The 144,179-nt window shown below is 42.7% G+C and overlaps 1 protein-coding gene and 2 pseudogenes across 1 annotated transcript; 2 read left to right on the forward strand and 1 right to left on the reverse strand.

Moving 5' to 3' along the window:
* The first annotated feature begins 8,315 nt into the window (after positions 1-8,315).
* On the forward strand, positions 8,316-74,308 carry ALKBH8 (alkB homolog 8, tRNA methyltransferase). The gene is made up of 11 exons (XM_065882843.1): positions 8,316-8,444; positions 12,544-12,781; positions 15,478-15,609; positions 16,636-16,731; positions 18,761-18,865; positions 19,980-20,050; positions 37,727-37,833; positions 58,026-58,177; positions 60,998-61,254; positions 72,599-72,748; positions 73,751-74,308. Exons 1-11 carry the CDS (start codon positions 8,316-8,318, stop codon positions 74,306-74,308), a joined length of 1,995 nt encoding a protein of 664 aa, XP_065738915.1.
* An 11,034-nt stretch (positions 74,309-85,342) lies between these two features.
* Positions 85,343-91,369, forward strand: LOC136126880 (thimet oligopeptidase-like; annotated as a pseudogene).
* Positions 91,370-140,565: 49,196 nt separating this feature from the next.
* LOC136126881 (serine/arginine-rich splicing factor 3 pseudogene) lies at positions 140,566-142,936 on the reverse strand (annotated as a pseudogene).
* Between the last annotated feature and the right edge of the window lie 1,243 nt (positions 142,937-144,179).

The raw sequence follows: 144,179 nt of genomic DNA on the forward strand, positions 1-144,179 counted from the left end.
CACAGAGCACTGAGTAGAGTTCCCTGTGCTATACAGTAAGTTCTCATTAGTTATCTATTTTATACATAGTATCAATAGTGTGTATATGTCAATCCCAGTCTCCCAATTCATCCCACCCCCTACCCTCCTTTCCCCCCTGGTATCCCTACGTTTGATTTCTACATCTGTGTCTCTTTCTGCTTTGCAAATAAGTTCATCTATACCATTTTTTCTAGATTCCACATATATGCATTAATATACGATATTTGTTTTTCTCTTTCTGACTTACTTCACTCTGTGTGACAGTCTCTAGGTCCATCCATGTCTCTACATTGTTGTCCAATTTGGTAGCCACTAGCTAAATGCAGCTATTTACATTTAAATTAATTAAAAAGTCAAAATTCAGCTCCTTAGTTGTATTAGCCACATATGAAATGCTCAAAAGCTACATGTGGCTAGTGGCTAGCATATTGGACAACTCAAAAAAAATTTCCATCATCACAGAAAGTTCTACTGGAATGTATTTTTTTAAAGCATCCAGTAGTGCAGAAGCAAGAATGCAATGGGGAGATTTAACATGTTTTCCCTTATGCCCTCTATAGTAGTTTGCAACATCTGGTTGATTTGATTTCTCTAGCTTGAGTTTGTGTCTTCACTTTTGCTATGCATTTTCAGCCTCACGCTCGTTTTACTGGACTATTGCAATGGCTGCGTATCTGCTTCCCCAACTTGTTCCTTCCTCCTTCTAATCTTTTCTCCATACAAATCATTCATCCACTCAACAACACTCTTGTCAACGCCACTTTTCCTGAGCAGCCAACCTTAACTTTTACTGATAGTCCACTGTGGTAGGGTGCAAATGGGGGCACTGTCTCAACACCATAAGTGATTTCCTTCCCACTCCCAAGTTTCCTTCCCTGCACTCACACAGCTCATAATTCAATGCAAGCAGCATGATTATAATACATTCATATCACACAAATAACGTTAGAGCAGGAACAATAGCTAATCATCACCCTCTCCTGTGTCTTTTATCTGTTACCAAATCTTTTCCCTTTTCACTTCACCACTGCAATAGCCTGTTACCTAGTCTTCTTTTAGTCTCTCTTCCTACCTTCCACCAGAAGCTCCGGTCAAATTACCCAATTTCTTTCAGGGATCCCCTCTTAGGCCTACAGAACAGAATGGCGTAAATTCTTCTAAAATGTAGCACAGCCCATCTTTCCTCTCCTACCTCCCTCAACATTCTTCCACACATCTTTCTATCACCCGGTAGTATTCACCATTCCCCTGGCACATTCACGCATATTCACCTCCCACTCTCTTGTCTATGCGGTGTCATCGTTCAGACCCCAAGCTTCTCTCCCATTCCCTTAAGACTCAGGAGGTAAGATGCACAGAGCCCAAGGCGGAGGGGATCATTACTCAGGGACCGACGGACAGAAATCTGTTTGACCGTGTCCATTTGGGGAGCTACCCCAAATAAGCTGCACTAACAACCCTTGCTATGCCCCCCGCAAAAGTCAACCTAATTTTCACTGTACCGGAGAGCAAGTCCTTCTCTAGTCAAAGACTTGGCGGAGAAACAGGAACTAAAGGCTCTGGGAGGCGAAAGGGATTGTGGGAACGCCGGTCATCTCCCCGCAGACTCATGGGAAATGTAGTGCAGTTTTCTCCAACATGGCTGCGCCCAGGAGAGTTGACGTGCTTGTACCCTCTGCGGCTTCTTGGGATAGAGTGGGAGAAGCTGCCAAAGGAGAGAGCACCCGCGTGGCGAGAACCCAGCCTGAGTCAAGGCGGAGGTTTGTGGCACTTCTTATTGGCGGACATGATGGATGCAAATCGCCGCTTTCTCTTTTTGTCCTCTTCCGGTCTCCGCTATCTGCCTCAAGAGCTTCGGACCTCACCAGGGAGAGGAGGGATGGTCCGTGGGCAGTAGGTTGTCTGTGCATGGGGTGGTCCTGTCAGAGTTTGAGGTGTACGTGCTTGTATTTGTTGCGGGTGCTCACGTTGTGTCTGTGTCAATCTTCTGTTTCTTTTGGGGTTGGAGACAGGCGGTTGCAACCTGAGGAGTGTTGGTCAGTGGTGTTAGCTTCAGGGGTTTTTTTGACCCTGCCAATGCAGTGAAGAAAGGATGTTGCTGGTGGTCTGGTAACTTACAAAGCTGAATCTTCCTATGCCCTTTTTTCAGTAAAACCGGAGACCCCTGGGCTTGTGGTACTGTGAGCCTATAGTTTTGGCTGATTTCATTTAACAGATACTTACTGAGTACTTGCTGAACTCTAGGCACTCAAGTTATGTGCCTTCAAGTAGGTCACAGCCTTCTGGGTGAGCCCAGCACACAAACAGGGAATTATAATATAATGTGAAAATTGCAGGGATAGAGATACACGTTAGATATTAATGAAAACATTGAAGAGGGCCACCAAGCTCAGAATCCTGGCAAAGAGGTTTAGGAGGTAAGATGGCAAGTTTAATAAGTTTAGGATTACTCAGTAAGCGTTTATTGAGTAACTCCTAGGTGCTAGGTCCTGTTCTACGTGCTGAGTGCTACAGGGTGAATAATACAGACCAAAAAGTCTCTACTTTCTTTTTTTCTTATTTCTTATTTCTTTATTTATTTACTTTATTATTGGCGGCTCGGGTGAGGCACGTGGGATCTTCGTTGAGGCATGCGGGATCTTTCTTCGTCGTGTGAGCTTCTCTCTAGTTGTGGCGCATCGGCTCCAGGGTGCGTGGGCTCTGTAGTTTTCCGCACGAGGGCTCTAAGTTGAAGCATGCGAGCTCAGTAGCTGTGGCGCGAGGGCTTAGTTGCCCTGCGGCATGTGGGATCTTAGTTGCCCCGCCAGGGATTGAACCCTCGTCCCCTGCATTGTAAGGTGGATTCTTTACCACTGGACCACCAGGGAAGTCCCAGAATCTCTACTTTCATAGAGCTTACTTTCTAGTAAGTTAAAGGAGGAAGACAGAATAAGACAATTACTGAGGGCATTAGAAAATATAGAGTAGGTATTCTTCAAAGAATTAAAATGAGGTGATATGACAAGTGATGGGTCAATGTTTTCTAATCATTAAAAAAAATTTTTTTTTAAATAGGTAATGCAATTTGAATAGCTGCTAAATTCAAAACTTGCAAAAGAGGAGCTTCTCATTCCTGTACCTACTCTACCTGTTTTCCCTTCCTGGTGGCAACCCATATCACTGATATCTTGTATGTTCTAGAAAGCTGTATGTATAATTTGTATGCCTGTACTGTACTTTATAACCAGGGCTCATTTGATAGGAATTGAAGTTGTTTCCAATCTTTGCTATTAATTAAATTTAATTTACATACAAGCACAGGAACATTTGTCTATACTGCTTGGTTCATTTAGGCTGTCTTATTTAAGGAGAGCATAGACACACATATTACCATTACCATTTAGGCAATATCCAATAGGATGTGTTGGGGTTAAACTTACTAACAGAGCAGATGTGATTTCTAAACCCTTGTTATCCTATGGAGAGTGTGCTTAGGCTGGACTCAGCATGGCTGGTATTCTAATAAATAGTGACCTGGCTCCTGTAACATCCCATAACAGTCCCATAACATGGCAAGGAGCACGCAAGCCTTTGTGCAATAGTGGAAGTCCCTTGACCAGGGAAGTGGCCTTGTTAGAAAGGGGCACCTCCACATCTCAGCAGCTGGTATCAGCCTATTCCTTGGTGAGGTGACTCGACTGGTCTTTCTTCACATGGAGTAATATTGCCTCACTGAGGGAAGAAGGGAAAGAGGATGACAGAAATGTGATTATGAGACTTCATCTACTGGTGCTGGACTCTAAGTGTCAGACTTGAAAAAATGTATTCAGCATCATCTTTTTTCTCATTTCTTCCACTTTGCAGTCTTTGCTCATGTAATATATTTAGAAAAAAATTCTTAGTAGATTCATCCCTGTTCTTCATTGCTAACTGCAAAAATGATGATCTTGGATTGGAGTGGCAATAAGATAATTCCTTTGAGGGTCCTCAGCTTTTCTTGGTCTTCCTAAACAAGTCTTATCTGGCTCTTCTGGAAATTAACAGTAATTTAGTAATAGACGTATTTAATACTTTTTACAAAGTTATGAGATAGTGTCAAAGAATAACACAGCCAGACATTAGTTAAAGCAGTGAAAACAGACTTTATTTAGTAATTATTGACAGTAGGAGAAAGAGCTAAACTCCATTCCAATTTGTGTGGAAGTGATTAGGGGGTGTGTGTGTGGGTGCTCAGTAGAGTCGGAGAAGTAAAAAATTATAAAGGGTGGGTCAGTGTAAATGCAGTTAGGCCAGCTGGCAGTTGTCAAAGTTAGGATTCCATCCTGTCACAGAGACAGAGGCCCTGTCCTTCCTGATGATTACATTTTAAAGGGGGAATTCCCTGGCAGTCCAGTGGTTAGGACTCCGTGCTTTCACTCAGAGGGCGCAGGTTCAATCCCTGGTGGGAGAACTAAGATTTTGCAAGCCGCATGGTGCCGCGAAAAAAACAAAACAAAATAAAAAACATTTCAAAGGAATGGTTCTTAGGTTCTTGAGAGAGACATGTCTGAGTTGCAGGAGATACATGTTCACAATTGTAAGCTGGTTTTTCTTTCTTTTGCGGTACACTGGCCTCTCACTGTTGTGGCTTCTCCCGCTGCGGAGCACAGGCTCCGGATGCGCAGGCCCAGCGGCCATGGCTCACGGGCCCAGCCGCTCCGCGGCATGTGGGATCCTCCCGGACCAGGTCATGAACCCGTGTCCCCTGCGTCGGCAGGTGGACTCTCAACCACTGCGCCACCAGGGAAGCCCTGTAAGCTGGGTTTTTTGGGCAATTTTATTTAATTAATTTATTTTTTGGCTGAATTGGGTCTTCGCTGCTGCTTGTGGGCTTTCTTTCTAGTTGCGGCGAATGGGGGCTACTCTTCGTTGTGGTGCTTGGGCTTCTCATTGTGGTGGCTTCTCTTGTTGTGGAGCACGGGCTCTAGGTGCGCAGGCTTCAGTAGTTGTGGCACGCAGGCTCTGTAGTTGTGGCTCATGGGCTGTAGAGCGCAGGCTCAGTAGTTGTGGCGCACGGACTTAGTTGCTCTGCAGCATGTGGGATCTTCCCGGACCAGGTCTCGAACCCGTGTCCCCTGCATTTGCAGGAGGATTCTTAACCACTGTGCCACCAGGGAAGTCCCGTAAGCCGTTTTTAACAAGTGCTTTAAAAAAGAAGGGAGGTCAGGGGCCTATTGTTAGGAGATGTTAGAACAAATAGTAAAATATCCAGGCAGCATTTTAAGTTTTCTCAGGCAGCCATTTTAATGGGGAGCTGGGGTCATCCTAGGGTATGGCTTTATGCAGCTATAAGCTAGAGTTTGGTGAAGTTTTTTAGTGCAGGGTTTGGATGGAGTTATGTGCCAAAAATAGGCACTATTTTTCCTGTATTATAGGTGAAGAAACCTAAGCACAGAAATAAGTAAGTAACTCACACAGGGTCATATAGCTAGTAAATTGTAAACCTGAGGTTTGAACCTAGAACCTGGACCCCTAAACACTGTGTTATACTGTCTCAAAAAACTGAAGGAGGCTCTGGGGAAACAAAAATATGATTTAATTCTTGTCATCAAAGAGCTCATAGTCCAGTGGAAGGGAACAAACATTAGAACAAATAATTAGTGCAATGTTAAAAATATATATTCAGCTGTCCCCTTCCTGTGTAACGATGACTCCTAAAGCTTTCTGTCTAACCTCATTTCTTCTCATTTTTCCACTTTATGTTTTTCATCTGCCAGCCAGACATTGCAACTGTGTATCTGAACAGTACTTCAAACATATTATATCCTAAATCTGACTTATCACCTCCCTTACTGAGCAGCTCTTCCTGACCCTCTTGTGACTTTCCAGTTTTGGAATGACATCACTAGCCTCTCAGTCACTCAGGCTCTGTCCTGCTAGTAACTGATCTCTGATTCTTCTCTCTCTCATGTCTGAGTAGTCATCAGGACTATTGATTATTCTTGAACTTTTCTTTTGCCCTCTCCCCTTCTCTCCCTATTTCCTTTCTTCCTACATACGGCCTTCACCCTAGATCAGGCCAGCATTTCTACTTGTTAAGCAGGGTTATTGCAAGTACTTTTGCCTCTCATTTCCCTATTGTGCTGTCCAGCCAGCCTGTTTTACTGGCCTTACCTCCTATCACATGTGCTCCATGTATTAGTTAAACTGGATTACTGGCCGTTGTTTCAATAGTCTCAGCATTTTTCTCTGTACATAAAGATTAATAATTAGAGTTTTGACTGTTTGAGAGCTGTTTTGGAATATGATTTATTTTTATTTTTATTTTTTTGCTATACGCTGGTCTCTCACCGTTGTGGGCTCTCCCGTTGCAAAGCACAGGCTCCGGACGTGCAGGCTCAGCGGCCATGGCTCACGGGCCCAGCCGCTCCGCGGCATGTGGGATCTTCCCGGACTGGGGCACGAACCCGTGTCCCCTGCATTGGCAGGCAGACTCTCAACCACTGCGCCACCAGGGAAGCCCTGATTTTTTAAAAAATAAATTTATTTATTTTTGGTTGTGTTGGGTCTTCATTGCTGTGCGCGGGCTTTCTCTCGTTGCGGTGAGTGGGGGCTACTCTTCGTTGAGGCATGCGGGCTTTTCATTGCGGTGGCTTGTCTTGTTGCAGAGCACGGGCTCTAGGTGCGTGGACTTCAGTAGTTGTGGCACGTAGGCTCAGTAGTTGTGGCTCGTGGGCTCTAGAGTGTAGGCTCTAGAGTTGTGGCACACGGGCTTCGTTGCTCCGCGGCGTGTGGGATCTTCCAGGACCAGGGCTCGAACCTGTGTTCCCTGCATTGGCAGGCGGATTCTTAGCCACTGCGCCACCAGAGAAGTCCCTGGAATATAATTTTATTTAACTTCTTAAACTTATTTCATTTGCTAACTTTGAAGACTTTCAAGTGGGTGAAGAGTGGAATCGGTGGATAAGCCAACATTCTCTGCTCTAAAAAATTATGTCTACTACTCACTGTCTTTGCCAGACACATCTATTTCTGTTTTTAGCTTCTGTTCTTTATTGCCTCACTGGATACCCTCCCTTCCACGTGACTCTATATTTCTTGTCCTTTGATACTCAGCTCAAGTCCCCTTTTGTTTTGAAGTTCTCCCAAACTTTTCCAGTTGACATTGATCTTATCTATTTTGTCTCTAATTTGTATCACATCTAAAGACCATTAACACTTAATTATCTAAAGACACATCATATTCTTTCATTGTTTAATGTTTGTTTTCCTCAACTAACTTATAAACTGGTTGAAAGCATAAACTATGTATTATATTTGTACGCTGTAGAGTGCTGAGACCATAAGTAGGCATGTGTATATTCACTCATTATCATTTGTTTATCCCTTCAACAAATTTTTGTTGAGCACCTACTGTGTGCTGGCATTCCTTGGAGTTTACATCCTGATGGAGGAATTAAGCCAGAAAATTAATCATCACAAATTGTGTTAAGTTCTGTGAACAAAATAAAATAGACTTCTATAATAAAGCATAATGTAGGGTGCTGATTTGGATAGTACAAAGACCTTTTTTGGAATAACACTCAGTAACTACTTGCTGATTGACATATTTCAAAAAAAATGAAAACACAATTCTATGGGGTTCTTATACCTGTTATTTTAAAAATTATAGATACAAAAATATATAACATATAGCTTAAAAATAATAAAACAAACACCTAAACCACCACCTAGCTTAAATATTTTTGATGCCTCTACGTGTCCCTTTCATATCACAGTTCTCTCCTCCCCCTATGAAATAACTTCTCTCCTGAACTTTGTGTTTATCATTTCCTTGCTTTTCTTTGCATTATGCTACATATGTATTTCTAAACAACATATGGCTTACTTTTGGATTTTGAACTTTATATAATGGAATCATACTGTATATTCTTCTGTAAATTTTGTCTGTTTGTTTCTTCTTTTTTTCCTTTCCTAATATTATGTTGTGAGATTTGTTTGTGGCACATTTTACCTTGGACTTCATAAGTAAAGGGAACGCATGTGGGAAAATAGCTCACTTAATAGCACTAAAGCATTGACATGTTTTGTAGAACCTACCAGAGATGCTATTAGATGTTCTTGCTTCTTTGTTACCTTCTTAAATATTCCTTTATTGTCCATGCATCTGTTTGTTCTCACTTCTCTTGGTTGGTGACAAGTATGGTAACCATTTAAAAATTATCACATAGAAATATTTATAAACTATAAAATACATGAATAGTATTATTTTAACTGTTTCTTGGGACTCTTTAAGGTTGACATTTTATACTTTTTTTTTTTTTTTAAGTATTGCCATGGACAGCAACCACCAAAGTAATTACAAACTCAGTAAAACTGAGAAGAAGTTCTTAAGGAAACAGATTAAAGCCAGGCATACTTTGCTGAGACATGAAGGCATTGAGACAGTATCCTGTGCTACTCAGGTGACCTAAAACTATTATTATCATTTGAATGTAAATGTATTGCCATGTTAGTGTGTTCTAAGTAATATTTCTTAATAATTGCTCAGAGAAGAAGGCTATAATTGTTCCATCATGTGTTACGATCTGTGTTAAATATACATATGATAAGACCTGCTAACTTTCTATTTGGGGACATAGCCTAGTATAGTTTGAATTTCCACTGAGGAATTTGTAATTCTGTATTAATAACAATAACACTATACAACTGTTTACAGTTTACAAAGCATACTTATATTCATTATTATATTTAATTCCCTAGAAATCCTTATGAGGTAGATGAGAAAACTAAGGTTCTGAAAGGTTGTGATATGTCCATTGATATAAGGTGCTGAATAGAAACCTAAAGCTAGATTTTTTGTACCCTAATGCAGTCTTCTTTCTTCTATTCCTAACTTCATCTCTATTATAAAGTATTTGATTATATGCTGTGAAACATTTCTTATTTATGAGACCTTATTTACAAAGCCTTTTTATTTTCTGATGGGCAATGATTAAATGATATATATGTATGTATGTATAGATACCCCCCACCCCCCTTCCACACACACACACACACACACACACACTCACACACATATACACACAAACTCTTCCTGGGCTATGAATGAGAAGAACTTATTTTAACTCTTAGCTTCTCCACGTATTTGTACATGAGCAGTACCCTTTGACCTCAGCTTTCTTCATTTGTAAGGACATAGTATTACATGCTTTTTATTCCATTGGATTGTTACATTCTAAAGAGAACACGTATATGATAGTACTTCTTAGTCATTAAAATACCACATGAATGTAAAGTATTCTTATCATATTCTTTCTGGTTCTAAAGATATAGGATAACAGTAGTAAGGCAGCTTAGCTGGCATCTAACTGAGGACCAAAGACATACAATTTAGGAGGTGAAGCTGGGATTAAGATTTAGACCTCTTGATTCTCAGACCAGTACTCTTCTCTAATGCTTTTTCTGTCTTCTGTACTGCATCATAGTTTAGGAATGAGTGCTCTATTTAGGGAGATTTAATATTAGCAGGTAAAAGGCCCAGACTTATATTTTCTTAAATATTAATAACTTCAGGCCCTCTCACCCGTGGCATCCACGCACAGCGTGCCTCACGCCCAGGTTCCTGCACTGTTCCCTTGCAGCCATGAGACGCCAGGTGCTCCTTCTGCTCCTGCCACCCGTGCTGGCCACACTGGGGGCTCGGGGGCTCCATGACCGATGAAATACACTGTAACGTGATGAGGCAAGCTGCCTGTGGTGGGAGATGCATTCCTATGGCCTGGCTGTGCAACAGAGGGCAGGAGTGCCTGGATGGGGCGGACGAGCAGTGTGCTTTGCAGGTGCGAAATCTTCATCAAGCGCTAATCACTGAAGAAACAGTTGTAAGGTATCATCCAAAAAAACCAGCATCATGGAGGATTTTTCCTTTCCTGAAGTACACCTTCAATAAAAGCACATATACATGAAAAAAAAACAAACCCAATAATTTCAGAGAATTTAAACCAAATCCCTCAAAAAAGGATGGAGTAGATAATAGATTAGAATTAATGTCTGCACGCACTTCCTGCCAAGACCCACTGAGGCTGTGAGGCATTCAGAAGATTTATGATATACCCTATTTTCATCAATTCTCAAGCATAACTGGCTTTTTTTCCCTTACAGGGGTTGTGAAGACAAGTGGTAAGAAAAGAAATGGGTTAAGTTTCTTTGCTGCCTCTGAAACTTTCTGGTTGAGGTTGACTTTTTTCTTCAGATCTCTAGAAGCTTTAATCTCACCTTCATGGCTTCCAAAGTGTCATTTTATTTGGACTTGATTACTTTTTTCTCCTCAATATTTTTAAAGGAAGAGAAAACAATTGTAGATGGACTTCCAATTATATATTATCAATCGAGGGGAGAACAAATGCTTTTTTCACTGTATAAGTACAGGTGCCTTTGTACAACTTTATAGTGATTGTTAGATTTTTTTAGAGCCATTATCCTCAGATTATCAGGACTGAAGATAATTTAAAGTCTGAATTCTCTTCTTCATATTACTGGAAAAATTGCTTGGCTGAACAACTATTTATTAAATTAAGCATTTCATTATATTCTATAACTCACATGTAATAATAAATAAGTTCCTCCCTTCCCTCTACCATTGCACTCATTTTTGTGTGGTTTGCCTTTAGCATTGCCCACAAATCACTTGGATAGCATTTTTGAGGACCTTTAGTATTCCTCAAGTCACCTCTCACTGTTTTCCCCAATTCCTAGATGGGACAGTGGACCCTTGACATTTACAAAACCTTTGCAGTTCCTTAGATTTGGGAATATTGGAAATGTTTTTGTAATTATGGCTACATATGACCAAGCTATTTCTGGTACTTTAATTTATAACTTCACTGAATGAGGTCCAGGACAAGCCATCTGAGACTAAATTTTATACCATATTTTATAGTATTGTATTAATGTGTTTATTAGTGTGTGTGTGTATATTTACATACATATAAAGTATTGGCTGCCCCATGAAAGAACAGAGCTTTACTTATTATCCAATTTTTTTTTTTTGCGGTACGCGGGCCTGTCACTGTTGCGGCCTCTCCCGTTGCGGAGCAACAGGCTCCGGAACCGCAGGCCCAGCGGCCATGGCTCACGGGCGCAGCCGCTCCGCGGCATGTGGGATCCTCTCGGACCGGGGCACGAACCCGCGTCCCCTGCATTGGCAGGCGGACTCTCAACCACTGTGCCACCAGGGAAGCCCTATTATCCAGTTTTATAATAATTGTTTTATATTCTTTTAAAACAGTGTTCTAGATATTCCCATTTTATGCATATGAAGCTAAAACATTATGTTCTACACTCATAAATCAGGTGTTGGCAGACTACTGTCTTCAGGTCAAATCTGGCTTGTGAGATAAGAATGAGTTTTCCATTTTAAAGGGTTGTTTAAGAATAAAACAAGACTATGTGGCAGAGGCTTATATGACCTGTGAAGCTTAAAATATTTACTATCTGGCCCTTTTCAGAAAAGTTTTGCCAATACCTGGTATAAATGATGAAACTGATGAGTGTAGGCCATCAGTTGTTTACTTTTGTTATGCTACAGAGTTTAAAGATCTTAATGCTGTGTAGAATGTTTTTTAAGTACAAAGACTATAATGGCACTAGGCCATAAGCATCAGAATAAAAATAGAAAACCTCCCCTACCTAATTCCTTGAGTAAAGTTGAACAGGATTGCAAATGACAGGAAGTAAGCATGATATTTACAAAGGAAAAAAATTTAATTGCAAAATGACTGAATAACCCACAAACAGAGGAAATTTTTCCTGTTTTATGTTCAATAGAACTTGTAATTGTTTTTTTCTTCCAGCCAGTACCTTTACCTTTAGTTTTTAGTAAACATTGTATAATGGTTATATCAAAAAGTATGGATTCTGGAAACTGACAGAAGTAAATTTGAAACCCAGCTCCAACTAATCACCACCTTAACCTCATTTTTCTGATTTTTAGTTTCTTTCTGTATGAAGTGGGGCTTATATTACCCACTTTGTAGGATTGTTGTGAAGATTATGTTAATGAAGATTGAGTAGGTAAAAACATATAGCACAGTGTCTAGCAAAAAAGCAAGTATTGGGCTTCCCTGGTGGCGCAGTGGTTGAGAGTCCGCCTGCCGATGCAGGGCACACGGGTTCGTGCCCCGGTCCGGGAAGCTCCAGCATGCTGCGGAGCGGCTGGGCCCGTGAGCCATGGCCGCTGAGCCTGCGCGTCCGGAGCACAGGCTCCGCAATGGGAGAGGCCACAACAGTGAGAGGCCCGCGTACCACAAAAAAAAAAAAAAAAAAAAGGCAAGTATTATGTAAATCCTTGTTTCTTCTCTCTGCCTCCTCTTTCTGTTTCATTATGTTAAATTTATGAGCAGTGAAAGTTATCTTTTAATTTGCATGTATATGGTCATTAAGAAATGAATATTTTACTGAAAAGGCTATTAAAAATCAGTATTATTTACAATATCTTATTTTTAAATTTCATTTAAAAATAACAGATTGATATCAATTGCTCATGTTACTTTCTTTTTTTAGAGCCTGATTGTTGCCAATGGTGGTTTGGGTAACCGAGTGAGTAGGAACCAACTGCTCCCGGTGTTAGAGAAGTGTGGATTGGTGGATGCTCTCTTAATGCCACCTAATAAGCCCTACTCATTTGTAAGATACAAGACTGTAGAAGAATCCAAGAAAGCCTATGATACTCTCAATGGAAAAGAAATAGTGGATGACTTAGGACAAAAGATTATTCTGTACTTGAATTTTGTGGAAAAAGGTATATCATACAGGTATCTTTTTACAAATGGTTTTTGCTTTTGTGTGTTTTCTTTTCTTACCTCAGTTGGAAGTTTCAGTTATTGTGAAACAGAATTGAATGTCAGTTAAGCAACCCCTTTTTGTTTAACAAACATTCTTTAAGTGCCTAGTTTGTACAGGCATGGGACTAGTAGTTGAAGAGAGGTGATTTAGACATAGCTTACCAATCTAACAATACATTTATTATGTATGCATGTTATTTTGGAGCCCTGCTATCTAATTGTGTCTTTCAAAATTTATTTTTGAGGATATAGATCACCAATTTATTTTACAGTGTCTACCCAGAAGCTTTCAATTAATCACTTAGGAATTAATAGTGATCCAAATGATTACGTGCCAAGGTTCATGATTATGGAGGAGCAACTTTAGCTACCAAAGATCCCCAAAGCTTTAGAGTGGCGGTGTCCAGTAGAACATTCTGTGATGATGGAAATATGTTCATATTTTATATCTGTACTGTCCAACACGATTGTTTGGTTTTTAAATTTAATTTTATTTAAATTAATTAACTAATTTAAATAAAAGCTTTGTAGACTGATTTACAGAATTGCTGCAGGGATTATTACATCTTTTCACCACTGAGCCATGGAAATGAGATACATTGAGATGAACTTAGACTTCTAATCTCCTCCTATTATATTCATTTGCCACCTATTTAAGCAATTAAAGAGTTTTGTTTAGATATGCTGAGAGTGGGTAGGAGAGTAGAATATGATCAAATTTATGTTTTATAAAATAAGGTTCAAAGGAAACTTTAACTCCTTTAAAGATATATTTTAGAAGTTATAATTCTCAGTGTCTATAGGTACTTAATTTTTAAAATTTCTTTTAAAATTTCTTTATTTTAATTTATTTATTTTTGGCTGCAATTGGGTCTTCGTTGCTGCACGCCGGCTTTCTCTCGTTGTAGTGAGTGGGAGCTACTCTTCGTTGCGGTGCACGGGCTTCTCACTGTGGTGGCTTCTCTTGTCGTGGAGCATGGGCTCTAGGCGCGCCGGCTTCAGTAGTTGTGGCACATGGGCTTAGTAGTTGTGGCTCGCGGGCTCTAGAGTGCAGGCTCAGTAGTTGTGGTGCATGGGCTTAGTTGCTCCACTGCATGTGGGATCTTCCTGGACCAGGGATTGAACCCATGGCCCCTGTATTAGCAGGCGGATTCTTAACCACTGCGCTACTGGGGAAATCCAATATGTGCTTAATTTTAAATTTGACTTAAGCTTTCAGATTTTGAAAACTAGATTATTTCGTATTTTGTGTTTGTGATCAGTTTTTGAAAATTGTATGCTTTAGGAATAAGTTTTTTTTTAATTGGGGTACAGTTGTTTTATAATGTTGTAGGAATAAGTCTTAATCAAAAAATATTGTCCTTGGGTTTTCCCCCATTCAGCATGTTGAACACTGTAAGAAATTGCATGAAATGAGTTTTGGAGTGTTTTTTATTTGAAATCCTGTATTAGGTCCAGATGTACTTTTTTAATGTATTTTTTATTGAAGTATAGTTGATTTACAAGGTTGTGTTAGTGTCTGGTGTACAGCAAAGTGATTCGGTTTTATATGTGTGTGTGTGTGTGTGTGTGTGTGTGTGTGTGTGGAAAAGAATATGAGAAAGAATATATATGTATATATATATTCTTTCTCATATTCTTTTCCATAATAGTTTACTACAGGATATTGAATATAGTTCCCTGTGCTATACAGTAGGATCTTGTTGTTTATCCATTCTATATATAATAGTTTGCATCTGCTAATCCCAAACTCCCAAAACCATCCCACTCCCACTGCCCGCCCCCCTTGGCAACCAACCACAAGTGCATTCTCTATGTCTGTGAGTCTGTTTCATTTGTGTCATATTTTGGATTCCACATATAAGTGATATCATATGGTATTTGTCTTTCTCTTTCTCACTTACTTCCCTTAGTATTATAATCTCTAGGTGCTTCCATGTTGCTGCAAATGGCATTATTTCATTCTTTTTTATGGCTGAGTAGTATTCCATTGTGTGTGTGTGTGTGTGTGTGTGTGTGTGTGTGTGTGTGTGTATGTTTGTATTTACCACATCTTCTTTATCCTTTCATCTCTCAATGGACATTTATGTTGCTTCCATGTCTTGGCTATTGTAAATAGTGCTGCTGTGAACATTGGGGTGCATGTATCTTTTTGAATTATAGTTTTGTCCTGATGTATGTACAGGAGTGAGATTGCTGAGTCATATGACAACTCTATATTTAGTTTTTTTAAGAAACCACCATACTGTTGTTTTACACTCTTCTATTACTTGACCATAGGAGCAAAAATGAGTATTTAAATTTTTGTATTCAATATTTAGAATCTGGTTTGTTTATGGAGGTGCATACTGTAGATATTATGAGAAACCTTTTTTCTTAGTGAGATTTAAAAAGTGGCTTAATTGTGTTCAAACAAAATATTTAAGTAAATACTGTTCTATTTGCTACTGGTAATTGCAGTGGATAAAATGTACCATAATTTTTATCTTGGCCTTTATTTTTTGTTTTTAATATGTTGTGTGCCTTTCAGCATTCTTATTTCTAAAAATGAGGTTTGGGGTTTTATGAACTGATAAATGGCTATTGGACAGAATTATTTGTCTATGAGAACTTTAAGTTTTGTATTTTGACTATTTTAATTTCATTTCCCCAGCACAGTGGAAAGAGTTGGGGCTTCAAGCCTTGCCTCCAGGCCTCATGGTAATAGAAGACATTATTTCTTCTGAGGATGAGAAAATGCTTTTGGAAAGTGTTAACTGGACAGAAGATACAGACAATCAAAATTGTAAGTAAAACTTTAAATCTGGTATTTAAAAGTTTCTGCAAAATGCCTTATCCTCCTTTGGTTTATTAAAACTATTTCCTCAAAATTACTGAAAGTACCCTGGATACACTGTTAGGTAAGTCATACCAACAATTCTTAAGAGCATTAATAATAAATAGCATTTATATAGGTATCAATTTAAAACTCCAAACTGATTAATATTTATTAGTCAACATTTGTGCAACTAACATTTATAAGCCGTTTTATATACAGTTGATTGTCTGTTCCGTATCCATGAATTCCGTCAACCATGGATTGAAAATATTTGGAAAAAAAAGAGAAATTCCAAATAAATAAAAAGAAAAAAGAAAAATTCCAGAAAGTTCCAAAAGCAAAACTTGAACTTGCCGCTTGTTGGCAACTATTTACATAGCATTTACATTGTTATTTACAACTATTTTACATAGCATTTACATTGTACTAGGTATTGTAAGTAATCTAGAGATTATTTAAAGCATGCTGGAGGATGTGAAAGCTGTATGAAGGTTACATGCAAATACTGCACTATTTTATGTAAGAGACTTTATTGTCCTTGGATTTTGGTATTTGAGGGAACCAATCCCCCAAGGATACCCAGGGACAACCCTATATTGTCTTATTTGGTTCTCTCCACCCTAAGACAAATTTCCTATGAGGAATCAGCAGTTCAGTAACATATCATTAGAATGTAGTAAGAACCTCCTGGAGAAATTTACAAATTAGTTACTTTGACTCTTTTCCAGATCATTAGCAATCTTATGAGTGGCAGTGGACATGTTTAGCTCTTTCAGATTGACTGGGTGAAACCCTTAAAAGTTTGTTTCAATTTTAGACTTAAAAGAATAGCAGCTATGAGGTAGAATGTTTCATTTTACTAAAGACAATAATTTAGCAGTTAACAAAAGTTACCACTACTAAATCAATCCTTATTCATAAAGTTGACTTTGAAATACATGAGGAATCAAATTCTTTTTCTCCTAAATAGTTTACTTTCTTCTCTTCATACAGTTCAAAAATCCTTAAAACACAGAAGAGTAAAGCATTTTGGCTATGAATTCCACTATGAGAACAACCATGTAGATAAAGATAAGCCATTACCTGGGGGTAAGTAATTGTTGTGTTTTTTTTATACATTAAAAAAATTTTTTTTAATTTATTTATTTAATTAATTTATTTTTGGCTGCATTGGGTCTTCATTGCTGCATGCAGGCTTTCTCTAGTTGTGGCGAGTTAGGGCTACGCTACTCTTTGTTGCAGTGCACGGGCTTCTCATTGCGGTGGCTTCTCTTGTTGCGGAGCATGGGCTGTAGGTGCATAGGCTTCACTAGTTGTGGCACGTGGGCTCAGTAGTGTGGCTTGTGGGCTGTAGAGCACAGGCTCAGTAGTTGTGGCACACAGGCTTAGTTGCTCCGTGGCATGTGGGATCTTCCTGGACCAGGGGTCGAACCCGTGTCCCCTGCATTGGCAGGCGGATTCTTAACCACTGCACCACCAGGGAAACCCAGTAACTGTTAATAAATAATAAGGGCTGGTAAAAAATTAATATATTAATAATATTAGGATATCATGGTTGAGATTATTTTTCATTTGTCATTTGTAGGTAAACTTATGAAGCAGTTGATTAAATTTAAACCATTTTAATTAACTAAATAGTGTAGTTTTGTGTTAAAAATGTTATACATATAAATAAAGCTAAACTTAATTTCTCTTGAACACTATCCATACTCCCATACTCCTCTTCAGAAGTAGTACCATTAACAGTTTAGTGTATACTGTTTCAATCCTTATAAATGAGTTTACATCCAAATAACCTGTAAACGTATATAGGTGTTAACACGTAGTATTACATTGTATGTTATAAATTGTATATTCATATATTACCACATTATCACAGTATGTCTTAGAGATCTTATATAGGTTTTCATTTTATTGAATGTTCAATAATAGCTTATTCAGTTAATTTCCTTTTGCTAGACATTTAGGTTATTTCTAGTTTTTAGCTGTTACAAGTTGTGCTGCAATGAATATCTTTGTATACACCTCTTTATGCATTAAAGCAAGAGTTGCTCAAGGGAAACTACTAAATTAGAATTGTGTCAGAGTTATGTTCGTTTAAAAATGTCAATAGACACTGACGAATTGCACCCTAAAAAAGCTATACCAACATACTCTCACGAAGTGTGTACCTCCTTCCCCTTACCCCAGCAGCATGTGATATTGTAAAACTTTTAACTTTATAATCACCTGATTACTAGTGAGGTTGGCCATTTTTATTTCCTTTTCTGTGAATTCTTTTTCATCTTCTTTACCAGTTTTTTCTAATGGGTGGTCAAATATATTAATAAGAATTTGCTACATAATCAGGATATTAATCCTTTGGTAGAATTCTTTGTTGGAGTTAAATTTATCTGTATTTTTATGACTTTAATCTTATATAAATATTTCCTTTGCCTCATGAAATAACATTTATGACTCCAATAAAAGTAAGTTAGTTCCACTTTGAAAAGCATGTTTTTTAAAGAGAAATAATTTAAAATAATTAAATTTAAAGTAAATTAATAATTTAAAATAACAAAAAAGAAAGTGGTCAGGCTAATTTCCAGTATATAATATCATAAATGTTACAATCTTATTTCTGTTTTACAAAATACCAAAATTGTTCTCTGCAAAATTGTTCTTTTGTACATTTTATTTCATAAAATCAATAAAATAACTTTAAAAGATTCTTAAAATTTTGTTTTAATTTTACTTTGCTTGTGAGTTTACTGTTATGTTTGGATCTGACCACTAAACTAAAAGATGTGTGATTTTGTTTTGTTTTGCTTTGTTTTGTCTTTGCGGTATGCGGGCCTCTCACTGTTGTGGCCTCTCCTGTTGCGGAGCACAGGCTCTGGACGCGCAGGCTCAGCAGCCATGGCTCACGGGCCTAGCCGCTCCATGGCATGTGGGATCTTCCTGGACTGGGGCACAAACCCGTGTCCCCTGCATCGGCAGGCAGACTCTCAACCACTGCGCCACCTGGGAAGCCCCAAAGCTGTGTGATTTTTATCATAGTGACTATTTTTTCATTCTTGGGTAAAACATGCAAAGTAAATATTTTAATATGTTTCACCTTTATGATTACTGGTTTCAGGTCTTCCGGACATTTGTGATAGCATTTTGGAGAAATGGTTGAAGGAAGGTTTCATTAAACATAAACATGATCAACTGACTGTTAACCAGTATGAACCTGGGCATGGTGAATATTTCTTCTTCTAAAATTCCAGTCATATATTTCATAACTAAGTGGGTTATATAACTCTCTAAGATCAAAGATAGTATTTTTTAGCTCGAACTGACTCTTAATTTGCTTATGTTTGTTACCTGTGTTGATTTCAATCCATTTGCAATTCTACACTCAGTCTCTTGAGGAATTTGCATCTCTAAGTGTAAACAGACACAGTTGCTATTTGTGATTTTCTTTGTTCTCCCTCAACATTTTCTTTTAGAGAGGGAGAAGATTGCTTTAAAAACAAAGGAGGCATGTAAAGTGGAAGAAATCAAATAATTTACAGGTACATAGAAGAAGACTAACTGGTTGGATCATCATGCTCTTCTTTCTCTTCTGTTGAGAATGTGGAAGACAGTTCTAGGATGACATTTTAGTAAAAAATCTTTAGGTTATTGATTTTTTGCACTTGTTAGCAGCATCTTCGCCTGATATTTGTACTAATCAAATGATATTGGGGGTTTTATTAATGGCAGGAGTTGTGGTGTTTTTTCCTTCTCTGCATTTATCAGGATGTTTTATGATAGCTTATTTACCTGTCAGTCTTTCCATTGGTCTATAAGCTCCTTGAGGACAGAGATTGTGTCTTACTAGGTTTAGGTACTCTCACCATGTAGCAAGGTTCCTTTCAAGTAAGAGATACTCATTTAACATAGATTGAGAGACTGGTGGAAGAAGCCATATCTTAGTTATTGATAAGATTAGTCTTCACACCTGGCTGTTTTTTCTGTTCTACAGGTACTTGGGAATCCAGTATTCAGAGGTCAAAATGACTTTGTTAGTTATCTTTCATACTTCCTCTTGGGCTGGGATTGAGTAAATGTTCTAGTTAAGGAGTGACTCTCAAATCTTGATTTTACAGTCAGGTCACAATGGTGCTTTAACATGAAGTTATATTTTTAGTTTAGACTTAGTTTAATTTTATTCACATTGACCTTAAATGTTTCCTTTTAACTAAAATTACAGTATGTTCCTGTTTATCAAATGATGTTTTCACTCTAATACTATGAGGCTATATTTAGAGTTGTCTTAAATCTACTAAAAGGAAAAATGAAGTGACCTGTTATCCTATCTTCCATCTCAGGAATTCCTGCTCATGTTGACACGCATTCTGCGTTTGAGGATGAGATCGTTTCTCTCAGTTTGGGGTCAGAGGTAAATATTCAAACATTTTTATTAGCTATCAACAAATGCCTTACCTTATACAATGCCCTTTTCATAGGATTTCTCACATTTCTTAATCCAAGTGAATTAAGATTTAAAAATGAAATGTAAAGGCACCATTAACAGTTTCATTTCTTACAGACTGTGAAATTATCACAGTCTCTTCTTTTAGGTGTCCAAAGTTTTATCTATCAGTTCATCAGATGCCAGGAAAAGTCCTGTAAGTTAATTTTTACATTTTACTTTTAGAAGTTAAATAAAATCCAGACTTCCATTTTGCAATAATTTAGTGTAGCAGCATTACCATCTAGTGGCTAAAGATAGTAGCTGCAGGCTATAGATAAAAGAAACAAAACTAAAATGTAAGTGTCTGGAATTGTGATAAACTTTTTCACATATAGTATATGATTCAGTCCCTTCAACAACTTTGAGTAGTAAAGGGTAATGTCCTTATCTTTACAAATGAATAATAAGAGGTTCATGTTTATTCATTGACTTGTTTTTAATAGTTGTACTTTTTTTTTTTTTTTTTTATAAATTTATTTATTTATTTATTTCTGGCTGTTTTGGGTCTTCGCTGCTGCGCACGGGCTTTCTCTAGCTGCAGTGGCGGGAGCTACTCTTCGTTGCAGTGCGCGGGCTTCTCATTGTGGTGGCTTCTCACTGCGGTGGCTTCTCATTGTGGAGCATGGGCTCTAGGCGCGCGGGCTTCAGTAGTTGTGGCACGCAGGCTCAGTAGTTGTGGCTTACGGGCTCTAGAGCACAGGCTCAGTAGTTGTGGCACACGGGCTTAGTTGCTCCGCGGCATGTGGGATCTTCCCCGACCAGGGCTTGAACCCGTGTCCCCTGCATTGGCAGGTGGATTCTCAACCACTGTGCCACCAGGGAAGCCCAATAGTTGTACTTTATTTGAACTGCTAAAGAAGCTATCAAAAGTCTGATTTAAAGCAGTCCTTGCAAACTGCAGATAGAATTTTAGATAGAAATCAACTTAAAAGCTTTTGTACAGCAAAGGAAACCATAAGCAAAACGAAAAGACAACCTCAGAATGGGAGGAAATATTTGCAAATGAAGCAACGGACAAAGGATTAATCTCCAAAATATACAAACAGTTCATGCAGCTCAATATAAAAAAAAAAAAACCCAATTAAAAAATGGGCAGAAGACCTAAATAGACATTTCACCAAAGAAGACATACAGATGGCCAAGAGGCACTTGAAAAGATGCTCAACATCTCTAATTATTAGAGAAATGCAAATCAAGACTACAATGAGGTATCACCTTATACTGGTTAGAATGGCCATCATCAAAAAATCTACAAGCAATAAATGCTGGAGAGGGTGTGGAGAAAAGGGAACCCTTTTGCACTGTTGGTGGGAATGTAAACTGATACAGCCACTGTGGAGAACAGTATGGAGGTTCCTTAAAAAACTAAAAATAGAACTATCATATGATGCAGCAATCCCACTACTGGGCATATACCCTGAGAAAACCGTAATTGAAATGGACACATGTACCCCATTGTTCATTGCAGCACTGTTTACAGTAGCTAGGACATGGAAACAACCAAAATGTCCAACGACATTTCGAGATGTGATACATATGTACAATGGAGTATTATTCAGCCATAAAAAGGAACGAAATTGGGTAATTTGCAGAGATGTGGATGGACCTAGAGTCTGTCATACAGAGTGAAGTAAGCCAGAAAGGGAAAAACAAATATCATATATTAACGTATATATGTAGAATCTAGGAAAACGGTACAGATGAACCTATTTGCAGGGCAGGAATAGAGATGTAGACATAGAGAACGGACATGTGTTCATGGGGGGGAGGGGAACGTGGGAAGAATTGGGAGATAAGGTTTGACATAAATACACTACCATGTGTAAAATAGATAGCTAGTGGGAACCTGCTGTATAGCTCGAGGAGCTCAGCTCGGTGTTCTGTGATGACCTAGATGGGTGGGATGGGGGTGGTGGGAGGGAGGTCCAAGAGGGAGGAGAGGACTCAGTGGTTAACAGTCTGCCTGCCAATGCAGGGGACATGAGTTCGAGCCCTGGTCTGGGAAGATCCCACATGCTGCGGAGCAGCTGGGCCCATGTGCCACAACTACTGAGGCTGTGTGCTGCAACTACTGAAACCTGTGCGCCTAGAGCCCATGCTCCGCAACAAGAGAAGCCACTGCAATGAGAAGCCCGTGTACTGCAACAAAGAATAGCCCCCGTTTGCTGCAACTAGAGAAAGCCCGCGCACAGCAACGAAGACCCAATGCAGCCAAAAATAAATAAATTTATTTTTAAAAAAGAGGCAGGAGATATAGATATACGTATGGCTGATTCACTTCATTGTACAGCAGAAACTAACACAACACTGCAAAGCAATTATACTCCAATTAAAAAAAAAAGAGAAATCAGAATTTCAGATCTATAAGAATCTTTAAAATATGAGGTTGTTTCAAAATCTGATCTTGTTCTGGATGCAAATACTGTTTACTAGTATTTTTTTGCATTTGCTTAGTTCTTATCACCAACTATAGTGCTTTGGCTTTTTAACTTTTGCTAAGCCTGTGTGATTATGTTGATAATGTGACTACAGAGCTAGTGTATTTGATAAGACAACCATCTTATCAACTACATGTGTGGATTCTTATTAAGTGCTTTCAAAAATAATGAGGACAGGAAAGGAAAAGAGCTCTTCTCTGACTGGTTTATTTTAATTTTACCTCTTATCCTGGCTTGTAGCTTTCGGGGACCAGTAAAGAACATCTTTGTTTTTTCCTTCTGTGTAACCAATTGAGAAATGAAATGAAAGATAAATGAATATCAGACTGTCAACTTAACTACTGAGAAAACATGGAAGATCATGGCTTTGGATCTGTAGCCAAGTGGACTTATTAATAATTCACCTATGAATTAGACATACTGTCCTTTACACTGGTACAACTGGAGACTTTTCCTATAGAGGCAGAGGCTGCCCCTATAACAGAGGACATGAGGAAGCATAAATTAGATTCTGCAAACCAGCGGGATTTGAGAAAGAGAGAGGAAAGGGCTCATCCAAGCAGGTTTGGCTCCAGGCTAACCAATCAGCTGAGGTGCCTTCTCTCCTGGGGAGTTGGAAGTGAAGGAATGGAGAAGAGCGAGGTTTGTTCTTATTACTTTCACTCCTATAGAGATTTTCTCCATTCCTAGGGAAATATAAAAATGGGGCCTAAGTGTTCCTCCAACACCCTAAAGGTTCATTATATAGTTGTTTTTTTCTGATGTGGACCAGTTTTAAAGTCTTTATTGAATTTGTGACAATATTGCTTTTGCTTTATGTTTTCGTTTTTTGGCCGCGAGGCATGTGAGATCTTAGCTCCCCCTGACCAGGGATCGAACCTGCACCCCCCGCACTGGAAGGTGAAGTCTTAACCACTGGACCACCAGGGAAGTCCCATTATATAGTTTTAATTTTTTTAACAGACCTTTATCGGGGTATAATTGCTTCACAGTACTGTGTTAGTTTCTGTTGTACAACAAAGTGAGTCAACCATATGCATACATATATCCCCATATCCCTTCCCTCTTGAGCCTTCCTTCCACCCTCCCTATCTCATGTCTCTGGGTCATTGCGAAGCACCTACCTGATCTCCCTGTGCTATGCTGCTGCTTCCCAGTAGCTATTTACATTTGGTAGTGTATACATGTCGACGCTACTCTCACTTCGCCCCAGCTTTCCCCTCCCCTCCCCCATGTCCTCAAGTCCATTCTCTATGTCTACGTATTTATTCCTGCCTTGCCACTAGGTTCATCAGTAACATTTTTTTTTCCTTTAGATTTCACATATATGTGTTATCATACGGTATTTGTTTTTCTGTTTCTGACTTGCTTCACCCTGTATGACAGACTCTAGGTCCATCCACCTCACTACAAATAACTCAGTTTTGTTTCTTTTTATGGCTGAGTAATATTCCATTGTATATATGTGCCACATGTTCTTTATCCATTCATCTGTCAATGGACAGTTAGGTTGGTTACATGTCTTGGCTATTGTAAATAGTGCTGCAGTGAACATTGTGGTGCATGTCTCTTTTTGCATTATGGTTTTCTCAGGGTATATGCTCAGTAGTGGGATTGCTGGGTCATATGGTAGTTCTATATTTAGTTTTTTAAGAAACTTCCATACTGTTCTCTATAGTGGCTGTATCAGTTTACATTCCCACCAACAGTGGAGGAGGCTTCACTTTTCACCACACCCTTTCCACCATTTATTGTTTCTAGATTTTTTGATAATGGCCATTGTGACTGGTGTGAGGTGATGCCTTATTGCAGTCTTGATTTGCATTTCTCTAATAATTAGTGATGTTGAGCATCTTTTCATGTGCCTCTTGGCCATCTGTATGTCTTCTTTGGTGAGATGTCTGTTTAGGTCTTTCACCCATTTTTTAATTGAATTGTTTGTTTTTTTGATATTGAGCTCCATGAACTGTTTGTATATTTTGGAGATTAATCCTTTGTCCATTGGTTCATTTGCAAATATTTCCTCCCATTCTGAGGGTTTTCTTTTCGTCTTGTTTATGGTTTCCTTTCCTGTGCAAAAGCTTTTAAGTTTCATTAGGTCCCATTTGTTTATTCTTGTTTTTATTTACATTTCTCTAGGAGGTGGGTCAAAAAAGATCTTGCTGTGATTTATGTCATAGAGTGTTCTACCTATATTTTCCTCTAAGAGTTTTATAGTGTCTGGTCTTATATTTAGGTCTTTAATCCATTTTGAGTTTATTTTTGTGTATGGTGTTGGGGAGTGTTCTAATTTCATTCTTTTACATGTAGCTGTCCAGTTTTCCCGGCACTTATTGAAGAGGCTATCTTTTCTGCACTGTATGTTCTTGCCTCCTTTATCATGAATTAGGTGACCATATGTGTGTGGGTTTATCTCTGGGCTGTCTATCCTTTACCATTGATCTATATTTCTGTTTTCGTGCCAGTACCATACTGTCTTGATTACTGTGGCTTTGTAGTATAGTTTGAAATCGGGAGCTTGATTCCTCCAACTCCATTTTTCTTTGTTGGGGTCTTTTGTGTCCATATGAATTGTAAAATTTTTTGTTCTAATTCTGTGAAGAATGCCCTTGGTAGTTTGATAGGGATTGCATTGAATCTGTAGACTGCTTTGGGTAGTATTGTCATTTTCACAATATTGATTCTTCCATTCCAAGAACATGGTGTATTTCTCCATCTGTTTATGTCATCTTTGATTTCTTTCATCATGTGTTATAGTTTTCTCAGTAAAAGTCTTTTGCCTCCTTAGGTAGGTTTATTCCTAGGTATTTTATTCTTTTTGTTGTGATGGTAAATGGGAGTGTTTCCTTAATTTATATTTTTGATTTTTTTGTTGTTAGTGTATAGGAATGCCAGAGATTTCTGTGCATTAATTTTGTATCCTGAAACCTTACCAATTTTGTTGATTAGTTCTAGTAGTTTTCTGGTTGCATCTTTAGGACTCTCTATGTATAGTATCATATCATCTGCAAACAGTGACAGTTTTGCTTCTTCTTTCCAATTTGTATTCCTTTTATTTCTTTTTCTTCTCTGATTGCCAGGGCTAGGACTTCCAAAACTATGTTGAATAAGAGTGGCGAGAGTGGACATCCTTGTCTTGTTGCTGATCTTAGTGGAAATACTTTCAGTTTTTCACCATTGCTTACGCTGTTTGCTGTGGATTGGTCATATATGGCCTTTATTATGTTGAGGTAGGTTCCCTCTATGCCCATTTTCTGGAGAATTTTTATCATAAATGGGTGTTGAATTTTGTCAAAAGCTTTTCTGCATCTATTGAGATGATCATACGGTTTTTATTCCTTAATTTGTTAATATGGTGTATCACATTGATTGATTTGTATATATTGAAGAATCCTTGCATCCATGGGATAAATCCTGCTTGATCATGGTGTATGATCCTTTTATTATGTTGTTGGATTCTGTTTGCTAGTATTTTGTTCAAGATTTCTGCATCTATGTTCATCAGTGATATTGATCTATAATTTTCTTTTTTTGTGATATCTTTTTCTGGTTTTGGTATCAGGGTGATGGTGGCTTCGTATAATGAATTTGGGAGTGTTCCTCTCTCTGCAATTTTTTGGAAGAGTTTGAGAAGGATGGGTGTTAGCTCTTATCTAAATGTTTGATGGAATTCGCATTTGAAGCCATCTGGTCTTGGACTTTTGTTTGTTGGAAAATTTTTAATTATGGTTTCAATATCATTACTTGTGATAGGTCTGTTTATATTTTCTAATTCTTCCTGGTTCAGTCTTGGAAAATTGTACCTTTCCAAGAATTTGTCCATTTCTTCGTGGTTGTCCATGTTATTGGCATATAGTTGTTTGTAGTAGTCTCTTATAATTCTTTGTATTTCTGTGGTGTCAAATGTGATTTCTCCTTTTTCATTTCTAATTTTATTGATTTGCGTCCTCTCCCTTTTTTTCTTGGTGAGTCTGGCTTTATCAATATTGTTTATCTTCTCAAAGAACCAGCTTTTAGTGTTATTGATCTTTGCTATTGTTTTCTTCATTTCTATTTCATTTATTTCTGCTCTGATCTTTATGATTTCTTTCCTTCTACTGCCTTTGGGTTTTCTTTGTTCTTCTTTCTCTAGTTGCTTTAGGTGTAGGGTGAGAGTGTTTATTTGAGATTTTTCTTGTTTCTTGAGGTGAGATTGAACTGCTATAAACTTCCCTCTTAGAACTGATTTTGCTGTGTCCCAAAGGTTTTGGGTTGTTGTGTTTTCATTGTCATTTGTTTCTATGTATTTTTTTATTTTTTCTTTGATTTCTTCAGTGATCTCTTGGTTATTTAGTAGTGCACTGTTTAGCCTCCATGTATTTATGTTTTTTACAGTTTTTTTCCTGTAATCGATTTCCAATCTCATAACGTTGTGGTCAGAAAAGATGCTGCATACGATTTCAATTTTCTTAAATTTTCAGAGGCTTGATTTGTGTCCCAAGATGGGATCTATCCTGGATAATGTTCCATGTGCACTTGAGAAGCAAGTGTATTCTGCCACTTTTGGGCGGAATGTTCTATAAATATCAATTAAATCTATCTGGTATATTGTGTCATTTAAAGCTTGTGTTTCCTTATTTATTTTATGTTTGGATGATCTGTCCATTGGTGTAAGTGGGGTGTTAAAGTCCCCCACTATTATTGTGTTACTGTCTATTTCCCCTTTCATGGTTGTTAGCATTTGCCTTATGTATTGAGGTGTTCCTATGTTGGGTGCATAAACAGTTACAATTGTTACATCTTCTTTTTTAGATTAATCTCTTGATCATTATGTAGTGTCCTTCCTTATCTCTTGTAACAGTCTTTATTTTATAGTCTATTTTATCTGATACGAGTATTGCTACTCCAGCTTTCTTTTGATTTCCATTTGCATGGAATATCTTTTTCCATCCCTTCACTTTCAGTCTTTATGTGTCCCTAGGTCTGAAGTGGGTCTCTTGTAGACAGCGTATATGGGTCTTGTTTTTTGTATCCATTCAGCCAGTCTGTGTCTTTTTTGGGGGGCCTTTCATCTATTTACATTCAAGGTTATTGACATGTAAGTTCCTATTACCATTTTCTTAATTGTTTTGGGCTTGTTTTTGTGGGTCCTTTTCTTCTCTTGTGTTTCCCCCCTAGAGAAGTTTCTATAGCATTTGTTGTAAAGCTGGTTTGGTGGTGCTGAATTCTCTTAGCTTTTGCTTTTCTGAAAAGCTTTTGACTTCTCCATCGAATCTGAATGAGATCCTTGCTGGGTAGAGTAATCTTGGTTGTAGGTTTTTCTCTTTCATCACTTTAAGTATATCCTGCCACTCCTTTCTGGCCTGCAGAGTTTATGCTGAAAAATCTGCTGATAACCTTATTGGGATTCCTTTGCATGTTATGTATTGTTTTTCCCTTGCTGCTTTTAATATTTTTTCTTTGAATTTAATTTTTCTTAGTTTGATTAATATGTGTCTTGGTGTGTTTCTCCTAGGGTTTATCCTGTATGGACTCTCTGTGCTTCCTGGACTTGGGTGACTATTTCCTTTCCCATGTTAGGGAAGTTTTCGACTATAATCTCTTCAAATATTTTCTCAGATCCTTTCTTTTTCTCTTCTTCTGGGAACCTGTAAGTTGAATGTTGGTGCATTTAGTGTTGTCCCAGAGGTCTCTGAGATTGTCTTCAATTCTTTTCATTCCTTTTTCTTTATTCTGCTCCTTGGCAGTTATTTCCACCATTTTGTCTTCCAGCTCACTTATTCGTTCTTCTACCTCAGTTATTCTGTTATTGATTCAGTCTAGTGTATTTTTCATTTCAGTTATTATGTTGTTCATCTCTGTTTTTTTGTCCTTTAATTCTTCTAGATCTTTGTTAAACATTCTTATATTTTCTCAATCCGTGTCTCCATTCTATTTCTGAGATTCTAGATCATGTTTACTATCATTACTCTGAATTCCTTTTCAGGTAGATTGCCTATTTCCTCTTCATTTATTTGGTCTTGTAGGTTTTTACCTTGCCCCTTCATCTGTGACATATTGTTTTGCTCTCTCATTTTTTTTTCCTTTTTTTAATGAGTGTGATTGTGTTCCTGTCTTCCCAGTTGTTTGGCCTGTGGCTTCTAACACTGCAGTTTGTAGGCTGTTGGGTAGAGCTGGGTCTTGGTGCTAAGGTGAGGACCTCCGGGAGACCTCACTCTGATGAATATTCCCTGGAGTCTGAGGTTCTCTGTTAGTCCAGTGGTTTGGACTCAGAGCTCCCACTGCAGGAGCTTTGGCCCGACCCCTGGCTCGTGAACCAAGATCCCGCAAGTTCTGTGGGATGGTAAAAAAAGGAAGAGAAAAGGTGGAAAAGGCCTTGGCTGTGGAGGGTGGGGCCGAAGCAGGGGTGATGTTTGGGCAGTGGGTGGGCCTATGTTTAGGACCAACAGGGCTGGGAAAGGCTGTGGTGGGGTGGGGGGTGGGGCTTAAGCTCAACAGAACAGAAGGGGCTCAGGAGTGCCCCTGCCCCTGGTCTCAGAGGGTGGGGGACCCCGCCCTGGGAGCCCAGCAGGCTTCCTGGGCTTGAGTGGGCGGGGCAAACGCCCTCCACTCCTCTCCTGCTCCTCCGGTCCTGGAGGTCCCTTTCCACCTGCCTCTGCTGATCTTCCTGGCCTCCCTCATATGCCGCCAGTGCCCGTGAAGCCTGGAGGGGGCTTTGGAGGGCGGGGGACTGGCCTGGGAGGTCAGCAGGCTCCCCGTGCCCAAGTGGAAGGGGCAAATGCCCTCTGCTCCTTTCCTGCTCCTCTGGTCCTGAGGGCTCCTTCTGCCTGCCTATCCTTCTCTCCCGGCTTCCCTCCTACTCCCCCAGGACAAACCCAGCCTGGAGGGGACCTCTGAGGGCGTAGGACCCGGCCTGAGAACCGGGCAGACTTCCCCAGCCAATGTGGTAGGGGAAATGCTGGGCCCACTCCCCCCTGATCCGAGCCCCTGAGGGTCCCTCCAGGCGTGGGAACCCCTCTCCCTTCTCAGCCACCCCTCAGCGGTGCCTGTCCTGTCCAAACTCCACTTCTCCCCGCCTCAGTTCCCCCACATCCTACCATCCTCCTTGGGTGTTAGGCTCCCCGAGCAGAGTCCGGCAGGCGCCCCAGTTATGGGGAGACATGAACTCTGCATCTTCCCACACCGCCATCTTGACTCTGCCCTCCTCTATAGTTTTTTTTTTTTTTTTTTTTTTTTTTTGCGGTATGCGGGCCTCCCACTGCTGTGGCCCCTCCCGCCGCGGAGCACAGGCTCCGGACGCGCAGGCCCAGCGGCCATGGCTCACGGGCCCAGCCGCTCCGCGGCACGTGGGATCCTCCCGGACCGGGGCACGAACCGGTGTCCCCTGCATCGGCAGGCGGACTCCCAACCACTGCGCCACCAGGGAAGCCCCCATCTATAGTTTTTAATTAAAACTTGTAAAGAGGGGAAAACTTAGCTCGAGTTGCACGGAAAATCTGCTGTAATTGTTATCTCCATTTGGTGTCTCTGGAAGCATATACTTTTTTTTTCCAGTTTTTTTTAAAAAATTGAAGTATAATTGACTTACAGTATTATATTAGTTTCAGGTGTACAGGATAGAAATTTGATACTTTTATACGTTGTAAGAGGATTACCACGATAAGCCTAGTTGCCATATGTTGTGATACAGAATATAGTCAATAATATTGTAATGCTGTACATTATATCCCCGTGACCAATTTATTTTGTAAGTTTGGGAGTTTGTACCTCCTAATCTCCCTAACCTATTTCACTCATCCTTCCATCGTCCTCCCCATTGGAACCACTAGTTCTCTGTATCTGAGTCTGCTTCTGTTTCGTTATTTTTTTTTAGATTCCACATATAAGTGAGATCATAACGTCTTACAGAAAAAAGCTGGTTTGGTGGAACGAACTTTTTTGGCCAACCCAAAGACAACCCAATGTTTGTCTTTCTTGTCTGACTTATTTCACTTAGCATAATACACTCTAGGTTCATCCCTGTTGTCGCAAATGGCAAAATTTCCTCCTTTTTTATAGCTGAATAATGTGTGTGTGTGTGTGTGTGTGTGTGTGTGTGTGTGTGTATCTCACATTTTCTTCATCCATTAATGGACATTTAGGTTGCTTCCATGTCTTGGCTGTTGTAAATAATGCACATGAGGGAGCACATATCTTTTCAAGTTAGTGTTTATTCCTTTGAATAAATACCCAGAAGTGGAATTGTTGGATCATATAGTAGTTCTATTTTTGATTTTTTGAGGAACTTTCATACTGTTTTCCTTAGTGACTGAACCAATTTACATTCCTACCAACAGCATGCAAGGTTGAATTTTTCCCATATCCATGCCAACACTTGTTATTTCTTTTTGATAATCGCCATTCTGACAGGTGTGAGGTGATAACCTCATTGTGTAGCAATCACCTATTCTATGCTAGGCCTGAGGTAGGTACTATAGTAAGTTTTTCCTTATGAGGAATAGCCAGGTCCTCAGGAATAGATATACATACTACTACTATTGTTCTTGTTGTGCTAGCTGTCTTATTTGGGTTATCTGTGTATATGAATCTGGTGATTTATTTTGCTTAAGGAGGAAAGCCCAGGACATAAATAAATGGAATTTAGGAAGCCTTCTCTCCAAAAATGTATGATACACCACCTATATTTTCAAATAAATTATTTATGATGAACTTATTCATTCATTTATTCACCCCAAAATATTTGTGGAATATAATCTACTAGACAGAATCTAACAAGTAAATGAGGATAAAATCCAAAAAATTTTTATTTAAGCTAAAATGTTTCATTACCTATGTAGCCTTATCATGTACAAAGGAAAACTTAATTTTACTGAGGTGGTTTGTGACTGATCTCGCTTTGAGAGTCCTTATTTGGATGGTGGTGGATTTCACTTCACAGTACCTGCAAACAAATGAAGCCACAGTGTGATAAATGAGAGCTGATAGCAAGTGGTCTCAGTGCAAACACATAAGCATGATCATATTATCTCATAGGTGTTTAAGCTATTGAATATTCAGTGATGGCTAAAGTGCCTCTAATTGGGCATCTGTTCATTTTCAAGCTTATTTTTCTGTTATGCAATGTATATTTTGCTCTCTTTTATGGCATTTGGCAATGTGCTTAGACCATTAAACTAAAAGATGCCTTTTCTTTTAATTTTACATTCCTCTTGAGCTCAGCCATATAAAACCATTGAAAAATCATCTGTATTTGGGGGTGAAGAGGAAGAGAGGGCAGAATCTATTATTCAGCTGTTGAGACCTAGTTTTGTAAGGTAGAGTTGTGTTTGAAAGGTGGAATTTGCTGACGTTGTGCTCTAGAGTAGATTTGTTTGTGGTGTTTTCTTTTAAACTTTTAATCGGATCTAATTTTCCTTGTTTCACATAGGCAATACTGTAGACAAGTTCCCAGGTATGTTCCCTAAATGTATTCATGGTATCTGATCAACTAGGAAAGTTTTCACGCTAGAAACATGAAATGATGCTCAGCTTCTTACACCCTCTCTCAGAAGCAGTGAGAAATAAGTTTCTTGGGCCCCAATGGTATTTAGCTGCTGCATCTACTACTTGCAGATCACTGTTATATGCCGTAAGGTACCATCTCAACTTCATGTATGAGATCTTTTTCCCCCTCTTGATAAGACTATTAAGGCCTGTACTTTAGGAAATTGCTTCTGACTGTAGGACAAGGGAGCAGAGCTCGTTTTCTTTTTTTAGTCATTTTTACATGGGAGGTCCTATGTCCTGTGTATTGATTCCAGAGTGTGTTGTTACTGCCATTGTCTCCTTCCTTTGAGTTTCACAAGACTTGGTAATCTTGAGATTCCAGTTTTCAAAGAATTTAGCAAATGAATTCATGGCTCCTAGTGTTGGGAAACTGGTTTGTTGTGGTCCTTGATTTTAACTTTTCTTAAAGGATGGAAACTAAGCAGACTTATGTAGTACAGGTAGGAGATTTAAAGGTCACTGACAGCAGCTGTTGGTCTCCAACATATCCTAGGCAAAATTCCTATTAATTCCTCTGCTTTGGAAAAATATGGTATACCACAGGCTTCTCTTTCAGCTACTTTTCAGCTTAGGAAAGTATACTTCTGGGAGTGTCATCTTTTGTAGAAGGACAAAAAGTTATATTTGTTTTACTAAAAATGTTCAGGGTTGCTCTTCTCCCTCACAATGGACTAATTATCTCATGATATGGTGGGATTCTGTATTTATAAATCCAGGGAACGTATGTTAACAGACATTTTTGATATTGTTGTATTTCTTCCTTTGTAAGTAGTTTGTAGCTTCAGTCTTGTATCCTTGCTGTTGTGTCTATCTCCCTTTTTCCTCTTCTCCTTTCTCACGTGTCCAAACATAGCAGACATGGCCATGATGAGGTATGTGGAATCACTTGTTTGCTGTTTAAAATAAAAAGCAAACTTACTTCATTTTGTTACTGAACCAAACTTGGGTCTGCTTGCCTGCATGCAGTAAAGCCAATCTACTGACACTGGATTGTGGTGAGGGAAAGGGCAGCATTTATTGTAAAGGTGCCAATACAAGGAGGATGGGTGGCTCATGCTCTAAAACCCTAAAGTCTCCGAAGGGTTTCAAAAAAGCTTTTTTAAAGGCAAGGTGAGGGAGGGGTGTCCCAGGATATGTGATCAGCTTTTGCACAGTTCTCTGATTGATTGATGGTGATCAATCCTTAGGTGCCAGATGGTTTGGAGGCTACGTGCTCATAATCATTAAGTAATTTCTTCCTTTGGTGGTGGTTTTAGCATGTAAAAAACTCAGGAAATATGCGTCAGATACTATTATCTTGGTACTTCAGAGAGGAGCTAAGGCAGATGATATGGGGGAGGGGTCTGTCCCAGGAAGACCCTATAGGGTCCTGCTCAGTTACAGGTGGGTCCAGTTAGGACAACTTAGATTTGGCAGGCTATGGGAAACAGGTGGACTTCTTTCTAGTCTGCTAAATTCTCAGGTATGAAATATTTTCTCCAGCTAAATATAGTCACTTCTGTCCTCTCAGCTTTCATCATTCTGTATAAATCACACATTATTCTTTACCTCTTATTGTCTCTTGTTGATATACCCTCAAGGGTTTCAAAAGGTTAAAGGTCTCAGCCTATTTTTAACCAATAAGGATCAGGATTAAGTTTGTCTTCTTTCTCAGAAGTGTTCCCAGTAGCAATATATTTTTTCATTTTCCTGTTTAGCCAACATGGAGGAGATCTGTTTCATGTACTTTCTGTTATGCATCTTATCTTTTTTTTCTTTTCTTTTTTTTTTTTTGGCTGTGCTATGCGGCATGTAGGATCTTAGTTCCCCGACCAGGGATTGAACCTGTGCCCCCTGCATTGGGAGCCCGGAGTCTTAACCACTGGACCGCCAGGGAAGTCCCTGCATCTTATCTTTATTTGAGTAAATACTTGAGTGATAGCTGTGTCTGGGTTTTTTTTTCTGTTGTATTTTGGTTGTGTTAAAGGTTTTATAAGATCAGAATGTCTAGGATTTTTTGTTTGTTTGCTTTGAACTGAACATTACCCTCAGTCATGCCCCATTGTTGCAGGAGAAGGGGGTGTGAGAGAATGGTCATGTCCCAGGTCTTGGGTGAGTTCCTGGGATGAGCTACCAAGTGAGGATTCTTGGCTTCACGTAGGAAAGAATTCTAGGGCGAGCCATAGTAAATGAAAGTTTGTTTAGAGAGAGACACATTCCATAGACAGAATGTAGTCAGTCTCAGAAGGTGAGACCGGGGTCCCAGGCTGTGGGGGTGGTTAGTTTTTAATGGGCTGGGTAATTACATATGCTAACAAGTGGGAGGAATATTCTAACTGTTTTGGAGAAGGGATGGAGATTTCCAGGAACTGGGCCACAGCCCACTTTTTGGCCTTTTGTGGTCAGCCTGGGAACCATCATTGTGCCTATGGGTGTGTCATTTAGCATGCTAATGTGTTACAATAAGCTAATGCATTATAATAAGGCTCAAGGTCTACTGGAAGTCAAATCTTCTGCCATCTTGGGCCTAATTAGGCGGATTAGTTTTTATTGTATCCTCAATGGCTGTGTCATTCTTTTAATGATTTTGCCCTGCCCCCTTCTCTCCTGTCTTACCATGAGCTTGCTGGAAACTTGATCTTTATTGACTCTGCCATCTCAGAAAATAAAGAATATAGGTAAAGCCAAAAAGAATAATTGGAAAATGCTCCTGTGGAACAAAGCTGTCACAGGGCAGAATGATTCAGCAGTTGCTGGCAAGCATTATTTATTGTGAATCCTTAGTGAATTTTTGAAAAAAAAATTTTTTTTTTTTGCCTTTAACAAGCATTACATAGTTTTAAATTTTATTTATTTATTTATTTTTGGCTGTGTTGCTGCGCATAGGCTTTCTCTAGTTGCAGTGAGTGAGGACTACTCTTCATTGCAGTGCATGGGCTTCTCATTTTGGTGGCTTCTCTTGTTGCAGAGCATGGGCTCTAGGCATGTGGGCTTCAGTAGTTGTGGCACGTGGGCTCAGTAGTTGTGGCTCACGGGCTCTAGAGCGCAGGCTCAGTAGTTGTAGTGCATAGGCTTAGCTGCTTCACGGCATGTGGGATCTTCCCGGACCGGGGATCGAACCCATGGCCCCTGCATTGGCAGGCAGATTCTTAACCATTGCACCACCAGGGAAGTCCCACAAGCATTATATTTCAGATACAGATACTGTGATGATATTGATAATACTTTATTTTTATGATGGAATATTTTAAGGAAAATTTGATTTTCATAGAAAATGTACATTTAATTTTATAAATAAGAGTCATTTCCTTAAATTCACAAAAACTCCCCAGAGAGGGGAGAGGGTCTGGAAATGGAGTTAATAATTAATCATGCCTACATGAGGAAGCCTCCATAAAAATCCCAGTGGTATAGAGAGATTCCAGGTTGATGAACACGTGGAGGTGCTGGGAGAGTGGTGTGCCCAGAGAGGGCATGGATGTTCTGTACTCCTTACCTTGTCCTATACATCTCTTGCATCTGATGTTCATCTGTATGCTTTATCATATCCTTTTATAATAAACTGATAAACAGTAAGTAAACTGTCTTCCTGAGTTCTGTGAGCTTCTCTAGTAAATCAATAATAATCATCAATTATAATAATTAATAAGTATTCTGTACATTTTCTAACATAATTCCCATAACATTTGTATTATTTGGTAGTGTATTTTTCTTCCTTGAAACTTGGCTTTTATATTTCAGCACAAATGTTTCCACATTAATTAGTGTCATGTTTGTATTTGTCTTGTCAGTTCTAATCATTTGTTTAAACTGAGATTTCCCTATTTTAAAATCATTACTCTGTTGATAGGAGCGGATGTGTTTGAATTTCACAAATATATATGTATTTTGTATTTTTAAAACGTGGAATATTAATTGGCCAGAAACTGTAATCTCTAGGTGGGCAGAGAATATGTCTCTTATTCACCATTGGAGTCTTTGATGCCTCACACAGTGATTAATAAGTATTTGTCTAATGAATGAGTTATAGTCTAGTCTCTCAGAATATTTTCCCATCAAGAGTTTTCACCCAGACAGTTTTCATTCCTTTAAGCCACAACTGATCATCTCTAATAATGTAATTAATAAATACGCTATTATTTTTTCTTACGTGTGAACCTTAGTGTCTATTCAGAAAATTGAAGCCTATATATAATGGCTTACAAATGGGCCACAGTGGGGTTTTCTCCCCTTTTCCTAACATTTTATTATGAAAATTTTCACACCGAAAAGTTAGTATTATACAGTAAATCCCTATATACTCACCACCTGATGCTACAGTTAACATTTTAATATACTTGCTTTATTAAATATCTGTTCATCTAACCACCCTCTGTCTCTGTCAGTCCATCTTCTTTTATTTATACGCTTCAGGGAAGTTTCATTTCACACCCAAAACTTCAGAATTTATCTACAGTGTTTATAAAATAGTATGCTTTTGGAGTATGACTATTTGAAATTATATGTCATCATTTGGAACAGATAATTGTTTGGAAAATTAAATTCTATCATCTTACTTTATTTTCCGTACTTAGATTGGAATGGCAGATGAGAAAGGGAAAAAACCAACTTAGATCTGTATAATTTTGTATAGTTTACAAAGAATTTTCATGTGTATTATCTAATTTGATCCAATATTATTATTAATAATAGTAGGTAACAGTTACTGAATGCTTTCTTTGGTGCCAGGTACTGTGGCAAGTTTACCTTTAATGAAGGTACTATGCTAAATTATATTATCCCACTGATATTTGGTTGTCATATTTATTTTTCAGATGGATTGATTTGTTCATTTAAATATTTTTTAGCCCTGTCACACGCCTTTTTAAAATTCACATTTGTTAGCTGCTGCTATGTTTAGACTGAAGTCATCAGTGTTTGGGTTCCTGAGCACAAAAACATTTTCTTGGCTGTTGTACCTTTATATGTTGCTATTTATAATATTTGATCGTAATTTAGGAAGAATTGCTGAAAATCTTCCTGTGTTCTTTGTTTATCTCTTGTAAATCAGTCTCTAAAATCCAAAATGTTGCATGACTTTAAAGACAAATGGATTATATGAGAATCTGCATCTAATAGCTACTTCCCCTTATATTATGAATTATTAATATTTCTATGAATAATAATAGTGTTTTTTGTATTTATGATGTGCCAGATACTGTAATTTATATCCACTTAACAATCCTGTAAGAGTTGAGGAAACTGGACACAGAAGGGTTAAATGACTTGTCCTGAATTCATATGGCCAGTAAATGAAAAATCCAGGGTATGAATGTTTCAGCTCCTAAGTCCTTGTGTTTGACCACTACCCTAGTGTTTTGCATAGTATATGTGTGTTCCTCAGACCATCCACATCATAATTTCCTTAGGTGACTGTTAGAGGTGCAGATTCCTGAGCCTCATGATACATCTACTGAGTCTCTCTGTGGATTAAATATGTTTTTTAGTCATTCAGTTGATTCTTATGTACACTAAAGTTTGAGAACCTCTGTGCTATGCCATCCTATAAGCATTACCATGTTTTAATCTCTATTAGCCTAGAAAGATAGCCAGAATCATTCTTATTCTTGGAGTACATGACATTTTGGATTGATCTTTATGCTTTTGTCTTTACTTCAAGATTGTCATGGATTTTAAGCACCCAGATGGTGTCACAGTGCCTGTTATGCTGCCTTGTAGGAGTTTGCTGGTGATGACAGGAGAATCTAGATACCTTTGGACCCATGGGTATGTACTGAAATGACCTTGATGACAGGATACCTTTTGCTTTGTGGGAGTTCTCATTCTTTTCTTCCTGAGCCACCAGAACCATGCTCCAGGCTTGCACATTGAGGCTTCTGGGTTTAAAACCCCAGGGACATCTATGGCTTTTTTTAAACTTTTTATTTTGAAAAAAATTCAAATTTAAAGAAAAGTTGTAAGCATAATATGGTTAATTCCCTTCACCTTTCACATAGATTTACAAATTGTGAATATTTTGCTATGCATTTTCTCTCTCACATGTTATCATTATTATTATTTTTGCTGAATCATTTGAGAGTAAGTTGCAGCCATCATGACTTTACCCTTACATGCTTCATTGCATATTTTTATTTTTTAATTTTTTTAATTTATAAATTTTTTTAATTTATTTTTTTTTGGAAGGTGTTGGGGGTAGGAGTTTATTAATTTTATTTATTTATTTTTGCTGTGTTGGGTCTTCGTTTCTGTGCGAGGGCTTTCTCTGGTTGTGGCAGGCAGGGGCCACTCTTCATCGTGGTGCACGGGCCTCTCACTATCATGGCCTCTCTTGTTGCGGAGCACAGGCTCAGTAGTTGTGGCTCACAGGCCTAGTTGCTCCGTGGCATGTGGGATCTTCCCAGACCAGGGCTCGAACCCGTGTCCCCTGCATTAGCAGGCAGATTCTCAACCACTGCGCCACCAGGGAAGCCCATTCATTGCATATTTTTAAAGAGCAAGGACATTGTCTGTATCAGGGGTTGGCAAACAATGGCTCGTGAGTCAAATTCAGCCCTTATTTTTACAAAGCTCTTGAACTAAAACTGGTTTTACATTTTTAAGTGGTTGTAAAGAACAAAACCAAAAAAGAATATGTGGTAGAGACTGTATGTGGCTCTCTGTGCCTGTAATATTTACTATATGGCCCTGTTATAGAAAAAGTTTGCCAGTCCCTGTTTTATGAAACTGCAGTGTAAGCCTCAAATTCAGGAAATTCAACATTGTAAAATACTCTTATCATACTCTTATACAATCCATCATGAAATTGTGCTAGTTGTACTTTATAGCATTGTCAAAGAAAAACCAGACCCTGACAGTAGTTAAAGCAGCAAATCCAGATTTTACTCAGGAACTATTGCAACAGGGGAAAAGAGACCTCAGTATAGGAGTGGGCTCAATTTCAATACAAAAAGGAGAAATGGAGTTTTATAGGCAAGGAGCCTGGGATTGGGAATGGGGCAGTGTGGGTGGATAGAAAACTACTAAGAGGAAACATCAGTGGCAAGGGGGAATTCTGGCTAAACCAACCATAAGATTCTTGCTGAAGGCAGGCCAGGACGATCAGACATCACCTGGGGGAAAGATGCGGGTAAGGAATTTGGTCAGATACCAAGGATGATCAGATATCGAGGGTGGGGGATTCGGGCTAAACTGACTTAGCAGGATTCTTGCTAAAATGGGGCTAGATCTAGAACATACCCAAGGATAGGGCCTATTTGGGCTCAGAGGAACCTGAGTAAAGTTTGGTCACGGAGAGAATCTGTCAGTACCTCTTGGTAAGTTTTCCCTCTGATCTAGGATTTGGCCTATTAACCTGCATTACACTTAGTTGTCAATTCTCTTTAGTCTTCTTTAATTTGAAACAATTCCTCAACTTTTCTTTGTCTTTCATGACATTCATGCTTTTAAGAAGGCCAGTTGTTTTACAGAATGACCCTCAATTTGAGTTTGTTCGATTGAATCTAATCTGAAGGAAATGGGTTATTCACTTTTGGCAGGAATGAATCCTTAGCCTTTTGAGGTGGAAGCATCACACTGCTAAAATTTACATATATTGTCACTTAAAATACTTCTGAGCTCTGTACTTATTAATACTGCCCTGGTTGGAGATTTTAGCTGATGCATTTTTATAAAAATTCAAGGAAGTGAACATGTAAATGAATTTGTAACCTGTCTTAAATGAACCATAAAAACAGATGGCCTGATTTTGTGCACTAAGGATTAAATTTGCCTGATTTCTTTTTCACAGCCATTTAAAATATTTTTAACTTTCAGTAATTGAAAATGGTGATGCGATCTAGTGGTGTTTAAAGTATTCCTGTAATTTTGAGAATATTCACATTTTCTTTTGTTTTAGGTTCAAGGATTTTTACTATTGGTACCATTTAAACTTAAGAATAATAGCAGTACAACAAATACAAAATAAGAAATTACTTTCTATAGGCCTATGTTATGAAAATATTTTAATTTGTTCTGGGTAATAGTATAGATTACTTCTCCTAAACATCATCTTCATCAGATTATTTTCTTGTTAAATGTTAGGAGTAGGATCTCTGGAAGATTGACTTGCAGGTTAATATTTATTTTTAAACCTTTCTCTAGAATCAAAATTTTCTATAATAATTTCAGGGGAAAAAGAACCTTCAGTATTATTTTTAAAGGCTTCCACTGATACCCGTTATCTGTAATGTGATTTGTGTGTGTGTGTGTGTGTGTGTGTGTCAAGAAAAGAGAGAGAAGGAGGGAGGGAAGGGAAGGGAAGACACACAGAAACAGGAACAGAGAGAGACTGACCAAACAAATGGTATATCAACTACTGACGGGTTCCTTGGAATCTGGATGGAAGGGAAGATAAATTGAAAAAGCACATTTAGTGCACTTAAAAATACATATAAACTATAGAAATAAACCTTGATTAAAAATATTTTGATCTCTGTGCTAAAAAAGCACTAGAAAGCACTACTGAAGAAGGTTGTTGATTAACGCGGCCAATTCCAAATACTTTTAATTTGATACATAGTTTACTATTCTAGCCAGCAGGCCCTAAATCAAATATGGCAAACTGGCAACACATGGGTCAAATATAGCAGTCAGGCTGTTTGGCTGGTGTGGTAGTGCTCAATGTTGTAGCATTTTAAAAAATTGGTTACACGTGAAAATTAGGAGCTTTTACACAAGAATCTGAATTTTCAGCTTCTTTTGAAAATTGAGAAGATCTGAAACCACAGTATCTTTTGGCAGCAGTAGCTGAGACTATCAATGGCCTTCTATAGGTGAGACCTACATTTTCAGATTCTCTAGAGTTCCTACCACTTTCTATGACTCCCTGAACTACGGCTGAGTATCAGTTGTCATTTATCACTGTGCTTGTACTGTTGTTTTTATCTTATAACAGAGTTAAGTGAAAATTAAATATTTCTTAAACTCATGTCTGTTTTAAAAGTGGGGGAAAAAGGTAGAATGAGCAGGAACATGTGTTTTAAGAAAAATGGAAGAGAACACTTTGTTTTTTTAAATGAAGACAATTCCTATGTTTTTAATGGCAAACAATATATTTCTAAACAAATCTACCTGCTTCGCTCATTTATGTTAGTTGACTAGCCTTGGGTTGCATTAGTTCACGAGTTTGTGTGAGCTCTCCTTTTAAATTATTTTTGGAGCATTTTCTTTGTGCCAGGCATTGTCTAAAAGCTTTACATATATTAACTGATTTAACTCATATTGTCACAGTGGAAAGTTTTTTTCGTGGTTTTGTCCCCATTTTTAAAGGAAATTGGAGCATAACTGGTACAAAGTTACAAAACCATTAAAGGGCAGACACAAGATCAGAAAGCCAGGGAGTCTGGCTTCAGGATCTGTGATCTTAACCATACCGTTATAGCTAAACTTGTTTGCTCCCTTTCATCTGAATTTATACAGTGCCTTGTAGCCTTCAGACTTTTGTCAACTCTTAATGCAATAAATTTCCTTTTCCCTTCCATTCACTTGTTTTTAACATGTAGCTCAACTTTTATTTCCCTTATAATGTATAAAGCTTTTTCTGACTGCAGTAGCCTGAAATAATTTCTCTCTTAACTCCTAAAGACTGTATTGTCTCCTACTGGCTTGTGATGTCTTTTCTGTTGTATTGAACTGTTATTTAAATCTATAAAAATGTTTTTATCTTTTTTTTTTTTTTTTTTTTTTTTGCCGTACACGGACCTCTCACTGTTGTGGCCTTTCCCGTTGTGCAGCACAGGCTCCAGACGCGCAGGCTCAGTGGCCATGGCTCATGGGCCTAGCCACTCCGCGGCATGTGGGATCTTCCCGGACCGGGGCATGAACCCACGTCCCTTGCATCTGCAGGCGGACTCTCAACCACTGCGCCACCAGGGAAGCCCTGTTTTTATCTTTTTATTTAATATTTTCCCAACTAGATTATAATTTAAGTACAGGGGGAAAAAAGATGTTCAGAGACATGTAAAGAATTAATTATTTTTAACATATGGATTACCTCTTCCCAGAAATCTGAGATTGGTACCCAAAGCAGTAAGTACTGCTTGACCTTTGCCTAAGATTTAACTCTAGGCAAGTGAAGTAATTGACTTCAGAGAGCCATTATAGAGAACTACTTAGTACCCAAGAGAGAATTGCTAATAAGAGTTTCAAGATATTCATTGTTCTAAAATATCTTGACTTTTGTTCAACACCATAGTTTTAATCATTTTCAGCTATGAGAGTAACAATCATATAATTTCAGGCATTTTTTGCTTGCTTTTACTTCTAAAAAATTGCTTTTAGCATGAGCTCTTTTAAAAGAGCCATTCTCCCAACTTGTTTTATGAGACTGGCATTACCCTGACACCAAAATTTGTTAAGGACATTACAATAAAATAAAATTATAGACCAGTATCTCTCAGAGAAGGTAAAAGTCCTTGACAAAATATTAGAAAATCCAATCCTGCAATATATAAAAAAGAAAACACATCAAGACTAAGTGGAGTTTATCCCAGGATTGTAAGATAGGTTTAACATTTGGAAACCGAACATTAAAAGAACAAAAGAGAAAAAGTATATAATCATGTCATCTTGATTGATGCAGAAAATGTATTTGACAGAATTCAGCATCCACTCATGATAAAAACTTGGCAAACTAGGATAAGAAGGAAACTTCTTCAGTCTGATAAAGGGCATCAATGAAAAACCCACAGGCAACATCATACTTAGTGATAAAATATTGAATGCTTTTTCCTGAAATATTGAACATGGCAGGGATTTCTGCTCTCATCACTTCTATTTAATATTGTATTGGATGTCTTAGTATAATAATCCAAGAGAAAGAAGTGAAAATCATATGTATTTGAAAGGAAGAAGTAAAACTCTTTATGATCGTAGATGTAGAAAATCCTAGGAAATCTACAAAGTACTAGAATTAATAACTAAATATAGCATACAGGTTTGTAGCATACAGGGTCAATAATCAAAAATTAATTTTGGGCTTCCCTGGTGGCGCAGTGGTTGAGAGTCCGCCTGCCGATGCAGGGGACATGGGTTCGTGCCCCGGTCCGGGAAGATCCCACATGCCGCGGAGCGGCTAGGCCCGTGAGCCATGGCCGCTGAGCCTGCACGTCCAGAGTCTGTGCTCTGCAGTGGGAGAGGCCACAACAGTGAGAGGCCTGCGTACAGCAAAAAAAAAAAAATAATAATTTTGGGGGAAAGAAATAAAATCCTTTTTAAAATAGTATCAAGACCTTGTTACCAAAACAAACTTGGGTTCACTTGCCCACACGCAGTAAAAGCCAGTCTACTGACATCAGGTTGTGGGTGAAGGAAAGTGGAGCATTTATTGTTGGGCACTGTACAACGAATCCGGACAGCTAGTGCTCAAAAAGCCCAAACTCCTCAATGGGTTTCAGCAAAGTTTTGTTTTGTTTTTTTCAGTATGCGGGCCTCTCACTGTTGTGGCCTCTCCTGTTGCGGAGCACAGGCTCCGGACGTGCAGGCTCAGAGGCCATGGCTCACGGGCCTAGCCAGTCTATGGCATGTGGGACCCTCCCAGACCGGGGCACGAACCCGTGTCCCCTGCATCAGCAGGCGGACTCTCAACCACTGCGCCACAAGGGAAGGCCCAGCAAAGTATTTTTAAAGGCAGGGTGAGTGAGGGGCATCCCAGGATATGTGATCAGCCTGTGCACAGTTCTCTGATTGGTTGATGTTGAAGTAACAGGGTGGTGTCACAGGGGTTAATATTATCAATCCTTAGGTGCCAGTAGGTCATGGGTGCTCATGGTCATCAAGTAGTTAATTTCTTTCATTTAGTAGGGGTTTTAGCATCTGTAAAACAATTCAGGAAATGTGCATCAGATACTATTATCTAGGTACTTCAGAGAGGAGCTAAAAGCAGAGGATATGGGGGAGGGATCTGTCTGGGGAAGACCACATAAGGTCCTGCTCGGTTACAACCTGTGAAATACTTCTTTTCCAATACTCTGAATTTATTAGTTTCAAAAATAAACAGTTTCGGGCTTCCCTGGTGGCGCAGTGGTTGAGAGTCCGCCTGCCGATGCAGGAGACACGGGTTTGTGCCCCGGTCCGGGAAGATCCCACATGCCACGGAGCAGCTGGGCCCGTGAGCCATGGCCGCTGAGCCTGCGCGTCCGGAGCCGCTGAGCCTGCGCATCCGGAGCCTGTGCTCCGCAACGGGAGAGACCACAACAGTGAGAGGCCCGCGTACTGAAAAAAAAAAAAAAAAAAAAAAAAAAAATAGTTTCAGAAGCTGTCAGCCTGGAAATTCTGATTTTTTAATTAAGATTTTATTTATATATAACACTGTATTAGTTCCAGATGTACAGCATACTGATTCTCTCTATGTATATATTGCAAAACGGTCAACACAATAAGTCTAGTTAACATCCATCACCACACAGTTACAAATTTGTTTTTCTTTTATTGGGAACTTTTATGATATACTCTCTTAGCAACTATCAAATATGCAATACAGTATTATTAACTATAGACACCGTTATAGCACCCGGACTTATTTACTTTATTACAGGAAGTTTATACCTTTTGACCACATTTACCATTTCACACACCTTCCCCCACCCAACTTCACCCCACCCCACCCACCTCACAAACCACCAATCTGTTTTCTGTATGTATAAGTTTGTTTTATTTTTGTTTTACATTCCACGTGTAAGTGAGATCATATGATACTTTTCTTTCTTTCTCTGACTTATTTCAGTTAGCATAATGCCCAGTTGTTTCCATGTCTTGGCTATTGTAAATAATGCTGCAATGAACATAGGGGGTACAGATATCTTTTTTCTTTTTTTTTTTTTTTTTGCGGTACGTGGGCTTCTCACTGTTGTGGCCTCTCACATTGCGGAGCACAGGCTCCGGACGCGCAGGCCCAGCGGCCACGGCCCACAGGCCCAGCCACTCCGCGGCATGTGGGATCCTCCTGGACCGGGGCATGAACCTGCGTCCCCTGCATTGGCAGGTGGACCCCCAACCACTGCGCCACCAGGGAAGCCCCCAGGTATCTTTTTAAGTTAGTCTTTTTGTTTCCTTCAGATAAATACCCAGAAGTGGAATTGCTTTGTTATATGGTAGTTATATTAAAATTTTTTGAGGAATCTCCATACTGTTCTGTAAGGGTTGCACCAATTTATATAACCACCAACAGTGTACAAGGATTGTCTTTTCTACACATCCTTGCCAACACTCCTTATTTTTGTCTTTTTGATAATAGCCATTCTTTTTTTTTCACAATTTTTTTAACATCTTTATTGGAGTATAATTGCTTTACATTGTTGTGTTAGTTGCTGCTGTATAACAAAGTGAATCATCCCCATATCCCCTCCCTCTTGTGTCTCCCTCCCACCCTCCCTATCCCACCCCTCTAGGTGGTCACAAAGCACAAGCTGATCTCCCTGTGCTATGCAGCTGCTTCCCAATAGCTATCTGTTTTACATTTGGTAGTGTATATATGTCAATGCCTTTCTCTCACTTAGTCTCAGCTTACCCTTCCCCCTCCCTGTGTCCTCAAGTCGATTCTCTACGTCAGCATCTTTATTCCTGTCCTCCCCCTGGTTCTTCAAAACCATTTTTTTTTTTAGATTCTATATATATGTGTTAGCATATGGTATTTGTTTTTCTCTTTCTGACTTACTTCACTCTGTATGACAGACTCTAGGTCCATCCACCTCACTACAAATAACTCAATTTTGTTTCTCTTTATGGCTGAGTAATATTCCATTGTATGTACGTGCCACATCTTCTTTATCCATTCATCTGTCAATGGACACTTAGGTTGCTTCCATGTCCTGGCTGATAATAGCCATTCTAATAGGTATAAGCTGATAATCTCATTCTGGCTTTGATTTGCATTTCACTGATTAGTGATGTTGAGCACCTTTTCATATACCCATTAGCCATCTGTATGTTTTCTTTGGAAAAATATCTATTCAGATCTTCTGCCTATTATTGAGTTCTTGATCTTTTTTTTTTTTTTGCAGTGGCACATAGATTAAACCGTAGTCAGTTGTTTTCTATTTTCCCTTTAATTTACACTAGAATTCTATAGATAATAAATTTCATCTTAACTTGATCATATTTTTATCATGTTTGCTTTTTTTTAAAACCAGGTTTATCTTTTAGCCTTCCTACTAGTTTTGTAAGTGGTTGATCTACTACCTTTACTGTATATTTGCCTTTACCAATGAGATTTTACCTTTCACAGTTTTCATATTTCTTATGGTCTTTTCTGCTTAGAAAAGTCCCTTTAGCCTTTCTTGCAAAGCTGCCTTGGTGGTGCTAAACTCTTTTAGCTTTTGCTTGTCTGTAAAACTTTTTAACTCTCAAGTCTGGATGAAAGCTTTGCTGGGTAGAGTATTCTTGGTTGTAGATTTTTCCCTTTCATCATTTTAAATATATTATGTCACTCCCTTCTGGACTGCAGAGTTTCTGCTGAATAGTCAGCTTATAACCTTATGGGAGTTCCCTTGTATGTAACTTGTTGCTTTCCCCTTGCTGCTTTTAATATTCTCTCTTTATCATTATTTTTTGCCATTTTAATTACAGTGTGTCTGGGTGTGGTCCTCTTTAGGTTGCTCCTGTTTGGGACTCTCTGTGCTTCCTGCACCGGGACGTCTGTTTCCTTTCCCAGGATAGGGACGTTTTCAGCTCTTGTGTCTTCAAATATGTTCTCTGCCCCTTTCTGTCTCTTTTCTCCTCTGGGACCCCTATAGTGTGAATATTAGTGCAATTGATGTGTCTCAGAGGTCTCTTAAACTGTCCACATTTCTTTTTTTTTTTTTTAACATCTTTATTGGAGTATAATTGCTTTACAATGGTGTGTTAGTTTCTGCTTTATAACAAAGTGAATCAGTTATACATATACATATGTTCCCATATCTCTTCCCTCTTGCGTCTCCCTCCCTTCCACCCTCCTTATCCCACCCCTCCAGGCAGTCACAAAGCACCAAGCTGATCTCCCTGTGCTATGCGGCTGCTTCCCACTAGCTATCTACCTTACGTTTGTTAGTGTATATATGTCCATGCCTCTCTCTCGCTTTGTCACAGCTCACCCTTCCCCCTCCCCATATCCTCAAGTCCGTACTCCAGTAGGTCTGTGTGTTTATTCCTGTCTTACCCCTAGGTTCTTCATGACATTTTTTTCCCTTAAATTCCATATATATGTGTTAGCATGCAGTATTTGTCTTTCTCTTTCTGACTTACTTCACTCTGTATGACAGACTCTAGGTCCATCCACCTCATTACAAATAGCTCAATTTCGTTTCTTTTTATGGCTGAGTAATATTCCATTGTATATATGTGCCACATCTTCTTTATCCATTCATCTGATGATGGGCACTTAGGTTGTTTCCATCTCCGGGCTATTGTAAATAGAGTTGCAATGAACATTTTGGTACATGACTCTTTTTGAATTATGGTTTTCTCAGGGTATATGCCCAGTAGTGGGATTGCTGGGTCATATGGTAGTTCTGTTTGTAATTTTTTAAGGAACCTCCATACTATTCTCCATAGTGGCTGTACCAATTCACATTCCCACCAGCAGTGCAAGAGTGTTCCCTTTTCTCCACACCCTCTCCAGCATTTATTGTTTCTAGATTTTTTGATGATGGCCATTCTGACTGGTGTGAGATGATATCTCATTGTAGTTTTGATTTGCATTTCTCTAATGGTTAATGATGTTGAGCATTCTTTCATGTCTTTGTTGGCAGTCTGTATATCTTCTTTCGAGAAATGTCTGTTTAGGTCTTCTGCCCACTTTTGGATTGGGTTGTTTGCTTTTTTGTTATTGAGCTGCATGAGCTGCTTGTAACTTCTGGAAATTAATCCTTTGTCAGTTGCTTCATTTGCAAATATTTTCTCCCATTCTGAGGGTTGTCTTTTGGTCTTGTTTAGGGTTTCCTTTGCTGTGCAAAAGCTTTGAAGTTTCATTAGGTCCCATTTGTTTATTGTTGTTTTTATTTCCATTTCTCTAGGAGGTGGGTCAAAAAGGATCTTGCTGTGATTTATGTCATAGAGTGTTCTGCCTATGTTTTCCTCTAAGAGTTTGATAGTTTCTGGCCTTACATTTAGGTCTTTAATCCATTTTGAGCTTATTTTTGTGTCTGGTGTTAGGGAGTGATCTAATCTCATACTTTTACATGTACCTGTCCAGTTTTCCCAGCACCACTTATTGAAGAGGCTGTCCTTTCCCCACTGTACATTCCTGCCTCCTTTATCAAAGATAAGGTGACCATATGTGCATGGGTTTATCTCTGGGCTTTCTATCCTGTTCCATTGATCTATCTTTCTGTTTTTGTGCCAGTACCACACTGTCTTGATTACTGTAGCTTTGTAGTATAGTCTGAAGTCAGGGAGCCTGATTCCTCCAGCTCCGTTTTTCGTTCTCAAGATTGCTTTGGCTATTCGGGGTCTTTTGTGTTTCCATACAAATTGTGAAATTGTTTGTTCTAGTTCTGTGAAAAATGCCAGTGGTAGTTTGATAGGGATTGCATTGAATCTGTAGATTGCTTTGGATAGTAGAGTCATTTTCACAATGTTGATTCTTCCTATCCAAGAACATGGTATATCTCGCCATCTGTTTGTATCATCTGTAATTTCTTTCATCAGTGTCTTATAATTTTCTGCATATAGGTCTTTCGTCTCCTTAGGTAGGTTTATTCCTAGATATTTTATTCTTTTTGTTGCAATGGTAAATGGGAGTGTTTTCTTGATTTCACATTCAGATTTTTCTCATTAGTGTAGAGGAATGCCAGAGATTTCTGTGCATTAATTTTGTATCCTGCAACTTTACCAAATTCATTGATTAGCTCTAGTAGTTTTCTGGTAGCATCTTTAGGATTCTCTATGTATAGTATCATGTCATCTGCAAACAGTGACAGCTTTACTTCTTCTTTTCCAATTTGGATTCCTTTTATTTCCTTTTCTTCTCTGATTGCTGTGGCTAAAACTTCCAAAACTATGTTGAATAAGAGTGGTGACAGTGGGCAACCTTGTCTTATTCCTGATCTTAGTGGAAATGCTTTCAGTTTTTCAGCATTGAGGATGATGTTGGCTGTGGGTTTGTCATATATGGCCTTTATTATGTTGAGGAAAGTTCCTTCTATGCCTACTTTCTGCAGGGTTTTTATCATAAATGAGTGTTGAATTTTGTCGAAAGATTTCTCTGCATCTATTGAGATAATCATATGGTTTTTCTCCTTCAATTTGTTAATATGGTTTATCACATTGATTGATTTCTGTATATTGAAGATTCCTTGCATTCCTGGAATAAACCCCACTTGATCATGGTGTATGATCCTTATAATGTGCTGTTGGATTCTGTTTGCTAGTATTTTGTTGAGGATTTTTGCATCTATGTTTATCAGTGATATTGGCCTGTCGTTTTCTTTCTTCATGACATCCTTGTCTGGTTTTGAATCAAGGTGATGGTGGCCTTGTAGAATGAATTTGGGAGTGTTCCTCCCTCTGCTATATTTTGGAAGAGTTTGAGAAGGATAGGTGTTAGCTCTTCTCTAAATGTTTGATAGAATTCGCCTGTGAAGCCATCTGGTCCTGGGATTTTGTTTGTTAGAAGATTTTTAATCACAGTTTCAATTTTTAGTGCTTGTGATTGGTCTGTTCATATTTTCTATTTCTTCCTGATTCAGTCTTAGCAGGTTGTGCATTTTTAAGAATTTGTCCATTTCTTCCAGGTTGTCCATTTTATTGGCATAGAGTTGCTTGTAGTAATCTCTCATGATCTTTTGTATTTCTGCAGTGTCAGTTGTTACTTCTTTTTCATTTCCAATTCTGTTGATTTGAGTCTTCTCTCTTTTTTTCTTGATGAGTCTGGCTAATGGTTTATCTATTTTGTTTATCTTCTCAAAGAACTAGCTTTAAGTTTTATTGATCTTTGCTATTGTTTCCTTCATTTCTTTTTCATTTATTTCTGATATGATTTTTATGATGTCTTTCCTTCTGCTAGCTTTGGGGTTTTTTGTTCTTCTTTCTCAGATTGCGTTAGGTGCAAGGTTAGGTTGTTTATTCGAGGTGTTTTCTGTTTCTTAAGGTGGGCTTCTATTGCTATAAAGTTCCCTCTTAGAACTGCTTTTGCTGCATCCCATAAGTTTTGGGTCATCGTGTCTCCATTGTTATTTGTTTCTAGGTATTTTTTGATTTCCTCTTTGATTTCTCCAGTGATCGCTTCGTTATTAAGTAGTGTATTGTTTAGCCTCCATGTGTTTGTTTTTTTACAGATCTTTTCCTGTAATTGATATCTAGTCCCATAGCGTTGTTGTCGGAAAAGATACTTGATACACTTTCAATTTTCTGAAATTTACCAAGGCTTGATTTATGACCCAAGATATGATCTATCCTGGAGAATATTCCATGAGCACTTGAGAAAAATGTGTATTCTGTTGTTTTTGGATGGAGTGTCCTATAAATATCAATTAAGTCCATCTTGTTTAATGTATCATTTAAAGCTTGTGTTTCCTTATTTATTTTCATTTTGGATGATCTGTCCATTGGTGAAAGTGGGGTGTTAAAGTCCCCTACTATGAATGTGTTACTGTCGATTTCCCCTTTTATGGCTGTTAGTATTTGCCTTATGTATTGAGGTTCTCTTATGTTGGGTGCATAAATATTTACAATTGTTATATCTTCTTCTTGGATCAATCCCTTGATCATTATGTAGTGTCCTTCTTTGTCTCTTCTAATAGTCCCTATTTTAAAGTCTCTTTTGTCTGATATGAGAATTGCTACTCCAGCTTTCTTTTGGTTTCCATTTGCGTGGAATATCTTTTTCCACCCCCTTACTTTCAGTCTGTATGTGTCTCTAGGTCTGAAGTGGGTCTCTTGTAGACAGCATATATATGGGTCTTGTTTTTGTATCCATTCAGCGTCTTTTGGTGGGAGCATTTAGTCCATTTACATTTAAGGTAATTATCGATATGTATGTTCCTATTCCCATTTTCTAAATAGTTTTGGGTTCGTTATTGTAGGTCTTTTCCTTCTCTTGTGTTTCTTGCCTAGAGAAGTTCCTTTAGCATTTGTTGTAAAGCTGGTTTGGTGGTGCTGAACTCACTCAGCTTTTGCTTGTCTGTAAAGGTTTTAATTTCTCCATCAAATCTGAGTGAGATCCTTGCTGAGTTGAGTAATCTTGGTTGCAGGTTTTTCTCCTTCATCACTTTAAATATGTCCTGCCACTCCCTTCTGGCTTGCAGAGTTTCTGCTGAAAGATCAGCTGTTAACCTTATGGGGATTCCCTTGTGTGTTATTTGTTGTTTTTCCCTTGCTGCTTTTAATATGCTTTCTTTATATTTAATTTTTGACAGTTTGATTAATATGTGTCTTGGCCTATTTCTCCTTGGATTTATCCTGTATGGGACTCTCTGTGCTTCCTGGACTTGATTAACTATTTTCTTTCCCATATTTGGGAAGTTTTCAACTATAATCTCTTCAAATATTTTCTCAGTCCCTTTCTTTTTCTCTTCTTCTTCTGGAACCCCTATAATTTGAATGTTGGTGCGTTTAATGTTGTCCCAGAGGTCTCTGAGACTGTCCTCAGTTCTTTTCATTCTTTTTTCTGCTCTGCAGTAGTTATTTCCACTATTTTATCTTCCAGGTCACTTATCCGTTCTTCTGCCTCAGTTATTCTGCTATTGATCCCTTCTAGAGTATTTTTAATTTCATTTATTGTGTTGTTCATCGTTGTTTGTTTCATCTTTAGTTCTTCTAGTTCCTTGTTAAATGTTTCTTGCATTTTGTCTATTCTATTTCCAAGATTTTGGATCATCTTTACTATCATTATTCTGAATTCTTTTTCAGGTAGACTGCCTATTTCCTCTTCATTTGTTAGGTCTCGTGGGTTTTTATCTTGCTCCTTTGTCTGCGGTGTGTTTTTCTGTCTTCTCATTTTGCTTATCTTACTGTGTTTGGGGTCTCCTTTTTGCAGGCTGCAGGTTCGTAGTTCCCATTGTTTTTGGTGTCTGTCCCCAGTGGCTAAGGTTGGTTCAGTGGGTTTTGTAGGCTTCCTGGTGGAGGGGACTAGTGCCTGTGTTCTGGTGGATGAAGCTGGATCTTGTCTTTCTGGTGGGCAGGTCCACGTCTGGTGGTGTGTTTTGGGGTGTCTGTGGACTTATTATGATTTTAGGCAGCCTCTCTGCTAATGGGTGGGGTTGTGTTCCTGTTTTGCTAGTTGTTTGGCATAGGGTGTCCAGCACTGTAGCTTGCTGGTCGTTGAAGCTGGGTGCTGGCGTTGAGATGGAGATCTCTGGGAGATTTTCGCCATTTGATATTATGTGAAGCTGGGAGGCCTCTTGTTGACCAGTGTCCTGAAGTTGGCTCTCCCACCTCAGAGGCACAGCACTGACTCCTGGCTGCAGCACCAAGAGCCTTTCATCCACACAGCTCAGAATAAAAGGGAGAAAAAGTAGAGAGAAAGAATTAGTAGAAGTAGGAAGAAAGAGAGAAAGGAAGGAAGGAAGGAAGGAAGGAAGAAGAAAAGGAAAGAAAGAAAGACAGGGAGGGAGGGAGGGGACGAGGGAGGGAGGGAGGGAGGGACGGTGGGAGGATGGAAGGAAGGAAGGAAGGAGGGAAGGAAGGAAAAAAGAAAAGATAAAGTAAAGTAAAATATAATAAAGTTATTAAATTAAAAAATAATTATTAAGAAAAAAAATTTTTTTTAAATGGACGGATAGAACCTTAGGACAAATGGTGGAAGCAAAGCTATAGAGACAAAATCTCAAAGAGAAGCATACACATACATACTCAGAAAAAGAGGAAAAGGGGAAAAAATCATAAATCTTGCTCTCATAGTCCACCTCCTCAATTTGGGATGATTCGTTGTCTAAAGGAGGGAAGGACGAAGGAAAGAAAGAAAGAGAGAGAGAGAGAGAAAGAAAGAAGATAAAATAAAGTTATTACAATCAATAATAATTATTAAGAAAAAAAACGGACGAATAGAACCCTAGGACAAATGGTGGAAGCAAAGCTATACAGACAAAATCTCGCACAGAAGCATACACATACACACGCACAAAAAGAGTGAAAGGGGAAAAATTCCTAAATTTTGCTCTCAAAGGTCACCTTCTCAATGTGGGATGATTTGTTGTCTATTCATATATTCCACAGATGCAGGGTACATCAAGTTGATTGTGGAGCTTTAATCCGCTGCTTCTGAGGCTGCTGGGAGAGATTTCACTTTCTCTTCTTTGTTCTCACAGCTTCCAGGGGCTCAGCTTTGGATTTGGCCCCGCCTCTGCGTATAGGTCGCTGGAGGGCGTCTGTTTTTCGCCCAGACAGGACGGGTTAAAGGAGCCGCTGATTCGGGAACTCTGGCTCACTCAGGCCGCAGGGAGGGAGGGGCACAGAGAGCGGGGCGAGCCTGCGGCGGCAGAGGCCAGCGTGCCGTTGCACCAGCCTGAGGCTCGCTGTTCGTCCTCCCAGGGAAGTTGTCCCTGGATCCCGGGAACCTGGCAGTGGCGGGCTGCACAGGCTCCCCAGAAGGGAGGTGTGGATAGTGACCTGTGCTCGCACACAGGCTTCTTGATGGCGGCAGCAGCAGCCTTAGCTTCTTATGCCCATGCCCGCCTCTGGGGTCCGCGCTTTTAGCCGCGGCTCACGCCCGTCTCTGGAGCTCCTTTAAGCAGTGCTCTTAATCCCCTCTCCTCGTGCACCAGGAAACAAAGAGGGAAGAAAAAGTCTCTTGCCTCTTCGGCAGCTCCAGACCTTTTGCCGGACTCCCTCCCGGCTAGCTGTGGTGCACTAACCCCTTCAGGCTGTGTTCACGCTGCCAACCTCAGTCCTCTCCCTGTGCTCCGACCAAAGCCCGAGCCTCAGCTCGCAGCCCCGCCCGCCCCGGCGGGTGAGCAGACAAGCCTCTCGGGCTGGTGAGTGCCAGTCGGCACCGATCCTCTGTGCGAGAATCTCCCCGCTTTGCCCTCTGCACCCCTGTTGCTGCGGTCTCCTCCGCGGCTCCGAAGCTTCCACCCTCCGCCACCCGCAGTCTCCGCCCGCGAAGGGGCTTCCTAGTGTGTGGAATCCTTTCCTCCTTCACAGCTCCCTCCCACTGGTGCAGGTCCCGTCCCTGCATCTTTTGTCTCTTTTTTTCTTTTGCCCTACCGAGGTACATGAGGAGTTTCTTGCCTTTTGGGAGGTCTGAGGTCTTCTGCCAGCGTTCAGTAGGTGTTCTGTAGGAGTTGTTCCACGTGTAGATGTATTTCTGGTGTATCTGTGGGGTGGAAGGTGATCTCCGCGTCTTACTCTTCCTCCATCTTCCCCTCGTCTCCTGTCCTCATTTCTTTTTATTCTTTTTTCTTTTTTCTGTTCAGCTTGAGTGATTTCCACTACTCTGTCTGTCTCCAGCTCGATAATCCATTTCTCTATATATCTAATCTACTGATTCCATCTACTGTATTTTTTATTTCAGTGGTCATATTTTTCAGCTCTGTTTGTTTCTTCTTTATATTTTCTAACTCATTGTTAAAAATGTCTAACTTCTCGCTCTGTTCACCCAATCTTCTCCTGAGTTCTTTGATGAACTTTACAATCACTACCTTGAACTCTCTGTTGGGCAGATTGCTTATCTCCACTTTACTTAGTTCTTCTTCTGGGGTTTTTATCTTGTTCTTTCATTTGGAACATATTCCTCTGTCACCTCATTTTGCCTAATTTGCTGCTTTTATTTCTATGTATTTGTTGGGTTATATTTCTCAATCTCAGAGACGTGATCTTACCTAGGAAGTGTCCTATGGGGCCCAGCAGCACACTGCCCTCTGGACACCAGATCTATATGCTCTAGGGGTGCCCTCTATGTGGACTGCATGGTTCCTCAAGTTGTGGTGGGCAGACGACTGTGGGCTGTCTGGTAGACATGGTTTGTACTTTAATTATATGGTTGATATTTTTCTAGGTGTGTAGTCAACATATCTGATTCTTGATAAAGCAGTATCAACAACTGTAGTATAAAATTATGCTTTTTAAAAATTTGCTGAGATCTTTCAGGCCTGGCACATTCCCTGTGAGTATGAAACCCACTTCTATAGGCAGATAACCTTGGTAGAGTGGGTCAAGCAGACAACTTGGCTTTAGAAGATTTAAGTCTCAGAAATAAATTTAACAAAAGATATACAACACGTATACTCTAAAAATCATGAAACATTGGTAAGAGAAATTACAGAGCAAAATAAATGAAGAAATAGAGATGACATAATCATGGGTAGGGAACTTAATATTGTTAAGGTATCAGTTATTCCCAAATTGATCTAATGATTTAGTGTAATTCCAATCAGAATCTTAAAAGACTTTTTTTGTAGAAATTGATAAGCAGATTCTAAAATTTACCAGGAAACGTGAGTGATCAAGAATAATCCAGGGCTTCCCTGGTGGCGCAGTGGTTGAGAGTCCGCCTGCCAATGCAGGGGACATGGGTTCGTGTCCCGGTCCGGGAAGATGCCACATGCTGTGGAGCGGCTAGGCCCATGAGCCATGGCCTCTGAGCCTGCGCGTCTGGAGCCTGTGCTCCACAACGGGAGAGGCCACAACAGTGAGAGACCCACATACTGCAAAAAAAAAAAGAATAATCCAAACAATCTTGAACATAACAACAATGTTGCAAGATTTATTCTACCTGACGTTTAAGATTTACTATATATAAAGCTACCTAATCAAAAGAGTGTAGTATTGTTGTACAGATAGACAAATAGACCAGTGGGACAGAATATATTCATAGATATGGTGTCCGTTGATTTTTGACAAAGATGGCAACACAATTCATTGTGGAAAGGAAAATTTTCAACAGATGGTGCTGGGACAATCAGAGCTCTATGTGGAAATAAAATGAGCCTTGATATACCTCACACCATTCACAAAAATTAATATGGGATAGATCATAAATCTAAATGTAAAAACAAAAACTAGGAGATCTAGAAGAAAATACAAGAGGATACTTTTGCAGCTCTGGGGTAGGCAAAGTTTTTTTTAGAAAGGTTTCAGAACACTGTAAAAGAAAAAGAAGACAAAATAACTGCATCAAAATTTAAAACTTCTGCTTATCAGAAGACAGCATTAAGAAAATGAAAAGCCAGGCTATACATGGGGGAAAAAGTATCCACAATACATATATCTAATAAAAGACTGGGTATAAGATTTGAACAGATCCTTTACCAGAAGGATCTATGAATGGCTAAAAAGCACATGAAAAGAAACAATATCATTAGTCATCAGAGAAATACAAATTATAACTGAAAGTTCATATCACTTGCTACATGCTAAAATGGCTAATATTTAAAACTTAGACAATACCAAGTGTTGGTGAGAATGTCAAGCAGCCTGAAACTCTCATATGTTGCTGGTGGGAGTGTAAAATTATGTGCAACCATCTTAGAAAACTGGTAGTTTCTTACACTATGACCCACCAATTTCAGTCTTAGGTATTTTCCCAAGAGTAATAAAAGTATATATCTGAAAAAGATGTGTATAAGCTTTATTTGTAATAGTCCAAAACTAAGAATGCCAAATATCAATAAACAGGAGATTTAGGATAAATTATGGCATGTTCATATAATGAAATTTTACTCAGTGATTAAAGAAAAACAGTGAACTGCTGAAGCACACAGCTACATGGCTAAATCTCAAAATTATGTTCAGTGGACAAAGCCAGATACAAAATAGTGCCAACTATATATGAAATTCAAGAACAGGCAAAATTATACAGATAGAAATCAGAACAGTGGTTGCTTTCAGGGGGGCGGGGAAGACTGACTGGAAAAGGGCACGAGGGAATTTCCTTGGGTAATTGTCTTGATTGGGATGGTGGATACATGGTTGTGTGCATTTGTCAAAATTCATTGAACTGTACACTTAAGATATGTGCATTTCACTCTATAAATTTAACTTTGAAAAGGCCATATTTTCTTACTAAATGATTCCTTTTTCCCGTTCAAAAATTTGATCGATCTTCCAAGATTCCCTTTAAACTTTCTTATAATCTACAATGGCTTGTACTTTTCTCTCTTTAGTTTTCAATCTTTGTTTTACTTATTTTATCTGTTAATCATATACTTTTTTGTTCCATTATCTGTTGTTTTCTGATGATGTCCTTGACTTGCAGCTAGATTTCACTTACTAAGAAAGATATATTAGAAATTCCAGTGATAATTATGTATTTGTCTATTTCTCCTTTTAGATTTTGTTTTCACTTTTTGCTTTATATATTTTGAGGCTGTGCTATTAGGTGCATACAAATATATAGGGTTTTTACATAATATTTTTCTGTTGGATTGACCCTGTTATCATTATGAAATGTTCCTTTTTATCTCTATTAACACTTATTGCCTTAAAGTCTACTTTGTCTGATTAGTATAGCTATACCACATTTCTTTTGGTTTTGCTAGGTATATGCAAAATATTTGTTTTTTGTATGTTGTATCTATTTTTTCTATCATTTTCAACCATTCTCTGTCCTTATTTATAAGGTGTGTCTCTTGTAATCAGCACATAGTTGGATTTTTAAAAACATCCAGTCTGAAATTCTTTGTTCTTTAATTGGATTTAAAGTCCTTTTACATTTAACATTACTGATAATTGGATTTAACTTTACTATCTATTTGTTTCCTCTTTGTCCCATCTGTTTCGTGTTTTTTCTTCCTTGGCATTGGTATTAATTAAGCATTTGTTATTTTTCTACTTTTCCCCCTTGCATAGTTTGTTAGCTGTAAATGATTACCCTGGAGCTAATTTCCTAAGAGACAAAGACTTCTATTTCTTTGATTTTTTTCCATAATGCTTAGCAATTCAGGGAATCCAATAGATATTTGCAATAAATTCTTCTAGATTTACTCTATTCGCTTAATATTTTTAAAGGACATGAAATATTTTTCTGAATACAGTGTTAAATAAACTAATTTGACTGTTGTTTTTAGAATCACACCCAGAAAATTTGATACTGTTCAAGCGTCCAGGGGTCACAAAAGTGGAATTATCACCGGAGATGTTGAAGACTTAACTTTAAGCAAGAGGGGAATACGGACATCATTTACCTTTAGGAAAGTGAGGCAAACACCTTGTAATTGTAGTAAGTATATAATTTTGGTTCTCCTGTAAAATGGAGTAAATCTACTATGAAAATCTTTTAAAGTCCCATAAGAACTGAGAAGAGCTTTGTCTTAACTCCTCTAATGGCATTTCCTGTGTTCTGCCTTGTATTGTACTTACATATACTTTTCTTAACCACTCCCGTGGTTAGGTTTATAGTCCTTGAGGGCAGGGACTGCATCTTACTCATCTTTATTTTCCTCAAACATAGTACTTGAGCATAGTTGGATTCTAAATGAATATTTTATTTATTATAGTCATGGTTAAGAATACTACAGTTTGGGGGCATTAAAATATCACTTGTAGGGGCTTCCCTGGTGGCGCAGTGGTTGAGAGTCTGCCTGCCAATGCAGGGGACATGGGTTCGTGCCCCGGTCCGGGAAGATCCCACATGCTGCAGAGCGGCTGGACCCGTGAGCCATGGCCACTGAGCCTGCGCGTCCGGAGCCTGTGTTCTACAACAGGAGAGGCCACAACAGTGAGAGGCCCGCGTACCGCAAAAAAAAAAAAAAAAAAAGATCCCTGCACGGTGGGGAAAAAAATAAATAAATAAAATAAAATATCACTTGTACAAGAATAAGTTTTTTTGGAAACAGCTTGTCACATTTCTCAATTACTTCTCATTAACTTAACAGGGAAGTTGGAGATGACAAACTGTTCTATAGTAAGTGGATAACTTTAGGGGGATAAACAGTGTTTGTTTTAGTCAGTTGGGAAAGGAGTGCTCAAAAACTTGCCGAGGATGCTGTTCTGAATTGTCTGTATAAGTGCATCATGACCTGTATTTCTTGGACTCAAATAAATACCCCTTGTGTTTTATAAATAATATTTTACAATAACAGTGATGTTATGAGCTTTTTACATCCTGGTGGTTTCAGTTATGGGTGGTATCTCAGCAGGAGCTTTTGGATTTAGTCATCTTAAAAACATTTTAAATTAAAAATCTTTATTATATGTATAAGATATTATTCTGTTAGGAAACTTGTACTCTTCATATTTGATAACTTCATGTTAGTGAAGCTTAAAATAGGTTTTAACAGGTTTTTGTTTCTTTTGCTAAAAGTGTCACTGAGGACTTAAAAACAAAATTTTTTTATCAATTGAAAAATATTTATTTAGTATTTGATGAACGTCTAACACTGCCAGTAGCTTTACAAGGTATAGAAAAATAAAGCATGGCTCTTGTTCTCAAGGAATTTGAAATTTAGTAGAAGAGACAAGTTGGTTTTCTTATGCAAATGTTTTTTTGTTATGGACATTAAGGGTTGCTATAAGAAGCTCTGATTATTCGGTTTACAGATTTTTTTAAAAGATCAAGGCCATCTTTTGGATACTTTTGGTCAAAATTTGTGGATTTAAGTGATCCTCCTTTTACATAACTGAGATGTTCATAATTTCCAAGAGAATAAAATTTTTAGCAAGACCAGCTTAAGATAATTGTAATGTATATTGTAGTGTAATTGTAATTCTGATGTAACTAACATAATGTAACCCATCTGTTTCCACATGTATGTTTTAGAGCTCTCAAGCTTTCTGGGGCTACCCTTTTCTTAAATGTCTACATATAGTATTTAGAGCTTCACTTTACACATTAGTAGGGACTAGATAGTTCCACTCCCATTCAAAGTTTGGAATCTTCTAGTTATATTTAGGGAAAATTCCTGAAGCCATCAATTCTTTGCTGCCACATGCTTTCTAATTATTGCTAAGTCTTGTCTGTGGTTTCTCTGGGAACACTACTTCTTTCTTTATTCTCTAGTATACTACCCATAAAAAGATGTTGTGTGCTACAGACTGGCTGAAGACAAAGGGAAATTATAGCATAGCCAAGAAAAGACAAGGACTCGAAATGAATATTAGACGTTATTGCAGAGAACAGGGAACACTTCAAAATTAATTTGAGACATTGTATCCTAAATTTCCTCTGTCATCTCCTCTACTTGCTGGTGTTCTCCTTAGGATTTGCTCATTCTATTGAAGGAGGCAACACAGTGTAGTCATTGAGAATGTGGATTCTGGAGTCTCCACTGCCTGGGTTCAAATCTTGACTCTATGACTTAACATCTTTGTCACGTTGGGATCATTATTTAATATTCCGTGAGTCAGTTTCGTCATCTGTAAAATGAATGTAATAATACCTATTCGTAGTGTTACTGTGAGGATTGAGACAATATATGTAAACCACTTCAAACAGTATTCATTAAATCTTGTGATTATTACCAAATCACACTTTGTTTCTAGGTCTGGTTCTTCTGAGAGTCCTAGGGTCCCCAGAACTCCTACCAAGACAAAAACCCTAAATCCTGTTAATTGCTAAATTTCTTCTGGTTACACCAGGCCCATCAAGATGCTTTCCTGAATAAGAGGACCCTTAATCCCAAGATGAAATAGGCATCTGCATTATAAGGCATGCAGAATTACAGTCATATTTTGTTTCAAATGGATTTACCCCTTCTTATATTAGACCCCTCACATACATAATTGGGCTTGCTAAGTAAGAACTACTTTTTTTTAACTGATAAATCAGAGCCTATTTAACCCTAGTCATCAAACGTGGATTGATTTGCTTTTTCTTTTGAGAAAACAATCATACCTTATGAATCATTTGGATAAAAATAATGGTTTAGCGACTTCCCTGGTGGTCCCGTGGTTAAGACTCTGTGCTTCCAATGCAGGGAGCGTGGATTCAATCCCAGGTCGGGGAACTAAGCTCCCACGTGCCACGTGGTGCGGCCAAAAAATAAATTAAAAAAACAAACAAATAAGTAAATGGTTTATATTGCTTTCTTTTATTCATTAGGTTACCCTTTGGTCTGTGACAGCCAGATGAAGGAGACTTCCACATCATTTCCAGAGAGTGATAAAGAAGCCTCACAACTGGAGCAAGAATATGTCCATCAAGTTTATGAAGAAATTGCTAGACACTTTAGCAGCACGAGACATACCCCTTGGCCACACATCGTGGAGTTTTTGAAAGCTTTGCCAAGTGGTTCATTAGTTGTTGATATTGGATGTGGAAATGGAAAATATCTTGGCATCAATAAGGAGTTATATATGGCAAGTAATTGTTGCTTCTGGCTTTCTTTTTGCTTTATTTGTAAGGGTTATTATCACCTTCATCATGATATAATGCTGTGTTTTTAGGTCACTGCAGAAAATTGTAACCAACAGGTTGAAAATTAATGAACACTCCCATTCTTTTTTATTCCTCTAGAAATTTATGGGCATGCCATTATTTGCAGGTTTTTTTTTTTTTGGTCCCTTCAAATTTTGCTTTCTAAGATTATTTTATCAGTAAAACTATCTTATATTTATAAAACTCTTTACAGGTTATAAAGGATTTTTATAGAAACCATTTTCTTTCCTAGTTTCTTGTAAGTATGAGAAGTATAAAGCAGATATTTTCGTCCATCTTTTATAAATGAAGAAACTGAGGCTCACAGAGGTTATATTACTTCCTTGGTGTTATATTATTAGAGGATATAACTGGAACTTGAACCCTTGCCTTATGACTCCAAATCTAGTGTTCTTTTACTCATAATAGCAAAAAAAAAAGGTTAGTATTTATTGTTGTCTTACTGTTGAGAATATTAAATCTCAAGTAGATTAAAAATTTGACCAAGGTTATAGTGCTAGACCTAGGACTTGAACCCACTTCTCTCTGATGCCAAAGTTTCTGTTTTCAGTTGTTATAATTTCCTTTTCTAATGGATCACTTTTTTCTCTGCTGTGCTAAGAAGTAGGAAGTTCTCCCTGCATTAGTGCATTGTTGTAAGTACTCATGTCAACACTGCTCTGTGAGGACTGGAGCTTCCCTTTCTCAAGATTAGGGGAGGAAGGACTAGAGTAAGGGGAGTATGTAAGGAGAATGAGAGCAGTCTACTTTCATGGGCTGTTGTAGTATATCAGATTGCTTGTAATCTTTATTTTTACCTCATCCTAGATATTGTACACCTACATGAAGAAAGAACAGCACTACTGCAATTGAGGAAAGGTAGACTTTGTGCATTAAGAGGCAGATAAAAGAATCGCTTTTCATCAAGAGAAGACAAGTATTCATATATTGTCATCATGTTTACAATTAAATTTTAGTAAGAATAAGGTCGAGTGAATTAAGTTTGTTCATGTTGAAGAGGAAATAGGTTTTAGATTTGTCACAACTCTAACCACAGCTTAAAACAAAGTATATCTTCTGATGTTTTAATCTTAAGGTACTGTCCAAAAATGTTTCTCAGGAAGCTCTGCTTTTACACTTTCTTGATGATAACCTGTGGCTATGTCTAGTCAGGTATCAATTGTGACAGTGAAACTAGGTTGAAGTCAAACACACTGACTTAGTCATATGATAATATTATCCTGTTACAGTTAAGAAAAATGATTTCTTGATAAACTGAACCAAAAACCTGAAGCTGATTCAAGAAGGAATATATTCAGAAGAAATAGAAAATCATAAGTGTACTCACTCTCCATAATCTACATTCATTTTATCAGTGGCAGTCTGCATGTGTTCTTTCCTGTCTGCTCTTTCTGGAACCTACTGCCATAGTCTGACCTCTAGGGAAGGCTCAGTAGGTGTGGTTCAATGAATGAATGAAAACTACTTGTCTGGGTTGGAGTTATGGTTTTCATTATACAAGAAATGGAATTATGTATGGTAAAAGAGAAAACTACTTTTTTAAGCTGCTGAGGCTCCAACCTGGATGGAGCAATGATACTTGAGTGTATTTTGAACAGCCATCTTTGAGCATGAAAATATGTGCATTTCTTGACATTCATGAGAGGATGTGACCTGAGACATTCATTCTGGGTATTCAAATGTATATCTAAGATAGTCTCAGAATTTAAAAACTTATTAGTATCACTATTTTATATAATTTCCTTTACAAAGTATATTTTAAAAATACTAGCTGGGGCTCTCATGGAAATAGTTTTATAAACAACTATTCATTTCTCTTAGAAGTAAATGTGGTGAATCTGTTCTTATCTGATCTGAGTTATGCATGAGCTTGTTCTTCTGCTCTTTAACTCAAAATTTCTATATTCTAGCTAAGAAACATTTCTTATTTAGACTCCATAATTCCTAGCATCAGCATTAGCTGTTGGCTTTATTTTCAGAGTTAAATTTTATAAGAAAGATTTTATACCTTCAAGAAACTTATTGCCTTTATAATTGTACCAATAATAGATGAGATGTGCATACCCAGAGCTTGGGCTAGCTTATTCACTACATGATGTTCTGTGCATTGATTTTAGAGTACCTTCAGTCTGAATGTGTTTCTTAGATAAATACTTAACTTAAAAACAAGACCTGTATATATATGCTGTCTATAAGAGACCCACTTCAGACCTAGGGACACATAAAGACTGAAAGTGAGGGGATGGCACAAGATATTCCATGCAAACATAAATCAAAAGAAAGCTGGAGTAGCAATTCTCATATCAGACAAAAGAGACTTTAAAATAAAGACTATTACAAGAGACAAAGAAGGACACTACATAATGATTAAGGGATCAATCCAAGAAGATATAACAATTGTAAATATGCTCCCAACATAGGAGCACCTCACAACATGACAAATGCTAACAGCCATAAAAGGGGAAATCGACAGTAACACAATCATAGTAGGGGACTTTAACACCCCACTTTCACCAATGGACAGATCATCCAAAATGAAAATAAATAAGGAAATGAGCTTTAAATGATACATTAAACAAGATGGACTTAATTAATATTTATAGGACATTCCATCCAAAAACAACAGAATACACTTTCTTCTCAAGCGCTCATGAAACATTCAACAGGATAGATCATATCTTGAGTCACAAATCAAGCCTTGGTAAATTTAAGAAAACTGAAATTATATCAAGTATCTTTTCCAACCACAACTCTATGAGACTAGATTAGGAAAAAATCTGTAGAAAATACAAACACATGGAGGCTAAACAATACACTACTAAATAACCAAGAGATCACTGAAGAAATCAAAGAGGAAATCAAAAAAGAAACAAGTGACAATGAAAACACGACAACCCAAAACCTATGGGATGCAGCAAAAGCAGTTCTAAGAGGGAAGTTTATAGCAATACAATCCTACCTCAGGAAACAAGAAACATCTCAAATAAATAATCTAACCTTACACCTAAAACAATTAGAGAGAGAAGAAAAAAAACCCAAAGTTTGCAGAAAGAAAGAAATCATAAAGAACAGATTAGAAATAAATGAAAAAGAAATGAAGGAAAAAATAGCAAAAATTAATAAAATTAAAAACTGGTTCTTTGAGAAGATAAACAAAATTGATAAACCATTAGACAGACTCATCAAGAAAAAAAGGGAAAAGACTCAAATCAACAGAATTAGAAATGAAAAAGAAGTAACACCTGACACTGCAGAAATAAAAAGGATCATGAGAGATTACTTACAAGCAACTGTATGCCAATAAAATGGACAACCTGAAAGAAATGGACAAAGTCTTAGAAAAGCACAGCCTTCTGAGACTGAACCAGGAAGGAATAGAAAATACAAATAGACCAATCACAAGCACTGAAATTGAGACTGTGATTAAAAATCTTCCAACAAACAAAAGTCGAGGACCAGAAGGCTTCACAGACGAATTCTATCAAACATTTAGAGAAGAGCTAACACCTATTCTTCTCAAACTCTTCCAAAATATAGCAGAGGGAGGAACACTCCCAAACTCATTCTGAGAGGCCACCATCAACCTGATAACAAAAGCAGACAAAGATGTCACAAAGAAAGAAAACTACAGGCCAATATCACTGATGAACATAGATGCAAAATTCCTCAACAAAATACTAGCAAACAGAATCTAACAGCACATTAAAAGGATCATACACCATAGTCAAGTGGGGCTTATCCCAGGAATGCCAGGATACTTCAGTAAATACAAATCAATCAATGTGATAAACCGTATTAACAAATTGAAGGAGAAAAACCATATAATCATCTCAATAGGTAAAGAAAAAGCTTTTGACAAAATTCAACACCCATTTATGATAAATCCTTTATCAGTTGCTTCCTTTGCAAATATTTTCTCCCATTCTGAGGGTTATCTTTTCGTCTTGTTTATGTTTTCCTTTGCTGTGCAAAAGCTTTTAAGTTTCATTAGGTCCCATTGGTTTATTTTTGTTTTTATTTCCATTTCTCTAGGAGGTGTGTCAAAAACGATCTTGCTGTGATTTATGTCAAAATGTGTTCTTCCTATCTTTTCTTTTAAGAGTTTTATCTTACATTTAGGTCCTTAATCCATTTTAAGTTTATTTTTGTGTATGCTGTTAGGAAGAGTTCTAATTGCATTCTTTTATATGTAGCTGTCCAGTTTTCCCAGCACCACTTGATGAAGTGGCTGTCTTTTCTCCATTGTATATTCTTGCCTCCTTTATCAAAGTTAAGGTGACCATATGTAAATGGGTTTATCTCTGGGTTTTCTATCCTGTTCCATTGATCTGTATTTCTGTTTTTGTGCCATTACCATACTGTCTTGATTATTGTAGCTTTGTAGTATAGTCTGAAGTCAGGGAGCCTGATTCCTCCATTTCCGTTTTTCTTTCTCAAGATTGCTTTGGCTATTGGGGTCTTTTGTGTTTCCATACAAATTTTGAAATTTTTTTTTTTTTTTTTTTGCAGTACCTGGGCCTCTCACTATAGTGGCCTCTCCCGTTGTGAAGCACAGGCTCCGGATGTGCAGGCTTAGTGGCCATGGCTCATGGGCCCAGCCGCTCCGCGGCATGTGGGATCTTCCCAGACCGGGGCATGAACCCGTGTCCCCTGCATCAGCAGGTGGACTCTCAACCACTGTGCCACCAGGGAAGCCCTAAATTTTGAAATTTTTTGTTCTCATTCTGTGAAAAATGCCATTGGTAGTTTGATAGGGATTGCATTGAATCTGTATATTGTTTTGGGTAGTATAGTCATTTTCATAGTGTTGATTCTTCCCATCCAAGAACATGGTATATCTCTCTGTATCATCTTTAATTTATTTCACCAATGTCTTACAGTTTTCTGCATACAGATCTTTGTCTCCTTAGGTAGGTTTATTCCTAGGTATTTTATTCTTTTTGTTGCAATGGTAAATGGGAGTGTTCCCTTAATTTCTCTTTCAGATTTTTCATCATTAGTGTATAGGAATTCAAGAGATCTCTGTGCATTAATTTTGTATCCTGCTACTTTACCAAATTCATTATTAGTTTTCTGGTAGCATCTTTAGGATTCTCTATGTATAGTATCATGTCATCTGCAAACAGTGACAGCTTTACTTTTTCTTTTCTGATTTGGATTCCTTTTATTTCTTTTTCTTCTCTGATTGCTGTGGCTAAAACTTCCAAAACTATGTTAAATAATAGTGGTGAGAGTGGATAACCTTTCCTTGTTGCTGATCTTAGAGGAAATGGTTTCAGTCTTTCACCATTGAGAATGATGTTGGCTGTGGGTTTGTCATATATGGCCTCTGTTATGTTGAGGTAAGTTCCCTCTATGCCTACTTTCTTGAGAGTTTTTATCATAAATGGGTGTTGAGTTTTGTTGAAAGTTTTTTCTGCATCTGTTGAGATTATCATATGGTTTTTATTCTTCAATTTGTTGGTACGGTGTATCACACTGATTCATTTGCGGATATTGAAAAATCCTTGCATTCCTGGGATAAATCCCACTTGAACATGGTATTTGATCCTTTTACTGTGTTGTTGAATTTTGATTGCTAGTATTTTGTTGAGGATTTCTGCGTTTATGTTCAGCAGTGATATTGGCCTGTAAGTTTCTTTTTTTTGCGGTATCTTTGTGTGGTTTTGGTGTCAGGGTGATTGTGACCTCATAGAATGAGGTTGGGTATGTTCCTTCCTCTGCAGTGTTTGGAAATAGTTTCAGAAGCATAGGTGTTAACTCTTCTCTAAATGTTTGATAGAATTCGCCTGTGAAGCCATCTGGTCCTGGACTTTTGTTTTTTGGGAGCTTTTAATCATAGTTTCAATTTCATTACTTGTCATTGGTCTGTTCATATTTTCTATTTCTTCCTGATTCAGTCTTGGGAGATTGTACCTTTTAAAGAATTCGTCCATTTCTTCTAAGTCGTCCATTTTATTGGCATATAGTTGCTTGTAGTAGTCTCTTTTGATCCTTTGTATTTCTGTGGTGTCAGTTGTAACTTCTTTTTCATTTCTAATTTTATTGATTTGAGTCCTCTCCTTTTTTTCTTGATGAGTCTGGATAAAGGTTTATCAATTTTGTTTATATTTTCAAGAACCTTCCCTTCTTCTTTTGTTCTCTTTTGTGATTTGATGACTGTCTTTAGTGTTGTGTTTGGATTGCTTTTTCTTTTGTGTGTGTGTGTGTGTATTGTAGCCTTTTGGCTTGTGGTTACTTTGAGATTTTGATATAGCAGTCTATATGTATATATACAAGATTATTTTAAGTTGATGGTCTCTTAATTTCCAATGCATTTCCAATATCCTGCATTTGTACTCTCCTCACAGTTGCTGGTTTTTGATATCATATTTGCGTGTGGATGATTTCCTACCTTTATTGTATGTTTGCCTTTACCGGTGAGCTTTCCCATTTGTAATTTTGTTTTTAATTGTGGCCTTTTCTTTTCTGCCTAGAGATGTTCCTTTAGCATTTGTTGTAAAACTGGTCTGGTGGTGCTGAATTCTCTTAGCTTTTGCTTGTCTGTAAGCTTTTGATTTCTCTGTCAAGTCTGAACGGGGGCCTTGATGGGTAGAATATTCTTGTTTGTAGGTTTTTCCCTTTCATCACTTTAAATACATTGTGCCACTCCTTTCTGGCTTGCAGAGTTTCTGCTGAAAAATCATCTGTAACTTTATGTGGATTCCCTTGTATGTTATTTTTTGCTTTTCCATTGTTGCTTTTAATATTTTCTCTTTGTCTTGAATTTTTGTCAAGTAGATTAATATGTGTCTCAGCATGTTCCTTCTTGGGTTTATCCTGTATGGGACTCTGCACTTCCTGTACTTGGGTGATGTTTTCCTTTCCCATGTCAGGGAAGTTTTCAGCTATTATCTCTTCCATAATTTTGTCAGGTCCTTTCTCTCTCTCTTCTCCTTCTGGAGCCCCTATAATGCAAATGTTGGTACATTTAATGTTGTCCCAGAGGTCTCTTACATTGTCCTCATTTCTTTTCATTCTTTTTTCTTTATTCTGTTCCATAGCAGTGATTCCACCATTCTGTCTTTCCAGTCGCTTATCTGTTCTTCTGCCTCATTTATTCTGCTATCGATTCCTTCTAGTGTATTTTTCATTTTACTTATCGTATTGTTCACCTCTGTTTGTTCTTTATATCTTTGTTGAATATTTCTAGTATCTTCTCAGTCTGTGCCTCCATTCTTTTCCCCAGATTTTGGATCATCTTTACTATCATTACTCTGAATTCTTTTCCAGGTTGATTGCCTATCTCCACTTGACTTAGTTATTCTTCTAGGGTTTTATCTTGTTCCTTTGTGTTGAACATATTTCTCTGTCATCTCACTTTGTCTCACTTTCTGTGTTTGCAGTTTCTGTTCTACAGGCTGCAGGATTGTAGATTGTAGGCTGCAGGCCGCAGGATTATAGGTGGGTGAGGCTAGTCTAGAGGGTTGTACAGGCTTCCTGGTCAGCAGGACTGGTGCCTGCCCACTGGTGGGTGGAGCTGGGCCTTGTCCCTCTGGTGGGCAGGGCCATGTCAAGGATGTGTTTAGAGGTGGCTGTGTGCTCAGGAAGAGTTTTGGCAGGCTGTCTGCTGATGGGTGGGGCTGTGTCCCCTCCCTGTTGGTTGTTTGGCCTGAGGCATCCCAGCACTGGAGCCTACAGGGCTGTTGGGTGGTGCCAGGTCTTGGTATCAAAATGGCGGCCTCCAGGAGATCTCACACCAATGAGTACTCCCTGTTACCTCTACCTCTGCCACCAGTGTTTTTATTCCCACAGTGAGCCACAGCCACTACCCCACCCCACCCCTCCAGGATACCTTCCAAGACCAGCAGGTAGTTCTGGCCAAGCTCCTATGAAGTCACCGAGTCCCTGGGTCTCGGTGTGCATGAAACTTTGTGTGCACCCTCCGAGAGTGGAGTTTCTGTTTCCCCCAGTCCTGTGGAGTTCCTGCAATCAAACCCTGCTGGCCTTCAAAGCCAAATGCTCTGGGGGTTCCTCCTTCCAATACCAGGCCCTTAGACTGAGGAGCCTGACATGGGGCTCAGAACTCTCACTCCCACGGGAGAACCTTTGTGATGAATTTTCCAGTTTGTGGGTCACCCATCCGCAGGAATGGGGTTTGATTGTGCTGCAAATGCGCCCCTCCTACTGTCTTGTTGTGGCTTCTTCTTTGTCCTTGGATGTAGAATATCCTTTTTGTTGATTTTTGTTCAGCAGTTAGTTGCGATTTTGATGTTTTCTTGAGAGGACTTTAGTGTTTTTGTGAGAGGAGGTGAGCTCAAGTCCTTATACTCCACCATCTTGTCTCCACCACTGTCAAGAGTTAAGTACATTAATGTAAATAATCTGCTTTAACATATGGTGGGTATTCATTAAAGGCAATTTCATTAGCCTGTTTACCTTTTTCCATATTTTGGATTATTTTCTTAGGATAAATTTTTTGAAGAATGATTATTGGATGAAAAATTGTGAACATTTTTATCTTTCTTAAAAAATGGTTTGCTAGGGCTTCCCTGGTGGCACAGCGGGTGAGAGTCCGCCTGCTGATGCACGGGACATGGGTTCGTGCCCCGGTCCGGGAAGATCCCACATGCCGCGGAGCGACTAGGCCCGTGAGCCATGGCTGCTGAGCCTACGCGTCTGGAGCCTGTGCTCCGCAACGGGAGAGGCCATAACAGTGAGAGGCCTGCGTACTGCAAAAAAAAAATAAATGGTTTGCCAAATTGCTTTTTAAAATTGGTCTAGCCAATTTGTACTGTCAACAACACTTTATGACAGGAAGTTGTATCACAGTGCTATCACTGTGGTATACTTTGGTTTTAAAATATTTTTGATACTTTAATAGAAGAAAAGTTAAACCTTGTTTAGTTTACTAAGTTGGATACTTTTTCATTTTTACCAGTACTTCCAGAATTTCATATTTAATATTATGTTGAAGACTTTAAAAATTATATAGAAGTATAAAGTATACATTTTAAGCCCAACCAATATGTGTTTTTATTGTCATTCATCTCCATCCCACATACAGAAATATGTAGCTTTACATGAGTCCCTTACCATTAATGAGTATTTATACATAAGCTATTTTCTGTCCTGTTTTTGACATTATGTAGCATTATTAGGGAGAATTTCAAATATCTGGTACTATCCTTGGTATAAAAACTTAATGGAATTTAAAAATAGAAAGGGAAGAGAAGAAAATACTGTTGATTTGACTATAGTATTTGGAAGACTCAGGCAAAATAAGTGAAAGGTGAAAGTACTGAGCCAGGCATGAGTCAGGACTACATTAGACCTGGTACTTTATGACTAAAATTGCCCCTGATTTCATTTGTTGGTGAAAAGGAGTGCTCTGTACAAATAATTGTAAGAGTCTGGCAGGAAGAAGAAGGAAATTTTCTCTAGTTTTTGTTCGGTTGCTCTTCTCCTTGTTCTGTTTTATCTGTGATCCTCAGATAATAACTTTCCTCCTCTGAGTAACTGTCAAGCTCTATCTCTGGGGATAGGCACATTGGATTTCTTCTTGTTGACTTTTAGCAAGGTAATAGTTGGGCATACTTGAAACTTCTGTTTCCATGAACTGAATTTTATTGTAATAAAACCTGGCAAAGACCAAAATATAATATGCATATTGTTTGAGTGGTACTGTCATCTTGATATTGTGACTATTGGCATAAGATATGGAAGAAAATAAATAAGAGTAATAGCCAGTTATATATCTTATACAGGTAAAGGGCGCAATTAAGTGGGAATTGTGCCACTGTTGTTATTAATGGGCCCTTAGTACTTTTCCATCTTAAAATTATATCAAAATGATATTGCTATACTTTACCTCTAGCTTGGTACCTTTTATTATACCTCAGATATTAATGCAGCTGTGGGCTGGAATACTGAAGCTATTTAATATTTATTAGAAACTGAGAAAATTGATATTAGGTATGACTGGCATGGCAGTGTGACTTAATAAGAATTGTTTTGACATGAAGATTCATATCTTTATTCTCAGATGGACTGAGGGAAACCTGATCCCTTAGCAATGATCAATGCTTACTTATAGCAAAAATTCAAATGAACCGAGGTGGCTACTTCTGTTAGATGAAATCTACTTATACATATCTTTTCTCTCTTGTAGAGATTGGGTTAAGAAGAAATATCTGGAGATAATTATTAGTGATTTAACATTCTTTAAGCTCCTCCTATTCCTCCCTCAATTTATATGTGCACATTGCACGTGCTTGTGTGTGCTCTCTCTTTGTCTCTGTCTTTGTTTCTCTCTATATATATGGTATTTTTAGAACTAAACAGCAAAACTGTGTACAAAAACAACAACAAAACTAGAGAGAATATAGGCAGTCCTAGCCCACAAATACTTGCCAAAGAACCAGACATATGCATAAGGCATGTTAGACCTCAGCTGCTTGGGGAGATGAAAGGATGCTGCCAGCTGCCTTCAGTGTTGTCATTCCCATAGAATGGTTTGGTTATGCCAAAAGGTTTAATTCAATAGCATTTTACAAATTTTGAATTCAGGTATTTAGCAGAACAAGACTCAATGGCTTTAAAAATTGAAATAAATTATTTAACTTTATTTGGGAAGATTTTATTTTATGATGGTGCAAGTAATACATATTGAAAAGTATAAAGAAGAAGGAAAAAAAATAAGCCATCCTCCTGATATCTGGGTCATTACTGAATAGTTTATATACTAATAAGAGATACCTTAGAACCTCTTTATTTGTAGCTTCCCCCAAAAGACTAAATGTCTATGTTTATGCGATAATTTCCATTTTAAAATGTGTGATATTGGACTTCCCTGGTGGTCCAGTGGTTAAGACTGTGCACTTCCACTGCAGGGGGTGTGGGTTTGATCCCTGGTCAGGGAACTAAGATCCCACATGCCGTGTGGTGCAGAATATAAGATACGATAAGATATAAAATAAAATAAAGTGTGATATTACAAAAAGATCAAGATTCTGGGTTATGATTAATTAGATGCCAATTAGGACCTCCCATTTCCACCAATGTTATTTTTATTCTAGTTATTTTGTTTCCATTCACTAATTTGAATTGTTTGATACCTGTTAAGGTAATAAATGCTGCCCTGTAAATTATATAAGCTGACTTTGTACTGGTTGTAAGAACCTATAATATCATGGTCTTAGACAATGAATATGAAGTCTGTCTAATAACTTTATGACATTTAAACAAGTTTAAACAAGTTGTTCTGAAATTCTTTATCTGTTATAGATTGGCTGTGATCGTAGCCAAAACCTTGTGGACATTTGTAGAGAGAAGCATTATCAGGCCTTTGTCTGTGATGCTTTGGCAGTACCAATCCGCAGTGGGTCTTGTGATGCTTGCATCTCCATTGCTGTTATTCACCATTTTGCTACAGCAGTAAGTATTGTCTTTCTTGCTCCAAGAACTTGTAACTAAGTGGCAGGAAATGTTCATGGATTTTACTGATTTGGACCCCATTTTAGCTTTTCCTTTCTTTCCATTCTCTTTTGTTGTCAGTTTACTGCAGTTTTTAAAGAAAACCTGTGGAATGGAGATGAGTTACATGGGAGCTGTGATTACTTAAACAGAGGTCTGATGAGACTATGCATTTATTGCTGCACATTTCTGCCTTTTTCCTACCTGAGTCTTACTCATCTTTAAATGTCTTCCTCAAACCCACAGAGTCGCAGAATTTAGCTGTAAGAGACTTTAAGAGATCATCAGCTCTAAGCCTCTTGAGTATTCTTTCTGTCTCCTCAGCCTCTGAGCTTCTTCTTTATTTCCGTTTCCCATCTTGCTTTCTCGGCTCTCACTCTCATTCCTGACATCTGAGTCTCATGTTCTTCCCATTCTATTTTTCTTCTTTTCCTGTTCTTTTTTTCAAAACTCAGGTATTTATATGGTAGTAGTACGCTGATGCTTTTAATTAGTCACTCTGCTTCTAATTTTAAAATAAGTGAATTTAATATTTTATATTTTTCTTATAGGGAAAAAATCTTATTATTCCTAGGTGTTACTCGTTTCCCCCAATCTAAGCAATAACATTATAGATCCCTTTGTGCTGGAATTCCTGGCAGTTTCAATATATCTTATGATCTCAACTGAATTTCAAACAAAGCAGAAAAGCCTCTATGCCTCTGTATTATTATCAGAAAGAAAAAAAAAGTTTTCCCCTTTTATCAACACTTTTTTTTCCTTCTCAATTGCAGAGCAAAATTCTCCTTTTTTCCCCCTTTTTTTAAACTATAAGATTTGTTTCATGTTTGATTTTCTGTACTGTCCATCTTAATTGAAAATAGTCCTATAGTCAGTTATATTTTCCTGTTTCCTCTCTGTATCTCTTTCTCGTTGATAAATGGCAATATGGTTTTTTGTTTGTTGTTTTTTTGTTTTAACTAGGAGCGTAGAGTGGCAGCTCTCCAAGAACTTGTTCGACTCCTAAGACCTGGTGGGAAGGCACTCATCTATGTTTGGGCAATGGAACAAGAATATAATAATAATAAGTCCAAGTATCTTAGAGAAAACAGAATTAGCCAAGAAAAGAAAGAGGAAATCAGCAATGATACATCAGTGCAAGAGTTGCTTGTGAAGCAGATGCCTGATGTGGGCAATCAAGATTCAGCACCTTCTGTTCCCTCCATTAATGACTTTCAGGATAGAGGATATAATTCAAGGAAAGTTACTAATTCCAAGTTGCCTATTCACACTAATAGGACTTCTTTTCATTCTCAAGACTTACTGGTTCCCTGGCACCTTAAGGAAAATCCTGGTAAGGGCAAGTCTATTGAGCCATTTGGACCATTAGGATCCCATGACCCAGGTCCTGTGTTTCATCGTTACTACCATGTATTCTGTGAGGGAGAAATGGAAGCTGCCTGCCAGACTTTGAGTAATATCAGCATACTGCAAAGCTACTATGATCAGGGGAACTGGTGTGTGATTCTTCAAAAGGTCTGATCATCTCTATGAACATATATACAGTGAATAAATGCTCAGCTTTTTTTTAAAAAAAAGGAGATTAAATTACCTGTATTATTAGTTAAAGAGAAACCGTGTGGAAAAGTATCAAAGGAGAGTGCCTGAGAGAAATTGTAAGTAGAGATTAGTTAGGAAATATTCGATCTTCTACTATTGCTGACATCATTTAATCCATAAATGTAGGCTTCTCCTATAGGGAGTAACAGGGATGGTTTTTTAAAGTGATTGAAGTAGTTTGTGAAATATTTGGGATCCTAGGCTAAGAGCACAGCATTTTAAAGATAAACTTTTGTTATAAAGTGTTACTAAATGAACTAAATCGTATAGAATCTTAGTGAAGTAATCACATAACATTTTATCAATAATAAAGAAAATATTCCTGTTCAGTAGAAAATTGTCTGAAGTTTTATCTGTGATTGTTAGCTCTGTAAAATCATAGATGATAACCACTCTGTCACTACACCTTACTAGCACAGGGCTTGACACATAGTAGGTACTCAGTAAAATCTTAGTCAATTGGATAGTACCCATATATTAATATAGGAACTTTCATCCAGTAATTACTTATTAAACCTCTACTCTGTACCAGTTACTATTTTAAGCTCTGGAAGGGGAACAGTGAACAAGAAAAAAACAAAGTCCATGCCCTCATGGAGCTTACATTCTAGAAGGAAAGACAGACAATAAGCAAACAGATACGGGTGATAAATGCTGTGGAAAAAAATAAAAACAGGAGGGGGTTTCACGTGAGAACAAAAGGTTATTTTTAAAGGGCTGAAATAACTACTAATCCTGACTATAGTTACTACCAAGAGTTAATTGGTATTCCTAATGCATTGATCTGGATGCTAAAGGCAACCCAAATATGCTTTTTTTTTGGCTGAGCGGCATGTAGGATCTTAGTTCCCCGACCAGGGATCAAATCCTCGCCCCCTTAACCACTGGACTGCCAAGGAAGTCCCTGCAAATATGCTCTTTTTTCTTTAAATTGTTTTTTATAAATTTATTTATTCATTTATTTAATTTTTGGCTGCATTGGGTCTTCGCTGCTGCATGCCGGTTTTCTCTAGTTGCTGAGAGCAGGGGCTACTCTTTTTTTTTTTTTTTTTTTTTTTTTAATATTTATTTATTTATTTAGGCTGCACCAGGTCTTAGTTGCTGCGTGCGTGCGGGATCTAGTTCCCCGACCAGGGATTGAACCCAAGCCCCCTGCATTGGGAGCTTGCATTCTTACCCACTGGACCACCAGGGAAGTCCCAGGGGCTACTCTTTATTGCAGTACACGGGCTTCTCATTGCGGTGGCTTCTCTTGTTGTAGAGCACGGGCTCTAGGTGCACAGGCTTCAGTAGTTGTGGCTCGCGGGCTCTAGAGCGCAGGCTCAGTAGTTGTGGTGAAAGGGCTTAGTTGCTCCGCAGCATGTGGGATCTTCCCGGACCAGGTCTCGAACCCATGTCCCCTGCATTGGCAGGCAGATTCTTAACCACTGCACCACGAGGGAATAATAACTCCTTTATTTAAATAGCAAAACTTAAGAATTGTCAGTTAGACCTAATTATGCCCTGATAGCCAAAGCTATGGTGTCATTATTGGGTATTTCTAGTTCTTTCATAGTTTGTTCCAGTCCAGTGCAATCAGGGATTATGTTTTACCTACATATATGCCATAGTTACCCAGTTAACATACCTTATGTCAAGCTTCCAGGAGGCACAGAGGTCAAATTATCATGCAGAAGGGAAAACATTTTGGTGTTTTTTTTTTTTTAACATCTTTATTGGGGTATAATTGCTTTACAATGGTGTGTTAGTTTCTGCTTTATAACAAAGTGAATCAGTTATACATATACATATGTTCCCATATCTCCTGCGTCTCCCTCCCTATCCCACCCCTCTAGGTGGTCACAAAGCACCGAGCTGGTCTCCCTGTGCTATGCAGCTGCTTCCCACTAGCTATCTATTTTACATTTGGTAGCGTATATATGTCCATGCCACTCTCTCACTTTGTCCCAGCTTACCCTTCCCCCTCCCCATATCCTCAAGTCCATTCTCTAGTAGGTCTGTATCTTTATTCCCGTCTTGCCCCTAGATTCTTCATGACCTTTTTTTTTTTCTTAGATTCCATGTATATGTGTTAGCATACAGTATTTCTCTCTCTCTTTTTTTTTTTTTTTTTTGCGGTACGCAGGCCTCTCACTGTTGTGGCCTCTCCCGTTGCGGAGCACAGGTTCTGGACACACAGGCTCAGCAGCCATGGCTCACGGGCCTAGCCGCTCCACGGCATGTGGGATCTTCCCGGACCAGGGCACAAACCCGTGTCCCCTGCATCAGCAGGCGGACTCATCCACTGCGCCACCAGGGAAGCCCTCTTTTTCTCTTTCTGACTTACTTCACTCTGTATGACAGACTCTAGGTCCATCCACCTCACTACAAATAACTCAATTTCGTTTCTTTTTATGGCTGAGAAATATTCCATTGTATATATGTGCCACATCATCTTTATCCATTCATCTGTTGATGGACACTTAGGTTGCTTCCATGTCCTGGCTATTGTAAATAGAGCTGCAATGAACATTTTGGTATATGACTCTTCTTGAATTATGGTTTATTCTTAATACTGTCAGCATGCATTGCTTTGTAGTAGTAATGCTTTAGACTACCTAAAGAAAAAAACTCGTGTGAACAATGGCTGTGCAGGCAATTATATATCTTGTTACTATATGTTAGTGATGCTAATCTTCAGCATTAAGCTTTCAAAACAGTAGTCATCAAAAATCAGTCTTAGATGAGACACTGATTATTTTGTTGTGGAATTTCTGAATAAGATGATAATTGTTCACTATAGATGAGTTTGTAAGGTTCATGATATGGGAAGAAAGAATTGCAGGGTAAAAAGTAGTTTTATTTCTGATATACATTCTAGGACTTTACATCACAATTTGAAGTTTAACACATACTAATAAATTTTAACATCTAGATGAAATAGATGATTTTCTTATTTTATGTTTAAAGAATAAGGTAATTTATTTTCAATATTTGTATTTACATAAGAAAACTCTTTAAAATTAAGGTGAAAATTTAGATATAGCTTTTTAAATGATGGAGAGTATAGATAGTTTTTCAAAATTCTATTAGAAAAAAATTAAGACCCCTGCTGGGGACCGCAGACAGTCACAGAAGCCATGGTCAGATTTCCACCAGCCTGGCCAGTGATTGACATTTATACGTCTCCACACTAGAAAGGGTAGGTTGGCAGGTATCTCAAACATTTCACTAGCTACTCCAAATCCTGTGTACAAGTTCCATACACTGAAAGAACAATCTGTATAAAACTTTGTTCATCTAGCTTATAAGAAACGAATATATTTTCTATCTGGGAAGCTAGCATTTTCTTACAGTATTAAAAGCCTTCACTCTTACCTTTAGAACTCGAAGCTTGACACGGTTTTAAAGTACCTCGAGAAAGAGCAGTTGTACGGATCTCTGAAAAACTATATTATTATACATACACCACACTTCAAATATATCTTATACTCAATGAAAGAACAAAGTGCACAGTACTTATTTCTTATGTTAGGAAAAAATTGGCTGTATTCTCCTTCTATGAAAATCATGTTTACCTATGCCCAGTGAAAGGATTCTGTTTTCAATTGGAGAGAGCACAGTAAGTGGAGATCAACATCCTTTAAGAATAGTAAGTGCTGGATACACATAGGTAAACCACAAGGTATAAAATTGTTAGAAAAACTTTGTGCTTGGTAGCTTTGTAACAAGATCTTCTGGTTACTCTAAGGAACTCTTCATTGTCCGGTGGTTGAAGAAGCCTTGATCCCATTATCTTCACCTTGATCCCATTATCTTCTCCATGAGCTACTGCATACAGGAAGATTCAAGGTAGTCTATACAAACAAAAGAGTTCCTAGTCTAGGAAATCAAACACTGCCTGCTTCAGCCACCTGGGTTGAGTTCCATCCCCTTTGCTTCAAAGTTTTTTCATCTACCTAGTGAGAAACATATACATTTACAGAATGAGAAACAAGACTCTCTGTAGAGTGCAAATGCCTCCCGCCCCCAGTTTCTTTGGCCATGGAAGAGAGCTCCACCGCAGCTTGCAAGGACAGGTGGGAAAACTAGCTTTGCAGGTCTCCCAAACATTTCAGCAGCTGCTCCAAATCCCGGATACAAGTTCCACACCCTCCATAAACAATCTGTATGAAACCTACTCCTACTAGCGTGTAAGAAAAGCTTCCATTTTCTCTAAGGGAAACAAGGCCTTTCCTGCGGTGTGAAAGGACTTCACTCCCATTGGTTTTTAGAACAATGCATTCTGGGTGGGCTTGATGGTTCCTATAGGAGAGGCAGTAGGACAGATCTCTTCAATAGTTCATTCCCTGCATCCACATGTCAAGTGTATCTTATGCTCCAAGAACGAATATGGTGTGCAGCACTCCTTTCTTATGGTAAGAAACAACTTTCCGACATTTCTTATAGAAGCCTCGTGCATGATGACACTGCCTGAAAGTCTTTTCCTTTCAATCCCATTGACACCACGTAACTTGAAGTGCAACGTGATGTAAGAGACACAAAGACTTGATTTACAAGTTTATGGAACCACGTTAAGTGAGACATGATCTAAGAAACACAAATACTAGATTCACAAGTGTTAGGATGAAATGCACATGTTACCCTAAAAAACAACTTCCCTAGAGAAAGAACACGGTCACACCCACAAAAATATTTCTTCTTTGTGCTTGGTTTAAAAAAAAATCTTGTGGGGACTATGGGAGACTCTGCGTTGTATGAGGGTTGAAGAGGCCTGTGGCCTCTTCAGTGGGTCAGTAAGGCATTTTCAGGAGGTGAGACACGAAGTATCCTAATGGAACACTGAAGTTACACATCTGTGAACTAAGGGACTACATTCCTCAGCTGCTTGGGTTAAGGTCCTTATCCTGAAACAAGTGTGCCTCATGAATTCTTTCCTTGGAACACGTGAGACATACCATACAATGCAGTTCCGAACACAAGGAAACCAGCATTTCCTGGTCGTTTAACAGGTTAGCATTTCTACTAGGCCGTTGGACAAGGAGCTCCAGGCAGCTCCCAGTGAAAGTTTAGAAAGGTAGTGTTGCAGGTCTACTGCCGTTAGCCCACTGCTCCAGGTTCCGTCTGTAAAGTGCATTCAATGAGGAGCCATAAACTCTACAACTTCACGCATATTGCTCGTAAGGAACACGCACATTTTCTCTGTGGTAAAGAAATCTTTTCCTGCACTCTGAAAGTCTTGGACTCCTATTCCTTATTAGAAAACCGAGTTTGGCACAGCATTCAAAGGACCCCTTCCATAAACGCCATACATATCTCTAAAAGAATATAATCCATGTGTCCCCCTTCATCTACATCTTACCCTTCAAAAAACGCACAAGAGTTCTGGCTTGATAGTAAGAAACAATGGGCTTCCTTCTCCTTCTATAAATATCCCGTTTCCGTGGGCCTCGTGAAAGGCTCTGGCATTCAACGGTATAGAGCATACCGACGGGTGTGGAACATCGCTAAACAATGAGAAATGCGAGATACACAACAACTTGCTTCTGAGAAACACGTATGTTTACGGGACAAAAAACAAGCCTTTTTGTAGAGCCTGAAAGCCTCCACTGCTGAACTTCTTTAGCTCTGGAACAGAGAACTTACCGCAGCTTACAAGGACAGGTAGGAAAACTAGGTTTGCAGGTCTCCCAAGCATTTCAGCGCCTGTCCAAATCGCGAGTACAAGTTCCACAGCCTGCATAAACAGCCTGCATAAAACCTAGTTTTACTAGAGTGTACAAAACGCTTCCATTTTCTCTAAGGGAAACAAGGCCTTTCCTGCGGTGTGAAAAGTCTTTACTCCCATTGCTTTGGGGAACAATGTGCTCTGAGCAGGCTTGATGGTTCCTACAGGAGAAGTAGTAGGACAGATGTCTGCCCTGGTATATTTGCTGCAGCCACACCTCGAGTGTGTATTACGCTCCATGAACCAACACGGTTCGCAATACTCCTTCCTGATGGTAAGAAACAACAGCCGACATTTCTTACAGGAGACTCGTGCATGATGAGGCTGCCTGAAAATCTTTTCCTTTCAATCCTATTGACACCACGTAGCTTTAATGCCACGTGATGTAAGTGACACAATGACTGCATTTACAAGTTTATAAAACCACATTCATTGCGACTTGAGCTAATAAACACAAATGCTACATTGACAAGTGTTAGGATGAAATGCCTATATTCCCCACCCCACCCCCCCCCCCACACACAAAATAACTTCCCTAGAGAAAGAACCTGGTCATATTCCCAAAAATATTTCTGCTGTGTGCTTGGTTTAAAAAAAAGAAAATCTCCTGGGGACTATGGGAGACCCTACGCTGTATGCGGATTGAAGAGACTTATAGCCACTTCAGTGGGTCATTGAGGCACTTCTGGGAGGTGAGACGCCAGGTCTCCTAATGAAACCCTAATGAAACTGCATCCACACTTCGAGTGTGTCTCACATTCCATGAACCCTAATGAAACCCTAATGAAACCATAATGAAATTGCATCCACACTTCGAGTGTGTCTTACATTCCATGAACCAACATGGTGCGCAGTACTTTCTGATGGTAAGAAACCACAGCCGACATTTCTTATAGGAGACTCGTGCACGATGAGGCCACATGAAAGTCTTTTCTTTTCAATACCCTGGACACCACGTAGCTTCAAAGTCATGTGATGTAAGCGACACAATGACTGCATTTAAGTTTATGGAGGGCTTCCCTGGTGGCGCAGTGGTTGAGAGTCCACCTGCTGATGCAGGGGACACGGGTTTGTGCCCCGGTCTGGGAAGATCCCACATGCCACAGAGCGGTTGGGCCCATGAGCCATGGCCACTGAGCCTGCGTATCCAGAGCCTGTGTTCCACAATGGGAGAGGCCACAACAGTGAGAGGCCTGCGTACCGGAAAAAAGAAAAAAAAAGGTTATGGAACCATGTTCAGTACAGCATGAGCTCGAAAAACAAATGCTAGATTGACAAGTGTTAGGATGAAATGCCTATGTTCTGCTCCCCTAAAGTAACTTCCCTAGAGAAAGAACACACTGACATCCCCACACACATTTCTACTGTGTTCTTGGCTAAAAAAAAAAAAGGAAATCTCCACGTACAGACTCTACTCTGTACGTGGGTTGAAGAGGCTTACAGCCACTTTGGTGGGTCAGTGAGGAACTTCTGGGAGATGAGATGCCAATTCACCTAATGGAACCCGAGTGTTACACTTCTGGGACCTAAGGCATGACATTCCTCAGCCACTTGGGTTAAGGTCCTTCTCCAGAAACAACAGTGTGTCCAGCAAGTTCTTTTCTTGGAGCTTGTGAGACATAACATAGCATGCAGTACCAAAGAGAAGGAAATCCACCTTTCCCCATGGTTTGAGGTTAGCATTGCTACTAGGCTGTTGAACACGGAGCTCTAGTCAGCTCCCAGTGAAACTTTAGAAGGATAGTGTTGCAGGTCTCTCTGCCATTAGCCCGCTTCTCCAGTGTTAAGATCAGGAACAAGAAAAGGTTGCCCACTCTTACCACTATTATTCAACAAAGTTTTGGAAGCTTTAGCCACAGCAATCAGAGAAGAAAATGAAATAAAAGGAATCCAAATTGGAAAAGAATAAGTAAAACTGTCACTATTTGCAGATGACATGATACTATACATAGAGAATCCTAAAGACTCTACCAAAAAACTACTAGAGCTAATCAATGAATTTGGTAAAGTAGGAGGATACAAAATGCACAAAAATCTCTTGTGTTCCTATACACTACTGATGAAAAATTCTGAAAGAGAAATTAAGGAAACACTTCCATCTATTATTGCAAAAAAAAAAAAATAACCTAGGAATAAACCTACCTAAGGGGACAGAAGACCTGTATGCAGAAAACTATAAGACACAGATGGAAGTAATTAAAGATGAAACAGATAGATATATACCACGTTCTTGGATTGGAAGAATCAACATTGTGAAAATGACTATACTACCCAAAGCAATCTACAGATAAAATTCAATCCCTATCAAAAAAACAAAGGCATTTTTCACAGCACTATAACAAAAGATTTCACAATTTGTATGGAAAGAAAAAAGACCCCGAATAGCCAAACAATCCTGAGAAAGACACAGATGGAGGAATCAGGTTGCCAGACTTCAGACTATACTACAAAGCTACAGTACTCAAGACAGTATGGTACTGGCACAAAAACAGAAATATACAACAATGGAACAGGATAGAAAGCCCAGAGATAAACCCATGAACATATGGTCACCTTATTTTTGATAAAGGAGGAAGAATATACAAGGGAGAAAAGAGAGCCTCTTCAATAAGTGGAGCATGGAAAACTTTACAGCTACATGGAAAAGAATGATACTAGAACACTCCCTAACATTGTACACAAAAATAAACTCAAAATGGATTAAATGCCTAAATGTAAGGCAAGACACTATAAAACACTTAGAGGAAAACATAGGCAGAACACTATGACATAAATCACAGCAAGATCCTTTCTGACCCACCTCCTAGAGAAATGGAAATAAAAACAAAAATAAACAAATGGGACCTAACGAAACATAAAAGCTTTTGTACAGCAAAGGAAACCATAAACAAGACCAAAAGACAACCCTCAGAATGGGAGAAAATATTTGCAAATGAACCAACTGACAAAGATTAATCTCCAAAATACAAAAGAAACACATGCAGCTCAATATCAAAAAGCAAGCAACCCAATCCAAAAATGGGCAGAACACCTAAACAGACATTTCTCCAAAGAAGATATATGGATTGCCCACAAATACATGAAAGAATGCTCAACATCACTAATCATTAGAGAAATGCAAATGAAAACTACAATGAGGGGCTTCCCTGGTGGCGCACTGGTTGAGAGTCCGCCTGCCAATGCAGGGGACATGGGTTCGTGCCCCAGTCCAGGAAGATCCCACATGCCGTGGAGCAGCTGGGCCCGTGAGCCATGGCCACTGAGCCTGTGCGTCCAGAGCCTGTGCTCCGCAACGGGAGAGGCCACAGCAGTGAGAGTCCCGCGTACCACACACACACACAAAAAAAACTACAATGAGGTATTACCTCACACAAGTCAGAATGGCCATCATGAAAAAATCTACAAACAGTAAATGCTGGAGAGGGTGTGGAGAAAAGGGAACCCTCTTACACTGTTGGTGGGAATGTAAATTGATATGGAGCCACTATGGAGAACAGTATGGAGGTTCCTTAAAAAACAAAAGTAGAACAACCATACCACCCAGCAATCCCACTACTGGGCATATACCCTAAGAAACCATAATTTAAAAAGAGTCATGTAGCACAATGTTCACTGCAGCTCTATTTACAATACCCAGGATATGGAAGCAACCTAAGTGTCCATCGACAGATGAATGGATAAAGATGTGGCATATATATACAATGGAATATTACTCAGCCATACAAAGAAAGAAAATTCAGTTATTTTAGTGAGGTGGATGACCTAGAGTCTATCATTCAGAGTGAAGTAAATCAGAAAAAGAAAAACAAATACCGTATGCTAACATGGAATCTAAAAAAAAAAGAAAAAAATATGGTTAAGAAGAACTTAGGGGCAGGACAGGTATAAAGACGCAAATGGAGAGAATGAACTTGAGGACAAGGGGAGAGGGAAGGGTAAGGTGGAACGAAGTGAGAGAGTGGAATGGACTTACATATACTATCAAGGGTAAAATAGGTAGCCTAGTGGGAAGCAACCACATAGTACAGGGACATCAGCTCAGTGTTTTGAGACCACATAGTGGGTGGGATAAGGAGGGTGGGAAGGAGACGCAAGAGGGAGGAGATATCGGGATATATGTATATGTATGTGCTTCACTTTGTTATATAGCAGATTTATACTGCAATAAAGATGTTAAAAAATAAAAATGGTCAAACAGCTGCTATAATGATGAAAAAAACAAGATCATGTTGCAGGTCTCCCTGCCATTGGCTCACTGCTCAGCTTCCAACTGTAAGGTGCACTCAGTGAAGAACCATTAACTCTACAATTTCCCGCACCTTGTTATTTAGGAACAGAACCTTCCCTCAGCGACTGAGAAGCCTTTTCTTACAGCCTGCCAGGCTTGGACTCCTACCCCTTTTCAGAACACCGAGTTTGGCATAGCGTTCAAATGACCCCTTCCCTCAATGCCGTACACGTGTTAAAGAATATACTCCGTGTGTCCCCATTCATTCTGTCTTACTTCCTATGAAACACAAAGGAGCTGCAGCTTGATGGGAGGAAACAATGGCCTCCTTCTCCTTCTATGGATATCCCGTTGCCAAAGGCCCCGTGAAAGGCTCTTGCGTTCAAGGGTGTAGATCATATCGAGAGGCGCCAAACACCGCTAAATGAGGAGAAATAAGACATACAGAACATGCTCCTGAGAAACACGTACATTTAACTGCACGAAAAGCATGCCTCTTTGTGGAGTCCGAAATCCTCCCCAGCTCAGCTTTTTTTGCCATGGGGCAGAGTGGTAACCGCTGCTTCCATGGCCAGCTAGGAAAGGTAGGTTTGCAGGTCTCGCCTGCCTTTCAGCGCCCGTCCAAACTGCGTGGACAATATCCACAGCCTGCCCGAACATCCTGCACAAAACCGAGTTTTACAAGAGTGTAGGAAATGCTTCCAAGTTCTCTCAGGGTAAAGAGGCCATTGCTCTGGTTGGTCGGCCTTCACTCCCACTCTTTTGGAGCACAGTGCCCTCTGGACAGTGTTGGTAGTTATGGTAGGAGAAACAGTTGAACAGATGTCTGCCCCGGTATACTTAACTGCATCCACACTTCGAGTGTATCTCACACTCCAGGAACCAACACGGTGCACAGAACTCCTTTGTGGTGGTAAGAAACAAGAGGCAACAGTTCTTCTCGAGACTCATGCGTGATGAGGCCTCCTGAAATTTTGTTCCTTCGAATCCCGTTGACACCCTGTAGATTGATTGCCACGTGATGGAGCGACACAATGACTGCTTTTACAAGTGCATGGAACAACGCTCAGTGGGACGTGAGTGTAAGAAACTCTAGTGCTACACTGACAGGGTTAGGATGAAACGCCTCTGACCCCCTCCAAAAAGGAACTTTCCAAGAGAAAGCACACGGTCATATCCCCAAGAACATCTCCACCCGTGTGCTCGGATAAATTAAAGTAAATCTGGCAACTCTGGGAGACTCTGAGCTGTACGTGCCTTGAAAATGCTTATAGCCACCCTGGGGGTCAGTGTGGCACTTCTGGACACTGAGACACCAGGTGTCCTCATGGAACCCTAGGGTTACATTGCTGGGACTTAGGCCCAACATTAATCATCCGCTTGGGTTATGGTGGTCCCTGTCCAGAAGCAACAGTTGCCAAAGATTTCATTTCTTTGAGCTCGTGAGACAGCATAGCATGTAATACCACAGAGAAGGAGACCTGCCTCTCTCCGGGTTTGCAGAGGTTAGCTTCTCTACTAGGGCGGTGAGCACAGAGATCCAGTCAATGCCCAGTGAGAGTTTAGAAGGTTATTGTTGCAGGTCTCTCTGCGCTTAGGCCACTGTTCAGCTGCAGTCTGTAAAGTGCATTCAGGGAACAACCAGAATCTCTAATACACCCCGCATCTTGTTGGGAAGGCAGGAACAGCACATTCTCTCCTCGGTGAAGACGTCTTTTCTTGCAGACTGCCAGGGAGAACGGAACAGGGCAACAGGGACAGGGAGAGAGAGAGGGAGAGGGAGAGAGGGGGAGAAGGAGGAGAGAGGGAGAAGAAGGGAGGAAGAGACCTCTTTCCCTCTCTCTCTCTCCCTCTCTCTCCCTCTTCCTCCCTCTCCCTCTCCCTCCATCTCTCCCTCTCCCTCTCTCCCTCTGCCTTATCTCTGCCTCTCCCTCCATCTCTCCCTCTCTGGGAGGGAGTGAGGGAGATGGAGAGATGGATGGAGAAGGAGAGTTGGAGCGAGAGGGAGAGGGAGGAGAGGGAGGGAGGGAGAGGGAGAGAGGGAGGGAGAGAGGGAGGGAGGGAAAGAAGTCTTTCGCTCCCTCCCTCTATCACTCTCTCCCTCTCCACCCTCTCTCTCCCTCTCCCCCCTCCCTCTCCATCTCTGTCTCTCCCTCCACCTCCTTCCCTCTCCATAGAGGGAAGGAGGTGGAGGGAGAGGGAGAGGGAAAGGGGTAGAGGCAGAGCGTGCGGAAACAGGGACAGGGAGAGAGGAAGGGAGAGAGGGAGAGGGAGAGAGGGAGAGGGAAAGGGGGAGAGGGAGAGGGGGAGGGAAAGGGAGAGAGAGAGAGGGACAGGGAAAGAGCAACAGGGAGAGAGGGAGGGAGAGAGGCAGAGGGAGAGATGGAGGGAGAGGGAGAGTGAGAGGCAGCGAGGTAGAGAGAGAGAGGGAGAAAGGGAGAGAGAGAGGGAGAGAGGTAGAAGTGCTGAGGAGGGGGGCTCCCTCCCCTACCACTCCCACTCCCATCCTCTCCCTACTGCTTTCTCTTTTTTCTGCCTCAACAAACACCAGGCGCCTTTTAGATCAGCCCTGAAGTCAACGTTGATGCTTGGACAGCCTGACCTCCCTGCTGACTTCCAGCCCAGGACCATCACTGGGAGATGAAGTCTGCGGGGCCCCGGGCGCAGGCTGCACAGGCACCTCCTCTGATGCCCAATCTCTCATCATTTACGAGGCAGCCCATACTCCCCTCCCTGACTCCCCAAGATTTGGGGCCTTTTTAATATGTGTCGATAATACCATGAGCTACTATTTAACTCTTCCACGAGGACCCATCTCCCAAAATGCAATGGTTTTCAGCTTTGGCTGCACTAGAGAACCCCCAGGGAAGGGAGAGACATCTCTCCCTCCCTCTCTCTCTCTCCCTCTGTATTTCTGTCTACTTCTCTCCCTCTCCCTCTCCCTCTGGGGTGATGCCCGATGAGCTCAGAATCGCAGATGGCCCCCCCGTCCCCTCTCTGTGGCTTGCATGGGGGATGGACATTCTTACTGTGGCCCAGGCACGGCCTTGACATTCAGACATCGGGTCCTGCATGGACACTTGTGTTTGTTCCATAGCGCATGTGGCTGCAGTCTGTGCTTCTGTAGATGGGGGCTGTGCATGAGCCCTTCATCTTCCCACAGACACCACTGGTGCTCGCTCGGCCTCGCGGGTGATGCAGGGGGAACGGGGGACAGCCTTGTGTCCCCACCTTCTTGGGCTACAGACAGGTCACGCTGGTCCTGTGGTGACTGGGGGCTCCCAGGAGAACCCCACTGCAGACCGGAGAGGTGGCCCCAGAGAAGGCGGCGTATGTCTGGGGCCAGGCCTCATCAGCGAGCCACAGGCCACCTGCAGCAACAGGTGTCTCACCGTCCAGGGGCTGGGTGTTCGGGCGCCGTAGGGATGAGCTGCTGTCTGCACGGCAGCCGTGTTTGACTTGTTGAGACCAGGGAGGCCCCTTGGTGGCTCCTGGAGAGCCTGGCCACATTTCTTCCTGCCCTTGGCCTTAGAGCCCATCAGGTTCATGGTTCCAAAAGGACCTGTGTTAATAAAGACCACGTGTTAGGACAGCACCAAAGTGTCTAGAAATCCGGGCCAGGAGGAGGAGGGAGGGGGATTGGCTGTGCCCGCCAGTGGCCTGGGAGCCCTACCCGCCTGCAGAGACCTGGCCCGGGGCCCATGGGGAGGGCGTGGCCCACGGTCTCCTGCGCCTTCCTTCTCTGGGTTCCAGGAGAACTGCGTGATCCTCAGGGAGCTGGTGAGGCTGCACGCCTTGAAGTCCGGCCTACTGGGGTTCCACACACGTGCCGACTCCGTGCTGGAGATGAACATGGACAAGACCAGCCAGGTGGTGGCCACTGTCCTAGGAAACACCACCTCCCCAAGTCCCAGTGAGGACGGGGGTCAGGCGGACCTTGACCGGACGTGGTGCTGCCTGAGACCCCACTGTGTCAGCCCTTGGGGGCTGCCTTCCTGGACCCTTCATTCTGCCTCGAGGGGCGCAGGGTTGGGGGTGGCTTGGGGGCCGCCACAGGGACGTAGCCGAGCCTCTCCAATCAGCCCGCAGGTGAGCTGGCCCAGAAGCTGAAGCCCCTTGGGGAGCAGGAGCGGCCATGATCCTGGAGCTAAAGAAGGCCGAGTGCCAGAGGCGGGGCCTGCACTTTGACGGCCCCATCAACGCCTGGGACCTGTACTACTACATGAACCAGGGGGAGGAGACGTGCTACCACGTGGGCCAGTACCTGCTCAATGAGTCCTTCCCCATGCTGACGCTCACACGCGGGCTGCTGGGCATCTCCCAGGAGCTGCTGGGGCTGACCTTCAACCTGGAGGAGGGCACCAACATGTGTCACGAAGATGTGAGGCTCTAAACGGTCTGGGACGTGGCCTCAGGCAAGGTCATCCATCTGCAAGTTCTACCTGACCTCTATCCTCGGTGCGTGCGTGGGGGAACCTGTTGGCCGTGGGCCGGGGCTCCTCTGTGAAAGCGGGGCCCCACCCACGTCCCTCCGCAGGGAGGGGAAGTCCGGGCACGCGGCCTGCTTTGGCCTGCAGCCGGGCTGCCTACAGCATGATGGGAGCTGCCAGATCGCCATCGTGGCCATGGTGGCCAACTTCACCAAGCCTACACCCAACCTGCCCTCCCTGCTGCAGCATAATGAGCGGGAGACCAACTTCCACGACTTCGGGCATGCGATGCACCAGCTCTGCTCCCAGGCGCAGGGCTGCAGGCAGGGGGCGGGGAGGGCCCGGGCACGCGTGGTCCTCAGGCAGGCCCTTGCCATGGGATTCTTTCACTGACATCACCCCACACGTGGTGACGCCCTCGGTGTCAGCTTTCATCATCAAACCCCAGGCACTGGCAGCGTAAACAACGGAAATGGATGTCCTCGAGGCTCTAGAGGCTGGAAGACCTAGATCAAGGAGTCAGGGCTAGTTCCCTGCATGTTAAATACAAGTACTCAAGAGTTGCCTTTAAAAAAGACAAAAGAAAAGAAAGGAACGTTGCCTGCAAGTCTGCTGACAGCTGGTGATGAGAACCAGAGGGAAGGCTCTGGGGCTGGGGGCGCAGTGCCCTGTGAGCTCTGGGGCTGCGGCCAGCCTCCGTGGAGGCTCAGCAAGTCCCAGTGACTTCCCCACGTGGGGGGCGCCAGCTGAGCGTCTGGCCCCAGAACCCACTGCTCGTTCAGTCTTCCTGTGGTCAGCCCTTCATCCTGAGAGCGATGCTCTCACAGGCTGCACCGGGGCACGTGGGGACAGTTTACTGAGCTGTACAGACGTCACTACTGCTTTGGACCATTTTCATCACCCTGAAAATGTCCCTCACACCCTTAGCTATCACTCTGTCCCCTCGCCAGCCCCTGACAACCAGGAACCCAATCACTGACTCTGTGGATCTACCTGCTCTGGACGTTTCTCCTCAGTGGGGTCACACCCTGTGTGTCCTGTGTCTGACTTCTCTCGCTGAGCATCGTGTTCTCAGGGTGTATCGACGTGGCAGCGAGTGTCAGGGCTTCACCGCATTGCATGGCTGAGGGACGTAAAGAAGACAAGAGAAAAGAAAAGAACGTTGCATGCAAGTCTGGTGACAGCCAGTGATGAGAACAAGAGGGAAGGCTCTGGGGCCAGGGGCGCCGTGCCCTGTGAGGCCCTGGCGCTGCTGCCAGTCTTGGTGGGGCACAGGCAGCACCATCCCTCAGGAGCTGCTGGACAAGCTCATCAAGTCCCTGCAGGCCAACCCAGATGCGGCCGGACCGAGGGAAGGGAAGGGGGCTTCCGGTCTGCCCAGCTGGAAAGTGCGGCCTGGACACGTCTCCTTCCTCCTGCCCCCCAGGCCTATTCAACCTGTGTCAGATCGTCCTGGCCAAGGTGGTTCAGGCCCTGCACATGCAGACGCCCGCAGACCCGGCCCAGGAGAATGCCCGCCTCTGCCAGGAGATCCTGGGGTTCCCAGCCACGCCAGGTAGCCAAGTGCATGCCGGTTCCACCTTAGTGGTCGGTTGGCGGCTACTGCCCAGGTCAAGAGGATCGTCTGGTGGTGTGTGAAGGGGGACCAACTGATGGGCTCCGGCCGAGGCCTGCTGACCTCTGGCCTCTTCCTGCCACTGTTCCTTGGCTGGTCCCTCCAGCTGTGGCCCGCGGAGTCCGAGGGTGGGGTGGGAGGCTCTGCACGTGCTTTCTACAGAGCCTGGAAGAGGCAGGAGAGGGCTTCATACCCCAGACAGAACGCATCGACGAGGTTTGCCCATGCGTGTCGGTGCGGACACGTGGTTCACTCCCTTGTGAGTGCTTTAACCAGAGATCTCCCCGTGGTGGAGGGCGAGCCCTGACTCATCTCTCGCAGCCTTGGCAGCTGACCTTGTAAGAGGCTTAGGAATGAACCCTCGTGAGCTTCAGCAGAAAGTCGGCAAAGATTTATTTGTGTCCCTCCACTGAATTGCCAGCAAGGTCCCCATTTTCTAGAAGTGTTGGGCCAATACTCTCTCTAGTGGCAGGGGACTCAGACAAGGCTGCTTTGAGGCCCCCACCCCCCACTCTGTGGCAGGGGCACTGAGCGGCCAGGGGGCCGGGCAGGAGTCTCTCCGCGTGTGTCCCAGTGACCGACCTGCCTGCGACCTTCGGCCACCTGGCAGGAAGCTACGACGCCCAGTCCTATGGCTACTTGTGCAGCGAGGTGTATTCCGCGGACACGTTCCACACACACTTCAAGTAGGAGGGCGGCCTGAGTGGCAAGGTGAGAGGCCGGCCTGCTGCGCAGACCAAGAAGGCGCTCTTTGGCCTGGGCCTATATGTTGTGCCGCCCCCCTGGGCCTCCTGGGTTCTGAGGGCCCTGCCCTGGACCCCCTGCTCCCCTGCCCTTTGTTCAGTCACAGCAGAAGTGGCCACACCCACACCCTCTGTGAGTCGGTGTTCCACCCTCCTGCAGCCCCGCCCCCTCTCCGCAGGTTGCCATGGACTACAGAAGCTGCATCCTGAGGCCAGGGGATTCCGAGGATGCCAAGGGCAGACATGCTGGCCTTAAATGAGTTGCAGAGGCCTTAAGTGGGCTTGTGTGGTTCGGCTCACCTCTTATGTTTCAGTGAACTTTGTGAGAAGACAGGGCCTGGGAGCTGCAGCCTCACAGTTGGGCTCCACAGTAAGCTGTGTAGGACAGACCTCAAACTGACCCAAAACATGGAGGAATATCAGCCATCTAGAGGTCTAAAAGAGAGCCACTGCAGCTAGCCCATAGGTCCAAGAAAAATAAATTCTTATTTATGTAACTGAGTTTTGGGGAGATTTGTTCCAAAGCATTATCACAGCAAGAGCTGACTAATACAACATCCTCCAAATCACTGCTATATACATGGCTGCCACCATGCCTACATGTAAGGCAACTGTGTCCTCAAACTTTGAGAATTCTTGGTGTCTCTCCAACACAATGTACATGGCTAAAGTTTCCCCAAATAACTTCACTAATGTACCACAAAGATCTCCCTAAACTTTTATTAAATGTAACGCAAAGTTCTTTCTATTCATTTTCTGTTTCTACGTAGTTAAAATGCTTTTTATCAACCTAAAAGGATGGAAAATTGGAACAAAACATCTTTGTGGATAGCTGTTTTTCACAAAGGAAAATTACTAACAAACCAGGCATTTCACTGAGTGTAGAGCACTAATGCCCCTAGTGCCTCTAAATGCCAGGTGAACAAAGGCACTTAATAAATATTGAATCCTGCTCTCTCCACTTGAGAGGGGAGAGCAAGCTATTCTCAAGTAGTGGAGGGATGCTCTTAGGAGCTATTTGCAACATTCTGTGAACCTGGACACTGTGTAGCTACAAAGAAACCTTTTGTCTAAGGAAACTAACTAGAGAAACTTGAAAGTGGAAAAAGAGAGAAAGAATGAGAGAATACCCTTCTCATGGTGACTCATTCACTTACTCGTTCATTTACCAAATATTTACTATGTGTATAGTACTGTGCTGAAAACTGCACAGAACACGGAGATGTACCCCTGTTCTCAGGGAGGTTAGATACCAGAGAGGGAGATAAGATGTAGATGCCTTATGGCAGTTCCACATACGTCTTGTTAAACTGTTTACAAGTTCAGGGGAGAGAAGGGATCCAGAAATTGCTTGGATTCTCAGTGAAGTCTTCCCAGAGAAGAAGTTGTAAAATAGATTGAATAGAAAAAAACAATTAATGTCATAGGTAGATATGAAAGGGAGCAAAGATGCACAGATAATTAGACCCAGTTCTTTTTCAAAAAGTCTAGAAAGTGAAATTAAAGCCAAATTATGGAGGGTCTTGAATGTCAATCTTAAGAGTTTGGCTGTATTGTGTTGACAATGGGTGCCACGGATGGTTTGGAAGAGGGCAATGGCATAACCCAAGAACCTTGGGAGGTGTAAGAGAGGTTGCAGGGAGGAAGATAGAAAGACATGCTATTATCCGAAGCAATCATCGTAATCCAGGTGTAAAATAATAAATGGTAGAACCGGAGTAATGGCAACACAGATGGAAGGGAGGAGTATGAGAGACACTAGAAAGAAAAACTGTCAGGGCTTCACCATTGATTGGATACATTCATTTCTCCATTTAACAAAGGTTATCAGTAACTGTGCTAGTCGCTGGGAATCAAGAGTAAATAAGCAAAACAGTCATGATCTCTTCCTCACGGACCATATGGTAAACACCTATCTAAAACTGGATGTGAAATGTGATGAAGGCTATAAGCGAGAGGTACGTGGTGTTATGTGAGCTATGGTAGGGGGATGTGATGAGTTGAGTAGGTAAGGGGATACTTTCTTGACAAAGTGACACATGAGAAGAGATGAGAAGGATGAGGAGGCATCAATCAGTTGCAAACTAAACAGAAGGACATTTCATGCAGAGGGGCAGCATGGGCAATGTGCCGTTGTAAGTATGCAGGCCTGAAAGGAGGCCACTGTGGGCTGGATGATTGAGAATGAAAGGAAGGAGGTGTAAGACGAGGCTGCAGAGATCATGCTCCATCCTGCCCAGGGGACGCCCTGCCCTTCAGACTAGTGCACCCAGAGTGCCAGTGCACAGCAAGATGAGAAGCCTGCTCTAGAATGCAAGTCAACACTGCTTCTTTCACCAAGAAAGTATTGCCTGTTAAACTAAACAGCATATCTAGTGGACATATGATTTACATTCTGAAGCAAGCTCCTTATCTTACAGAATGACAACAGTTCTCCACCGGAAGCCAGTCTGTGACTCCACATTTTAGACCACAGTGAGGAGGTTTGTCTTTATCCTAAGAGCAATGGAAAGTCACAGAAGGATTTGAAGAGGTGATGGTGGTGTCTGCATCATGGAACATGGATTGGAAGGCAGCCAGAGTCAGCAGAAAGAAGACGAGGAAGTTTGTGTCTGAAACACTTACTTTCTTGGTGAAATAAGAGGTATCCTCTTCAGGTGAGAGAGCAAGGACACACAACGGAGTCTAGTGGGACATGAAAAGAGTGGAGAAAGAGTCATTGTTAACGGCCATAAGTAAGGGAGTAGAAAAAAGAAATGGGGACCACATGTCAGTTAAAGTAAGACAGCCTATGTTGTTGCCATAGCTCTGTGACTGGATCTAACAAAACACATTGCTCTGAAAGCAGGTCCAGAGAAGATGAATGTTAGAGATGAGCAGAATGCATCTGCAGTGAGGTTCCATGGGAAGGTAAAATGGCTTGGCAGTCTGGGTATAACGTTGTCATGATGGACCAGCAGTCAACTACAGGGAATCAGAGGTAAAATGATAAACTGTATTCTAGTCAAACTTACACTCACCAGAGCCTGGAAGGAGGAGAGCCCGTGTCTTGTACTGCCCAAGAGCCATGTCCCTCCCAGGTCAGGTACCTGCAGCGAAGCCCAGGCATCTTGTCTTGGGCCAGGCATGCACCTGGCTTGTCAGAGGGTCCCAGAGGTGCTGTGGGGAGGCAGCTTTTGCTCACCATGTTCAGGGAAGCTAGAACACACCGGATGCTGAAAGGAGAACCAAAGCCACTATTAAGACATAATTCAATGTAAGGAGGGAAGAGATGATCAGGCAAGCCTGAGTGCCAGACAGAAAATAGGGAAGCTCGAGGAAAGCACATTTTAAGTTAATCTGTTACATGATTAATTAATATGATAAAGCTTCCCTGAGCTTCATCTGTGGGCAGTAGCCACAAGGTGCTAGTAATGACTTATATGGAGAATAGACGAGAAAGTTCCAGGAGTCATTAATCAGCACTTCCTCTGTACCAACACTGTGCTAGGCATAGGGAATATAAGGATGAATGAGACACGGTGCCTGCCTTCAAAAGGCTTAGAGTCTATGGAAGGAAAACTATCTAAAAGGATGCTTATCGCTGGAGACAGTAAGTATTATGATACAGGGATGTCAGGGAGTAGAGTAGTGAGGCACTAAACAAGCAGGGGAGGAGAGATGAGGGTTAGGGAAAGCAGGCCTCCCAGGGAAGCTGGCCCCCAACCTGAGGCTGGGAAACAAGCTGATGTCAGCTCACTGAAGAGCAAGCAGAAGAGGAGGGTCTTAAGCAAAGAAGCAGCATCTGTAAAGGCCAGGGCAGGAATGATAGAACATCAGAAACTACAAGCTGGTCCACATGCCTAGAGAAGACATTCAGGAAGGAATGTAGCCAGAAGGAAGACAAAAGAGGTAGTCCAATCGTGAAGGAGCTTATATGCCAAGCTGAGGAACACAGATCTGATGCTGAGGACAATGAGAAATATGCAGCCTTCCAGGAGGCAATTTGATGTATGAAGAGAGTCATCTTTGTTAGAAGACATCACCCTGGAGGGGGAAGTTAAGCCTGAACAGGAAATAAGATCACCCAGAGAAACCGTGAAATGTCCAAAGGGGTGGACGCTAAGGATGGGAACCTAAAGAACACGTACACTGAAACTGGGTAAGCAAGAGACACCCAAGACTGAGACTGAGAAGAAGGAAGTAGAGAGGGATAAAAAAATCAAGTGGCTTGATGGAAAACGCAGAAGAGGGAGCCTTAATTAGACAGGAGACAACTACATTAAGTGATGCTGGAGACTAAAAAAGATGGATGTAGTGACACGGCAATCATACTGACAAGGATTCCCACTCTCACCACTTACATTCAACATAGTTTTGGAAGTCCCAGCTGCAGCAATCAGAGAGGAAAAAGAAATAAAAGGAATCCAAATTGGAAAGGAAGAAGTAAAACTGTCCCTATTTGCAGATGCCATGATACTACACAAAGAAAATCCCAAAGAGCCACCAGAAAACTACTAGAGCTCAACAATGAATTTGATAAAGTTGCAGGGTACAAAATTGACACTCAGAACTCTGTGGAACTTCTATACACTAACAATGAATTATCAGAAAGAGAAATTAAGGAAACAATCCCACTTACCATTGCATCACAAAGAATAAAATACCTAGGAAAACACCTACCTAAGGAGGCAAAAGACCTGAACTCCAAAAACTATAAGACACTCATAAAAGAAATTGAAGGTAACACAAACAGATGGAAAGATATTCCATGTTCTTCGATTGGAAGAATCAATACTGTTAACACGACCGTACTACCCAAGGCAATCTACAGATTCAACGCAATCCTTATCAGAATGCCAATGGCACTTTTCACAGAAGTAGAACAAAAAAATTTTTGAATTTGTATGGAAGAACCAAAGACGCTGAATAGTTAAAGCAACATTGAGAAAGAAGAACAGAGCTGGAGGAACCATGCTGTCTGACTCCAGACTATACTACAAAGCTACAGGTATCAAAACAGTATGGTCTTGGCACAAAAACAGACATATAGATCAATGGAACAGGATAGAAAGCCCAGAAGTAAACCCACGCACTTATACCAATATACGACAAAGAGGGCAAGATTATGCAATGAAGAAAAGACAGTCTCTTCCATAAGTGGTGCTGGAAAAACCAGACAGCTACATGTGAAAGAATGAAATTAGGCCATTCTCTAACACCATATACAAAAATAAACTCAAAATGGATTAAAGAGATAAATGTAAGACTGGGTACTATAAAACTCCTAGAAGACAACATAGGCAGAACACTCTTTGACATAAACCACAGCAATATTTTTTTGGATCCATCTCCTCAAGTAAAGGAAACAAAAGCAAAAATAAACAAATGGGACCTAATGAAACTTAAAAGCTTTTGCAAGCAAAGGAAATGATCAACAAAATGAAAAGACAACCTACTGAATGGGAGAAAATATTTGCAATGGATAGGACCAATAAGGGATTAATAGCCAACATATAGAAACAGCTCATAAAACTCAACATCAAAAAAACTAACAACCTGATCTAAACATGGGCAGAAGAACTGAATAGACATTTTTCCAAAGAGGAAATGCAGATGGCCAACAGGCACATGAAGATACTCGACACTGCTAATCATCAAGGAAATGCAAATCAAAACTACACTGAGGTATCACCTCGCTCCTGTCAGAATGGCTATCATCAAGAAAAGCACAAACAACAAATGTGGGCAAGGATGTAGAGAAAAGGGAACGCTGGTACAGTTGGTAGGAATGTAAATTGGTGCAGCCACTGTGGAAAACAGTATGGAGGGTTCTCAAAAAACTAAAACTAGAACTACCATATGACCCCGCAACTCCACACCTGGGTATATATCCGAAAAAACAAAAACACTCATTTGAAAAGATACATGCACCCCAATGTTCGCAGCAGCAGTATTTACAATTGCCAAGATATGGAAGCAACCTAAGTGTCATCAAGAGAAGAATGGATAAAGAAGATGTGGTACATATAACCAATGGCATACTACGCAGTCATAAAAAAAGAATGAAATGTTGCCATTTGCAGCAAAATAGATGGACTTGGAGGGCATTATGCTAAGTGAAATAAGTCAAGCAAAAACAAATACTGTAGGATATCACCTATATATGGAATCTTAAAAATACAGAAAACTACTGAATATAATAAAAAAGAAGGAGACTCACAGATATAGAGAACAAACTCATGGTTGCCAGTGTGGAGCGGGAGGAGGGGGCAATACAGGGTTGGGGAAGTGAGAGATATAAACTACTGGGTGTACGATAGGCTCAAGGATGTATTTTAGAACACAGGGAATATAGCCAAACTTTTGCAATAACTGTAAATGTGAAGTAACCTTTAAAAATTATATAAAAATTTTTTCAAGCAGAAATCACACTGAAAATTGGAAACAATTTAAATGTCCATCAACAGGAAAATACATATATAAATTATTGTATTTCCCTACATGGGAATCCTACATAGTGAGGAAAGTACATGAACTACACAGATCTTTACGTGTCAGCATGGATGAACCAAGCAAAGATAACACTAAATAAAGCAAGTAACAAGAGAAAACGTAGTACAATACTATATGCTGTTTAAGAATACTTAAAAATGTTGCCTAAATAGAAAGACGTCCATGGCAATGATGGAGACCAAGTTCAGAAGAGTGGTTACCCAGGGTCAGCTGGGGAGTGGCTGTGTTTGGGAAAGTGGTTACAGCAGGCTCTTCAACAGGAATGGTCATGGTTCACTTCACATGCTGGCTGGAGGACGGAGGAGTGTCTGCGATATTATAATGTGACCATGCTGCATGTAAAAGCCATTGCTGGCCACATCTAGGGGATCTGATGCGCAGGAGCTGGTAGTGGGTGGAGGTATCCAGAAGGTGGTGGTAGAAGAGGAACGGTGTACACGTAACGCCTAAGGCCTGACCAGGGGACGACCACTGTTCTAGAAATTGGACACAAATCCAACTTCTACAGCCAATGTTAAAAGACAAACTGAGGCATATTTAAAATTTTAACACTTTACGTGCGCAAAAATAGATTCAATTCGGGCATCACCGAAGCAGAAGTGGTGAGGAGCACTCCAGCCACAGGAGCTGCAGAGATTTTTATTTTAAAAGGGCAGAAGCAAAGCAAGGAAATGACTGACTTGTTATAGCTTTAAAGCCTAGTTGGTGGTTTGTGCCAGGTTGTCCTCAGCGGTGTGCGTCACCCTGAGGCATTGACAGGCTTAGATTCTGGTTGGTTTACGTAGGCGGCCGCATCACTAGAGCCACGGCAGGCTAACGGCCTCCTTGCAGAGTTAATTTACTAACACCAATTGTCTGAGTCCTTCCTCTTACTCAGTCACTTCACTTCCCACGCCTCAGTTTCTCTTCTATAAAGTGGATATTCAGTAGTAAATTCTCTGTGGAGGTGTCAGTACAAAACAAAGTGATTATTAGTAACCACGATCATGTCCTGAATGCATGGAACACGTCACCATTTGCCAACCACCGTGTCAAGTCCACAGAAACTACAGAAATTAAGAGCTCTCCGCAGAAATTCACACACCCGTGCACCAGGTAACGGACCACAGGCAGACGTTCACTCAGCCTTTCATGTGTCCCTCACAGAGTGCACGCTCTCTCCTGGGCGGAGCGAGCACAGACATTTATCGGGAGTTTAACTACTTTCAAAATGCGTTGATGCAACCAGGTCTCACTTTTGTTTGGATGAGTCAGCAAACGCTTTTTGGAAACAGCAAATTCTCCACATCTCCTACCTTTCGCGCTGCCCTAGTCTCGAAGCTCCCGCCCCTGCTCCTCAGGCCGGGTCCTCTTGGGAGGCGGGGCTTCAGGCAGATGCACGTCGTGCGGGCAGACGTCCTTGAGCCCCGCCCCCAAGGGCCCGCCCTGAGGCTTAAAGCGCAGCACCGCTGTGCAGAGGGCGTTGAGTCCAGCGCCAACAGCTGGCGATGCGGAGACGGAGGAACGCGGCATGGCGCGGCCGGCGTAGCTGGGGCCCGTGGCCCTATGTCTTCTGACTGCGACGCCAGTCCTGCGCACGCGGCGGGGCTGCAACCGCCAGGCCGTGGGCGCCCGAGGGGCCGGGAGGCGAGCCAGGGCCCCCGGGTGGGTGTGGGCATCGTGTCCGCAGCCAGCGTCCCCGAGGCCGTGCTCGGGCCATGATCACTCGGTGAAGCTGAACCGGGAGAGCACGGCCGACTTCTTCTCGCGCTCTGAGGACCTGTGCACGCTGCAGGGCTCAGCTTCCCTGTGGGAGGGGCTGCTGGAGTTAATGCCGACCGCCTCCACGGGGTGGACTGGGCGCCCATCCTGAGCACCCTCTGCCCCTGATCTGTATCCAGAGCTTCTTCCAGCCACGGCTTGGCGAGACAGGTTTGTACTTCCTGCTTCCAGGGGCTGTCGTGTGGGCGCTGTGAAGCAGAGTTTTAGATGGTACAAGGTGGAGGGTGGACACTAGAACCGATGCCCAGTGCCCGGGTGTGCGTGCATTAGGCGGGGCGTGCGGCCTAGGACTCCTGCCAGCTCGGTGACCCCGGCCGAGTGCCTTAAGCCTTCTAGGTCTCAGTGTTCTCATCTGTAGCATGGGCTTAACAGGACCCAGTCTCTGTGGCGGTTACAAGGATGCACTGTGTTCATGCTTGTAGGCTCTACAATGCAGAACACTTAGCACAGTTTGGAGCATCGTTAATTGTTGCACAGATATTACCTGGTCTCTTGAATGACTTTGCCTGGTACACACCAAAGAGATTAGGAAATGGATATATCCCCGCTTCATTTCCTTTCCATTATAACAGGGCTCAGGTAAAAAAAAATCTTTTTTCAATAGTCGTATCATGCAGTGGAAAGAGCACCGGTGTGAAGGCAGCTTAGGATTTGAATTCCAGAATTTATGATCTCTGTGGCCTGGGCAGGTTACTTTTGAACTGCAATCCCCACACTTGTAAAATGACATTAAAAACCACTCTTTCTGTGGGTTCTTAGAATTAATTAAGCAGGTTATGTGTGTAAAGTATCCTGGCACTTGAATAAGTTGTCAGAACCAAGGGCTGCTGGAGACGATGCTTCTGCCCTAGATAATCTTCTCTTCTACTGGGTGACTGGTAAACACAAGCACAGTAGTCAGTGCTCTGGAAGAGTGAGTTCTGGTGCTACAGAGCACAGAATCTTTTTTCTTTTTAATTTAATTTTTATTTTATATTGGAGGATAGTTGATTTACAACATTATGTTAGTTTCAGGTATACAGCAAAGTGATTCAGTTTTACATATATCCATTCTTTTTCAGATTCTTTTCCCATACAGGTTGTTATAGGATATGGAGTAGAGTTCCCTGTGCTATGCAGTAGGTCCTTGTTGATTACCTATTTTATATATAGTCGTATATATATGTGTATATGTTACTCCCAAATTCCTAATTTATCCCTCCCCCCCCACCTTTCCCCTTTGCAGAGCACAGAATCTTGGAAGGGAAAGTTCAGGGTAGGCTTCTTGGAGGAGGTGCCAACCTTTCTAAGGATATGTAGAAGCTCCTGGGGTAGCAGGAGGGAGAAGTGTGTGTCAGAGTTTGGGAAATATAATAAAATATGGCCAAACTAAGGTACAGGACTGGAACTCAGGGTTTGGGAAAGAAATGAGAGTTGATACTGGAAACCTAGTGGGGCCCAACAGAAAGGGGCCTTGTTTGTCATGTCAGAACTTTGGATGTTTATCCTGAAGGCTGTGGGAAACACTGAAGAACAGTGAGATGGACTTCTGGTTTTGAGGCTCTCTCGGACCTCCATGTGGAAGGCCGTTCATTGGGTGCAGGGTAAATTGTAATCTAAGGGTCCCACTTAAGTTATAAAACTTTGGACTGGATTTCGGAGATCCGAGACAGATGGGTGGGGCTTGGTGACCAGTTAGAAAAGGGAGGGTAGCAAGCGTGGGTGACAGTTTACAGCTGCATCTTTTTGTGAGATACAGAGCACAGTAGGTAGGGATTGGGGGTGGGGAGAGGATCTTACTTCATCTTCAGTGCTTTAGAGGGGCCTGGTAGACGGGTCTGGGCCTAAGGTACAGATCTGGGCTTTTTGGGAGGACAAGTGTTTGAAGGCATGGAAGATACTTAGGTTACCCACAAGATGATACAGAGAATCATAGGTCTGAGAGTTTTCTAAGTGGGTGTATTTGAGGGTGTTTATAAGCTGAGAGAAAGTAGCCAGCAGAGGAAGGGTGTGAAGATCTAGGAGAGGAAATGATTGTTCATTTATTTTCAAAAAGCTGAATACTTATTGTGTGCCTGGCCCCTTTTCTAGGATCTGGGGTTCACACCATCTGTTATCTCTCCTGCAAGGACAGTTCAACTCATCCCCTGGTGAAGAGAAGTCAGATTATTCTTTGCATCCTATTCAGGTGTAGGAATTGTTCTGTACCTCTGAAGGGACTTTACTTAACCAGAGTAATAATGTAGAAATCAAAAGAAATTAGAGCTGGAAGGGACCTTAAAGGCCACTGTACTTAATTTTCCCGAATATTTTACATTGATTGTAAGAAAAATTTATTGCAGAGCCCATTCTCTTCAGAGTTCCTTCACTGAACTTTCTTTATGTCTTCAATGCGGTGGGTCCAGCTTGTAGATTTTGGCCTCCTCTAAATTTGCTTCTTCATCCATATTACATTTTGCCTGGACTATGGCAGAAGTTCTTGGGTGGCCGCCGCTAGGCTCAGTTCCTCTAAGTTCCTCTGCCTACTCGGGTCGAATGATCTTCTAACATAAAAAGATATGCCTAAAATAATGCTGCTAATGGCTTGCCCACACAGAGTTAGTGCCTCCTAGCCACCCAGCGTGTGCTCTGCACAGAGGCGTGTGGTCTGCACTGTGCTCGGCCAAGCTTCATGGGGCTCTTTGGCCCTGATGAAGCAGAGCTTTCTGTGATCACTCCCTTTATCTAATTGGTCCTTCAGCAGTGGGGCACCTTTTTCTAATCAGCGGAGGCACCCTTACTCAGCCAGTGGTACCCCCGGGCCTCGTCAGCTGTGGGATACAAGCCATGCTCTCTCCCAGGCTTGCTTCGGCCAACATCTCTATTTTATTTCTGTCTCTTCTCACACTTGGACCCCTGGCCTTTAGTCATCGCCACCTGCAGTATTTACTGTGCCCAGCAGGTGTCAGCCTTGAGTTTCTTTGCACAGATGCTGCCTCTGCAGTTAATGTACCTCCTCCTCCAACTCTGCATAGCCTCATCTTTCTAGATTCTGCTTCAGGGTTATCATGAAGCCATCACTTCGATATAACATTCTGCCTCCAAAGGAACCTCTGTGCATAAAGGTTATGGTTCTTTATCTCATGTGATTGAAATTTTGAGTTTACACATGTCCCTCCTTAATGAAGGCTTTAAAGGCAGGAGTCGTTTCTAATCCTTAGCACAGAGCAGATGCTTTTTTTTGTTTTTAATGCTTTTTAATGACGATAAAATGTATGGTTTAAATCACTTATTTTACAATAATTCTGCTTTAGGTTTTGACAGAAATAAAGTTTACAGAAGTCGTGTTCCTGTGATAAGAAATAAAAATGTGACCTTCCAGTTGTGCAAAGCTCTTAAACTCTGTGTAAGTGCGTCGGGTGTGCTAAGGAACCTGGAGCTAAGTGGGCTAGTTGTGTGAGAGAGAGAGACTTAACTATTTTAACAAAGGTAAGCCTTCATTGTGTCCTTCCAACATTTGATAGTTGCTTTTGGGGTGAACGAAACCAGTAAAATTTTAAACTCTTCCTCCATATTGAAGGGATTGAATAAATTGGCCACTTTGGTGCACCTGTGTCCTGCGAATTGTCCAATTGGTGATGGAGGTTTAGAAAGTGAGTTTCAGTCTTAAGTCTCTTCCCATCAGACTGCTTTCATGATTTCCTACACACCATGTTACTTCCTGTGTACCTTTTCTTGGTGTTGTTCATTCCTGGATTGTCTCCTGTACCTGCTCACACCTTGGTCCATTCTCAATTGTACCATGAAATTTTGTCATTCTGGGTACTGTCAGAACTAATGTTACTTAACTTTGTGTTAAGCCACAAACAACACATTTTGTACATTTTCTGTTCTTTGTGTTTGTCTATATTTTTATGGTTTCTCTTCAAGAAATATTATGGGAAGGGAAATAGCAAGATGTAAAGAGCAAAAAAGTCATCATTCTCTTTAAATTGTTAGAACATCTATCTGCAATCATAATTATGATGCAGTGTGGTATGTGTTAAAATAGGAAATACATGTAACATCCCGTAGGAGCAGCAAACTCAGTGGTGTTAGTGGGGGTGTGTCATGGAAGTAATCACAAAGCAGGTGACTGTTGGTAGGGGTCCTGAAACATTAGTGTGTGTTCCCTGTGTCCAGTAGTGGTCTGGAGGGGTCAGGAAGCCTGCTTTTCAATTTGAGGGAACAGAGGGTTTGAGGTCCCTTTCTTATATTGCTCTAGTATACTGCATAGCACCTAATAAAATGCTGTGTTTATAGTTGACGTTTAAATCACTGATTGATAATCAAGATTGGGATGTATCTTTGGAAATGAAAATAGGAAGAATCTTATGCTTTTTCTTTTTTTTCCTATATCTGAAAATGTATGTAGTACTTTGCTGAGTGGTTGGGAATAAAGTTTGCAGTATTCAGTGTATTCAGTTTTAGTATCTAAATAGAATTAAACTGTTGCTGTAAACTGGAATAACACTTTGTTACTGACAAGTTTTAGAATGCATCTGTTCATCAGTTACCTGTTTGGGAAGATTGTAGTTAATGATTTTAAGAATGTGGCTATAAACCTCCAATTGACTCAAGAAAAGCAAATAAGTCAAGATTGACAAATTTATAGGCTCTTCATCTTATTGTGTGTGTGTTTTTTTTACCCCCCCTTTTAGTTATTTGTCAAGGTATAAAGAATTCCATCACACTTAAGACAAGTTAAGTAAACTTCACGGGGTGTAATTTGACATGGCAGGGAGCAGATCACATGGCCTAGATCTTAAAGGTGATTTTATGTTTAAACTTTCATGAAAACATATGTGATGGAAGCACATTATTATATTGATACAGATGGCAGTTAATTTTTGTCTTTTTTGTGTGTGTGTGTGGTACACAGGCCTCCCACTCTTGTGGCCTCTCCCGTTGCAGAGCACAGGCTCCAGACTCGCAGACTCAGCGGCCATGGCTCACGGGCCTAGCCGCTCCTCGGCATGTGGGATCTTCCCGGACAGGGGCACGAACCCGTGTCCCCTGCATCGGCAGGCCGACTCTCAAACACTGCGCCACCTGGGAAGCCCCCATTCATTGTTTTAAAATGCAAACAGATAATAAGCAAAGTGAAAGGAACTTCTTCCACCAAAGTAAAGGCCAAAGTTCAAAAAGTCAAATTAATATGGGGTTTGTTACTATTCTAAATAGTAAGGAACAGTGACAAGAAATATCACAGTGCTGGTTGCTATTATCATCTTTTCATTTTCCATTACAGATGTTTATATATTTTCATGGGATATCACAGACGTTATCAAGGTTTCTTAATAGTCAAATTAAAAAACAAAATCCCTTGAAATGCCAATACAAAGAAGAATGAGTCAGAATATGAAAAAATGTTTTAGACAAGTTGACAACATATATTCTTTGCTCATTTCTCTTTTTGAGACAACTTCTATCTTATTCACACCCACAAGTACAATAGACTAAATAAAATACATCTCCATCACTCAATGGTGATAAAAAAAGGAAAGACAAGCTGGTTCCAGAAAATTCCTCTATTTATTCCTAGTATCTGGTTGCATCTGGCATAAAAGAGCATTTTGAAATATTCTCTAAATTTTTGTATTGTATTTTATAAAAATTTGCTTATTTATCTCAATGTAAATATTTAACATGCATGAGAAATATTTGGCATTTGATTATTCCTATCTGTTTCATTAATGTTTCCTTTGTGTCCTATGATGATCTTTTGGGACAGACAGCACATAGCACTCTCATACTCCCCAGACTCTACAGCCCCATACACGTGCAAAATAGCTTGTGGGGATGCTTTAACATACTCTTGGTTGAGGCAGGAAGGCTGTAGAGAACATAGTTTTTACACCTCAACATTTTAAGTGTTTTTGGAAATTAACCCTAGTTTGAGTGCAAGTTCCATCGATTTCTCAAATGCATCTCAGGTATACCTAGGTATGTCCAGTAAAATGGTAAGGGTATATTACTGGGAGACTATTTACATGAGCAAGTGGAAAGACATCGTGAAAGAATATATTAAAACCAAGAGTCACTTATAATACGTCAATCAAACAGAATGTAGATCCCAGAAACATATCCACACATATAAGGACAATTGATTATTCAACAGAGCTGCAAAGCGAATTTCGAGGAGGAAGGATGGTCTTCTTGACCAATGGTGCCAGAAGCATATAGCACACGGATACTGTGCATAGATAGCCATATGCAAAAGTATGACCTTTGATCCCTACTTCACACCATATGAAGAATTAACTAAATGTAGATCAAAACATAAATCTCTAAAACGTGGACAAAATCTTTTTGACCTTGGGTTAAGCAAAGATTTCCTAGAGCTGACACCAAAAACAAGATCCATAAAAGAAAGAAAGTGATAAATTGGGTATCATCTTTGGAAGCCATTATAAATAAAAGAAAAGCCACAGGTTGGAAGAAAATATTTACAAATTATATACCTGAAAAGACTTGTGTCTCTAACACGTATAGAATTCTCAAAACTCAGTAATTAGAAAAATTTTTAATTAACAATATGGGTAAAAATATTTAAAAAGAGATCCTGCCAAGGAGGTGTACAGATGCAAATAAGTACATGAAGTTGCTCAATGTAATCAATTATTAGCTAAATGAAAATGAAAGCCCCAGGAGATACCACTACACACGTATTGAATGGCTAAAATTAGAAAAGTCCAACCACACCAAGTATTGGTGAGGCAGTGTAGGAACTGCCAGTCACACCCTACAGGTCCCCGAATCCAAAAGGGACACCAAACACTCTGTATCTTGATTGTATCATTGCCAATGAAATCATTACATCGGTGCATAGCTTTGTAAGAGCCACCATCGGGAGAAACTGAGTAAAGAGAACGTGGGATGTGTCCGACCTATTTCTGGTGGCTGTGCAAGAATCTACGATAATCTCAAAATAAAAAGTTTCATTTAATTAAGGAAAAAAGGACGCAGCTCCTAGAGGTAGACTGGGGGCAGGTCCCCTGCAGCTCCCAGCCGCCTCCTGCCTAGTGAATATCCAAAGGGCCAGCTGGCTGCCTCTGGCTCCTCCCACCAGGAACAGAGTATACAGGCGGCATTTGGATGTTAGGGACCAAAGTATGAAAGCTAGCAGCCACGTACATACGGAATACCAGGCTTTTCCCGGTGATCCCTTCCTCTTTAAAGAGGCTACTTCACCCACGGAAAGTCGTCAAAGTGTTAACCTGCCTTCCACCTGAGCTCAGATTAGGCAGGACTCACACCAGCAGAGGTCAGATCACAAAATGTTTTCTGAGTCACAGGCAGGGAAGGCTCACTCAGCCGCCCACTTCAGCTACTACCCACTGCGGAGTGAAGGGTGTGACTGCTTAGTGGGCATCCATCAGAGACTCGTGGGCTCTCAGGAGGAAGCCAGAAGCAGGCAGGGACACTCATGCTGGGGCCGCTCCACGCCCACAGCCTCAGTGAGTCATGGAGTGGAAGGACCACTGCACGCCCTCGCTGGCTCCTGCACTGCCATCAGGCAGCCGAAGATACCACCTGCTTCTTCCTGAGCTGAGACCCGGTTTTTCCACCAAAAGAAGGACCATCCTGCTTTAGAAATGCCACCGTGAGCTATAATAGATATCTGGGAACTCTCAGTCACAGAAGGAACAAAACTCGCCCTGCAGCCCGCCCTCCTATTTGTCAATTGCACAAAAGCCCATCTTAGAGGCTGGACATTTCCACGTACAGGCGGTTGTGGCTGTTTGCACTTCCTCCTGTGGGTGCCCCCTCCTCAGAGAAGCCACCCACACCTCCCCCAGGGCAAATCTGGCAGCCCCACTCTCTGGGACCTCAGCTGATCCCACATACGGGGCACTACACCTCAGCTGAACTTCTGTGTTTATAGATCACCTACCGTCCTTAGTTCATAAGTGTTGAGAATAAGAATACTGTCACCCTCAGAATGGGAGAAAATATTTGCAAACGAATCAACAGACAAAGGATTAATCTCCAAAATATATAAACAGATCACGCAGCTCAATACTAAAGAAACAAATAGCCCAATCCAAAAATGGACAGAAGACCTAAATAACCATTTCTCCAAAGAAGACATACAGATGGCCAAGAAGCATGTAAAAAGCTGCTCAGCATCACTAATTATTAGAGAAATGCAAATCAAAACTACAATGAGGTATCACCTCACACCAGTTAGAACGGGCATCATCAGAAAACCTACAAACAACAAATGCTGGAGAGGGTGTGGAGAAAAGGGAACCCTCTTGCACTGTTGGTGGGAATGTAAATTGATACAGCCACTATGGAGAAAAGTATGGAGGTTCCTTAAAAAACTAAAAATAGAATTAACATATGATGCAGCAATCCCACTACTGGGCATACACCCAGAGAAAACCATAATTCAAAAAGAGAACACACTTACCCAATGTTCACTGCAGCACTATTTACAATAGCCAGGTCATGGAAGCAACCTAAATGCCCATGGACACACGAATAGATAAAGAAGTTGTGGTACATATACACAATGGAATATTAGCCATAAAAAGGAACGAAATTGAGTCATTTGTTGAGACGTGGATGGATCTAGAGACTCATACAGAGTGAAGTAAGTCAGAAAGAGAAAAACAAATATCGTATGTTAACGCATGTATGTGGAACTTAGAAAAATGGTACAGATGAACTGGTATGCAGAGCAGAAGTTGAGACACAGATGTAGAGAACAAACGTATGGACACCAAGGAGGGAAAGCTGCGGGGGTGGGTGGGAATGGTGGTTTTCTGAACTGGGCGAGTCGGATTGACATGTATACACTGATGTGTATAAAACTGATGACTAATAAGAATGTGCTGTATAAAAAAATAAATAAAATTCAGAAATCAAAAAAAAAAGAATACTGTCTACTGTCCTCCACGCCCCCTGGCACACTCACTCTAAATATCCAGGAGGTGCTTGCAGAATGAATGAATCAGTGAACAAACAAGCTCACTCATTTCAAACGTGTGGTCACATGAGTAATCTAACCTTCTAAGAAGTTAAGCTTCTGGAAGGAGCCCATTTTCTTAATGTATTCAGCATCAAGTCATCACAAAATATGAACTCTTATAAAGTACTGCCCCCTCACTTCCCATGAGAAAGCAAAATTCCTCAACAGGGAAATGAGAGGGTAGCAGACATTACCCGCAAAACTTTAGGAAGGCTGCGGCTCGCTGAGCACTTCACTAGGGCCCCTGACCGCCTGCCTGGTAGTAAGACAGACACACCAGGAATGGCTGCTGACCGGCAGAAAGAGCGCCCGGCCAGGCAGGCAGCACACCCCACACCCTGCCAAGCGAGGTCCGGCCAGCAAGGGAAAGACGCTCTCTCCACTTCAGAACCGCCCACCACTAGAAAGCCAGGTCCTGCCAGGGCCTGTACACATGAGGCCTTCCTTACAAGGGTTACAAATCTGTGGCCTTGCTCTGCCTCGAATAAAAGACAGAGACGGGGACAACGTGACCATCTCCAGATGAACTTTCAACTTCGTTTCAAGTGCCTGGGTGCTGGGTCACAGTGCATTTCTAAACTCTTCCAGTACTCAAAAATACCAATTTCTAAGATGCAGAAGGGTTGTTAAACATACACTTAGCACAGATCCCAGTCCCACTCCTGAGTATTTTCTCAAGTGAGGTAAAAACCCAAGTTCACATGGAAATCTGCCCTGGGATGTTTACAGCAGCTTTATTCCTGATCCCCTCAAAACTGGAAACATCCCACAAGTCCTGCCACCCACAGCTTCTAAGGATGTAGGGTGTATTAATGGGGCTGCAGGTTATTACAGGGAATGCAAGCAAGGCCTCATAATGGAGATGGTGATATTTGAGAAAAGACCTAAAAAAGTGTGGATGAGTACTGTAGATAGTAAAGACAACAGCAATTCAGGTAAAGGGAAAAGCAAGTGAAAATGTCTTCCTACTATACTTGTTGAACATCAAGGACTAAAGAGTATAAAGTGTTTGGAAAAGAGTGAGCAAGGAGCAGAGGTGGAGGAGATGAGATCAAATATATAATGTGGAGGGTAATCATGTAGCAACTTTCCAGCATTTTAAGAACTTCAGCTTCAACTATGATGAAGGGGAAGACACTGAAGTCACATCATTCTTCTGACTTAGATTCTCAAAGGGTTCTCCGGCCACTGTGTTAAGGACACAGTTCAGAGGGATAATAATTAAGATGACAGACAACGAAATCTTAATCCTGAGTGGTAACAGTGGAAAAATCGAGAAACTGTCAAATTCTGGTTCTATCTCAAAGATAGGGCTGACACATTTTGCTTGTGTATTGGATGTGAAAGGAGAGAGAAAGAAAAACGTCAAAGATGAATCACATTTTGTAACTGAGCACCAGGAAGAATGGAGCTGTGCTTTTCTGTTTTGGAAAGTCTACAGGAAAAGCATGAGTGACTATGTGTGTATTTGATTGCAAGGTATATTAAGTTTGGGATGTCTATTAAATGACAAAACAGAGATATTCTGTTAGTAACCAGTCTTGTTAGGTGGACCCAGTCCATAAATGACAACCATCAACCTACCTAATCTGCTCAATTTGAAGCCCCATAAAGGATTTGGGGGCATTAGTGTGAAGAGGGCTTCCTTTTGCGTTTGTGTGTATATGTGTTATTTGCTTTGACACTGTGGTTAGGCTAAAGTAGCACTATTCTGGGCTTTCATCTTTGGCAACTTTTTTCTCACCAAGAAGCTTTTTTATTGGGTTGACGCCAAATGAGTATTTGTCTGATTCTTCATGTCCTGATTCTTTAACTATTTTCCTAGTTTGGACAGCCACAAATTTGGTTAGTATTTGTTAATTTCACCCTTCAACTTGGACACACTTGAAGCGAAGTGAAGTCCCACCACACTGATGGTAGACTCCATCTGAGCATGCTCAAAAGGGCACAGAAGGTTGTCCACGGGGAGGGTACTATCAGAGGCTGATTGACAGTATCTGTGTTGTAGACCAACTTAAGGGCAAACACATACAGTTCTTACGCTTTCCTGCTCCTGATAATAGGCAATGGCAGGCTCTGGATCACAATGTTTGAACCCAGCAGGAATAGAGTTGCATTATATGTGGCATGACTATGATAAGGGGTGTATATGTTATCTAGCATGTATCTTCTTTTTTATGCTACACAAATACAAGGCTTTCACTTTCTGAGACTAAATTAAACTTTCTCTGGCTGTGACAGGTTAAAAGCAGATGCCAAGTTAGAAACATTTCTGAATTAGGTGATTTGGGTTCCTTGACCAGGTTAAAAAAAACAAAACAAAACTGTTTTTCTTCTTGGTTTCACATTTAAACAATATGAGTTAGTCTAAACTATATGACCAAAACATCGAACTACTAAGACAACAGGCTCTTATCATTATTTTGATATAATAAATAATAGAGGGATATTGTTTTACTAATAATTACCAGCATTTAGTAACGACAAGCCAAGCATTAAACCTTTAGGAAATTTGTGAACTCCTTCATTTCTTGCAATAACTCTGTCAGATTGGTACCAGTATTTATCCCCATTGATGAAGAAACTCAGTTTCAGAGGAAGACACTGAGGCACAGAAAGGTTAAATGTAACTTGTCTATAATTGCCCTAGCTGCTATGCTAGTCGGCTTCATCAACCACTATCACCACTATCACATTTCTTTAATTGGACTTTAGATTCAGATAAACAATTTTTCCTGGTTGCAAGGAAATCATTTAACAGGCCCACATTGCAAAGCTTGAAATGCAAGTGTGAGCCCAAATCTGAGAACCCTAAATCATGTGATCACTAAAAATACTGAGTATCAATTCTGAGCCTTATAATATGAGTTTGCATTTAAAATAACAGGCCCTATTAGGAATAAGTGTACAAATGGCATTCTAGGAGGGAATATATCCAACAGGTGTTTTAAATTCCTTTAGTGGCAGCGAAAAAGTATGAAGGCATTTCCTGCAACACTAAATGAGCTGATTTGCTTTTGGTGGGTAAACACTGAACTTTGTTTACAAAACTTAACCTGAAAGTATTTGCTAAGTATCCTGCTATTACTCAAAGTTAGCCTTGTTATCTCCTTTAACAAACAAGAATGGTAAGACACAGTCTCAGTTAGTATAGTATGGATAAATCATTTGCAGTCTTGGGTAAACTTGTACCTTAACGAGTGTCTTCAATTTGGGGAAGATATGAATTCACAATTGCCATTCTCTATGCATATTATTGCCATATAAACTAATTCCAGCAAAAGAAAGCTATAGTTAGGTAGAACCTTTCATAAAGTGATGCAGTCACTCAGGAATACTTTATAACCTAAACCGACTGGACAGTCAGTAACCAATGAATTATCCTAATGCTGATTCATCTCAGAGGTCCTTTATTCCAGTGACTTTCACTGCTATCCTTCTCTTTTCCTTTTGGGATTAAGAACTACGCATAAAGTCTTAGTTACTCTAAGGTTCACCTTGTACCTCTCCTGTCATACAACTCGTCACTTTCCCCATCATCTGCCACCAAATGCCAAAAAGAAATCTGAGTACTCTGCGGTCACGGCACAGGTATTTCTAAAGAGAGGAACACCTGTTCAAAAATCACTAATCCGAGAATAAATATATGGGAAAATGAACTAGGGACATGAGTGGAATCAACTGAAACTGTGAGAGGCCAGAAGGGCAGATATGTGTGTCTATATGTGCCTTAAAGAATAATGCTCTTTATGAGAAAATATGCTTTAATGACCCAAACTTTAATCCAATTAATATCTGGGAATATATTTCAAGACCACTTGTATATGTGTGTATGTACATAATGTTAGCACTGTATATTATTTGTGTTATGTTCTCCCTTATATTCGTGGGAATATGTTGCCTATAAAGTTTAAACTTTCTTGTTGATTTTGTACATGGATGAAGGTTCACACAGTAAGACAAGTTAAAGGATTTCTTTCTCCAATACCATTGATATGAATTCCTATTATTTAATTTCTTTTTGATAGATTTTCAGATGACAGTCCAAGATAGTTCTGCCAATGGAAATCACAGGACTACCAAATATGGAAAAGACTTTGGAACACTTACAGTGTGTTTTCATGGTCTGCATCAGAATTCTACAGAAGGCGTTTGGCTGAATTGGCAGTGAAATGAGAATGGAAAGTGAGTGTGTCAGTTACTTTTCAGTGTGGTATGTTTTCTTTTCTACTATTCCACTATGTATTAGAAATTATGTAAAAATCAGGAGAAGAGAAATGGTTAAGAAAAAATATAATCTGTCATGTTAAAGACATTCGGCACTTACCTAGACTCACAGGTAACATGAGAGAACATGAGAGCTGGCTTGTGAGAGCTAACCTTGTTCCATTTCCCTCAGTGTCTTCATGAAAAGCTTTGAGGCTCAAAGAAGGAAGTGACCCTGCCAGGTGCATACCATGAATCAATGCTGAAAGGGAGACTCCTTGGCTTCTGTAGAGCCATGCCTCTGTGTACATGGTATTAAAGAAGCATTAATTAAATGGCCCTTTACCTAACAACGTAGAGCTTAATCACAGGGTTTGGGCTTCTTGTCTCTTCTTTTCTTTTGCTTTCTCTTTTACATCCTTGGGGGCCTTAGTTTTTAGTTGCTCTCTTGAACTGGATTTACAAGACATTTATTTTCACTAGCCCTTATTTTTTTGGATTGTAGGCTGAATTTTTAAGAAGTTGGGGAAGGATACTGAACTGCCAAAAGTTAACAGATTATTGGCAAAGATATAAAAATAATTAGAATGCCAATTTCCCTGGGTATTCCCTGTGTACTTTAGGGGTAAAATAGCATTTGTAAAGTGATTTCAAAATGTGCCTGTGGGATATAACCTACGGGTGAAGAGCACAAACTCTAAAATTAATTTGCCTGGATCTTTTTTCCCCAGCTCCACCACTTATTAGTCGTGGGAGTTCAGGAGTGGTACTTCTTTGTGTTTCACTTCCTCCTTGAAAATCAAGGGCTTAATAACCTCACCCATTTTACAGGGCTGTGGCATGGCGTTAATACATGTAGAGTGGTTAGGAATCCATGCCACTCTTAAGTTTTTTTAAATCAATCTTACTATTGTTGTTACTACTATTATTAATTTGTTAGCTGTCCTTGAAAAAGTTTGCCAGCAGTACTCACTTGCTTTTCTTTTTGTTTTATATTCTCTACATCCCACTTAAGTGTTCTTCCAAACCTTAAGAGGCTCTTTTCAAATACTTTACACCTCTTTAATTGCTTGTCACAGCAAAAGGAAAAGGAGTGTGGCTCCCCTTGATCAAACAAACCAGAACTTTGGTTTTTCTCCCATTCATACACATTGGTGAACAGATGTGAAAAAACGACTCCATGGGGCTTTCAGTCTGGAGTCAAACATCCAGGCTCTGTGTAACTCGACACTATTATGCACACATGTTGGTCCTTTAGGACCCAAAAGAATCTCAACTAAGCCCATCATTATTTCAGGAATATGACGAATGCTTTTTGTGAAGTAGTTGAATGTAACAGAAATACAAGAAAAGGCAGAGGTGTTTCGTATCACAACTTTTTGAGAAATGCTCAGAGCTCTAAGATGTAGCTGACAATTCCCCCATCAGCTAATGCTTTCAAAGTGACCATAAATTTCACCATAAATACATTTTTTCAGCAATGGCAATAACGCGGTGACTATACTGCTCAATTCCTCACAGTGTCAGCATTAAATACATTAAAAGGGTAAGTTAAAATATCTGCCTGATTGCTTTTGACATAACCCCGAGATCTCTTTTATTTCTGTACTCCATCAATTATAATGTGGTACATTAAGACAAATTATTTCTAAACACTAACAAGGAATGTAGCAACAAGTGGCAGACAATCAAGGGGAATTTTGCCATAGCATGGTGCTTATTTTGTTACAAGCAGGACTGCAAACCCAAAGGATATAATTTAGAGGAAACTCTTTCCTGTCTAATCTCTAGGAACTAGAACAAAGAGACTGAGAGAAGATGATTCTGGGTAAATCAAACCGTTTTCTCTTAATTACAGCTGACTAATAGGGAGCAAACTCCCATGGAAGGCTGTGATCTGCTTGAAGAATGCTACGAGGTTTCCCTGGTTAGGGTCTTTCATATACAGTTATTCAAGCTCAGACTTGATCATCTGTCAGGGATGCTACAGTAGGGAGAGTTTTGCCGTAGCTCTGATCACTTCCAACTCTAAAACCTACAATTTTAATTTAATCACCAATACCAGCCATCATTAAGAGCGACCTTAAATAACTCCAAATCTGTTCACCTACTCACATATTCTTTACACAGTCAACAGACCTCGAGTGATTACTACATGCCAGACACAGTTCTAAGACACAGAATAAGGGATAAGAAAGGTAACAACCTCTGTCACTGTGGGGCTTGAGTTCTTTGGGAAGAAGTTCATCTAAATACAAAGAGACACCAAAGATAATATTTGTTTTTATTATTTTTCTGTGAAAGAAGTAAGGTAATCTGATAAATTGGGACTAAGTTAGGCTGGTAGGACAATCAAGGAAAAAATATCTTTAAGAGATGAGTGCCAAAGAATAGAAAGGAATCATTTATGGACAATTTTTCTGGAAATAATATTTCCAAACCATGGGAAAAACAAATACAAAGGCACTGAGGCAAGATGAAGCTTAACTACAATCAAGGAACAAAAAGAAGCTGAAAGGTAAGGTCAGGAGATAACCACACAAATTTATACCAGCTGGTCCCTAACTTCAAGTCTACGTGAATATATTCTTGAGGTGAGTTAGACATATATATCATCCAAAAAACAAAAAAAAGTTGACTCCACAATTACCCTGGAAATTCTGAGTGAGACTTTTACAAAGGCACAACCATATTAAAGATCACAGACATCATTCTCCAAACTCCACTCTGGCCATCACTTGCAGGCATTTAACAGGGGTGTTTAGTATCCTCTCTAAAATATTGAGCAAGAAGAACAAACATCCTAGCATGTCTGCACCGTGCACCTAGTGTCCTACAATTGAAAAGTAGCTGGTGCTCACCCTGCTGATGGCTTTGCCGTTTTTTTTGTTTTTGTTTTTTACCTTTTATTAAGATTCCCATCTCTTTTAAGAACTGGGATATATTTTTTGAGGGAAATAAACTATAGGAAAATTCAACGGACAGAGATCATACTGTACTTGACTCTTCTGTTCTTAGCTACATTTATTTGTTGAGACATACGTCTGTTCTTAGCCTTTTTAAAATGGCTCTGTTAAATATAATGGACACACACTACACTGCACATACTTAAAGAACACAACTTAAGTTCTGGAATATGCATATACCCATGGACCTGCCAACACAATCAAGAGAAGGAACATATCCATCACTTGCAAGTATTTTTATGCCTCATTCATAAAGCCCCTGTTTTTCCCCTCACATTCCACCCCTCCACATCCCCAAGTGACCATTGATATGCTTTCTATCGTTAGACATGTGTTTGCATTTTCCTAGAAATTTACATAAATGGATTCACACAGTGAGGACTCTTTTATCTGGCTTCTTTCACACAATGTAATTATTCTGAGAGTAATTCATATTTTTGTGGGTATCAATAGTTAATCACTTTGTTTTGCTGAGTAGTGTTTCACCGTATGAGTATACCACAGTATGTGTATTCATTTGCCTGTTGATGGGTGCTCGAGGTTGTTACAATTCTGTCTATTAAAAATAAAGATGCTGTGATGATCCATGTACAAGTCTTTGTGTGAACATATGCTTTGATTTTTCTTGCATAAATATCTAGGTGCAGAAAGGCTGGATCATACGGTCGGTGTATGTTCAACTTATAAGGAAACAGCCAAACTGTTGACTGAAGTGACTGCACCATTTTCCTTCCCACTAGCAGTGTAAAAGACTTGCAGTTCCTACACTGCCTCACCAATACTTGGTGTGGTTGGACTTTTCTAATTTTAGCCATTCAATACGTGTGTAGTGGTATCTCCTGGGGCTTTCATTTTCATTTAGCTAATAATTGATTACATTGAGCAACTTCATGTGCTTATTTGCATCTGTACACCTCCTTGGCAGGATCTCTTTTTAAATATTTTTACCCATATTGTTAATTAAAAATTTTTTTTCTAATTACTGAGTTTTGAGAGTTCTATACGTGTTAGAGACACAAGTCTTTTCAGGTATATAATTTGTAAATGTTTTCTTCCAACCTGTGGCTTTTCTTTTATTTATAATGGCTTCCAAAGATGAAACCCAATTTATCACTTTTTTTCTTTTATGGATCTTGTTTTTGGTGTCAGCTCTAGGAAATCTTTGCTTAACCCAAGATCAAAAAGATTTTGTCCACGTTTTAGAGATTTATGTTTTGATCTACATTTAGTTAATTCTTCATATGGTGTGAAGTAGGGATCAAAGGTCATACTTTTGCATATGGCTATCTATGCACAGTATCCGTGTGCTATATGCTTCTGGCACCATTGGTCAAGAAGACCATCCTTTCTCCTCGAAATTCGCTTTGCAGCTCTGTTGAATAATCAATTATCCTTATATGTGTGGATATGTTTCTGGGATCTACATTCTATTTGATTGACGTATTATAAGTGACTCTTGGTTCTAATATATTCTTTCATGGATGTCTTTCCACTTGCTCATGTAAATAGTCTCCCAGTAATATACCCTTACCATTTTACTGGACATACCTAGGTATACCTGAGATGCATTTGATAAATCGATGGAACTTGCACTCAAACTAGGGTTACTTTCAAAAAACACTTAAAATGTTGAGGTGTAAAATCTACGTACTCTACAGCCTTCCTGCCTCAACCAAGAGTATGTTAACACATCCCCACAAACTATTTTGCACGTGTATGGGGCTGTAGAGTCTGGGGAGTATAAGAGTGGTGTGTGTTGTCTATCCCAAAAGATCATCATAGGACGCAAAGGAAACATTAAGGAAATAGACAGGAATAGTCAAATGCCAAACGTTAAAATATTTCTCATGCGTTTTTAATATTTACATTGAGATAAATAAGCAAATTATTATAAAATAAAATACAAAATTTAGAGAATATTTCAAAATGCTCTTTTTTGCCAGATGCAGTCAGATACTAGGAATAAATAGAGGAATTTTCTGGAACCAGCTTGTCTTTCCTTTTGTTATCACCATTGAGTGATGGGGTTGTATTTTATTCAGTCTATTGTGCATGTGGGTGTGAATAAGATGGAACTTCTCTCAAAAAGAGATATGAGCAAAGAATATATGTTGTCAACTTGTCTAAAACAATTTTCATGTTCTGACTCATTTTTCTTTGTATTGGCATTTCAAGGGATTTTGTTTTTTAATTTGACTATTAGGAAACGTTGATAACTTCAGTAATATCCCATGAAGATAATATAAACAACTGTAATGGAAAATGAAAAGATGATAATTGCAACCAACACTGTGATATTTCTTGTCATTGTTCTTTATTATTTAGAATAGTAACAAACCCCATATTAATTTGATTTTTTGAACTTTGGCCTTTACTTTGGTGGAAGAAGTTCCTTTCACTTTGCTTATTATCTGTTTGCATTTAAAAACAATGAATGGGGGCTTCCCTGGTGGCGCAGTGTTTGCGAGTCCACCTGCTGATGCAGGGTACGTGGGTTCGTGCCCTGGTCTAGGAAGATCCCACATGCCGCGGAGCGGCTAGGCCCGTGAGCCATGGCCGCTGAGCCTGCACGTCCGGAGCCTGTGCTCCACAACGGGAGCGGCCACAACAGTGAGAGGCCCGCGTACCACACACACACACACAAAAAGCGTGGGTCAAAGTATTAAATAAATACATTTGATGTGGTTAAAAGCAGGGGTTGGCAGGTAATCTCGGTTTGGGGGAGATCTGGGCAATCTTCAGTCTGGTGTTGATGTCCCACCACCCCCAAAACAAAGAGAGGCCCAGGAGCTGGCCTGGCACACATCTGCACACTACAGGTCATCTAATGATGATACGTAAAGTCAAAGATCCACCTCTGTCAGGGATTTGTTAACACTCGAATAAAACAAAGGAGTAATTTGGGATTCACATCAGGAAGTGATGATGACAACCTAGACTGGACACCAGCTCTTCTCTGATGAATACCTTAGTACACTACTTCCCTAAGTTCACTACACTTGCCATCTCCAGGATATCTGTATTTATGTATTTAAGAGGGATAAAAATATTGTCCTGATGAATCCGATTTATGTCTTGTCTGAGGTGGAGGTTACAAGAATGCATGCGTGCATATGCGTGAATAAAGTCTGTAGATTATGCGGATGCCCATTTCCTGGTTTTGCTATTACAGTCATGTGCAACGTCACCATTGGAGAAAGTTGGGTAAACTACACAGGGCCCCTCGGTACTATATTATATGGAATTAATCTGTATGTGTATATATAAAATTCTGCCTCCAGACTGTCTTTAGGCTTGAGCTACAACATCAACTCTTCCCTGGGTCTGCCTCTCTTGGCCTGTCCTGCATATTTCAGACTTGCCAGCCTGAAGTCGTGTGACTCAGCTGCTTAAATTAATCTCATATACAAAGACGTCACTACGTCTGTTTCTCTGGAGAACTCTACGATAGATTTTATACTAATATACTACAGTAATATATACATACCTATAATCTGAAACAATACAGAAGAAACTGATACATACTCGCCTCTCACAGGAAGGACAGGACGGAGAGGGGGGAGCACCACTCCTATGTACCAAACAGCCTTTTGTGCTGCTGCCAGCCCGGCCACCCCAGGTCCAAGCAGATATAATGGCGTGTGGCCCAGGCAGTGGCTACACAGCTAAGGATTTTAAGGCACAATGCAGCGAGATGCCAGGGCCACAGTCACACACGTGGAACATTCAAAAGCCAAGAGCAGTCGCAGGATTCTGCGCATGGGCCCCCAAGGGCACTCTGGAGGCCGTCGCAGACCCTCAGGTCCCATGTGAGGAGAGAGCCCGCTAGAACACAGCAGGCGGCCCTCCTCCCAGATCTCGCCCAGGTCAGCCTCCTGGGCACTCGGCCTCCTCTGCACAGCACTGGGCAGGCTCACAGAGGGAAGAGTGGCCCAAACCCAAAGGACACACCAAACCCCACGGGAGAAGAGTAAACCAAGATGATGAGGGGAGAGGGGAGGGGACCCTCGGGAAGCTGGCCACTGAGGATTTCCAGCCTCTTCCACAGGAAGCCAGCTCATGAAGCACCAAGAGCTGTCCTGGGTCACACTCAGAGGACTTGACCCCTGACCCCACAGCCCCGCTTCCCAAGCCTCCTCGATGCTGACGATGCTGACGCGGTTCAGCATGGAGGAATGGAAGACTGCACAGTTGGGGGGCTGCTCAGAACTCAGGACTGGCCCACCCTGAGGCCCCGCGACAGCAGGTGCCACACTCACCGGATGGTCTCAAGGAATTCGTGAGCAGCATCGTAGGGTTTAAACGTCCTGAAAGACAAAGGGACAGGGTTCAGAGCCGTCCCTCCCCGGTCCGGTGATTGGGGCCACCAGAGGAGGCAGATGCTGCAGCCCCCAGGACTCCACGACACGCGGGACCTACCAGAGAGTTATACTCACAGCGCTGGGACCCTGTCCTGCCATGTGGGACACGCTGGCTCCGGGAGCGCCTGTTCCTGCAGCACCCTGCCGCCCAGCAGGCTGCGGGGAAGGGACCGGGATGGATTCGAAGCCACCGACCCTCCTGCCCCAGGACTTCCCCTGGGTGCTCCTGCAGCCTGGAAGCCACAGGTCTGCCTCTGAGTCCCTGAACCGCCGCAGGCCTCGGACTCCATCTGTAAAATGGGGAAACACCACTCGTGCAACCACCGGGAGCAGGCGAGAGCATTCCTCCCTCCCGCCCACGGCGGCACTCTCCTGGCCTCACTGCACCCGCGGGCTGGCCTCACCGCTTTCCCTGAGGAGCACGTTGGGTGTTGCTCTGGCCTTTTGCTGGCATCTTGGCGGCCAGCTAACCCAAGACCCCACAGAAACTAAGTGAGGACGATGCATCGTGTGGACGGTCTGTAACTCTAGACTGCACCTCCGCCCCGCCAGTGAAGGTTACTATCGTGGTGAGGAGGGGCCTCGAAGAGGATGCACAGCTAGAGGAGGGCCCACGAAGAGCACGGGCTGGAGCCGGAGGTGAGATGGTCAGGCCCAGAGCTGCCAGCCCTGCCTGGGACAGCGACTGCCCCTCTCAGACCAGGCCACCATTTCCACGCTTCACAGTGGAGGACGGCAACACAGGCAGAGCCCCTATGGGCCAGGGCATGGATGCCTGGAAGGTCCCAGAACAGGGGTCCCCACGGCGCAGCAGTCCTAACAGGTCAAACAACTCCGGAAACACCCTTTGTGTCCTAAGCCTCATCTCTGCAACAGCAGCCCTACTGAGCTATAATTCACACAGAATGGGCCCCCGCTTCAAGTATACAGTTCAGTGAGTTTTAATACATTCAGAGCTGGGCAACCATCCCCTCTATCTAGTTCCAGAACATCCCATCACCCCATTAGCAGACATGCCCCAATTCCCTCTCCAGCCCCTGACAACACTAATCCACTCTCTGTTTCTGTGGATTTGCCCGTTCTGGACGTTTGTAAATAGAATTACGGTACGTGACCTTTTGCCCAGAATCTTCTTTTTTAAGGCAAAGGAAAAAAACAATCTTCTATCGTTCTTAATAATATCCTCCAACTTACCAAGGATGGAGCAGTAAACATCCATTGAACACATATTACTTAGACAAGGCCGGGGGCGGGAGATGGAGCACGTGCCATCCATGCAGTCCAGCACAGGACAGCCCTGCAGACCAGTGGTTCCCAACACGGGGGAACTGACCCGCAGCTTCAGCGCCACTGCTGACCCAGAAACCCTGGGGAATAACCACTGATGAGAACAATCGGCCCCAAAGCCTCCTGGCAAACGGCAGAAAACAGTGAGGACAGCTGGGTTTGGAAAACAGTCTGGCAGCTCCTCAAAGGTTAAACAGTTAGCAAATGACCCAGCAATTCCTCTCCTGGGTATCTGCCCAAGAGAAATGAGAATATTCGTCCACACAAAACCCTGAGCATTGGGCTTCCCTGGTGGGGCAGTGGTTATGAATCCGCCTACCAATGCAGGGGACACAGGTTCGAGCCCTGGTCCGGGAAGATCCCACATGCCGTGGAGCAACGAAGCCCGTGCACCACAACTACAGAGCCCGTGTGCTGCAACTACTGAAGCCCGAGTGCCTAGAGCCTGTGCTCCGCAACAAGAGAAGCCACTGCAATGAGAAGCCTGCACACCGCAACAAAGACTAGAGCCCACTCACCACAAGAGAAAGCCCACGCGTAGCAGCGAAGACCCAACACAGCCAAAAAAAAAAAAAAAAAACCACACCCAAACCCCGAACATTAATGTTCACAGAGGCGTGATTCACAACCGCCAAAAGATGGAACCACCCAAATGTCCATCAACAGATGAAAGAATAAACAAATATGTCCCTCCACACACTGAAATATTATCCATCCACGAAAAAGAGTGAAGCACTGACACTCGCTACAACGTGGATGGACCCTGAGAACACGATGCTCAGTGAGAGAAGCCAGACGGTGGACACACAGTGTGTGTGATTCCATTGATGGGAAACGTCCAGAACAGGCAAGTGCACAGAGACAGAGAGTGGGTTCCTGGTTGTCAGAGGCTAGAGAGGGGGATGGGAGGGATGCTAATAGGGATGGGGTTTCCTCTCAGGGTGATGGATCGTTCTAAAATTGGTAGTAGTGACGACTGCACTCAATGAATACACTACAAAGCAGGGAATGGCACGCTTTAGGTGGATGAGGTGAAGAGTGTGGGAATTACACCTCAAAACAGCTATCAACAACAGCAACAGGGACTTCCCTGGCAGTCCAGTGGTTAGGACTCTGTGATTTCACTGCCGAGGGTCCAGGTTCAATCCCTGGTTGGGGAACTAAGATCCCACGAGCTGCATGGCGCGGCAAAAAACAAACAAAAAACCACAACACAATCTATAGGAGGAAATGTGAGGCATTGTTAAAAGCACCTCCACCTCAGCAGGAAAATACTGAGCATCTAAGACACTCATGTGGCCGACGGACTCTGTTCCTGGTGCACAACATTCAGTGAGTCCAGACAGACAGTCCTGGCAGCCCTGAATTCCCTGGGCTTCTGTACCCACTGAAAGCCGAGAAGACGCCACGCTTCCCGCAGGGTCTGCTCAGAGACAAACGCACACAGCACAGTGTAAAAGGCGCTGAGGTAGCCACAGGATGAGGAGGAGGGTCTAGAACTTTCCACCAACCCTCTTCCGTGTCACACTCCTCCCTAGGGGAGCCGGCCCCCGTGCACTGAGGAGCCTCGGCAGCCCTGCGGGGCCCACGTGCCGAGGAGCCATGGGAGGAGCCTCCTGGAAGCCAGGCATCCCGCCCGGTCTGGCCTTCGGATGGGGCAGCCCCGGCTGAAGCCCCTACTGCAGCCTCCTGAGGGACCCTCAGCCGGAATCCCCTGGCATGCCTGCTCTGAATCCCTGCCCTCAGAAACCACGGGAGGTCATCAGTGTGCTTCGTCTCAAGCTGCTAAATTCATGTCTGCGTTTAGCCTGATACCCTACACCCTGTGAGCACGGCCCGTAACAGCAAGTCTTAGAGCCACGGGAGGATGTGACAGTACCCAGGAGAGTCTCATTCCGGTCACCACTGTGGAGTTACAAAACAGGGTGCGTGCTCTGAAAGGACCCCGTGAGCACGCACGTGTGCCTGAGCATGCACCGCGTGGCAGCCCCGTGCCGGCTCGGACTGCGCTCCCTCCGTCGGCCCCCTCAAGAGGCTGGACATCCCCCAGAGACGCTTCTTCTGCAGGGGTGGCAGGGGCCCTCACGGCACGCGGGCTGCAGCCCTGGCCGAGCCACCGCGTCTCAGGCCGCATCACACAGACCTGGGAAGACAGGGGCCTGGAATGTGGTCTCATCGAGATGAGATGAACTCAAGATTTCCCAAGCTTTAAAACCACAATGAAAGGAAGGAAACAGTTTACGACGTGCCTCCTACAATCTCAGGATGCTGCTTTAGGAACTGGCCAGCTTCCAGTGACCGTCCTGAGTCGTATGATTTAAGATACCCTGATCACCATCGATGATTCAGAAGCTCTCACAGCTTCTCGGCCGTGGCCTCTTCTTCTGCTTCACAGGCCTTCAGAACAGAGCGACGCCAGAAGCCGACCCAGAAAGGTCCGACTGACAACAGCCCTGAGGAAGCCCGGGCCTAGGAGCACCCACACCTCCTCCCCCGGGGGAGCCCTGGAACTCCGGGGTTTGAGGCCAGCCCTGGCCTCGCTGCACGGGACGCCCAGACTCCCCATCCCAGCCACAGCCCCGGCCCACTGCTGGCTGCTTGCTGAGTCACTGACTAACCCAGGCTCTTCTCACTGACAGCCTCAGAGCCTCCGCAGGAAGCTGCACAGAGGCTTAGCGGAATGCTGCTCACCACAGAGCCGGTGGCCTCCCTCCGGGGTCCTGGGAAAACAGCCACAATAAGCACAACCGTTCCCACCTGAAAAAGCACGCTGTGCGCAAGCCAGAGGCTGTCATCAGGCCTGAGCCACCACCAAGCCCATCCCGTCTGCTTCCTTCCCCTGCCCAGATCAGGGGAGGGTGGGGGCCACCCACGGGGCTGGGGAGTCTGGCTGTCCCACTCGGCAGGCCCCTGCCTCATCCTTGACGATGAGGAAAGGTTTGGGAACAGGAACTCCACCCAGATGCCTGCAGGTCTGGCCCTGCCCCTTCTCGTCCCCGCAGGCCCTGCGCCCAGCGTGAGGATCCTGGACAGGAGGCCTCCTGGGTGCTCACTGCCAGGGCACAGCCCACCCCTGAGCACACAGGCTGGTTCACGGTGACAGGGGCACGACATCTGGAGACATCATCCCTAGAGGACCCTGCGAGAGGCAGGGGGAAGAGACTAGGGAGGAGAGAAGACCTGGACTCTGTCCTCCTCTTCCCACTTGCAGCAGGAAGACACTGGGACCCAGGGGGCCTCCGAGGCAGGGGCATTACACCAGGCTGAGCATCAGAATCCCTGGTCAGAGTGCAGTTCTGGGGCCCACCCGCAAAGTTTCAGAATCAGCAGGTCTGGACCCCAGGAACCCGCATTCCTAACCAGTTCCAGCTGGTGGGGAGGCTGCTGGCCCAGGGCCTCGCTCAGAGAGCCACCGGCCTGAAGCAAGCAGGGACTCTTGCTCTATCACCGTCTGCTGAGGGCACGAGTGCCCAGGAGGTGCCGAAGGGGAGCACCCTGGGACTCTGCCCGCAGTCCTCACTCCCCAGCAAGCTGCAGGGGGCACTGCCTGCAGGATGGGTGTCGCTGCCTTCTTCCCCGAGGCTCTGCACACCTCCAGATCCCTGGGGTGGGGGCCAAGGCAAGTGGGACAGAGCAGCCAGGGTGGGATGCACGCACTGCTTCCCAAAGTGGAGAAGCACAGCGGGAGGAGTCAAAGGTAGGGGAGATGGAACACGGTGGGAGGTCTGCTGGCTGACTTTCTGCCTCTCCCAGTGGTCGGGCTTTGAGAGCAGAAATCTGGCTGGAGGAGTGGAAAATCCACAGAAGGCTTTCCGTCTGGGAGGCAAGCCAAGCGGGTGAGCAGAGGGCCCCGAGGCCCAGCAAAGGCGCTCAGCCTCACCTCTCAGCCTGCAGCCCCACGGGGGAGCATCTCTCAGCCTGCAGCTCCGCTGGGTAGCACTCACTCGCCAGGGAGAGGGAGCAGGGGGTGAAGGGGGAGGGGGAGGGGCAGCACCTGGGGTAGGCCTGAGTACTCAACAAGTGAACAGGTTTTCACTTGAAAATGAGTGCATTTCACACAGGGGCAGGGGTGGCAGAGAGACTGGCTGTGGAGCATTACACGGGTCTCGTCCACAGTCAGCCCCGGACATCCACAGGCCCCCAGCAAGGGGGTGCTGCCTGGCCCCAGGACCGTACCTGAGGACAAGCCAGGCCAAGGATGGGAACCGCCTGGTAAAGCGATGCAAAGGAGAGAGCCAGGAAGGAGGCTCTCCTCCCACCCCGCACCCAGCCCTCTCCCCACAGGGCCAGGCTGACAAACCAGGCTGGTCTCGGGACTGAGCCACATCACAAAACCCTGCCCACGAGACTGGCACTGCAAGAACAGTCAACATGGGAAAACAGGAAGGGGCTGCCTGGACCCCATGAGGCCAAAGTCCAGCTGGGGGAGGAAGAAAGAAGAGGGAGCAGGCCCATGGCTCCTGGGCCACGGACATGGTACAGGACATGATGGGTCCGTGGCCCTGACCCAGGCGGGTGGGACCCGCTGTGCACGCAGTGGCCCCGATGACCAGGGTCCAAGGAAGGAGCTGCTCCGTGGGAGAGGGTTCTAGAGCCTCACTGTGCCCACAGCAGCCCCTGGCCACCTGGACAAGGGGCAATGGTGCACACTGGCGCCACTCCAGTGGTGTGTGCTGTGAGCACAAGATGCACGCAGATTTCTAAGACAGAGTGTGCGTGCACACACAAAGTAAAACTGCCCTTCAGTAATTCTTTAAATGACACGTTGAAAACGTCGTGTCTGGGCTATACTCGATTACGTACAATGCTCTGAAAACGTACCTCGCCTCCTCCTTCTGACTCGTCACGTGGCTCCCACGAGGGCATGCGTGTGGCTCGTGTGCTCCCTCACCTACTGCCGCACCTGTGGGAGCATTTTCAGACCTGACCGTGAGCCTGAGCTCCACGCCTGGGTCTGCAGCTCACGGAAGCCAGTCTGCGCAGAGTCAGGACGGGCTGGGATGTCCTGCTGTCCGGGCAGCCATCCTTCTGCAGAACGGGCATGGGTGTATCCACAGGAGGATGGGATGCCACGGGGGCTCCAGGGGTGGCAAGACCACTTCAGTTGCTTCAGTCCAAACTAGCCCACCTATAAGAGGCCGCCCAGCCACCCAAGGAGCCGCTATAAGTGCTGAGTTCCTGACGCCAGGCGTGTGCGTGGAGCAGCCATCGAGGAGTGACCCCGGTGGGATGCGGGAATGCGACGACCAAAAGTTCACCACCAGAACATTTCTCGCCCTCACCAAAGAAAATGCTTTACTGCCACAGAGCAGTCCGGCCTGAGGCCGAGGCCGTGACGGCAAGGGAGGGAAAGCTCAGGGATGGAGGAAGCCCTTCCGAGGGGGCACAGCTGGAGAGGGACTCGCCCGCACTCCCTGAGCAACAAGCGGCAGCGTGGCCTCCACCCAGCAGTCTCAAAGGCCAAGGCAAGCCACGTCCCCAACCTTCCAACTGTCTCCCACTCCAGCAAGGGGTCCTGTTAGCACCGTATCAGTGCAACTGGCATTACCCCACCCCAGGACCAAGCCAAACGAACGTCTCTCCAGGGGCCTCGAGACCCCACGACCTGGGCCACGCACACGGGAGCATCACTCAGCTACGCAAAGGGGTGAAGCCCTGACACAACAACGTGGACGGAGCCTGAGAACACGATGCTCAGTGAGAGAAGCCAGACACAGAAGAACACAGTGCAATTCCATTGATGGGAAACGTCCAGAACAGGCAGATCCACAGACAGAGTGTCAGGGGCTGGGGCACGGGACTGCCGGCCCTTTGCGCTGATGGAATGTTCTGGAATTAGAGGTGAAGGCTACACAGCTCTGTGAATATAGTAAAAGCCATTAAATTGTAAACTTCATATGGGTGAGTTCTGTGGTGTGTGAATGCTATCTCGACAAAGCTGTTATTTAAAAGAAACAAAACCCACAAGACCCAGCACGGCTCCTCCTCCCCTTGTCCCGCCCCTTCACCTGGTGTCTGTCCCAGACCAGGTGTGGGCCCAGCGTGTCCTGCGGCCCCAGCACCTGCTCCTGGGTGGGAGCCTCACTCAGCCCGCAGGGTGAGCACAGAGCAAACGCCAGGCTTCCACCTGCACACCAGAGGAAACGTGAGCCACCACCACCATGGGACATGCAAATCCTTCCCAAGAGTTCCCTGCCCCAAGCCCCAAGACTCCCGCCATCCCCATGGTCACCACCCCGTGGCGGTCCCTCCTACCACCCCACCCCTCGCCGGCACACAGCCTGCAAAAACCCCTTCCCCACCCAGGAAAAGACGAGTCAGGTTTTTAAAGGACCAGCGTTCTCAGAGGTAACCTCTCTCACACACCGGCTGCCTGGACACCTGGTGTGAGTCTGACATGCTTTCCCGACATCGGCCGTGCATCCCATGACTAACTGAGGGGATTCAAACGGAAGCCCCTCAGAGATGAGCAGGCATCGTCATCCAAGGTCAATACTCAGTGAAGCACACAGCCTCCGACCTCCCAACTGCAGCTCATGGGAACCTGTGACTTGGCAGCCGTGCCAGGCACCCTGGACAGGAAGAGGGCCTGGTCTGACACAGGGGCACCAAGGAACAGAGCCCCGGGCTAGGCACCACGACAGCGGCCATGGGTGGGGAGAGAGAGTCTGGGAGGAACAAGAAAGGCAGGAAGTGAATGAGGCACTACAGAGCCACGCGTGAGCTGCGGAGGACTGCAGACAGGCACCTGACATGTCCTTTGTTAACACCCTTGGGACTGCTCAATGCCACGGGAACAGCAGGAGACCCAGCTGGTGGGAATGGCAGGGCCAGCTTGAAGGGACAGAGAAGATGCCAATGAGGTCTCCAGGCAGCACCGTGAGTGGGAGGAAGGAAACAGGACTGTCTTCCCACAGCCAGGGAGAGAAGGTGCACGCACTGGGGAAGAGTGCCAGGAACACGAGAGGAGGACATGGCAGAAAGAAAGAGGGAGGAGAGGGGTTTCCTGGGAGACGTGCACCGGGCCCAGGACCCAAGGATGCGCAGACACAGCGAGTCGCACCCTACAGGTCCCCGAATCCAAAAGGGACACCAAGCACTCTGTATCTTGATTGTATCATTGCCAATGAAATCATTACATCGGTGCATAGCTTTGTAAGATGCCACCATCGGGAGAAACTGAGTAAAGAGAACGTGGGATGTGTCCGACCTATTTCTGGTGGCTGTGCAAGAATCTACGATAATCTCAAAATAAAAAGTTTCATTTAATTAGGGAAAAAAGGATGCAGCTCCTAGAGGTAGAATGGAGGCGGGTCCCCTGCAGCTCCCAGCCGCCTCCTGCCTAGTGAATATCCAAAGGGCCGGCTGCCTCTGGCTCCTTCCACCAGAAACAGAGTATACAGATGGCATTTGAATGTTAGGGACCAAAGTATGAAAGCTAACAGCCACGTACATATGGAATACCAGGCTTTTCCCGGTGATCCCTTCCTCTTTAAAGAGGCTACTTCACCCACAGAAAGTCGTCAAAGTGTTAACCTGCCTTCCACCTGAGCTCAGATTAGGCAGGACAAACACCAGGAGAGGTCAGATCACAAAATGTTTTCTGAGTCACCGGGAGGGATGGCTCACTCAGCAGCCCACTTCAGCTACTACTCACTGTGGAGTGAAGGGCGTGACTGCTCAGCGGGCATTCATCAGAGAATTGTGGGCTCTCAGGAGGAAGCCAGAAGCAGGCAGGGACACTCATGCTGGGGCCGCTCCACGCCCACAGCCTCAGTGAGCCACGGAGTGGAAGGACCACTGCACGCCCTCGCTGGCTCCTGCACTGCCATCAGGCAGCCGAAGATATCACGTGCTTCCTCCTGAGCTGAGACCCAGTTTTCCCAACAAAAGAAGGACCATCCTGCTTTAGAAATGCCACCGTGAGCTATAATAGATATCTGGGAACTCTCAGTCACAGAAGGAACAAAACTCGCCCTGCAGCCCGCCCTCCTATTTGTCAATTGTGCAAAAGCCCATCTTAGAGGCTGGACATTTCCACGTACAGGCGGTTGTGGCTGTTTGCACTTCCTCCTGTGGGTGCCCCCTCCTCAGAGAATCCACCACACCTCCCCCAGGGCAAATCTGGAAGCCCCACTCTCTGGGACCTCAGCTGATCCCATATTCGGGGCACTACACCTCAGCTGAACTTCTGTGTTTATAGATCACCTACCGTCCTTAGTTCATAAGTGTTGAGAATAAGAATACCGTCACCCTCAGAATGGGAGAAAATATTTGCAAACGAATCAACAGACAAAGGATTAATCTCCAAAATATATAAACAGATCACGTAGCTCAATACTAAAGAAACAAACAGCCCAATCCAAAAATGGACAGAAGACCTAAATAACCATTTCTCCAAAGAAGACATACAGATGGCCAAGAAGCACGTGAAAAGCTGCTCAGCATCACTAATTATTAGAGAAATGCAAATCAAAACTACAATGAGGTATCACCTCACACCAGTTAGAACGGGCATCATCAGAAAACCTACAAACAACAAATGCTGGAGAGGGTGTGGAGAAAAGGGAACCCTCTTGCACTGTTGGTGGGAATGTAAATTGATACAGCCACTATGGAGAACAGTATGGAGGTTCCTTAAAAAACTAAAAATAGAATTAACATATGATGCAGCAATCCCACTACTGGGCATACACCCAGAGAAAACCATAATTCAAAAAGAGAACACACTTACCCAATGTTCACTGCAGCACTACTTACAATAGCCAGGTCATGGAAGCAACCTAAATGCCCATCGACAGACGAATAGATAAAGAAGTTGTGGTACAGATACACAATGGAATATTACTCAGCCATAAAAAGGAACGAAATTGAATCAATTGTTGAGATGTGGTTGGATCTAGAGACTGTCATACAGAGTGAAGTCAGAAAGAGAAAAACAAATATCATATATTAATGCATGTATGTGGAACTTAGAAAAATGGTACAGATGAACCGGTTTGCAGAGCAGAGGTTCAGACACAGATTTAGAGAACAAACGTATGGACACCAAGGGGGTAAAGCTGCGGGGGGTTGGGGATGGTGGTGTGCTAAACTGGGTGAGTCGGATTGATACGTATACACTGATGTGTATAAAACTGATGACTAATAAGAATGTGCTGTATAAAAAAATAAATTAAATAAAATTTAAAAATCAAAAAAAAAGATACTGTCTACTGTCCTCCACGCCCCCTGGCACACTCACTCTAAATATCCAGGAGGTGCTTGCAGAATGAATGAATCAGTAAACAAACAAGCCCACCCATTTCAAACATGCGGTGATATGAGTAATCTGACCTTCTAAGAAGTTAAGCTTCTGGAAGGAGCCCATTTTCTTACCATATTCAGCATCAAGTCATCACAAAATATGAACTCTTATAAAGTACTGCCCCCTCACTTCCCATGAGAAAGCAAAATTCCTCAGCAGGGAAATGAGAGGGTAGCAGACATTACCCGCAAAACTTTAGGAAGGCTGCGGCTCGCTGAGCACTTCACTAGGGCCCCTGACCGCCTGCCTGGTAGTAGAACAGACACACCAGGAATGGCTGCTGACCAGCAAAAAGAGCGCCCGGCCAGGCAGGCAGCACACCCCACACCCTGCCAAGCGAGGTCCGGCCAGCAAGGGAAAGACGCTCTCTCCACTTCAGAACCGCCCACCACTAGAAAGCCAGGTCTTGCCAGGGCCTGTACACATGAGGCCTTCCTTACAAGGGTTACAAATCTGTGGCCTTGCTCTGCCTCGAATATAAGACAGAGACGGGGACAACATGACCATCTCCAGATGAACTTTCAACTTCGTTTCAAGTGCCTGGGTGCTGGGTCACAGTGCATTTCTAAACTCTTCCAATACTCAAAATTACCAATTTCTAAGATGCAACATACACTTAGCACAGATCCCAGTCCCACTCCTGAGTGTTTTCTCAAGTGAGGTAAAAACCCAAGTTCACATGGAAATCTGCCCTGGGATGTTTACAGCAGCTTTATTCCTGATCCCCTCAAAACTGGAAACATCCCACAAGTCCTGCCACCCACAGGCGAATGGTCAAATGGAACATGGAATACAACACAGCCAGAAAAAGGAGTGGCTTCTCATACCCGCCACAACAGGGATGACGGACTTCCCTGGTGGTCCAGTGGCTAAGACTCCACGCTCCCAATGCAGGGGGCCCGGGGTCCATCCCTGCTCAGGGAACTAGATCCCGCACGCTGCAACTAAAACATACTGCACGCGCCAATGAAGATCCTATGTGCCGCAACTAAGACCTGACACAGCCAAGTAAATAACTAATTAAATCAATGTTTAAAACAACAACAACAGAAAACAAACCCGGGATGGATCTCGCATAGGTTTTGCTGAGCCAAAGCAGCCAGAATCAAAAAGCTACATGCTGTTGTTCCGTTTATCTGGCTTTCTGGAAAAGCCAAAGCCTTAGAGACAGAGAGGAGATTAGTGGCCAAGAGGCTAGAGGCGCGCTGGCACAAAGGGGCAGCAACTGGGATGACAGGATTGCTCTGCCACCTGACGGCGATCATCCATCAAAATTCCTACAACTGTGCACTACAAATGAACTATGCTTCACGGCTACTAAGGATAAACAAATTATTACATTTTGAAAAATGCGCCGGCTAGCCAACCCGTGCATGACAAGTGCAGTAAGAGGGGCGGGGAGGCGAGGCAAGTGGATCAGCTGGAGTTCTGAAGGTTCTCCCCACTTTCAGTTTCCCTCCCCTGGGATGTCTCCCCACCCTGCCCACTGCTCAGGCCGCCCACCCGGGCCACCCGGAGTTACCCAACCGGAAAAGCCAGAGCCCAGGCTCAGGCGCACCTCCAGGCACAGGAAGGGCAAAAATAAAAAGTGCCAGTGCGCGGTGGTGGGCTGGAAACCCTCGGGCTCAGATAACTGTGGAGAACCAGGACCCGGGAGTCAACATCGGCTCCCAAGCGGTCCCAGCGTCCCAACCCCGACCCCAGCCGCGACACAGTTTCCACAAACTGACACACACGGAGCCCGCGTGAGGGCCGGGTCGCGGGGACTTCCCCGCCGGGTCGCCTGGAGGCCGGTCCCCCGCAAGCTGAGCACACGAAAGGGCATCCCAAAGGCGCCGGCCCAAGGCGCCCGCTGCGCTTTCCCTCTAGAAGCTGGGCTGCGGGGCCCAAGTGTAAACCCTGAGACAAGGAACACACGCACCACGCCACCACAGGGGACGAGAGGCCGGGCATTCCCCTAGCCGGACACCTGGCATTTCTGGAATCACCGGACGCCTGTGTAAATTTCCGTCTGGCGTGCCATTTTCCAAAGGCCACTCCAGATCAGGGGACAGAACGCCTCCTCTCCAAATGTCCTGCCAGCCCACCCACTCAAGATCAGAGGGACAAAATGCCTAACTAAAACAAAACAAAAAAACACAAAAAACTGGAGAGAGGGAGGAAAGGGTGCCCTGAAAAATAAAAAAAAACTAAGCACGTTGACAGCGCTAAGAATAAACTACCAGGAAAAAGAAACCCTACATGTCAGATCCTAAAGTACAGAAGGGAAACCCGCTGGCAGTCCAGGCTCGGGGAGACCGGGGTCCCCAGCCCTGCAGAGCCAACGGCAGGCCGGCTCGGGTGCCCCTTGGAAGCGCGGGGTCCCCGTGGACGAGTCTGGGCTCCTGGCTGGCGCCGGCTCACCTCTGCCCATCCTGTGCGTGGGGCCTGGAAACTGCCGCGGAGAACCACGGCGGGGCGGGAAGGCGGGTTCCAAAGAGGGTCTGGTGACTCGAGTCGCTCTGTTTCTCGGTGGGCTCAGCGCGCCCCGTGGGGCAAGAGGGGCGGGGGTCCGGGAGGAGGGGATGGGCAGCACTTACGTAGACCGGCAGCAGCCACGGGTGGAGGGCGGGCTCGGCCCCCACGAATGACCCCAGCCTCAGCTCCAGCTTCTCCCCCATGTCTCTGCGCGCGGCCCCCCGCACCGTGCTAGTCTGTCGGTTGGGGGAGGGGCGTGGTGCCGCAGGCTGGGGCGGGGCAGATGGGCAGGTGGGAGGCTGAGGGAAGGGGGCCTGGCCTGGGCCTCAGCTGCTGCCGCCGTGCTCCCATCCGGCCCCCGGTTCCCTCTTTGTGGTCACAGGCCTGGGGCCTCCAGCACTGCCGCCAACTTGGGCCGGCCTGAGGCGAGCACAAGGAGCCAGGCTGAAACACTTGCGGCGTGCATGGCCCACCCCGTGGACTTGCCGGTCTGACGCACATACGCAGGCACGCACGTACGCACGTCTTTGGCCGCCCCCGGCCACCCCCACTGGCCCGAAGTGGGGGCCCGGTAAGACCCCTCAGGGCCTGGGGTGGCAGATTCGTCTCCCGCCCTTGACGTACTGTGACACCACCCCCTCCCCCCCAATAATAAGACTATAATTCCTATTAAATATGACAGCCGGAATCCCGGCTTCTGTTCACAAAAACGCCGTGTATTTAGCCTATGCTAGGCACCAGACCACGGACGCTCAATACTGGCAAAAAAGGAAATGCCCTGCCCTCATAGCACTGCCATTTTAATTGGAATAGTAGTGACAATGGTCAAGGGAGACAAAGTGTCATCATCGCCACGGGGATGGTTAATCTCATGTGCGCACTGTGTGGGGCCCCGGCAACCACAAACATTATTCCAGATGTGGCCAGGAAGGTACTTTTCAGAAGAGATTAACACTGAAATTGGTCCACTTTGCGTAAAGGAGATTGTCAATGCCACGGCGTGGGTGGGCCTCGTCCATCAGTTGAAGGACTGGAGAGAAAAATGAGGTTCCCTAGAAAGAGGGAACTGTTCCTCCAATGGCCTTAGGGCATCAGCTCTTTCCTGTGTCTCCAGCCCAGAGTCCTGCCCTGACTTGCCTGCCTCACAGTCACATGAGACAACTTCTTAAAACAAAACTATATATGTATAAATATTGAATATATACAAGCCTATTAATTTGTATATGTGTGCATACATATTATATATATATGTATACACATATGTTTATATGTGTGTGCGTTTGTAGTATATGTGTAAGTACAATATACAGTATACATGCAAGCCTATATATTTGTGTGTATATATTGTATACATGTATGTATGTGCATATATATAGTATACATATTATAAACGTGAACATGCTGTATATATACACACACCAATATATTGATATATGGTTGTGTATATATACAGTATATATACACTGTATGTATGTATGTATGCAGTGTATATTTATATATAGGTGTGTATATATGTTGTATACCTGTATGTGTATATGTTGTATAGGTATTATATATATATATACTATATATATATATATACACTTGCGTATATATTTATATTTGTATGTACATGCACATATTTACATATAGGTGTGTATGTGTGTGTATACATTGTATATATATATGTGTATGTATCATATATATGATATGTGTATGTATATATAGGACGAATTTATATATACAGTACATATATATTTTTATGCTACATGCTTTTATACGTAGGTGTATATGTGTGTCTATATGTATGTACGTGTATGTATTGCATATATTATATGTATATGTATGTATACTGTATATATACACACCTAAATATCTTTGTATGTGTGTATATATGTATGATATAGACATACCTAGGTGTGTATATTGCATATGTTATACGTATGTGTACATACTGTATATATACAAACTATGCATTTCAGATGTGTGTATGTATAGTGTATATGTATGTCTATTGTATATATTATGTGTATATGTGTGTATACATACTGTATATATACAAACTATGCATTTTATATATGTGTGTGTATATATGTATGTGTGTATTGTATATACTATATGTGTATATGTCTGTATGCATACTGCATATATACACAGCTGTATATTTTTGTATGTGTGTACATATGTACGTGTGTGTGTATATACACACAAACCCTATGGATTCTGTTTGGAGAACCCTCACTGATACTGACACTTATGACAATTGAGCACCTGCTCTTTGCCAGCCAGGGAGCCAAACGCTTGTCCTTTCTTTGTCTCCCTTAAATGTCACAAGTCCCGGGAGGGAAGGTGATGCTGCTCCTACCAGTTGAGGTGCCTCAGGGTCAGAGAGGTGCACAGGGTGGGGGGCTGGAGCCTGGTGGATCCCAGGTGGAGTTCTAGCAGCAGTACAGCCTAGCAGTCCCACTACCCCAGATGCCTCTCACAAAGATGCAGAGGGAGAGATGGAGTCTGAAGGAGGGGATGAGGAAACTTCCGTGGGTCTGCAAGCCCAGACCAAGACTGACTCGTCAAGGGTGTTAGAGGTCAGGACTGTGGTTACCCTGGGGGTGGTGTTACACAGAGCCATTCCCATTCTGAAAAAGTATCCATTCTGCTCTTGTTTGTATGTTTACTCCCCTCCCCCAAATCTTTTAAAAACAGATTCTCTTGGTTGCTGGGAGCACACACGGGGAAGTTGTGTGTGAGGGGGTGTGATACAGGGGACAGGGAGGATAAGCCCCCCCTCGTAGGGCCAGGAGCAGCTCAGCTTTGTGAGCTAAGGATGGCCTGCGAGGTCATCCTTAGATGCCTGAGAGAAGGGTCCCTGCTCCGTCCCTGCTCCATGCGTCCCATTCCCAGCCTGAGAAGTCCAGAGCTCCTACCTCCCACACACACACACCAGGGAGGAGAGCCAGTCACCCTGGCTCCCAGGCTCCGGCTCCAAGGCTTCTGGCACTAAGAGCTATTTTCAGCTTTCATGCCCTAGGACACAGCCAGAGCTATTGTCTCTGGAAACTCTCTGTCTGTCTCTCGCCCGTCCGCCATCCCTCCCTCCCTCCTCTTCCTCTTCCCCTCCCGCTCCAGCTGACCTGCCCTCCACCTTGCATTTCTACACAGGATGGCTCACAGACAGCTGCTCCCTGTGCCCACCCGCCACCATTCGATGGATGTCAAAGCAAGCCCTGGAGGTCCAGCGATTAAGACTCCGAGCTTCCACTGCAAGGGGTGTGGGTTCGATCCCTGGTCAGGTAAATAAGAGTCCACATGCCACCCGGCAATGGCCAAAGAAATAAATGAATAAAAAATAAAGTTATAGTGATGAAACAGCCCTAGTGGTGCAAGGATGGGACGTATAGCTCTATGGTAGAGAATAAAGGTCCAGAAACAGATAGATGAGAACTTGATATGACAGAAAGTGGGGAAATTAAGGAGTTTTCAATAAATGGCATTAGGACAATTGCATAACCATGTGGGAAAAAGTAAATTAGAAAAAAAGCAAGCCCTGGTCAGATGTGACCTTGGGCCCAGGGACATTGGCACACGTTGTCGTGTGGGATATTCTTCCTTAGACTCCTCCCTCCCTCCTGTGTCACTGTCACTTCCTCCAGAACCTTCCTGGATTCCCCTACACAAGCCCGGGGTGTGCCCTCACCCGCCCTGGATCACCGGAATTCCAATCCCGGCCCACTCTTCCCCTCCAGGTAAAGAACTGTGCCTAGTCAATAAGACCGTAGAGGTCCTTGGCCATTGCTATTGCAGTTGGAATTGTTACTGTGTTTACATAGGGTGACCAACACCCGCCCCCAGTTTGCCCAGGACCGCTCAGGTTTGAGCTCTAGAACTGTGGGGAAACCCTCATTTCCGGGGAACCCCAGAAGGCTGGTCAGCCTATTTAGGATGGATCTTTCACTTGATATCCCAACCCCTGAGAGCCAGAAAGTGAATCTCCCCCCTCCTTCCATGGTAACCTTCATTCATTCATCCACTCATCCCTTTATTCAACTCCTTTATTCGGCAAGTATTTATGAAGCATCTACTACACAGCAGACACTCTTCTAGGTGCTGGGGACAGTAAACTGAGAAGGTGTGATTTATTACATGGGGATGATGTCTCGGACACCACTGTAGGGCAGGGGAGGTGGGAGAGGGAAGGGGCAGTTCTAAATGCAGGCTCTGACGGGATTGGGGCAGACCTTGCCCTAAGCCAGTCTGGTTGCTTCAACACAGCTCTCCTCACCCAGGGCCATCCTGCTCCCGCCTCACCCAGTTCTTCGGTGATGTCTGGGGAAAATCTGTGGTTGTCACAACTGGGGGGGAGGGGCCCCTGGAATCAAATGGGTGGGGACAGGGATGCTGCTGAACCCCACACAGTGCCCAGGAGGGGCCCCCAGCAGAGGATGACCTGTCCCAAATAACCCCAGTGTCATGCCGTGGGGGAGACTCTGCACTAATATTATTCAGACCCGCTGGTGCCCCTAGATTCCTGCACAAGCAGGGACTCTAACCGGGTCACCTCTGTATCACAAGGTGACCTAGACTGGGGCAGCCAGGAGGGCTGAGTATCGGGGATTAAATGACAAATCTCTGTGCCCACTCTCCCCGCCACACCCCAGGGTCGATGGCCTCTACTTCCTCCCTGTGCAGGTAGCTTTTCCCTGAGCCATTTCTTCTTGTCAAGGTCCCTGTCGCAGGTTGGGTTCCCCGAAGATGACATTGAGAGCAAGAGCTGGAGTGCAGGTGGTTGATGTGAGACGTGCAGAGAACAGATACAGCTGCCATAGGGTCCCGCAATTCCACTCCTGGGCATAGATACAGAGAAAACTCTAATTCAAAAATATACATACACCCCTGGGATTTCTCTGGTGGTTTAGTGGTTGAGACTCTGTGCTTCCAGTGCAGGGAGCATGGGTTCCATCTCTGGCCAGGGAACTAAGATCCCACATGCTGTGTGACAAAAAAATAAAGAAAGAGAGAAAGAAGGAAAAAGAAAGAAGGAAAAAAGAAAGAACAAAAAGAAAGAAAAAAGAAAGAAAGAAAGAAAGAAAAGATACACGCACCCAAATATTCCTTGCAGCACTATTTATAATAGCCAAGATGTGGAAGCTACATAAATGTCCACTGATGGATGAATGGATAAAGAATTTGTGGTACATATATACAATGGAATATTATTCAGCCATAAAAAGAATGAAATAATGCTATTTGCAGCAACGTCGTGGATGGACCTAGAGATTATCATACTAAATGAAGTAAGTCAGAAGAGAAAGACAATTATATGATCTCACTTATACATGAAATCTAAAATACGACACAAATGAACTTGTCTATGAAACAAAAACAGACTCACAGACATAGAGAACAGACTTATGGTTGCCAAGGGGGAGAAAGAGTGAGGGAGGGTTGGATTGGGAGTTTGGGGTTAGCAGACGCAAACTATTAAATATAGGATGGATAAACTACAAGGTCCTACTGTCTAGCACAGGGAATTATATTCAGTATCCTGTGATAAGCCATAATGGAAAAGAAAAAGAGTTTTATTTATAGGTTCCATCCCTAACTGAGTTGGCCCATCCCTTCCCATGGTTCTAAGTGCAGCCCGAGGCTGCAGACTTCCCACTGTGGTCTTCAGCTCCAGAGCAAGCCACCTGCAAACCAGCCGCATCTTCCCAGGGGCTGGCAACTCTCCTTTGCTACTGATTCCAAGACACATCCAGATAGCACAAATGTGACCATGAAAACAAACTCAGCCATGTTCAAATCAAGGAAATAACATTCTTATCTCTGTTTAGTAGTCGCTTAATTTTAGAATAGCTTAGAGTTACAAAACAGTTGCAAAGATCTGTACAGAGTGCTGTGGACCCCCGACCCAGTACCCCTATTTCCAACACGTTAGTACTTTAGTACATTAGTACGACATGTTTATCCAACTAAGGAACCGAGATGGATACATTATTATTAACTAAAGTCCACACTTTATTAGAATTTCCCTAATTTTCCCCTAACATCCTTTTTCTGTCCCAGTCTCCTCTGGGCTGTGACATTTCTCAGACGTCCCTGGGTTTTGATACCTTGAAAGTTTTGAGGAGGACTGGTCAGGTATTTTGTCCCTCAATTTGTTTGTCTGTTGGTTTTCTGATATTTTTCTTATGGCTGGTCTGGACTTACGGGGTTTGGGGCGGAAGATCCAGACAGAGATAAAAATGCCATTCTCCTCAGGTCACATCAAGGATACACACCATCAACGGGAGTTGTGACAAACGAGTTTACCCTTGATCACCTGGCCAGTATCGTCTTTTTTTTTTTTTTTTTCCTGCGTTGGATCTTCATTGCTGCACATGGGCTTTCTCTAGTTGCAGCGAGCAGGGGCTCCTCTTCCTTGCGGGCATATGTTTCTTATTATGGTGGCTTCATTTGTTTTGGAGCACGGGCTCTAGACGTGCGGGCTTCTGTAGTTGTGGCATGGGGGCTCAGTAGTTGTGACTCCCAGGATCTAGAGTGCAAGCTCAGTAGTTGTGGCCCATGGGGTTAGTTGATCTGCAGCACATGGGATCTTCCCGGGCCAGGGCTCGAACCCGTGTCCCCTGCATTGGCAGGTGGATCCATTTGTTTTTTTTTTCTTCCTTTTGGAACCAAAACTTTAATCCCAAGGATTCTCACAAAACATATTACAAATGACAGCATGAAAAAAAAATTGCACAATAACTCAAAGTTCAGCTCTACAATATACTCTTAATCTGGCAGGACATTGGTATCTTGATAATCTCAACTTCCAAAAAACATTACAAAGAGCTATGTATTCATGTACAGCAATCACAGAGGGGACTTATGACCTAACTCAAAGGTAAACTAACTTCCTTGAAACTTCTTAGATTCTAAACTCACTGGACAACCTCTTGTCCAGTGTGAAGACTAGTGGAATTTTTTTTTTTGCAGTACGCGGGCCTCTCACTGTTGTGGCCTCTCCCGCTGGGGAGCACAGGCTCCGGACGCACAGGCTCAGTGGCCATGGCTCACAGGCCCAGCCGCTCCGCGGCATGTGGGATCTTCCCAAACTGGGGCACGAACCCGTGTCCCCTGCATCGGCAGGCAGACTCTCAACCACTGCGCCACCAGGGAAGCCCACTAGTGGAATTTTTAAACCTCTAATCTAGGGTAAGGGTGCAGCTTTCATTTCTACCTGCTGGCTTGAGTTCACAGCACCTTTTAAAGACTGCTTGCTTAACTACAGCTGCATACCATATCCCAGCTACAGAAAGTCTTTTCAATGTTTGCCGGTGTTGTTTCCATAATAATAAACATCACACTTTAGGTGGGCAGGAGTTAGAGTTTTATTATCAGTCTAGGCAAGACCAAAAATTCAAAGCAACTTCAATTTTGCTTAAGGGAACATTGTAAAGTAACAATTCTTCATATTACATGCCTCATATGACCCATTTCAAACCATAGAGAATGACACCTTTATGTGTCACTGTCCCAAGAGACAAACAAATGTGAACAGCTAAAACATTTAAAAAGTGAATCAAGCTTCGGAAGTCTCAAACAAAACTTGAATTTTCTGTACATACTCCTGTCAAATGAAGTTATTTCCTGTGCACCACTCCTCTTGCAAAGTGGTCTTCTATTTCCTTTCATTTGACCTGGATTGGCTAGGAGACCTAGAGAAAGATCAGGACGGCTTGTGATTTCTCTCCTGGGACAGTGATCTCTCTCTTCTCCTATATCTAGAAAGGGACCTGCTCCAGCTGCGGGAGAAGCTTCTCCGTCTTGGAGATCTGTGGTGAGGGGGAGGACTCCTCCTTCGATAATCATCTCGAGGGCGACGACCCCAAGAAGGAGGTGGCCATGATTTCGACTTCTCCTTTCCCCATTCGACAGGTCCACTCTTACTCGGCAGCCACAGAGTGTTCGCCCGTCTACTTCTCAGACAGCATCCGCTGCATCTCGGGGATCTTCATTTTCAACAAGAGCGAAGCTGGGAGGGTTTTTAGCAACCTACACACTTCGGAGTGGTCCATAATAGCCTAAAGCTCATTCGAATTCAGTCTTGTTACCACTGTTTCCAAGATTCCTTACATAAACATTACAGTCCAATGGACAGGAATCCCGATGCAAGACCCTCGTGGCTCCTGGGTTTCATGGGCCACAGGGTGATCCCGGGACTCTAGAATCTGGTAGCTGAATCTGCTCACACAAGCTGTCCTGTGGAGATGCTTTTCCCCCTATGTGTCCAGCCCAGGGCCCTGCTGTCTAGGCCCGACCTCCAGGGTGACGGGGTGAACCCCAGGTCCCTGGAGCACACACTCAGAGTCCTGGTGACCAGACTCATGGGGCTGGGGCAGCGGCTGGACATGTGTGGCCACCCTGGTGGTGTTTGGCCCCATCTGCACTTCCAGTTCCAGCTGAGAAAGAGCCTCGCTGTGTTATTTTCTCCTGGTCGTGTAAGGATCCCCGGTGTCATTTGACAGAAATGTAGATGGTGTGTTCTTTCTCTCTTTTCTCCCTGCTTCCTCTCGTCCCACTCTCCCTCCCTCTCTCCCCCTCTCTCCCTCTCCCTCTTTCTCTCTCTCTCTCTCCCTCTTCCCTCTCCCTCTTTCCCTCTCTCCTCCTCCCTCACCCTCCTCCCTCTCCCCCCTCCCTCTCTGCAGAGGGAAGGAGGTGGAGGGAGGAGGGAGAGAGAGCAGGAGAAGGAGAGAAGGATAGAGTGAGAGAGCGAAAGAGGTCTTTCCCTCCCTCCCTCTATCCCTCTGTCTCTCTCCCTCCTCCCTCTCCTGCTCTCTCTCCCTCTCCCTCAACCTCCTTCCCTCTCCAGAGAGGGAAGGAAATGGAGGGAGAGGGAGAGCGGAACAGTGAAACAGGGACAGGGAGAGAGGAAGGGAGAGAGGGAGAGGGAGAGAGGGAGGGGGAAAGGGGGAGCGGGAGAGGGAGAGGGATAGAGGGAGAGGGAAAGAGGGAGAGAGAGGGACAGGGAAAGAGGGTCGGGGGAGAGGGAGGGAGAGAGGCAGAGGGAGAGATGGAGGGAGAGTGAGAGGCAGCAAGGTAGAGGGAGGGAGGGAGAGAGGGAAAGAGGTAGAAGTGCTGAGGAGGGGGGCTCCCTCCCTCTCCCACTCCCATCCTCTCCCCAGTGCTTTCTCTTTTTTCTACTTCAACAAACTCCGGGCGCCTTTTAGATCAGCCCTGAAGTCAACGTTGATGCTTGGACAGCCTGACCTCCCTGCTGACTTCCAGCCCAGGACCACCGCTGGGAGATGAAGTCTGCAGGGCCCTGGGTGGCGGGCTGCACAGCACCTCTGATGCCCAATCTCTCCTCATTTACGAGGCAGCTGCCAACTCCCCTCCCTGACTCCCCAAGATTTGGGGCCTTTTTAATATGTGTCGATAATGCCATGAGCTACTATTTAACTTTTCCACGAGGACCCATCTCCCAAAATGCAGTGGTTTTCAGCCTTGGCTGCACTAGAGAACCCCCAGGGAAGGGAGAGATGTCTCTCCCTCCCTCTCTCTCTCTCTCACTCTGTACTTCTGTCTACCTCTCTCCCTCGCTCTCTCCCTCTGGGGTGATGCCCGATGAGCTCAGAATCACAGATGTCCCCACCATCCCCTCTCTGTGGCTTGCATGGGGGATGGGCCTTCTCACTGTGGCCTGGGCACGGCCTTGACATTCAGACATCGGGTCCTGCATGGACACTTGTGTTTGTTCCATAGCGCATGTAGCTGCAGTCTGTGCTTCTGTAGATGGGGGCTGTGCATGAGCCCTTCATCTTCCCCGCAGACACCACTGGTGCTCGCTCGGCCTCGCGGGTGATGCGGGGGGGCACAGGGGACAGTCCTGTGTCCCCACCTTCTTGGGCTACAGACAGGCCATGCTGGTTCTGTGGTGACTGGGGGGTCCCAGGAGAATCCGACCACAGACCGGAGAGGTGGCCCCAGAGAAGGTGGTGTACGCCTGGGGCAGGGCTGCCTGCAGCACGATGGGAGCTACAGATCGCCATGGTGGCCATGGTGGCCAATTTCAAAAAGCCTACGCCCAACATGCCCTCCCTGCTGCAACATGATGAGTGGGAGACCTACTTCCATGACTTTGGGCACGCGATGCACCAGCCCCGCTCCCAGGCACACGGCTGCAGGCAGGGGGTGGGGAGGTTCCAAGAGCACGTGGGCCTCAGGCAGGCCCTCGCCATGGGATTCTTTCCCTCATGTCACCCCGCACGTGGCGACGCCCTCGGTGTCAGTTTCCATCATCAAACCCCAGGCACTGGGCACGAAAATAACGAATATGGATGCCTTCGAGGCTCTAGAGGCTGGAAGACCCAGATCAAGGAGTCAGGGCTGGTTCCCTGCATGTTAAATACATGTACTCAAGAGTTGCCTTAGAAAATACAAAAGAAAAGAACTTGGCCTACCAGTCTGCTGACAGCTGGTTATGAGAACCAGAGGGAAGGCTCTGGCGCCAGGGGCGCCGTGCCCTGTGAGGCCCTGAGGTGGGTGCCAGTCTCCGAGGAGGCTCAGCAAGTCCCACTCACTTACCCAAGTCGGGGGCTGCCGGCTAAGAGTCTGGGCTCAGGATCCAATGCTCATTCAGACTGCCTGCGGTCAGCCTTTCGTCCTGAGAGTGATGCTCGCACAGGCTGCAACACAAAGCATGGGGACAGTTTATTGAGCTGTGCAGCCGTCACTACTACCATGCTTTGGACCACTTCGATCAACCCCAAAATGTCCCTCACGCCCTTAGCTATCACTCCGTCCCCTCGCCAGCTCCTGATATCCAGGAACTGACTCTCTATGTGGATCTACCTGTTCTGGACGTTTCTCCTCAGTGGGGTCACACCCTGTGTGTCCTTCTGTGTCTGACTTCTCTCGCGTAGTGTAGTGGCCTCAGGGTGCATCCACGTGGCAGGGAGTGTCATGGCTTCACCCCTTTCTGGGGCCTAGTGACGTAAAGAAGACAAGAGACAAGAAAGGAACGTTGCATTCAAGTCTGGTGACAGCCGGTGATGAGAAAACATGGGGAGGCAAGGGGGCTGGGGGCGCTATGCCCTGTGAGGCCCTGGGGTAATGCCAGTTTCCATGGAGCCTCAGCAACTCCCAGTCACTACCCCAAGTGGGGGTCTGCCAACTGAACGTGTGGGCATAGGACCCACTGCTCGTTCAGTTTTCCTGCAGTCAGCCATTGGTCTTGAGAAGGATGCTCTCACAGGCTGCAGCAGTGAGCATGGGGACAGTTCAGTAAGCTGT

The sequence above is a fragment of the Phocoena phocoena genome, chromosome 8 (genome assembly GCF_963924675.1).
Source record: "Phocoena phocoena chromosome 8, mPhoPho1.1, whole genome shotgun sequence".
Classification (NCBI taxonomy): domain Eukaryota; kingdom Metazoa; phylum Chordata; class Mammalia; order Artiodactyla; family Phocoenidae; genus Phocoena; species Phocoena phocoena.

Coding starts and splice junctions, on each gene's coding strand:
- ALKBH8 (XM_065882843.1), top strand. CDS start 8,316: ATGGACAGCAACCACCAAAGTAATTACAAACTCAGTAAAACTGAGAAG. Junction 16,732..18,760: donor AGATAAGCCATTACCTGGGG/GTAAGTAATTGT, acceptor TACTGGTTTCAG/GTCTTCCGGACATTTGTGAT. Junction 58,178..60,997: donor GCAAACACCTTGTAATTGTA/GTAAGTATATAA, acceptor TTTATTCATTAG/GTTACCCTTTGGTCTGTGAC.